This window comes from Amphiura filiformis, chromosome 20 (genome assembly GCF_039555335.1).
Source record: "Amphiura filiformis chromosome 20, Afil_fr2py, whole genome shotgun sequence".
Taxonomy (NCBI): domain Eukaryota; kingdom Metazoa; phylum Echinodermata; class Ophiuroidea; order Amphilepidida; family Amphiuridae; genus Amphiura; species Amphiura filiformis.
In genome coordinates, this window is record NC_092647.1 from 15,574,794 (window position 1) to 15,706,939 (window position 132,146).

Below are 132,146 nucleotides of genomic sequence, written 5' to 3' on the forward strand. Positions count from 1 at the left end.
TCTTGGTAGGGGGGGGTGGGGGTGAGAATGCCCTGCGCGCATTCTACGTATCATGAAGAAGCCCCTACTTTCGGAATTCCGGTAATACCACACACAATTTATACTGGTGTGTTTATTGTGTAAATATCTCGAGACAATATCCTTCGGTGGAAAAGGCCGTTTTTATGGTAATCTTATCTTTTATTTTCTGAAATTAACTTCTATGCAGGATTTGTATATGAATGATAAAAATCCAGACTGTCTTCACAGGAAATTGGCTGGTTCAGGGTGATTATACATATATACATTAAATTCTTATAAGGCGCAATATCCAGTATGATCAAGGCGCCATACAAAATACAACAAAATAATACCACATGAAATATAATACAAAGCAAAAATACAAATTCAGATTAAAACAAATGAGTTTTCAAGAGTTTTTTGAAAACTGGAATTGAGCCGGCATTTCTTACATGCTGCGGAAGTGAGTTCCAAAGTGATGGGCCTGCAACAGAGAAGGCTTGTCACCTATACATTTCTTACTAAATGGTATTGCAAGAAGAGTCTTGTTTGTTGCAGACCGTGCAACCGGAGCCGTTGAAGGACGATTTATGTGAGCAAGTATAAAAGTTGGCAAGATATTCAGGACCACATTGAGACATTTATAAACGTAAACATGAAGACATATCTTAAATTTAATACGTTTTGTGACCGGTAACCAGTGGGGTTGATGGAATATCGAGTCTGGATGCATAGAAGATCAGTTTTGCCGCTCGGTTTTGAAGGGACTGGAGGCGAACTAGGTCTTGTGAGTTTGCTCCATACAAGAGGGCATTGCCGTAATCAAGATGGGAGAGAAACAATGCTCGGACGACAAAGTGATGTGTGTCCTGGTCAAGATAACGGCATATGCGGCGGATATTGCGTAATTGATAGTTTCCAGATGAAACCAGACTGTTAACTTGTTTACACATTGTCATATTCGAGTCAAAAATTATTCCAAGGTTTCGGATGTTACATGATGGTTCAATTTGGATGTCGGCGACCTTTAACTGTACTTTGGGGAGCTTTTGAAGGCTTTGGTATGACCCGGCTATAAAAAATTCAGTTTTATCATTGTTCAATTTGAGTTTGTTTTGATTCATCCATTCCTTTATTCGGCGATGCACTGCTCAAGTTTCGCAAGTGCTGTTTCAGCAGCACCTGCTATCTTTGGGTTGAATCAAACTCATGTTTTAAGTAAACTCATATTTGTGACACCTTGGTAAGAAATCTAGAAGGAATCCGCTGTAAATGAAAACATCGTTGAAAAGAGCAGATTCTGAACATCTAAATTACAAAAAGAATTGTTGTATTTGTTTTCTGCAAATTCGAATTATACTCATTTGAATAAAACATGAAACCACCCATTTTTGCAGCTGCACACGGTTTCTCTTCCCAAGCATGTAGGCCTAGTTATGATCTTGGTGGTGTGTTGACTGGTATAGCGCGATATTCAAATGCAAAATTAAGTTGTTTGACAGAATTGGTTTCGATCAATACCTAGCGGGCTATATTATGGCCTAAAGACGGGCCTCAAGAGTTCTTTTCTTAACTTTTCAATTTTAATTTCATCATATTGCACTGCATACAAAGAAACGAACCATGTACAATATGGCACTTCAATTATGGCGACAAAGTTTCATGAAACTATAGGAGTCTGCGTGAAGTTTATAGTCTCCTTAGTTTCCAGTTTCCCACAGCTGACAGCTGATCGGATATCAAGTACATGTAAGTAAGCAATATAAGAATGTAGACAAGCTTCGAATCGTGTGCCACTAATGATCCGACAGTCTGAAGCTTCAGGGTCCGGAAGACTGCGAGCTGCTAGATCACAAGTAAACATTGCTTGCGTTAGGAATGCCTTTCAAATAGCCACAAAGATCGGCAGCTCAAGACGCAACCCATTTTGCAACATTTCCCAAGTAAGTTTCAGTCAGACCGTGAGAGAGACTATGGATTACACGATTTATAACAGTTATACGAGGCGGTATCCATAAAAATTGAAGCACCGTCGTGGATTTTGCGTTTGAATATAGCGCCCTACCAATCAATATACTACACACATGGCAAGTGAAACCGCGTGCAGCTACAAAAATGGTTGGTTTTATTCAAATAAGTATACCACGGGTTTGGTGCAAGCAATTACAATAATTCAGACGTCTAGAATTTGCTCTTTTCAATGATATTTTCATTTACAGCGGATTCCTTCCAGATTTTATGCTAAAGCGCCACAAACGTGTCTTGAGTTTACTTCGTTTTGAATCACCCTGTACATGCCTTGCGAGTGGTACGGCCACGTGCATCGAAGTCAACCTGAAGTCAAAATCGATAGCTTCAAATTTCAAGATGGCTTCTTATCAATCAGGAGGCTGACAGGTCTAACACGCTGGTACTATACTGTCATTAGTTCGATAGTCATTATAGCGGCTAGCTACGGTGTGGGTTCGAGGCCACCTCTATTAAATTAGTTTATTAAATATCATTACAGAAAAATTGGTATAGGCGAATATATGTATGGCGTAGGGTGGTGTGGTTCAGATTGTACGATGTCAGCTATCCCATAATGCACCACTCACAAGACGATGTGTTAAATCGTAGACAGTGGAAAGAACTTGCAGACAGCCAGTAAAATATGGGTGTGGTATACATGATTTATGATTATTTTTGACTTAAATTCTTTTGATGATGTAAGAACCAAAGTTGAAAGTTCACAACAGAGACAACTTCTCCTACAGCTTATGTACGGCAAAGAGGATTCCGTCGTCGGATTTTCAATCTTTAGAAAATCCGATTGCAGGTTCTGCAATCCATCACCCCACCAATTGGTTACCGCTGTGGATAATCTCCTTCCAAAGTTTTGAAAATGACTTACTCTCCATTCAAGACATTCTGTTTTACTTGTGATGAAAATGTTCTTTCCAGAGCTGAGGGTTCAAACAGATAGTACAGAGCGCTATGAGGTGATATTTGAGTAAGCATTTTGTCTTACTACATTAATGGAACCAATGATATTTTGGCATCTTTATACCTCAAATGATTACGTTTTAGAGGGCGTGATAACTTGGTTAAAGATGTTGAGTGCATAGGCCAACCCATATGGAGCCCCGTTGCAAACCCCGTTGTGACCCATCGTGGACTTTATTGACTATATCGGATATAACGTGGCTAAGTCCCTAGCTGATACTTTGAGCCAATCTGAGCACCACGTTCTGAATTCGAAAAGTCTTGCGGAAGATCTAAAGGACACAGTCCTTACAGAAGATGAGATCCTTAATTCGCACGATGTGGTGGCGCTCTTTACCAGTACCCCGATCGATCTCGCTCTTCATGTTTTTCGTGGAAAACTCAGCGAAGATAAAGACCTCAAAAAGAGAACACTCCTTACCATTAATGACATCATGATTATCGAACTTACAAAATGTTGTCTTGCTACGGTTGCCTACATTAGCTACTCGGCTGGAACAGAAAGCTATTTCCACAGCTCCGGTAGCCTGCCGCCCGCGTCTCTGGAAAAGATGTGTAGATGACGTGTTGGAAATAGTACGCAGAGGAGAAGTAGACAACCTAAAAGAACACTTAAATTCCATCGACCCTACCAACAGCGTCAAGTTTAGTTACGAGCAAGAACAAGAAGGCTCGATACCCTTCCTCGACACCCTAATCACCAGAAAACCGGATGGATAAGTGAAACGCTGCATCTACCGAAAGAAAACGCACACTGACCAATATCTTCAGTTTTCCTCCCACCACCCCTTACATCAAAAGCTGGGAGTCGTTAGAACTGCTAGACAGGAGTGACGCGTTAGTAACCGAGGAAGCGGACAGACAAAAAGAGGAGGATAACATCCGCGAAGCGTTGACCACGTGCGGTTACTCGGATTGGTCAATCAAGAGTCAAGACAGATCGCACTCCTAAGACAAAACTTTCCTCAAAACGAAAAGATGACAGTGAAAAAACCAAAATGCATGGCTGTGGTTCCCTAGAGGGCGTATCCGAGCGAGTCTCTCGGATATTTAAAAAACACGGGTTTTCTACTGCCATGAAACCACACTGTACCACCCGCAATATGCTCGTTCATCTAAAGGATACACTTCTCCCCCAACAAAAGTGGAAGCCATTTATGAGATCCCCTGCGGTGACTGTTCCTACATTGGTGCCTTCCCTTTGGTATTCGACTCAAAGAACATCAAAAAGAGGTGGAGAAATTTGAATCTAAACCATTTACGCGAGCAAATCTCGAGTCTTCTGTCACAGACATTCACAAATCTGCCATCACTGATCGTGAAGCCGACAAGACCACCAGGTGACTGAAAGAAGCCATTTGGATCCGCAGAAAAGGACATGACACTCCACTCTAAACAAGGACGAGGGGGCCTATGCACTCAACATCTTTGACCAACTCATCACGCCCTCTACGGTGAATCATGTTGCCTATAAAAGGAAGCAGTCTGAAACCACTAGTGTAGTGGTGAAACGTCATTAAAACGTGAGTAAATCACCATCGTTTTTAGTTAGAATTGTTCAAAACGAACAAAATTCACAGTGCAAGTATCCGAACACTTGAAAAAATCCTAATTTTAAACCTAAACCATATTGGGGTAAATTAATTTTCCAATAGATTAAATTTTTTCGGCGTACTTTGAAGCCTCTGTGTATCTGTTGTGACCTCTACAAACAAAGTTACAAGCATTTGAATGGCCGAAGGTCGCATTTTAAAAGTGACAAGGCGAAAAGATTCCAACAAGCGCAACAAAGAGGCAACACAAGTTTACGTCTTCTTTCTTCTTAAGGTTAGCAACTATTTTGAACTGTTGCGATTTGGTAGTTCACATCATCTTGCGAATGGTAATAAGCTTGGGCAAAAATTGCATTAATCATTTCATAGCGAATGCGTAGAATAATTCAAATATCACAGATATACTTTTGTAGGTCCTGTGGTTCTTGAGTTATGTTGTAAAGAGGGATGAAACAACAACACTTTTGTAAAACGTACACAACTCATTAACAACAATAAATCAAGCAAGTTTTCAAAGTACATGATTTGTAGAATGCAAATCATCAAAGTGTTATTTTTCAATAATATATATTGATTTAGATAATGAAAATCGATTTTATTTTGGCTGCTTCGACCAACAGTACCTCGTCTACCCTTAAGGTTATCGTCAGCGAATTCCAACTCACTGCTCCTTTTTAAAGTCAGTGGTTTTGTTTAGGAATATCCAACATTGTGAACCATCTGTAACCTAGATAAATGGATGGTGGAAGATATTTATTACAAACATCCTAGCAAACACAAAACGTTTTAAAAACGTTTTATAAGTTATATTTTGGCTTTTGGTTTAGGTAAAAACGTTTTACATTAAAATGTCGGGTTATATAAAGGTCATGATAACGTGTTAAAACGTTTTGTATGAAAACACACTACAACAATATTTTTAAATGTTTTCAAAATTGAAAATGTTATTGTAATCTATTTTTGCAAACATTTTTGCCAAATATTGTGTCAATACTTAAATAACATTATGTTAAAATGTTTGAACCCAGCAAACACAGAAATGTTCTTAAAATGTTTTTTTCAAAACCTTTTAATAACATTTAAATGTCGGGTTATATAAAGGTCATGAAAACGTTTTTAAAACGTTATTGAAAATATTTTGGGCAAACATTTTCGCAAAATATTTTTTCAACCCCAAAATAACATTCTGTTTAGAATGTTTTCTATCAAGTTTTCAAGAATGTTTTTGGAATGTTATTAAAACGTTTTATACCCTTTATATAACCCGACATTTAAACGTTTTCTGTAAAACATTTTGTTTGCTGAGCAGTAGATTATCAAAAATATTTTTTAAGGTAATGAAACGTTTTATACTCTTAATATACCCTTTATATAACCCGACATTTAAACGTTTTCTGACAACCATTTATAACCTTTTGCGAATGATGTCGAAAACGTTTTGTGTTTGCTGGGATACGTGAATAGACACTTACAGATTTAGTTCCATTATCTAAATAGTTACCTTCAATTTAGCATATTTAAATAGTGAAATAATTCAGTGATTTTTGTTCTGACTGAGAAACCCTTTTTTGTTGGGGGTGGTGGTGGGTGGGGAAAGATCCACATGCTCCGCGTGGTGCCGCCACTGCCGCATCCCCTCTCCCACACACACCCCTTGCAAATCTTGCAACGTGTCCTTGCACTCGCTCGACACACAGGTTCAGAGTTTAAATTGGGCACCTTTGGACAGCTAATCTCCAGCCAAAAACCAAGAGCAAAGTACATTGTTTTGTATTATATATGTACTAATATATCAAACTAATCAAATGTCAATAAATAATTAGGAAATCTTAATTCACAATCACGACATAGACCTCCAAACATGTAGCCATCCAATTTTCCCGTGGAAAAAAGTGGAAAACAAGATTCGCTCTCCCGTTCTGTCGCATGCAGGGACTTTTTGATCTTACCCGATCATAGTTTCCCATTTCTGTTACGGACAAGGATTTGTTGGTGTCTTGTAGGATACTATATACAGGAGGAAAACGAAGAGGATCCTTTCTAGTAGATTTTTTACAGTACATGTATATATTTTTAACATCATCGCCAGCATGAGGCTCTGGCAGTTGGCGGTGTTAGTTATCGTTATACCAACGGGTAAGTTAATATATAGAATATCGTAAAATCTTATTTTTATACCTCATCTTAAAGGGGCATTTCGTGATCCACAGCCTCATCCCCCCACTTTTCCCAAAAAAAGTTGAGATGTTTACACCACTGGATACCTCTGGCTACATAATGTTTATGTGCCAAATATTTCTTGCAGATTAATTCGTTTAGCAAAAATATCGCCAAATTTGAATTTCGTTCTGGTGCACCAGAACGAAATTACAACACATTGTCTATGGAGCAGTGTAATACACATAATCATGTTTAACTCGCAAACGCAAATTCGGAATCAACTGAAATTTTGGAAATAAGCTTTTTTCGTGGATATCTACTGAAAATGTCATAAAAAGAGGATGCTAGGATCACGAAATCCTCCTTTAACAAAACATTGATTATATTTAGCACCATTAAATATGAAATTTAATTTTGACCTTAACATGCCCCTTGTTTCAAATCTTTCACAAAAAACTCCTAGTTAATGCGACTGTCAATACCCATGTAGAGTTTTGAAAAATCTACTATACGTGAGCTGCAAACAAACAAATGAAAACTTGTCGTTATTGTATTTTCATAGGATTTACTCTTTGGTATTAAGGGGCGGAATTTTAGACATTGTTTTGTATTGTATCTTTAAAAGTAATGACGATAAATAAATGAAAGTACACATTTCCAGAAAGGAGAAAAGGAATCCAATTAGCACAGTACATTTCTGACAAAGGTGAGCACCTTTTAGTATAGATGTCTTTCCCCCAATTACTGGATGGATTAAACCTCTCCACCCTGCATGGTGATATATACTGCATTCAAAAAGTATTCGAACACTTACAACAAAAGCCATCTTAAAGACACTAAAACTAAATTACAAAATAAAATAGTCGGTAGATAGAGAATTTTGTTCTGCGTATTTTGATACCTCATTCGGTACGATATGACTTTATTTTCTTAACTTATAGCAATTTAAATAAAAAAAGCTTTTCAAAAGTGGCAATTGCATTGACATTTCCCATGAAGCCAGCAGATATTGATCACGGCGGAGTGAGTGTTCATCCGTTAGGCTATAGGCCTATTGGGCCCGTAACAAAGGGTAACAGAAATCCCCTTGAAGGAGGCAATATCTAAATTTGTCAATGCTGAAACTCGACCATTTGTTATTCAAATGAGTATAGCTTAGTTGATGCCGAATAAGGTATCAAAGTATGCAAAACATCTACCGGCTACTTAAGTTTGCAATTTAGAATTAGCGGCTTTAAGATATGACTTTTGTTTAAAGTCTTTGGGTACTTTTTGGGCACAGTATATACAGGGTGTCCCAAAGGTATCGATATCATTAGAACCGTCATATCTTTCACTAGGATTGGTCGAGAGTAAATCAAAATAAATTACATACATGCAATTATTTGGACATGATACATAGTCTGTCCTTAATACGACATACATGACCAATCAACAATACACCGTACACGACGAATGTCCCATAAATTCCTCCCCGGACAATTTTAATTTATTTCGTATTTAGAAATTATATATCATAAGCTTTAAAATGGTATATCATTTGACTTCAAACGATATCCAGAAGCGGAGTTATGGTTTGTTGAACTTTGCTCCTTCAACAAAATGGTACCTCGTTTCTACATGTGTCTCTTTTTCCACATTGCTGGTAATAAATATCAAACAGTCATAATTGGCGGTTATTTCAAATCATCCCCAAGTCAACGAAGTTCAGGAATGTCCTCTCATTGTTAATTGTTGGTTATAAGCCTGTTATACATACCTAGAAAAAATACAATGCTTTGTAACCCTCCACTTGAACAGGACTTAGCCAAAGCAAACAAAGACAAGAGCTATTAAGAATTCTATAGACATCTAAGGTAGAAGCTTATTATCCTCTTCAACAATAGCATTATTGATTGGTTTTTAAGGTGTTTGACTATCAAAATGAGATACGTGAGCACCAACTTGAGGTACCGATGAATACGACCTTCATGCATGTTTTACACTATAACTCAGAATCATACTGATGATGAAGCATCAACTGAAGATCAAATTGGAGACATTTAATTTTTAGAATAATACTTTGAAATACTTTTAATGGAAAACAACAGATTGTTTTCGCTGGGCTTGCAGTTTCGATAAGAAGAGCGACATTTATGTTCAATACGTTGACCGCCTTTCCGCATTGATAGTTATGTCCTGACAGTCCTGGTGGAGGAGTCTTGTGACAGGGCATAGAATTGAAGGATGGAATATTGAATAAGTTCAGCAGATAGCTTTTACTGGCTTGATTTCTGCATAAAATCAAAGCAATCCCAGCAACCAAAAACGTTTTAAACAAGTTATATTTTGGGTATTGGTTTAGGTAAAAATGTTTTAATAACATTCAAATGTCGGGTTATATAAAGGTCATGAAAACGTTTTAAAACGTTTTGTATGAAAACACACTACATCAATGTTTTCAAAATGTTATTGCAAACTATTTTTTGCAAACATTTTGTGCCAAATATTTTGTCAACACTTAAATAGCATTATGTAAAATTTTTGCAGTAGGTTAATATCAAAAAATATTTTTTAATGTTATGAAAACGTTTTATACCCTTTATATACCCTTTATATAACCCGACATTTAAACGTTTTCTGACAACTTTTTATAACCTTTTGCGAATGATGTCGTAAACATTTTGTGTTTGCTGAGATAGTACATATTTCTTGGTGTTGCATATCAGCTTGATAGAATATAATACGACTGTTGCAATTAAATTGAATGGGGAAATGATCTAGATATTGAGGTGAGATAATGGATACTTGGGATACGGAGATGTGCTGTAAACTCTTGTATGGTTTTGTGTGTAATATGCTCAACTGTTGCTGTAGGCTAGAGTTATGAACGTTAAAATGGTATCGTAACTTTTGGGACGCCCCGTATGAAATCTGTTTTATGAAATGAAGTGACAATATTGATAGATTAGTAAGCAAGCAAAAATATTTTAGCCTTTGTGCCACTATTTACAACAATTTGCTTATTTAAAACAACAATTGATTATTATATCAGTATTAACCTATATTTTATACAAATCCCATTCATTCACACCCCTTCAACGATAACATTGTACCACGATGTTCCACTGAGATCTATCAGTTTGGAATTTGCGATCAAAGTCTGTATTAGTAATCATGATAATAGATCAATCAAGTCAATATTAAGATCATTATTTATTTTGGTTGTGTTAAGGTTGGCAACTATTTTAAACTGTTGCGATTTGGTAGTTCACAGCATCTTGCGAATGGTCGTGCGCTTTGGCAAAAAATGCACTGATCATTTCATAGCGAATGTGTAGAAGAATTCAAATATCATAGATTATACTTTTGTAGGTCCTGTGGTCCTTGAGTTATGTTATAAAGAGGGTTGAAACAACAACACTTTTGTAAAACGTACATAACTCATTCACAACAATAAATCAAGCAAGTTTTCAAAGTTTATGATTTGTAGAATGAACTTTTGCAAAACATTAAAGTGTTATTTTTCAATAATATATTGATTTAGACAATGAAAATACGAGCGCATGCATACGAATATGCTGAAAAGAGGGCCAAGTTCGAGCTTTTCATGCTTTTAGCATGTTCTGCCTACCTTCACCCTGGGCTTGTGTTGACAAAATAATTATACAGTTCCTTGCACGGAAAATTCCGTCTTGGCAATGGGAAATGGGCTAATTTTTCGACATTTCCCGAGGATTCGTCATTAATTTTAATGCAACAGTACTCCAAGAACACCGCGCTCGGTGAGCTCGCTTTTCCCGGAGTTCTCATTGGCTAAAAACCAATATAAATTCAGCTAGGTGTCTTTCAAAATATAACGAATCCGATTGTTGAATGTCGAGCGTCTCAATGTCTGTGCACATTCCTCAAGCACATAGTTGCATTGAGATGAATTTAGTGACCGCCAGTTGAAATCATTTCTGGTGTTAATCTTAGCTATAATGTTGTATTTACTATTGATATTCAGTGTGTAATTATATCTTAAATCCTTGAATCTATCCCGTTATTTTCGGTATTTGTAAAACCCATTGTAAGACTTGCAGTTGAATAATTATATAGGCTATGTGTTGAAAAATATGGTAAGCTCTTGTCTGTGCTTTGTTCCAGTATGTGCTTTGAAAACAACAATCGAATTTTCTCAGGAGGGTGAAAGTGCATATAGGAACAATGCCAACAACTACGTCACGCCGGTCACGCTATTGTTCGACTTAAACTACATCATTCGCCATTTTGTAAATATTAACGCATGATCGTTGCTTTGAAGTTTCCACCGGATAGTCTGTGGATAGCGCAAGAGCATGCTTTGACCATGCGCAAAAAATGAATATCATGAAGATGTTTAAGATTGATTCTTAGATGTTTCAAAAATTACCGTCATATTGCATAGATTCATCAAAGAATGGTTTGAAGTACTAAACTTATTTAGTAATTTTAAAAAATCGGGAGAATTTTACAAAATCAATGTTTTTACCTGTCGGTATTACAACTCGTGAAACACATTAGTGATGTGCCTGGGTGACCTAATCTACTAAACCTTTAACGTTTCCTCTATGAACTCTAACCCTCCTGCAATATGGCGCCTATTGTCTAGAGTTAAACTACATCTTTCGGTGTGTTACGTAATACTACGATGCCTATCCCATTATATCGATCCCTGATTTTCTTAACTTGGTAACGTTAACGTGGGCCAGTATTAGCGCCCTCTAGCAAGGTCACGATATCATTTTAATAACAATATGCTATTTAAATAACAATGGACACATGCTAATTAGCAATTGTCATATCCAGACCATAGAGTAAATTCCTGGAGAGGGCTCAACTCATTAGCATGAGGCGCATTGATATGTAAATAGCGTATTGTTATTCAAATCTGTGCCCTGGCTTATTGCGGGCGGTAGTCATGTTATGCAGACGGGGCCTGCATCTATGCCAAATTGATAAGTGAATACGTATAATCACCTTTCTTTATTAACTATAAGCTGGTATATTTCGTATACCGTTTCGTTATAAAAGAAAGGCCAAATATTAAATGTATCAAGTGTATACACTCTGAGATTTACATGCCTTTTTATCGTCTGAAGTGCGGAGCTCCAGCGACTGAAACTACAGCTAAAGCTAGTTGGTGGCAATGCGTGGCCGCACCCGGCTGCATCATATAATCCTATCCCAATAATATGGAATTTTATCGAATACATTTGAAGCAAACACGGTTCGTCTGCATTTAAAAGACATGTTAATTCACAATGATATATAATTGAGTGTACACAGTGTCATCCAGCTATGTCAAAGCAACAATGCCTCATTTCAAATATTGAGTTTTAGTTTTGGTTTTGGTTTTGGTCACGTGGTTTCCTATTGTCCTGCCTAACCACTTGAATCACAAGATATCGAACTCATTGTTTCTACCTTTTGTTTAAAACTAAACATTTGTGACAGGTAGTTTCGGTTTTGGTTTCAGTTTCTTATAAGTGGTGTGACTAATAAAATTACACGATTTTCGAGTTACCTGATCTAAGTATACAAAAGAAATGTTTAAATTTCGCAGTGCAATATTCACGAGCAGAGAAGTCGAACAAAGCAGTCTACATTTGAAAGCATTGATTTAGTTTGTAAGCATTGACTTGAGACTACGAAATAGCCTAAGCTGATTTCACTGTGAAAATATATAGACCATCGAAATATTTCCACAGACATTACAATAGTCACTTGACAGATTATGACTTCAGTGATATAAACACTATTATACACAACTCTATTTATGTGCATGTCGCATGACGGAAGATCAATATCATAGAAAGCTGGTTTAAACTGACTTTTATTCAATTTATTTATTTGGGAAGAGAGAGAGAGAGAGAGAGAGAGAGAAAAGAGATCGACAGGGAAAGAGGGTGTGTGTGTGTGTGTGTGTGTGTGTGTGAGGGGGGAAGGGGGTAAGGGTAAGGGAGAAAGAGAAACAGGGGAGAGACCATTGGAAGTGGGAAGGGAAGGAGGGGGAGAGGGGAGCTCAAGAGTGGAGTGGAATAATAGGGAAGAGTCGATATCGAGTGTGGGGAGGGGGAGGGAGGAGGTTATATATAGGTGGCGGAGGGAACATAGGTAAGAGGTATGGGTTGTGCTTTCCGGGGAATAATCTAATTCATAATCAAATCATCTACATCATCATGCATCGTTTATATTTCAGACAAATAACCAAAACACCCCCCCTCAATATATGCACATGATTTCTACATGTAGGCCTAGGCCTCGTATATATCCATCCTTTATGTCTCAACGATGTCTATGCATAACTTATCAAACGAATCTCGGAACTCGGGTGTAATTTTATGTCATGGAAGTGTGCCACCTACGGCAGAGAGCATCAAAAGTCGCCCGCGTTGATAGATATCGATAATGAAAATGTTAGCACAATAGGCTATTATATACGTATGGTTATAAGCCATTATACTTTTGATTATATATACCCTCTTGTATCCTCCCAGCACAATAGTGTTATGATTGCATACCAGTTCATCTCCACATTTTGATCCCTTGATTTTTGGTTTCTGAACAATAGAGAAACCAAAACTATATATTTGAAATGAGGGAATGGATCTTAAAATGTTCAAGGACATTGATTTATTCGATTTCCGGAACACGCAGACTGTGACCAATCAGAAGTTGGTTCATTTTGGTGTTGTGTATGCATAGCTGAAATGACACTATGATGTGAAATTCTTTACATACATTTAAACATACTTATTCACTCCGGAAGTGTGTAATGTCAAATATTTTCTATACTTCAAATTCTATATGTATTTCATACCTTACACCTGTCACGCATTTCCTTCGTATTACTGACAGCAAGTCCTTATTTCGACATTACTATTGCAAACAGTCATTTCCAAATTAATTTAGTAGACTTTCTTTGAAAAACATATCACGATGCCTGAAGGAAACGCCTGTCCGCCATTTCATTAAACCGGATCGTTTTCGAGTGTTTTTTTCTCTTTTCTATACTCTCATTGAACAGACAAAGTTCGTAAAACTAACGGCGTCAGTATTCGCCAACTTGATCATGGGGTCGAATATGAATTATTCATAATGGTTCATAACGGATCGATAACTGGCCTCATTTTCTAGATAGCAAACCAACGGGATTTGTCATTCGTTTGCGTGCTTGATAGAACAACCGTGAATTTAGTGTCACCCCCTTGTCCAGACTTTCAAAATACTGGTAACGGGTGCAACCTTCCTACTCAAGGAATTGTGTCAATTCTTATGTTAATAGCATATTGTTATTAAAATGATGGTCTGACCTGGCCAGAGGGTGCTCATAATATCCACAGACAAAGCTTGACTCGAATTCTATATTGGGTTAAATGCGCAATTAAATAGTTGTCAAATGATTGTGTTTTCATACCATTTTTGTAATTGTGACTTTTCAATTTATTGTGTGTAAACGTAGTTCACCACGTAAACTTGTATGGCTCAAAATTCGGACCGCTCGCCAATAATAGTATCAGTTTGTGAATGAGGACATAAGTTCCTTGTACTAGTGTAAACGTCAAGTTTGTACGTGAATTTTTAGCATCTAAAGTGCCGAGCTCGGGTGAAATTTAGCTAAATCTAGTGATGTCAAATTCCACTGCATCGCCCCATCTGGATGATAGAATTCAATAAAAAAAATATTGAATTCTAACAGATAAACTCCAGTAAATTACTATTTATATTCCAGTTTCCTTTCTCACGAAGTAAGGGCTAAGAGTAAAATTGTACAATTGTGTTTGGGAGTGACCTTCTCTCTTTTCTCTTTTTCCTAGCTATTTTCTTCCATTTCTTGCTTTGTTTATCAAAGCTATCTAGGCCAGCATGCATATATTAGCCTACACTGGCTATCCAGGCTTGTGCATTTGTATGAGCTTGGAACGGTCCATGGTTTTCCATGGATTAGCATGTGTTCCTCACGGACCAACCTGGGTAAACAAATAAATAAACAATCAGCAGTTAAAGAGATGTTAACTGAACAAGATAAACAATATACACATATGAAATTAACTATAAACCAGTCGCCAATCTTCAAATATACTGTAGACATGCCCACGTGCTTTTCAGTCCCAGACACGTCACGTAAACTCATATTCGTATTGATGATAATAAATTCTAATTTCGACATTACTTATAATTCATATCAAATTAGAAGACTTTCTTGGAAAAACAAATCACTGCTACCTGATGGGATCATAGTAGTTCACCCACTTCCGCCCGGTCTAACCTCAATTAAGGGCGTTTTTACTCTCTTCAACAGGTACGATTCGCTAAACTTACGACATCTTTATGTGGTGACCTCAATCACATGGGCCGTGTAAGAGTTGATGTGAATTATTCATAACCTTGCCTCACTTTGTTAAGAGCAAGCCACGGCCCTGCAAGGTGCTAACACTTCAAAGTGTTCATAGTTCTGGTCGCTAGGGTTCAACTCCCCGCATCGCATCGGGATAGGCATGGAATCCTACGTAATATGTATCACGTTCGCTTCCATCTAGCGATCAATAACCTGAATAACCATTGTGTAATTCAATTCAATGCACAAGCTCATACACATGTGGTTCTTTGATGTCAATCACATACAATAAAACCCGTGATCAATAATGAACGTTGGTCAAAAGACGAGCTTACTGAAGTGAAAAATTATGTACATGCAGATTCATCATTTATGCATATTGCCTTGAAAATCATAAAAAGCAACTGCTTGATCAACCCAAATGATTTTATTAGCGTTATTTATAAACCAAATTTCAAAACCACAAAGTGTTTTACCTGACTTTTGACCCAGAAATGTATGAATTTGATGAGAAATTGTGATGAAAAATAATATTTTACAAGTCAGATTCAGAAAGAGAAAATCTCATTACACATTCATGTTCATGGAGAATGTTACAAACTGTTGTATGTTTTGCCATATTGTTTTTCTATATTGGGAATAATGTTTTATCGTTAAAATCGGACATGAAAACCTATCAAAACACAACAAAAACATGCATCGCTATTTGTATGCATGAAATAAATTATAAGAATTGTACAGAAGTGACCTAGCACTTATGAAGGTTGTATCTTGAGAATGCGCATGGTCTGATGCTAGAATCTTGGCAAGGACACTCTGGAAAAATATATGTGATTGATTTTGTGTGATTTTTGAGCGTTAAATGTTTCAAAATTTCAAAATGAACAAAATGCGAGTAACTATGATGTCATCAACATGACAAAAATATTCATGATAAATAATTATTGCTCCCTAAAAAGAAATGGTTAACAAATGGTTTGAATACGTCGCACGACATTATAGTAACTGTACATAGTGCAGTTTTGTCCACGGCAAATTCACCGTGACCTTTTCAGCCATAAACCCGCTTAGTGAAGATTAAACCGAAATATGCAGTACTAAACCACTATAGTAATCGATTGTCCAATGCACATTTCTTACTACGTGATAATATTAATCCAATGAGCGATCGAATTGTCCGCTACGGTCGACTAATCCATTCGATAATGACGCTATTGAAATGCACGGGCGGAGCTCCACTGACTGAGTTTTGGGGATTTTTCACTGGTTTGCTATCATTTACTCATCAAGGCGCTCCACCGTTATTATAAGGACTATGCTAATAATTTAAATATTGACATGTAGAAAATAAACCATACAAATTGACAGAAAGTACTAAATTTGTACCTAATACGGTTTGGTGGTACCCCTCTTCCAAACGCGAGTACGCGACCAAGTCAGGGCGGCCCGGTGAAGCAAAATGTGCATTGGATTAATACGGGAGTTTGGATAAGATGGTAGATTTCCTTTCTCATACAAATGCATGCTCCCCCGTTATTAAAGCTTGCACCAGAGTAAAAATGCAGATATTTTGAAAAGAATAAGTAATTGAAACATAGAGCAAGTACTAAAATCAGAGCTTTTATACTTTTTTATATGACGCTAACTAGTTCATCTCCTATACCCACAGCACAGCGCTACCAGTACGGGTCAATTACCTATGTGAGTGCCCCTGTGTTGTGTGCATACATGTAGTTAACAATAACTGCATGATGATCTAGAAATTTGTGCAAGTTACTTGTCAATTTTCGCCGGAAACGAAGTTTTCTACGGTTAGGCCTACTGCCCAGCTCATTAGCGCGATATGGGATATTCTTTACCTCGAGTTTACTGCCCTAGCCTGTTGACGACAGGGCTTCGAACGCTTGTCAAGGCGATCTAAGAAGTGCTGGGCCGTGAAGCCAACAAAATTTGCCAAGGTTTGCGTTGCTAATACAAAAACCGTGAATGTAGTGCCATCCCCTGCCCGTGTTCAGTTGTTCATGTTCTCAAATAAAGGAGGAAACGAAGATATTAGGAGATAATGTGAGAGCGAGTATATGTAATTGATAACCGCCTAGACCGATTGGGGCAGGGCTCGAACCCGGGACCTCAGTAATGCAAGCGCACTGCAGAACTGCTATATACTAACCAGCCCTGTGCCCCATGCCCACTCTCCTTGTGCCACATGATATTGAAAGGGCCATTATTACATGTGTATTTCTGTTCTTTATATTCTCACAGTATTTTGTCAAAAATGTCGGACTGGATGGATGCAATACAATAACCAGTGTTTCCAGTTATTTTCAAATAAACTGAATTTTTATGAAGCACGGCTGGCATGCCAGGGACTTGGAGGTGATCTAGCAGCTTTAAAAACTCAGGATGTAAATGTAAGTAAATGGATACTAGTTTGAGAACAATCATTTCGCATTGTGTGATTCTAGCACATCTTTTTACGGTATGTTTGAATAGAAAGGCCTATCCATTACTAGGCAAGTGTGCTGTAATTTCGTTTTGTTTAGAACATAAATCAGTAGCGTAGCCAGCGGGGGGGGGCAAAATTGAAAGAAAAAGTGCCCTCTGACAAAAAATAAAATAAAAACTCCGGAGGGCAATGGAAAATAAATGGGCAAGGGGCCCTTTTCTATCCAAATTTCAGCCCTTTCCATCCTGATAATGGACGAAAATAGTGTAAAATACCAAATTTTTGCGCGCACATCGTCCAATAAAGCCTTTTGCCTCTATGATTGCACACAAACTTAATTATGTTTCCGGTGGTGTAAAAATATATTTTTTATTTGTTGCCAATTATTATGAAATAATAATAGTATAATTTTATAAATTAAATCTAATATCTTTACAATTCTCTATTTCCATTTTGTCCACTTAGCATTCATGATTTTTGCGTTTGCCATACCAATTTATTTTCGTTGCTACGGATTTCTAACTCGGATATTGTCTATCTTAACGCTTTGTTCTCATTTGTAGCCAAACAAGTAATTTCGACCTTTATCTATCGATTAGTCTTTGTCCCAAATCATTTTAATCTGGGAGCAAAAGTCGCTACTTTCGAATTGCAAATTTTCGCTAGCTTCTCGCGCATTTGTCCAATATAACGGTTCAAACGTGATCATTTTAGCTTCAAATTGGCATCGAAATTGGCAGTATTTTCTGCACTTCGCGTGGAAGTTTTAATCTGGGAACAAAATGCCACTTTTGGGGGCTAAAATGGGCAAATATGAGGTTCATTTGGTCAAAAACCCATATTCAGGCGTCAACATTAGGGGGGGATGATTGTATGGACCATCCCCCCTAGCAAAATATTGGGGTATTTATCCCCCCTACGGCTATGCCCATTTCCCTTCTCTTTCCCCTTTCCCTTGTAACTCTCCTCCCCCTTTCTCTTCGCTTTCTCCCTCTCTTTTCCCTTCTTTCTCTCTTTCTCCCCTTCTTCTCGTCCCCATTTTCCCGCTTCTTCGTGCCCGCTGGCTACGCTACCGCTCCGAGTTGACTTGAATTCAACTCCATCATCCATGCGGTGCTGTCGCCGCGGAAAAGCGGTGGAGTGATCGATATATCGTCTTGCCGCTGGTCACCGCCAGCGTTTCTGGTGCGACTCCGCAGTGAAGCAAAATCATCTTCAGAGCGGCAAGGTGGCTGGACTTTAACGTAGTCCACTTGCCAATTGTGCATACTCTGGCTATTACTTTTAAGCTTAAAACTCTGATTTAATCCCAATTGATAGATTTTCACAACTGATCTTTTCAGTCACCGTACCCCCTCTGTTTGTTAGCTTCCAAGATTTTTAACTCGGATAATAAACTGGCAGATTCGAAAATTAGAATTATTCAGTATTGAAGTGCCATTGTAGTTATGCCATTATGATATGTTGCATTCAATAATATAAGCCTACGTATACTTTACTTTTACTGTCACAAATATAATTATATAAACTTTTTCATAACCATTTACAGGGTGTCCCATAAAAAATTACCGAGGGAATAAAGTTGAACGTAAGTCGAGAAATAGACATCAGAATCAAAAGGTTTTAAATGTAGCGCATAGCCTATTTTATTGTGCATCACATATGAACATTTTATTTGATTCAGTTGACTGGTTGCGAAGAAATTAATGATTACATAATACATACATACATTATAAATATTGATATAGCGCTGCTACATTTAGAACGTAGCGCTCAAAAAAAAAAAAAAAAAAAAAAAAAGCAAAAGAAGAACATGAAGAAAAAATAAAATAAATGAGAACTGCCTGTGAAGGCTACAAAATCTATGGAAACAAGTGTGACTTTAGAACCCTCTTGAAAATACCCACTGATTGTGATTCCCTGATACCAATTGGCAGTCTATTCCAGGTTCGAGGCGCAACATAGGAGAAGGTCCTGCGTTCAGCTGACATGAGTGTTTTGATTGTGTTGTGCTCCGTCAGGAGGGTGGTATCAGAAGCAGAACGCAGGCCTGCACGCGCAGGGCAGTGCAGGGAAACACAATCAGACAGGTACTCAGGAACACTCTTGGTGAGGCATTAAAACACAGTGACTAAAACTTTGAAATTGATACGCTTTTCAACAGGGAGCCAGTGTAACTGCTTTAAATACGGTGTGGCATGATCATATTTGAGGGCCTTACATATCAGCTTCGCAGCCCAATTCTGGATCCGTTGTAGTCTTTGAATGTCTGCTTTACAACAGCCAAGCAGCAGCCCATTGCCATAATCGATCTTGGAAAGGACAAGGGCTCTTATGACCAGATGACAAGTGTCATAATCCAAGTACCGACGTATCCGGGAAATGTTGCGAAGCTGGTATGTAAGGTTAGAACAAAGAGTCTTGACGTGAATGGACATAGACATTTGACAGTCAAAAATAACCCCTAGGTTACGCACAGAATCTGAAGGACAGATGGATTTGTCCCCAACCCTCAAAGCCACCGGTATCATTGAGCGCTTCAGGTGTGGAGTAGTGGTCACAAAAAACTCAGTTTTGCTGTCATTAAGTTTTAGCATGTTCATTCTCATCCAAGCCTTAAGAGCATCAATGCAACAAGAGAGATTATCTAAAGCAGCAGCAATGGATACCGGGTCTTTGGGATCAAAAACTGGTGTACAACTGTACATCATCTGCATACAAGTGGTAGGATAAGTTGAATGATTTGATGATACGACCAACTGGTAAAATATACAAAGAAAACCCTGAAGGTCCGATGATTGAACCTTGAGGCAGGCCAAATTCGAGCTCAACAGGGTCAGAAAAAGTACCATCAATGCAAACTCTGCTGGTTCTCTCAGACAGGTAGGATCTGAACCATTGCAAAGCTTTACCTTGTATTCCAATTTCACTCTGTAATCTGTTGATCAGCATGTTGTGATTTACAGTATCAAAAGCACTGCTCAGATCGAGGAGTACTAGAAAAACACCTTTGTAGTTGGAAATACACTTCATGATATCATTCTTAACACGCATTAATGCTGTTTCTGTGCTGTGTGCCTTTTTATAAGCAGATTGTAATTTTTCACCCAGGTTGTTTCTTTCCATATGATCATTCAAAGACTTAACAGCCTGTTTCTCAATAAGTTTTGATATGAATTGAATATTGGACACAGGTCTGAAATTGCTCAGGTCATTTGAGTTGAGAGATGGTTTTTGATAATGGGTGTGACAATAGAATGCTTCAGGTTATCAGGAAAAACACCAGTATGAAGGGATTCATTGATGATATGTGTGATAATGGGAACAAAAACATGAATATTTTGTTTCAGAAACCATGTCGGCACAGGGTCGAGCAAGCAAGACTTTGTGGAAGCTTTGTTAAGGGCTTTAAGAACGTCCTCCTCGCCCAAAAGATCAAACTCACTGAATGAAACACAAACTGGTCTCTCAGGCAAAGGGTCATATCTGTCTAGATCAGGTTGGTCTTTACCAAGATCTTGATATATGGTAGTGACCTTGTTGTTGAAAAAGCTAGCAAAGTCATTAGCCAGTTCCTGTGCCGATTCATGGGCTGGGAGCACTTTGGTGTCTCTGTTTAGCAAACCATTCACCTTCTTAATAATACGCGCACCAATGCAGTTCATTCCAAGTTTGACCAACAGGCGCTTTTTTCATACTCGCTCACCGCTTCTTAAAGTGTGTGTATCTCATTAAATTTAGTCCACATTATCTATTTTATAATCCGACGGTGTTATGTTATTCATGCTTTCACTAAATATATTACAGTTTGTCCGAGAAAACTTTGATTTCTGCAATAGGAAGCTTTCTTCAGGTTGTGCAAATATGTTATATTTTAAATTTCCAAAGAACATTTGAGCCAAGAATGATAATGATCAAGTGTTTACAGCTTTACGTGTGATTTTCGATACCATGCAACATCAATGTTGAAGTTTAAAACATTTAAACTTTGCATTACAATTTCTTGGAAATATTCCAAAATATTAATGTGTGTGAGAAATCTTTTAAGACAGCTGTAATTTTTTTATGCAATAATTCTTAATGCAACATCTATATGAACATTAACGAAAAAAGATATTTACAAGTACCGAGCATCATGTTACATGCAAGCTTTCATTTCCAATATCGTGCACATTTCCAAATTTGAACATAACCTAATTAAATGTTTTGCAAAGAACGAACAAAATATGAAGCCCATTAACAGTTAACTGATGCGCATTGTGTTGAATGATCTTTTTTCAAACTTGGAATGAAGTGAATTGACGCATGCGTTATGTAATTGCTCATTTCTTCGCAATCACTCAACCGATTCTTATAAAAATTAGCATATAAGATGCAAAATAGAATGGGCTACACACTGATTTTTAGATTTTTGGATTCTGATATCTATTTCTCGACTTACGTCTAAATTCATTCGCCCGGTAATTTTTTTCTGGGACACCCTGTATACTAGTATTTTAATGTAATAAATATCAGTATAATTTCGAGTTCAACTGAATGCGTTCATCATGATTAATAACATATTTTTATTTATCAAAAATCGACTATGGCATAGTCTACAAAGCGGCAAGCGGCAGGAAAGTATGAAACCAGCGTTAGGCCTATACCTATTTATTGAATACTCGTCTTTACTTATGAAAAATTATCATATTGTCAAATTATGAACTGAACATGGTGAACTGGTCTGGTTGTCTGTAGGGAGGGGGACAAATTTATGGAATTCTTTTTATTATTGCTGGTTTGTTTTTAATTTGGCAGAATTTTATAGCTGAATATGTGAAACCAACTGGCGTCCAGCATTGGATTGGTCTTCATGATATTACCACTGAAGGCGTGTTTACCTGGGTGGATGATGAAGTATTGGACGATGCACAAAAGTAAGTTGTACTGGTATGAATAATTTACAGGAAATGGCATCGGTCTCTTACCCTTAAGTTATAACAAATTGCACATACATAGAGGAATTATTCAGAGGTGTCCAGAGGTTTCATTTTCCTCATAATACCTAGACTTATCCGTAGTACACTTGCCATTATACATACTCTGGCTATTATTTGTGTTAATTTGTGCACAAAATAAATTTTCCTGATCTTTTCAGTCACCATTTGTATACTTCCTCTGTTTGCTTCACGGTTTTTGTATTAGCGCGTAAACCTATGGTGAATTTTGTTGGCTTGCTCTCAACAAAGTGTAGACTATGCCATAGTCGATTTTTGATAAATAAAAATGTTATTAATCATGATGAACGCATTCAGTTGAACTCGAAATTATACTGATATTTAGTAGGCCTATACATCAAAATACTAGTATAAAATGGTTATGAAAAAGTTTAGGCTATATAATTATATTTGTGACAGTAAAAGTAAAGTATAGGCCCTACGTAGGCTTATATTATTGAATGCAACACATCATAATGGCATAATTATAATGACACTTCAATACTGAACAATTCTAATTTTAGAATCTGCCAGTTTATTATCCGAAAAACCGACTATGGACTTTCACTTTTAAGCAGAACTTTACCCCGGGACTCACACACTGTCAATCATACTTGTTTATCAATACAATCTAACCACAAGACTAAGCATGGTGGTACAATACGCGCTAGATGCATACGTTCATCCACCAGCACAAAAGCGCCGCATTCCCTAGATAGTTGTGTACCATGTATAGTTATAATGGTACCAGTACGCGTCGGGAGGATTTAAACAATAACGAGATCTGGGCGACCAATCACAAGCCAGATTCATTTTAAAGATGCATTACATCATCACCAATTTTAGTTAGGCCAGAAATTGGCCTAACTCTCAAGGCAAAGTCAGTAGTCCACTTGGGAAGCTAACAAACAGAGGGCGTACGGTGACTGAAAAGATCAGTTGTGAAAATCTATCAATTGTGCACTCATTAATTAAATCAGAGTTTTAAGCTTAAATGTAATAGCCAGAGTAGTGCACAATTGGCAAGTGGACTACGGAGAAGTCTAAACAAAGTGAGGCAAGGTATCGATCGGTTTCTTATAAATAATTCACATCAACTCTTATTCGGCCCATGTGATTGAGGTCACCACATAAAAGTGTCGTAAATTTAGCGAATCGTATACCTGTTGAAGAGAGTAAAAAACGCCCTCTATAGCGTTTGCGACGGGCGGAAATGGGGTCAACTATGATCCTATCAGGCAGCAGTGATAGTTTTTCCAAGAAAGTCTTCTAATTTGATAAGAGGATGTCTTTTAGCTATAGTAATGTCGAAGTTAGGACTTACGAAGGAAATACATGACATGTATAAGATATGAAATACAAGTGAGTATTTGTATTTGAAGTCACAAAAACATGTGATACCTCACGTGACCATGCATTATGGCGCCGTATTTGTCTGTGTATTCACATTCATGTCCTCATTGTCCTGTGAATATTAAAAAATATCTTCACAAACCAAATATAATGGTATCTGGCTCCCGGCATGAATTATTGATTTTATAAGTAGAGATAATGGTGTTAAATAAAGTACCGTCAAGCACAAATGAACCAAAAAGGACTCAATGTTGGGCAGCAAAACAAAGTAGTTTTCCTATCGGTAAATTTGTGCAGTCAATTATTTAGTTTACATAGCCTTACTCCCTTACAGCGCTTATGGTATTGTCAAAGTTGTCCGACTATGCCAACAGATGCTCCACTTCCTGACACATCTGCCTGTCCCCTTTGAAGTGGCAAATGTCCAAAGTGACCACTTTTTCATGTTTTAAGAACTATTAAAAATAGCCCAAAAGAGTCAAAAAGTATTTTAAGAAAGATCCATTTTTTTGCAAATTTCACAACTCCCCCTTTCCAGATCAATCCTGGCTATATGTGACCGTACACCACGAATGAGCCGTAAATGTCCTCAATTGTATTCTGAGTTACAGTGTAAAATGGACATGAAGGTCGTATTCATAGGTACCTCAATTTGGTGCTACGTGTACCTCATTTAATGAGATACACGTAGCACCAAATTGAAATACCTATGAATATGACCTTCATGCCCATTTTACACGTAACTCAGAATACAATTGAGGACATTTACGGCTCATTCGTGGTGTACGGTCACATATGTCTGATGCTGTCTGTAATGTAGGCCTAATAATGGGACCATACTGCAGTTACTGTCCGTTTTCCTATACACAATACACAGTGCTCTCACCATTGACGCGCGACCTTTACAAATAGTTAGAAGTATATTGCATTTGCCTAGTTAACATCACTGTGTGAAAAATTACCGGCCAATATTTAAAGTATTCTCCAAACTTCTAGCAAATATATTTCTCTAACATGACCTAAAATTACAGCTAGGTTAGATGTTCAGAAATAGTCGCACTTTCGTAGAATATGAGTGAGGGCAAGGCATAGCTAGCTCATAGCTAGCCAACTCCCCGTGTTAATTGAATGGAGATTTGACCGAAAATATTGAGCTTTATTGGTAACGGACCGCTCCGTTCTGAAGGATGCCACAAAAAAAGGTACAAGCTACATTTAAAGTATTCTATGAAATTCTAGAAAATATAGTTTTGTAACATGTCCTAAAATGTTAGCTAATTTAGGTGTTTGGAAATAGTCGCACTTTTGTCTTTTAGGAAGGATATATAAACGACAGATAACACCAAAAATATGAAGAAATTATTTCCAAACCGTGTTAAGTCAACAATCATTATGTTGCTCATTTTCAAGAATGCTGGTTAACAAAAAGCAGGCCATTGTCTCATTTCGTGAACAAAGGTCCACATACCATTGTTTCCTTGCGTTTCCTTTATAATCGGTTACCCAACTGAAGCTGTATTATAGCAGCTCATTGCGATACCGCACATATAAAACAGACACATGTGCACAGCCAGAGAAGATCCGATTTAATCAGTTGAGCTGTTTCAATGAGTGTTATCTTGGTTTAATAGCTTTTAATGGGGTTTAAGTCCTGCAAAGGTCGAGGTGAATTCTACTGTAGACATGACTGCATCATGCAGTTTGATAACCCCATGGCTCAATAATAGGACAAAATAAAGTCAAAACTTGCAGTTGGCCTGTTTTTTTAGACCCCTTTGTGACCAGATTTATGACCAAATCTGTGTGAAAAGTGCTTTAAATTGGTAAACCAGACCTTTTATATAACATATTTTGGGAGCCCCTGTTAAAGACCAGGATAAGTTAAAAACTGATTTCAACAAGAATGGAAATTCAAGGTTTTAAGAAATTGTTTCTTGTTGGTGGCCTGAAAACCAAAATGCAAAATGTGGTGGGTTTTGTGGGGTGGAGTGGGGGTGGGGTGAGTGTTTGTTTTGTTTTTGTTTTGTTTATATCATGGTTATGAAAAAGGCCTATGGCCGAAAGCTTGCCCAATTTTATAAACACATCAAAATAAATAAGTCCCCCTCTGAACATGTCGTCATAACATTGTAAGGTTTCGTTTTGTACCAATAAAACTAACTTTGAAATAATTATATGACTGTTTACTAAGTGCTGTGTGAAAATGAGAGATTTCCATGACTTCAGGGCTGAATGAGCCTACATTGAAGGCAAAAACTGCCCTTTTCAAAAGTCACAAAGTAGGCCTATACTTTTCACAAAAGTTGCTTCATGGCTTGTTACTATTTGTCTGTCCAAATAACTTAGACACCCGGTTTTTAGGATATATTTCGAAAAGTTTTTACTTTGGCAAAAAGTCATGAAAGAAAAGTTGCTAAACACGGTCAGACCTAACAGAAATTATTAGTAAAGCGATGAAAAAATATTTTTCCTTGTCTACTTTTATTCAATTTTGACCGATTTACAGCAAGATATCTGGGTCCAACCGAATATTCCTAATGACTTAAAACTTTTTGATGGGATAATCTATTTACAGTAAGGGGTGTTTGAACATTGTAATCATGCATATTGATCAGTGATCCCACCCTTTTTTCTTTGATCCTTTTACTAATTATGCTCAAATGCATTCAACAAAAGCATGTTTGCAATCTACCGCGAGAGGTCGTCTCACACGCATAACAAATACACTACGATCAAATAGGTTGATGACAATATTTGATTGAATGGACTGCACTGTGCCATGATTTCGGTGAAGGACACCGGTTCAAATCCTTTGTTTGGAGCCAATCAATAATTTCATGCACAACCTCTATAACTCAAAAGATGTCAGTTGGTGCATTATATCAAATGATAGGGCAAGTTACTATGCGTCTGGAGTATTGTGAATTATACTCCTCACCAATAACATACGAACATTCATAGGGCATACAATTTGTACTTTCTTGGAATTGGGCCAAGCCAAAAGCATGCACAGAACAAGATTCAAAAACCGCGCCGAATTGTTGTAATTGGTTGAGGGACAGCTGGGATCAATGAGTTAATATACTAAGAATAAATATGCAAATTAGAAACACTGTCTGCATTTTATGAACTGAATTATATTTTTTATTTTTATAAAATGTTTTTGGTGAGGAGTATGATTAAATTACTATTCATCCATTCACTATCCAAAATCACAATACCTACAAATCTGTATAATGAGACCTTCCAAAATAGTGGTACCCAACTTCTACCGGATTATTTTTAAAGTGTTGAGAAAAACCTTCCAATTTCAATAGAATTTCTGGTAAACTCTCACTCAATGTTTTGGAAACACAAAAATCCCGTTAGGTCTCAGCGAATGTTAAAACTTTTCTTTCATGACTTTCTTTGAAAGTGGATATTTTTTCAAATAAGTAACACAAACTGGGTGTCTAAGTTAATTGGACAGACAATAATGAAAAACCCCATGTGTTTGAGTGCAGTTTAAAATCCTCTCCAAGTGAACATTTACTGCAATGTGTATCGATTCTTGATCATTCAGCCATGCAAATCCCCTTGTTGCAGAGTTCAGCACAGTGAGTTGTAAGATGACCAGTTCCATTCCTTGTCACAATACACCTTGCAGTTTAAAACAAGCAAGGTGTAAGATGACCAGTTCCATTCCTTGTCACAATACACCTTGCAGTTTAAAACAAGCATGGGCCTACTTTGTGACTTTTGGAAAGGTCAGTTTTTGTCTTCAATTTGGGTTCATTCAGCCATGAAGTCATGGACATCTTTCATTTTCACAAAACACTTGGTAAACAATCATATACTTATTTCTAAGTAAGTTTTATTGGTACAAAGTTTTACTTTACGATGTTATGACGAAATTTTCAGAGGGGGACTTAATTCTTTTGATGTGTTTATATTTCACGGTAGTTTCCTACTTTTTACTTTTGTATTTATTTTGTTTTGTTTGTTTGTTTTTTAATTTATAAAAATTATTTTAGAGTCGGAATTAGCATGATTAGGTAACATAATGCTTCAAATCACAATAAGGTAATGTAAATCAGTGCAGACTTGGATAGATATAACCTTTTGTAATTTAAGATTGGTTTTATAGGATTTATGGATTTATAAGACAAAATCTCTTGAAAAATTGTGTGCTATATTTTTTCAAGTTAAAAGAAACTGTTTATCCACAAAAATGCCGAGCTTTCGATCCTAGCAGGATCTTTCAAAGGCAGAGTGACAAGTCAACACACACACGCATGTACTATGACATGATTTAATTTTAGGATAGCTAAACATCATCAGATTTAAAAAAAGATGGTCAAGATGGGAACAATGTCAACATCACCAACAATGTAAAATCTTAAAATTGATGTTTACATGCATTGTTCTAGAAAATGATAGTTTAAGAAAATTAATTATTTCTAATAAATCCTCGAAAAGCTACACAAAGTCTGTATTCTTGACCTTATTAGTGTATTAATAGAAGGGAAATATGAAGTGAATGGAACAAGATAAAAAGCAAGGCCTACAAGTAGCTACAAGTGAAGTTAAAAAAATGGGTGGACAATGTGACGGAGGACAATGATAGACTGGTTCTAGTGTGAAAAAATGACGTTCCTAGCGGCAAGTTTGCGTAAAAGTTGGCAACCAGCTTATTTTGGTTGGTATGCTGAACTCGAATCTGTTGTCTGCCAAGCAGTAATTTAAGACCATGACCCTCAAAAGACCCCATAGAATCGCACAGCGAAATGTGTGTTGCCTACACGAAACAAACATCTTTAGCCTTATGAAAGTCTGAATATATGTATTACTAAATATTTGCATAATTTGTGTGTTTTCATTAACTGAATAGAATGTGGGATGCAGGACAACCTGATGATCATAGTACTGGCGAGGACTGTGTAGAGCTCAAAACAAATGGAAGGTGGAATGACTTACCTTGTACAGCAGGTGGTCGAAATTACATTTGTGAAACACCAAGTGGTAAGGAGAAATGTGCAGCGATTTGCAATCTAGACCACTTGACATGTCGAATCATTGCCCGGCAGTATGCGTGCGAGTTATAGCAATTTCCATTGTTCTTTGCCCTGCAGTGTGCGTACGCATCGTAGTTTGCTCAGGGCACGTACATTTTAAATCACTCACCACATTTCATATAGTAGTAGCCTACAAGAAAGCCATTGAACAGTGTAGCGGTTCGTTCAAGCATATCGATAGACCAGTCCCTTGCCTTTGGTGATAAACAATGATGTCAAGTGGTCTTATTTGTGATTTTTTTAGTGATCATTATTTGCCAAAATTACATGTTATTATTGATAAAATATTTGGGGATATGCATTATTTCAGTGATTTTATCCAATTTTGACCATAAGCGGGAGGGGAAGCAGTAAAATCAAAATAACTCAAAAATGTTTTGCACCATTTCCATTTTAATTTTAGATTTTATTATCAAATGTGATGAGTCCAATGGTTGGATGTCTGCAGCCTCTGCTTGCTATAAATATTACTCAAATGACTACACATGGTCGGATGCTAACAATTACTGTCTAGCTCTTGGAGGAGCATTGATAAGTGTAGAGAGCCAAGAAGAACAAGATCTTGTCACGTTACAGGGATCCACATACAAAACAGACATATGGATAGGAGCAAGTGATATTGTAAGTTAACTTCCTGAGCACTTCCTGCTGATCTAACGTTGCCTTTGATTGGTCAATTACATGACATCTTCACTTTAAACACCAATCAGAGTGGAACTTTGCAAATAATTCACCCCAATATTTTGTGTGGTGAAATGTTGCTGATTGCTGATAGTGAAAACTTCTTTTTGGCCAATCGATAGGTAGTTCTCATGGGGTAAAAAAACATGTCGGTCAGATATGAAATGAACAGTGTACATTTTTGACAAATTGGATTTTGTCACTTTTGACTTTAATTTTCACATGTATTTTGGTAGGGTGTTTTGTTTCAATTTGTTTATCATCCTTAAAAGATGTGCTGACCATGAGGTAAAGCTAATAATAGTAAGCTTTCCTACACGGAGTCGGACTATCGAAGTGACCCTGTAATGGAGCCGGGGTGACTCTATAAATGGAGTCTGGGATACTCTAGAAGCTGAGTCCAACCACTGTGTGACTCTATGCCTAAAATGACTCCATATTGAGACTCTTTAGTGGAGTCAACAAATTATGACTCTTCAAGGGAATCATGACTCCCAATATGGAGTCGTTTTAGAAATAGAGATGCAGAGTGGCTGGACTCTGCTTTTAGAGTCACCCTGACTCTAGTTTAGATTTCAGTGTATATATCGGTCTTAAATTGATCTTTCAAACGATTTTTTGCTGAAATGTGCACGAAAATTTTGACTTTAATGGCTTGAAGGGGGCGCAGAATCAATGCTGAATTGGTCAAGTCAGCACCCCCAGGTGCGTGGCACCCAGGGTACGTGACCCCCAACTTATTTATTAAATGCAACGCAACTTAGAATGTGATTCAATTTAATAATAATGAAATTATTGTGTTTTGAATGTTTCATATTTCAGACAAGTGGTACATCTGGTGTATATCAATGGCCTGATGGTGCTGACATAGGACCATACACTAACTGGGCACCTGGACAACCTGATAATAGGTTAGTATCCATATTACTAACACCTTAGATAAGTGGTGTACCTGGTGTATACCAATGGCCTGACGGTGCTTACATAAGACCATACACTAACTGGGCACCTGGACAACCTGATAATAGGTTAGTATCCATAACACTTACACATTAGATTAGTGGTATACCTGGCAGATATACAACGTGGCCTTATGGTGCTAACGTAGGACCATACACTAACTGGGCACCAGGACATCCTGATAATAGGTTAGTATCCATAACACTTACACATTTAGTGGTATACCTGGCAGACATACAACGTGGCTTTATGGTGTTAACGTAGGCCCATACACTAACTGGGCACCAGGACATCCTGATAATACACTAAGCCAAAAAAGAAATTTATCATTTTTCACAAGGTCATATCTTAAAATCCTGTCTATCAAAATTAACTAAAATTACACACAGGATTGCCTCAATACTCTACTCAAAACACATGTAAGCAACCAATCAGTTGGCCAACTGACACAACCGCAAAATGCACTGATATGGAACAACTTCCTGGACCACATTCACAGCCCTATTGGCACCCAGCAAAAGAAATCTGTGAGAATGATCTTGAATCACAGGTCACAGCCAACAATTTTAACAACATTAAGTTAAAAACATTAAAGAGAGTCAAAACAAACTTACCAGGATCATCATGTCACATGTCCAAACAAATAATGAAGTCCTTTAGTAACGGGAAGCATGGGGCAATCTTCCCCAGGATATCATCAGGAGCTTGGTTGGAAGCATGAGAAGCAGGTGCACAGCATGCGTGCAAGCGCACGGTGGACATACCCGTTACTAAAGGACTTCATTATTTGCTTGGACATGTGACATAATGATCCTGGTAAGTTTGTGACCTGTGATTCAAGATGCCGTTCTCACAGATTTCGTTTGCTTGGTGCCACTAGGGCTGTGAATGTGGTCCAGGAAGCTGTTCCATATCACTGCATTTTGCTATTGTGTCAGTTGGACAACTGCTTGGTTATTGACATGTGTTTAGAGTGGAGTATTGAGGCAATCATGTGTGTCATTTTGGTTAATTTTGATGGGCAGGATTTTAAGATACGACCTTGTGAAAAATTATAAGTTTCTTTTTTGGCTTAGTGTAGGTTAGTATCCATAACACTAACACATTAGATTAGTGGTATACCTGGCAGATATACAACGTGGCCTTATGGTGCTAACGTAGGACCATACACTAACTGGGCACCAGGACATCCTGATAATAGGTTAGTATCCATAACACTTACACATTAGATTAGTGGTATACATGGCAGATATACAACGTTGCCTTATGGTGCTAACGTAGGACCATACACTAACTGGGCACCAGGACATCCTGATAATAGGTTAGTATCCATAACACTTACACATTAGATTAGTGGTATACCTGGCAGATATACAACGTGGCCTTATGGTGCTAACGTAGGACCATACACTAACTGGGCACCAGGACATCCTGATAATAGGTTAGTATCCATAACACTACCACATTAGATTAGTGGTATACCTGGCAGATATACAACGTGGCCTTATGGTGCTAACGTAGGACCATACACAAACTGGGCACCAGGACATCCTGATAATAGGTTAGTATCCATAACACTTACACATTAGATTAGTGGTATACCTGGCAGATATACAACGTGGCCTTATGGTGCTAACGTAGGACCATACACTAACTGGGCACCAGGACATCCTGATGATAGGTTAGTATCCATAACACTACCACATTAGATTAGTGGTATACCTGGCAGATATACAACGTGGCCTTATGGTGCTAACGTAGGACCATACACTAACTGGGCACCAGGACATCCTGATAATAGGTTAGTATCCATAACACTTACACATTAGATTAGTGGTATACCTGGCAGATATACAACGTGGCCTTATGGTGCTAACGTAGGACCATACACTAACTGGGCACCAGGACATCCTGATAATAGGTTAGTATCCATAACACTTACACATTAGATTAGTGGTATACCTGGCAGATATACAACGTGGCCTTATGGTGCTAACGTAGGACCATACACTAACTGGGCACCAGGACATCCTGATAATAGGTTAGTATCCATAACACTTACACATTAGATTAGTGGTATACCTGGCAGATATACAACGTGGCCCTATGGTGCTAACGTAGGACCATACACTAACTGGGCACCAGGACATCCTGATAATAGGTTAGTATCCATAACACTTACACATTAGATTAGTAGTATACCTGGCAGATATACAACGTGGCCTTATGGTGCTAACGTAGGACCATACACTAACTGGGCACCAGGACATCCTGATAATAGGTTAGTATCCATAACACTTACACATTAGATTAGTGGTATACATGGCAGATATACAACGTGGCCTTATGGTGCTAACGTAGGACCATACACTAACTGGGCACCAGGACATCCTGATAATAGGTTAGTATCCATAACACTAACACATTAGATTAGTGGTATACATGGCAGATATACAACGTGGCCTTATGGTGCTAACGTAGGACCATACACTAACTGGGCACCAGGACATCCTGATAATAGGTTAGTATCCATAACACTTACACATTAGATTAGTGGTATACATGGCAGATATACAACGTGGCCTTATGGTGCTAACGTAGGACCATACACTAACTGGGCACCAGGGCAACCTGATAATAGGTTAGTATCCATAACACTTACACATTAGATTAGTGGTATACCTGGCAGATATACAACGTGGCCTTATGGTGCTAACGTAGGACCATACACTAACTGGGCACCAGGACATCCTGATAATAGGTTAGTATCCATAACACTTACACATTAGATTAGTGGTATACATGGCAGATATACAACGTGGCCTTATGGTGCTAACGTAGGACCATACACTAACTGGGCACCAGGACATCCTGATAATAGGTTAGTATCCATAACACTACCACATTAGATTAGTGGTATACATGGCAGATATACAACGTGGCCTTATGGTGCTAACGTAGGACCATACACTAACTGGGCACCAGGACATCCTGATAATAGGTTAGTATCCATAACACTACCACATTAGATTAGTGGTATACCTGGCAGATATACAACGTGGCCTTATGGTGCTAACGTAGGACCATACACTAACTGGGCACCAGGGCAACCTGATAATAGGTTAGTATCCATAACACTTACACATTAGATTAGTGGTATACCTGGCAGATATACAACATGGCCTTATGGTGCTAACGTAGGACCATACACTAACTGGGCACCAGGACATCCTGATAATAGGTTAGTATCCATAACACTTACACATTAGATTAGTGGTATACATGGCAGATATACAACGTGGCCTTATGGTGCTAACGTAGGACCATACACTAACTGGGCACCAGGACATCCTGATAATAGGTTAGTATCCATAACACTTACACATTAGATTAGTGGTATACATGGCAGATATACAACGTGGCCTTATGGTGCTAACGTAGGACCATACACAAACTGGGCACCAGGACATCCTGATAATAGGTTAGTATCCATATCACTAACACCTTAGATAAGTGGCGTACCCGGTGGATATACAACGTGGCCTTATGGTGCTAACGTAGGACCACCCAGCAAACACAAAACGTTTTCGACATCATTCACAATAGGTTATAAAAAGGTTGTCAGAAAACGTTTAAATGTCGGGTTATAAAAAGGGTATATTAAGGGTATAAAACGTTTCATAACATTAAAAAACATTTTATGATAATCTACTGCCCAGCGAACACAAAATGATTTACAGAAAACGTTTAAATGTCGGGTTATATAAAGGGTATAAAAACGTTTTAATAACATTCCAAAAACATTTTTGAAAACTTGATACAATACCTTCTAAACGGAATGTTATTTTAGGGTTGAAAAAATGTTTTGCGAAAAATGTTTGACCAAAATATTTGCAATAACGTTTTAAAAATGTTTCCACGACCTTTATATAACCCGACATTTAAATGTTATTAAAACGTTTTGAAAATAACATCTTAAGAACATTTCTGTGTTTGCTGGGTGCAAATATTTTAACATTATGGTATTTAAGTGTTGACAAAATATTAGGCAAAATATGTTTTCAAAAGTAGTTTACAATAGCATTTTGAAAACATTTAAAAAATATTGTTGTAGTGTGTTTTCATACAAAACGTTTTAAAATGTTTTCATGACCTTTATAAAACCCGACATTTTAATGTTATTAAAACATTTTTACCTAAACCAAAAGCCAAAATATAACTTATTTAAAACGTTTTTAAAACGTTTTTGTGTTTGCTGGGCATACACAAACTGGGCACCAGGACATCCTGATAATAGGTTAGTATCCATATCACTAACACCTTAGATAAGTGGCGTACCCGGTGGATATCAATGACCTGATGGTGTTAATGTAAGACCATACACTAACTGGGCACCAGAACAACCTGATAATAGGTTAGTATCCATATCACTAACACCTGTACCCGGTGGAAATGAATGGCCTTATGGTACTAACGTAACTAACTGGGCAACTGGATATGGTACTAACGTAACTAACTGGGCAACTGGATAACCTGACCTAGGTTAGAAAACGAGTGTTCAGTATGTTGAACAATGTCAGGATGGTTCATTCTATGGGAGAGTTGTTTATCAATTGAAAACACCACATTTATCATATCAATTCGTAAGCGCTCTTTAGCAAAGTTATAGTTCATTGAATTTACAACCGTATGACAAAACAGGCAAAAATAGTATAGCATTTTGCACAAGACTTGCAATTTAAACAGAATTGGCCATTGCTCATTGAAATGAAGCTAGTATATGGACAATGCTCTTTCATTGAAAGACGTAAAATTTGAAAAAAATATTATAAGGAACACTTGAGGTTTTGACTTCTAATACCTACATTTTGGTCAAAAATAGTGTTTGGATAGGTCGTTTTCAACATACTACCACATTCGCCTTGCTATAAACATTGAATTGCATTATCTGTTGACGTAAGGGAACACTTTTTGACAAAAACCAATCACAGATGCCTATTTTCCACTAGAACTCACACAGCTCTTATGATGCTATGCACTCAACCGTGTAGTATAAACGTAGAGGCTCGCTATGCTTGGAAATAATGTGTATTTGGGTCTATCGAGGTGGAAACTGTGCGTAGATGCATTTCGTTTTTGTAGGCAAACCATATGTAACCACATGAGTATGCCTACTACCTGCTGATTCGGTAGTATTGGTAGTGATGTCAATGATTGTTTGCGGTTGCACCGCAAATGTGCTAGCAAACTGCCCTTGTACGAGCTCAGACAATTTGACATCACTACAGAACTTGAAGCAAATGTATAGGTTCTCTAGATATTTAATGTCACTCCTCTTCAGCCCTACCACCATTCTTACAATGTTGCTGATTGGTTCAATAAACCATAACAGTCTTCATGTAGCCAATCAGCAGTTATATATAATATAGTACTCATGCGGTTAATTAACTCGGTATTTTCAACTCTGCGCCAATGAGCCATTCACACATTTATCAGTTGCCATTTATTACAAATGTAACAATTAGGTGCTCATAAACTCAAAATAAGTTTTAGTAATGACTCTATTTTTGTGATTTTATCACAAATTGTTAGTGGTTTTCTGAGCTGCTAATGACAGAAACTGAATTTTGTTATATTACAGTTATTCCAGTATGGGTGGAAATTGCGCAGAGGTTGTCAGCACATCAGCAGATGGACAATGGAATACAATGGCATGTCCAACAGGAAAAAAATTTATCTGTGAAAAACCTGAAGGTGAGTATATGGAATATTTATAATGATACACAGAATGAATACATAATTCTTTTCACCAATTATGAGGGTGGTGAATTATGGCCCTGGCCATGCCAACCACCGTGTTGTAAAACTAGGTAAGGCCCTTAAGGTGGTACGAAAGGCAAAATCAAGTTGCTCTGATTGAGATTAAAATAGACTTGGTGCAGAGAGATATGCAAAATAATCTTAATTCTAAAATTTGAGCCAAATCGGACAAACGGTTTTTGAGATATTGCTGTTGAAAGATTCTTTGTATTCTATTGTTTTTGCCAATATATTGATGAAGTTAATGAAGAAAATTGGCAAAATGTGCTCATTAATATTAATTTTTGCCAATATTTTCCCAATATTTTATGAATAAACCTTCATACTACTTTTACCTTTAAAATTTTGACCTGAAACTTTGCCAATGTGTCTCTATGACCTAAACCTTTAACATGTGATTTTCCCGCAAATCTAATTTGCATATTTGCATAATTAATTAGCCTTAAGTATAATGCTAATTAATTATGCAAATATGCAAATTAGATGGGCGGAAAAATCACATGGTAATGTTTTTAGGCCATAGAAACACATTGGCAAAGTTTCATGTCAAAATCATATAAAATAAAAGTAGTATGAAGGTTTATTCATAAGATATTGGTATAATATTGGCAAACATGAATATTCATGAGCACATTTTGCCAATTTTCCTCATTAACTTCATCAATATATTGGCAAAAACAATAGAATACAAAGAAACTAAAAACATGCATATCTTGACAACCGTATGTCCGATTTCCTTCAAACAAAAACTATTTTGCTCAGTGTATTTAGCTTAACTTATTCAATCTATTCAAATGGTTCTAAATTCAGTTTCTGTTTTCCAGAAACATCGTTTTGAACCCCCTTAAAGTGACTGTGCACTCTCAGAAGTACATTAATTAATTATTCATGAAATATAAACACAGTTTTGTAGTAAAAACACTAATTTTGCAAAATGATTAACACAAAATACATTTTTTACTCAATGTAAGGAAAGGAAAAGTACAAGATGTTTGTTGTTTTGTAGCGATATTTTTGCCATGTCTTATGACCATGATTCACCCCTTCATTTGCTGAGGAGAACGCCCTCAATGTTTTTCTAAATCCCGTTTTACACGATTGTAATGTACTTTATTAAGGTGCTGCAATTATGACCAAATCTGCGATTTTAAATAAAACGTATGAAACGATATTTAACTATTACGGTGGAAATATTAGACAAATGTGCACTGGATGTTCATAACACAGGCCCCTATAGCTTGCTGGATGGTTATAACGCATCAAAAGAACCGACCACAGGTTACGTTCGACGTAGTGGCTCGCATTGGGCTATTCTAGATAAATCATGCCCACCTCCCCATAATAGAGGAACTCGGATTTCCATGGTTTTTTTTACATGATTATAGACTGGAATTCCAGTTTTTTCCCTACAGGATTTGCAGATAATTTTAAATCATTACACAATTTACCAGTCCAGGGACCCATAGAGGATATCAGATTTCCAGGTTTTTTTAAACAAAATTATGGACAGGAACTCCACTCTTTTCCTCTACAGAGCCATGATTTCCAGGTAATTTAAAGTCATTACACAATTTACCAACCGTGGGACCCATAGAGGATATCGGTAATACAGTCTTTTTTACATGGTTGATAGACTGGAATTCCAGTTTTTACCCCTACTGTACAACATACCAACTGTGGAAACAAAATTCAATGTATATAGAGGAAATATTTGGAAATCCAGATTTTTCCCTAAACCTTTAGAGAAAAATACTACTGTATTTTGAAACAAGCATCATGAAATCAATTTGCTAAACATTTAGTTCTATACGTAATTCACGATAACACCCCTTGACCTGATAATATAAATATTTGTGTACATTTTCTACTACTATAGTCTTACTATAATTATGATTGTTTTTGCTTTACAGGAGTATGTCCATCTGGCTGGAGAATTTTCCGTGGCAACTGTTACCAGGTCAACACACATAATAAATACACTTGGACTGATTCAAAACACTACTGTGAAACACAAGGGTCTTTCATGGTTAACATTTTAAGGTTTGCATTAATTTATTCGTTATTCATCTTTTTAGTTTTTATTACAACACTTTTCGAGAAAACACAAGATTTACATGAAAAATTTGATGTGGAGTGCAATTTGATATTAACGCAAACTGTCCAATCCAACTGTCATTTAAAGCCATATTATAACATTTGCTGAGGAGAACGCCCTCAATTTTTTTTTAAATTCTTGTTTTACACGATTGTAATGTACTTTAGTCAATAAAGATACTCTGCAAAAATCAAGACTTTAGGTGCTGTAGTTTTGTTAAAATCCAAGATTTTGAATAAAACGATGGAACCGGCGTTTTATTATTACGATGGAAATATTAGTCGAACACGTATGCGCAGTACGTACACGTAAATTCCAATTTTCTATGCTTTACCTCACTTTTTCGGCTCAAAATAAAAAGGGGAGATATCTGACAGTAAAAACTAACATTTTATGGAAAATAAATATAATCTATTTTTACGGAAATGTTATAATATGGCTTTAACAAACTGTTGATTCAACCTAAATACAACTTTGATAATTTATCAATACTGTGCCCACTGGGATGTATTAAATGAGGGAAATACCCCCCCCCCCCAATCTACAGCAGCAGCCAATTTGCATGCACTTCTTTGCTAAACCTCTTTTACGTATCCAGGGGTGGGTCGGATTGAAGTTAAGGGTAGTGGGGTGGGACTTATGAATTCCATTTTTTTTTAAATTTCTTTTATTGTTCACAGATTTAGAGTCAAAGGTCATTAAGAGGTCACTTCCTGTCCGAGACAAAATACCTTCAAAATGCCTCTTCTGCCACAAATTCCATATCACAATAACTCGTTCACGTATATGGGATCAATGGTTAAAGTGTTCGCTTCCATTCTGAGACAAAACAAATTCAAAATGCATCTTCTGTCACAAATAACAAAGCTACCCAGTAAATACAAATAACATAGCTATCCCAGTAAACATTTTGAAGAAAATGTTTAAATTAATTTTGGGTTATATAAACCTATTATATTATCTATGTTCATCCACCTATCATATAGCAGAGGATGAATGAACTTTAATTTACATAACATCTATTAAACGCTGCATGGATTTACATGACATTCTTTCCCAAATCAACCATGATTTTAATTTTATTTATTTCGTTCTGTAATTACTTCGGCGAATTTCAGACTTAAATGCTTTGATTTTTAAAACCAAAGTAATTTGTTTTGATCTATGCTAATTAATTAATTGCAGTGCTGTTGAGAATAACTATGTTGTCAGCTTATTTGAAGAACTTCAAAATGTTGGTATCACTGATATATGGATTGGAATGTCAGGTAAGGTATCGATCAATCTGTTAATCAATGAATCACTCAAACTTAGTTTATGAGATGAGATATACTATCCATATCAAATTATCAAGCAGTTGATCAATCAATTAATTAATAGGTCGATTAATCAATCAGTTGAGAAAAAGTTCATCAATCAATCAGTTGATCAATCAGTTGATCAATCATTTCATTGTTGTTCGTCCATACTCGCACAATCGCACATGTCAGAGCTTGCAGTTTTGAATTTATAAACTTATTACATTATACTGTTATTATACAATATTTGTCATATGCCTGAATGTCAGAATGACAATAAAGTTGAAATCTGATGCACCAGTCATATGCCAGTATGTCAGAACATTACATTCTGAATCACATGTCAGTGAATCTTATAGACCACTTGACATCACTGTTTATCAACAAAGGCGGGACTCGTCTATCGATATGCTCGAACGAGCCGCTACACTGTTCAATGGCTTTCCTGTACTATATGAAATGTGGCGGGCGATTTAAAATGCACGTGCCCTTAGCAGACTACGATGCGTACGCACACTGCAGGGCAAAGAACAATTGAAATTGCCATAATGCGCGCGCATACTGCCGGGCAATGACGTCAGATGCCAAGTGGTCTATATAAAATAATGTTCATACGTCGAATTAATTAGCCCAATATCTCATTATTGAATTGCAACTTTTTCTTAAAATTTCATCTGTAGATTAGGGGTTATCAGAGATTCATAACTAATTTTGTCAAAAAATCGTCATAATATGCTAGAACAGTGACGAGTTGATCAATCAATCAATCAATTGGTTGATCAATCAATTGGTTGATCAATCAATCAGTTGATCAATCAATCAGTTGATCAATCAATCAGTTGATCAATTAATCAGTCACTTAATCAATCATCCATTCAATCCATCAATTGATGAATCAGTCAATTAATTACTGTATTCGTGTATATTCCTCAGATGTTGCTATTGATGGTATATTTGCTTGGAGTGATGGTTCACCTATGAGCTATACCAACTGGAACGCCAACCAGCCATCAGATATCACTGGCTCTCCTGATTGTGGAACAATATTTACAGGCAAGAAGCATTTTTTTAAACAGAGGCAGAAAATGAAGAGAAAATTTTGAAAATTGAACATTAAAACAAATGTCTCAAGTGAAAATTTGCATTGTAGACCTGAAAACACTGTGCAATGAAAAATTACCCTTTAATTAGTGATTTTCCAGCCTCTTAGACCACATAGCCAATATGCAGAGTATAAATGTTGTATAATTATGCACTCACGCAAAGATGGGAAGTGCTAAAATAGCTGCTCTGTGAGCTTCAGTTTTCCAACATGTATGGGAAAGTAATCACCATTGAATTACTATCGGCTGATGCAATTATTGTTGACATCATAAGTACCCACTAGACGGCCCACTAGAATCAAAGAAGACAGAAGACAAAGTGACAACAAGGACTAAATGTTAAACTTTGCCAGATTAGAAATATTAATAAATGGTATTGATATGGTTTCTCATTTTCAGGCACGGAATCTGGTCAATGGAGCACTGATAATTGCTTTGGTCTTCAGGCTTTTGTCTGTAAGGTTCCTGTAGGTAAGTGCTTGAAACTGCAATCACTTGATCTCGCAAGCATGATGGTGACAGAACCTTCTCTAATGCTGCCCCCACCTTTGAAATCAATCGCCATCACTACGATCCACAACATGTTCATCTATCAGGGCACAGTTCTTTGAACCCAATACATTTGTACATTCATTGAATGACCTTTGAAAATTTGGGTACAAAAACTCATACTCTGCAGCTTGAAGTCAAATTTTGCATTGTTACTGTTTAATTGAGATTATTGAACTATGGTATTGGGATGAGGCCATTGTGGCCCATAGTGCATCAGGAATATCAATAACACCGATTCTCCTCAAAACCCACCTCTCCTTCAATCTCTACTCTCTGTGGTTTATTGTTTCCTGCTTTCTTTCTTTCCATAGCGCTTTGCATCCTTTTGTCAGATAGCATTTTACAAATCCCTTATTATTTCTTTGTTACAATTTTTTTGATAAATATTTTTTTTCAAATTAGCAGTCATTTTCAAGAACAGTAGAGTAGTAAATGGTAATTCTCCCTCTATCTTGGTGCTCTATAGTATAATTCACCCAATCCAGGAATGGTAGCAACTGTCGCAATCACTGGTTTATGATGGTGTTATCAATTTATGCTTAAGAATTTATTCTTGTCTATACCCTGCTAGAATGGAGTGAGTTTTTATTGGCATTCACCAATATATTCCGCTGCTGTTTTATTTGCTTGCAAAGGAAAGGAAAATTCAAGGGAAACTCCCGCTGCTATTCACCAATACTAATAGCAACACACCTTATCTCCCTCTCTCTTCTCACTGGGGCAGCTATACCCCTTGACCCTGGCTATGACACTTCTGTCATGCTTATTTTCTTTTGTTTCTCCTTCTTTTACTGTCATTTTAGGTCAACCTGTGAAGCCAGTTCCACCCAATGTGCGTAAGTAATCTTAAAAGATATCCAGATATTTTTTTTACAAGGTAAAAGCATGAAAAGGATTGGTTTTGCAACAGAACCATAACATCAAGAAAAGATTTTTCCAAATTGTGGGATAGGCTTTTACGACGGGAATTCATAACAATAAATTAGTGGGGTTAATAGCGGGTTCGCCATCAGACAAGTTTAGAACCGTCAAGCTTTCATCAAGAGTAGCTCTGACTTCTTCAGGACAAAGTACCTAAGAATGAGACATTCCAGCTGATCTTAGAAAAAATATTGAAAGCTTTTACAGGTAACTTTCATGTTATTGTACTTTAAAAAATCTGTGATAATGTTTATGTAATATGTTTTCGTTTTGGGAAAGTTTTTGAATAAAAAACAACAATAGCAATATCAACGACAACAACAACAAGCCCCATGGAGCAGTTTTTAAGTGGGGATGCAGACCATCCGAGAGGAGTTTGTGGCTAGAACACACTCCACCTTCTGTAGATTTGGAATACAGACAATTTAGCTTAAGTCCTATATTACAAAGCTCCACTACCTCTGACTTTATGGGTCATGTATTTCATACCTGCCGTGTTTCAAATTAATTGCTGTACTCTAGTAGTATGCTCTGACACAATATTTATTCTCTGATCACCAGTTGCTTCATTTTTCACCCTATAGCTCTTGGTGATTGCCCTCCTGGCTGGAGTTTGTTTGATGAAAATTGCTACTTCCTAGAACAAACCAAGAAGACATATGACAATGCTCGTACAAGCTGTGAAGCTTTTGGGGCTAAACTGACGAGCATACATAGTGCTGAGGAGCAGTCATATCACTCAAGTAAGTTTGTGTGTGTGTTGAAATGGTCATTGCATGTTGAGGCACACTTCTGATGATATTTTAACACCAGGGAGGTGCAAAAAAGGTTGATTTTAGAAAAATTTGAAAAAGTGACCCATTTTTATACCAAAATAGTAGAAAAGGAGGCCATTGTTATGCCAGAGGCCAAAAGTGAGACACATATTTGCGACATATCTCTGATCATATGTACTCGGTATAAGTACGATGGTCCAATTGGAACAGAAAGAATGAAATAGATATGAAGATGAAGATCATGGGAAATGAAGGCCACTCCCATGCAGTAAAATAATGTACTCCCATAGAATCATCATAAACCAACAGAGATCAAGTGAAATATATTCTTCTGCTTCTTTTTAGTGCGTGTGAATACAGTGAATGATTGGATATGGATTGGTTTCCATGACATCACTGATGAGGGACAATTTGAATGGGAGGATGGAACGTCGGTAAGTTACTCTATTGCTATTACATAATAATAGCATAATATTTGGTATTATGGTGCTATTATTAGACATATCACCTCAAAATTAAGCGCAGCAGAAACACGTTATTTAATGTTTCTACATGAATGAGCTTTATTAAAGCATCAAAAATCAAAAAACGGAATTGAAATCGGTCAATGTATTGTGATGTAGTGTCAATTTTAAGATGCTCATAAATGGAATGCAAATCTGCCACAAATAGCTATAATGACAAAATAATTGGCACATTTCGATATTTTACAGGTTTATTTGGACGCTTGCTTGAAAGAGCAGCGTTAATTTATGTATCACAGGTTAAATGCTTATCTTTTCTGACTTTGTCAAAGAAAACTAAATTTAAAAATCTATCATTGAATAATTATAATAAATTAACCAAATATACTATTTTAGCAATTTCGGCCAATATGCAGACAAATTAAAGCTGAAAAAATTACTAAGTTCAGCTAATTAATATGCAAAATTGATGCCAATAGAACCGTACATGATATCAGGGTGCGTGTTTTTTTGCTCACCTATGTATACAAAGTTCTTTCAATTGATAACAAAAAATACACAAAAAGTAATTAATTATGCAAATTAGCTAATTACAGCTAATTATGTATTCATGATATTATTATGTAAATTAGCCATGAGTAATTTTGGGTTTTTTTTAATATTGAATGAAAGTCTTTTCATTCATCATAAATTTGTCATGTATGGACCGGTTATGATGTTGAATAAAGAAACTGCAATTAATTACTTAAATATAATACAAAAAATACAAAGTTTGACATTTTGACAGTGTCTGGAATTGAATTTTCATTTTTTCTGTAAACATGGTATGTGCCACCATTGCTCAAAGCCAAATCCGAAAAGTAAAAATAAAAATTCATTTGCAATGATACTTTAAATTAGCATTTTGTTATCTGGATTAACATGGGAGGGCAAATGGTAAAACGAACAGCCATTCCACTATACCGCATATACAAAAATGGTGTGGCCTTGGACACACACAATGGCTTAGAGCTATTGTGGTTTGGAATATTACTCCCTTTTAATATCACTTTGATAATATTATGTTTCAACTCGTTTTCCTCAAGTGTGCCATTCGTTGTCGACGGAAATAATTTACATGCTATGAAAGATTAGTATTTCAGCTAAATGGTGGTCGGTCTTTTTTTTTCAAAAGAGCTATATTTATTGATTTATGAGGGATCTTAAACAATCCATAAAACAGGTAGTAGCTCTTAAACGAAGCAACATTTATTTAAAAAAACCCGATGGTAGTCACAAAAAGGTTTCACACACCATATATTAAAAATTCAAACAATTGGGATAAATAGCACATATGAGGAAATTAATTTTTCGACATGGATGTTTGCCAAAATTTAACAACTTTGATGCGCGCGCTTTTCAATTTACTGTTATGCTTGCATGCACAGTGTGGCAGAACAATTGTGCAGCCACTGTGGCATACCTACTATTATGCAATTATTTAATATGTAATGTTATGATGGCAACATGAGAGATATGATGTGAAATGTGGATACTTGTGCACAGCTTAATGATAACAACTAGGCCTATAACAGAAGCTGTATTCAAATGATGTCTCAAGTGGTTCAGCCATGTCATCATGCCTGACAATAGATTATCGTCTATCACCATGACTTCGCACAGATGAAAAGGCTATCCACGACTACTACATTGAAAGGACCAAACACAACTAGATTCCTAGCTTCCGGTTTGCAAAGCAAAACAAGTCTGGAATGGGTTATTCAATCTAAAATTCACAATACCCCTGTGGAAGATGTTGGAAATATCTCTGAAGTTAGGCAGCTTCATTTGAATTTCATACACCCTCTGAGAATGATTCAACCTCAACCTTCCAAATTTGCCAATTTCCCAATTAGTTTGTTTGGTGTACTTTAATTTGTGCATCAATGAAATGGCATCCTCCACTGCCAGAGTTTGCATTTATATAATTTGTACATATAAATTGCATTCCTTGATCTGGGCTGGTATGTGCCTGCAAAACAGTCAGATAAGTAATAGGAATTAGGAAGACACTGAATTTGCCAGGAATTCCATTTACTCATTTAATATTGTTATTTTACATTGTTTTCAAAGGTTGACTTCACCAACTGGGCTCCAGGACAACCAGACAACTGGGGTGATGCAGGAGAAGATTGCACACATATGAGGAATGGGGAAACCCAGGCTGGACTGTGGAATGATTTGCCATGTGACCATCCATCCTACTACATGTGTAAACTACCCAAAGGTGAGTGAGTTGATCTACAATAAAGATGCTGTTAAGTCTTGAAATTGATGAAAGCCACACCCGGAGATCTAGTTACTGCCAAATCAAACTACCGTAGACTAGAGTGGCAAGTTTTCCGTGATTTAAAACACCGAATTCCGCGATTTTCCGTGCGTGGTTTTAAATACTAAATTCTGTGATTTTCCGTGATGTAATTTCAATTCCGTGTTCAAATTCGGGGTAAAAAGAAATTACTTGCATTATCTTCTTAGTTGTTTTAAGCCTGATATCTTTGAAGACGGACTTCATTTTCATTATTTTAACCTCACATCACATTATTTTTTCTTCATTTTTATTTTTCCTGAGGAAAAAACACGTTTTCCGTGAATGAGACATTCAATATTAATCGTTAGTGCACGCTGGTTCGAATCTGAACGGTTCTGATTTTTTCTCTCCTTTATTATACTGCCAGTTTGTCTGAGCTCCATTTCTTTAATTATTATATATTTTCTCAGGTATGTATCCTCTGGATCCTCGCATTTAATATTTAATGTCTCATATTGACTGGTGTTCTGCCAGGACACAGCAGATAGGCCGCCCTCTCTAGCAATTTGACGGTGCAGTAAACCATAGTGACGTATCGTGATATTTCGTCATTTTTTCATGGCAGTGAAATGATGCCACTTGCCCCCACATCTCATATGCACAGTTTATCCCTTACATATCCTGTGTCTTGAATAGGAATTGTAGCCACCAACCGTGTGGTTAAGAGGATAGGATATAATTCCTAATATCTCATACCCTAGTTTGTATGCCTTTATCTAATCCTGCCCCACATAGTACAAGACAAGGATTAAATAAACCCTTAAATCTGCATGGCAGTGAGTCTCTTCAGTGTAGGAAATGTTTAGCCTTTTTTTATAAACATGTTTGCAATTGGCTTATAGCCACCACATGCTGAAAATACACATAACTGATTGGTTAATCAAAGCTAGGTAGGCAGGTCATGGTCAGTATACTGAATGTTTACTTTGTGATTGTCCTAAAACTATGCAGCAAGCTACAATAGGCGATTTACTTCAGAAAAAAATTCAATATAACTACATTGCACAAAACTAAATCCATTATCTATAGTTAATTGAATGTTTATTGACTCTTGTAAGAACCCAGCAATATCTGTATAAACCTGTATAATATATTTTCTGTTACAAAATAATAATTGGTGTTCATAAAAGCAGGGCTATGAGACAAATATCCTTGACAAAAGCTAGCAAGACCAAGACTAGATGTGCCGGGTAGCTGTGTAATTTGTTTACTTTAGTGATCTTTAGTGATAAGGCATCTTGTCATCTTCCATCTGTATAGAAAATTATATTCAACAAATTTAAGATATTGCCAACATGCAATAATAGTGGACATTATGATACAATTGTCTTTGTAGTTAAAGCTAAATTTGTTTCCTGTAGGTGGCCTAAAAACCTTTATGCGAAATGAGATATAAATATTAAATATTAGACCAAAGTAGCTCAAAGTACTATACACCTGATCCGTGAACTTGTCTTTTTAAAGACAAATTCTTGTTGGTATATAGGTTGCCGTAATTCCCAAAACAAGCTAAAAATTAGGTAATTAATTTAATTAACTAAAGAATTAAATTGGCGTATAGTAAGAAAATGGTATAAAAAGGTATAAAACGTGTATCACATAGTGGCATATCCTTTTTTCTGTATCTTGAGAAAGTGAATTGATTCTGATACCCATATAAACAATGGTGCTATTCGCTGTAGAAGTAGTGATGTAACTTGAATAATTACCATAGCAATAGATGAAAACAATATTTGATATAATGCCCTGCACTAAACGAACACTGTACCGCGGCATCGCACCATTGATTATCAAAGAATAGGCATAAAGAACTGAATCGTAATTCTATTTGCAATTTCACAATTTGCAAAGTCCGTGTATGTTCACCTGTACGATTGGTGGCTTTGAAAAGAGCGGTATTGTATTCAATCTATGATCGCTCACGTACACAGACATGACATGTGATGAGGGCAGTCTACTTATAGTGCACGGCAATACAATAAAAAAAAATGTATCACCTATCGCTATGGTAATTAATCCTGTTATATCACTATACTTCTACAGCGAATACAAAAAATTATGCCTGGATTGTGTTATTTTATTTTTCAGCTTGTGATGAGTACACATCGGGTGATACCGATGAAGAATACTACTATCGCTACCATCCAGCCCAGAAGTCGGTGGAGTATATCTATTTTGAAGTGCAAGCTGATAATGATGTACATATAGGCCTATCACCAATAGAAGGTGATGCTGACCCTATGTATGAGATTGTCATCGGTGGATATGGCAATACATTGTCAGCTGTCCGTAGATGTAAACAGGTAAAATTACTGAGCTAATCAGAAGTTAAGGCTGGTTCAAAGTGAATATTCGAAGCCGAATATTCGGCTTCGAATACGTTTTGGGCGTCAAAATATATGCGGCTTCGAATATAAAACTGTGAACCGGAGAAAGATATATTTCTACAATTTACAGCGTTGCCCGACTGTTAACAAGTATTGCCCGTTGACCAAGGTAAGCAAAATTTAGAGAATTTCTTTAACGAAGTTAATAAAATCTTATTCTCCATTGAACTATTGTCATGATTTAATGTCTGTATAAATGGGTCTAAATAGGAGCAGTGGCGTAACCAGTGGGGGCCGGGGGTGCAAGCTGCCCCCCGGACACAAAAAACCTGGAAGGATAGTAAAAAATTGGGAAGGGAAAAGGGGAAAGGGAGAAAAGAGGAAGAAAAAGAGGGAAGAGAAAGGGAAAGAAGAGAAAAGGGGGAAGGGAGAAGAGAAAAAAGGGAAAGAAAGAGGGAAGAGAAAGGGAAAGAAGAAAAGAAAAAGAGGGAAGAAAAGGGGAAGGAGAAGAGAAAAGGGAAGGGACTCAAGGGAGAAGAGAAAAGGGCATGAAAGAGAGAAGATCTGTAGGCCTACTACTTTCATTGTGAAATTTGTACTCTGAAACACTGATATTTTCTATATGCCAAAACCAGGAGCTTCATGGCGCTCAGCCCCCTTGATCCCCGCCTGGACCCCTGGACCCCACCGACTCCACCCCTTTTGATCAGAAATTGGGAAATTTTTCAATCTTGCCCCCCCGGAAGGTCAGGTCTGGTTACGCCCCTGACCTGAATAGGAGTCACAAAGATTTGCTTTTGGGGCATTTACGACCTGCCTGTAACAGGCGCGGAGGTTGACCCATACCTTCTTGTAGGTTTCAACTGCAAAGCAAATCAAGAAATGAATGAGTCAATAGATAAATAAGTAAATAAATAATAAATAAATAAATAAGTCAATAAATAAGTCAATAAATAAATAAATAAATAAATAAATATATAAATATCATAAGATATGATTGAAGCGACGACTAATATGACAGCCCTCACAAGTGTTATATATGAGACCACCCACGGTGACCCACCAAATATATATCTGTCGAGTTCAACAAAATTCAACTCCCACAAATATATTTCCGGTGAATACTTTTTTCATTGGCTGATATCCACTTGAGATCGGTATCATCAAAGTAGTACTGCTCTCATTTCATGATTCATTGAGCAATCAATTTTGGCATTTGACCGAAATACGCGTCAAAAGATAAAAAGTCTCGTTCCGAACTTGTGTAGGCCTACATTGCTAGGGCCTAAGTGTGTTTTAATGCCTGATTCACAAATTATAGAAATAAACAAGAATTTATTTTAAAAGAACACGCAATGATAGGATACCAACGCTCGTGGTTTTGGTTGTTCTGCATAGTTTATGAAGATATTCATTGCAAAGCGCTATATATCCATTCCTACATATTACTTATTTTGCCCTCTTAATTATTAATTATAATTATGAATTTGACTGATAACAACGCATTACATCTTTATTCCGCCCAAAATAACATCGTTTATTGGGGCTAAAAACGTCAAGAATTCCGCTAGTGCGGAAAAGATGACAAAAATGGCTGAACCTCCATGGCAAACGCATTTTTATATCAATAACCAATGATTTACCACCCCAGACCCTCACACATCGTCTGCCAGGGGCAGATGCATATAGCCATGATATGGGGACCTAGAACTGGGGCCAAACATTATTTATGTAAAACCGGGGTGGAGGCATAAATCTGAATTTGGACTTTTTTCTGCATCAGTCGATTTAAAATATGGAAACATTCTTTAGGTTATGTTTGTAAGCCTAAATATCATATTATTTGCATAAAACATTACTTACCATCACTACAGCATTGGAATGCTATTGCCTGCCAGGCATTTTCCTTTACTTTCATATCATATAAAAATGGGTACGCTTGTACCGCACTAATAAAGGGGCACACCACTAAATGAATGCGCCATTTGTGTAACCCTAATGAGTTCCGGTAAAATACAGAAACTATTTGAGGTATTTTGGGCTGGGCTGGACTTATTAATCAGAAAGAGTGGCGAATTATAGCTTAAATAAAAGTGGAAAGCCTATACATAAATTTGAGTCACCAAAAATGTCGCATTTTTATAATTATTGAGAAAATAGGTCCGCATTATACTTATAGTGTATGTAGGTGGGATGAAAAGCCGACAATCAATTGACAATTTTGACCTTTCGTATTGAAGATATGGATTTTTCCCCAAAACACCAAAAAAAAATTAGGTCTTTTGGGGACAAAAATCCATATCTTCAATATGAAAGGGCAAAATTTTCAATTGATCGTCGGCTTTTCCTCCCAGCTACATACACTTTAAAAAAATATCATTAGATTTATAATATTTACTTCGAGGACTGTTATATCAATATGTGAAAAATATCAAATTTTAATAATTTGTCATAAAGTTTGTATTATATCGTGAATTTCAAAAAATTTTCAAAATTATTTGATATCAGAAAGACATTCTTTGTATTCATAATGTAATTCGATATGTTTGATGTGCTCTCATGTCCCACAAAAATACTGTCGAAACGCTCAAAACGCTCATTCCAGATCCCTTGATTTTCATTGGGGATTTTTGAAATCATCGTTCGTCGAACGATATTCAGGTGACCTCGAGCCTTTCATATAAATCAATAGTATCTCGCTATCAGTTGCGCGATATTTAATCCGATTCAACTCGGCGTGTATTCGTTGCCGTATATATTTTGACGTCACAAAAAGTATTCGAAGCCGAATATTCGCCTTCGAATATGCACTATGAACCGACCCTTAGACTAGAGAGTCCAAATAGCCCCATACCGGGAAATCGGCCATATTGGATTAAAAGTATACTTCAACGTGAGTGAGGCTGTCAAATTCGAGAGGCATGGTTATAATGTATATTTAATATGCTATATGCTAGCTGTTGACACTGGATAGCAATTGACACTTCCAGATGGTCGCAATGTTTATGATATACACATGAGATATTATGATCAAATCGGCCTATATGTTGAGCATCTGTTGGTGCAGTCTGACAAAATGATATGAAACATCATTGCTAATCCCTTTTAATAGGCAAGATTGGTAAAATTTGGCAAAGCCATACACCCAGCAAACAAAAACACGTTTTAAATAAGTTATATTTTGGGTTTTGGTTTTGGTAAAAACGGTTTAATAATATTAAATGTCGGGTTATATAAAGGTCATGAAAACGTTTTAAAACGTTTTGTATGAAAACACACAACAACATTTTAAAAATGTTTTCAAAATGTTATTTTTGCAAACATTTTTTGCCAAATGTTTTGTCAACACTTAAATTACATTATGTTAAAATATTTACACCCAGCAAACACGGAAATGTTTTTTCAAAACGTTTTAATAATATTTACATGTCGGGTCATGAAAAACATTATTGCAAATATTTTGTACAAACGTTTTTGCAAAATATTTTTTCATCCCCAAAATAACATTTTGTTTAGAATGTTTTGTATCAAGTTTTCAAAAATGTTTTTGGAATGTTATTAAAACGTTTTTATACCCTTTATATAACCAAACATTTAAACGTTTTCTGTAAAACATTTTGTGTTTGCTGGATTATCAAAATTTTTTTTTAATGTTATGAAAACGTTTTATATAACCTGACATTTAAATGTTTTATAAACGTTTTGTGTTTGCTGGGCAGTTAAGGAGTACGGGGCACTCACATGTATTAAAAGGTGGTACGAGTATGTATGACAGTCAAGCTTCTATGTTCAATCTCCGGAAGTTCCTTAAGGCCACCTACATTTGGATCATGCTCCAGTTCTTTAAGCCTCAAAGTCTGACAATTGTAGCTCTTTTAGCTCAAATTTGGACATAAATGTTGCCATTTCAGTTCATCAAGCCCTATTTTGCTCGAAAATCAATTCTTATCCCAACATCCTTACCAAAATTTCAGTTTAGTACCACCGGCTAGCTTTGACTATATTTATAAATACGCACGTGGCCATCTCTGCGCTGCCATAACAGCTTGTAGCCAGGAAGTGATCTTTGGCATAACGGGTGGTCTTCCTGTACATTTGAATGCAAAGTAGTAAAGTGACACCAGATTGTGCAGCAAAATTGTCTAATTTTGCAACTTTTTGATAATATTGTCAGAATCCCCTAATGTGTAATCATTTTGCTATTTAAGTTATTACTAACTTACTTTTGTCTAAAAAGTTGCAATCTTTTTTGTATTATAGTGGTAAATTGTGTCAGGATTTGGTCACACTTGGTGATCCTGGTATAGCAGTGCCATGGTCATGTGCGTATGTGTTTATGAATTGAAGCTAGCTGACCTATAGATACACTACCCCTTATATACAATTGATTCAATAATTTCAGTGTGCCAATGAAATCGATGCACCAACACCAAGCATCTTAAACATAAATGAATGGCGTGGGTTCTGGATCACTTTCAACATTAACACAGGCAAGATGGAGATTGGCAAAGAAGCACAAGCAGCGTTCTTGACCTACACCGACCCTAATCCAATCGACGTCCAATATGTTGGATATTCAACAGGATGGGGAAGTGAAAAAAGATTCAGATTCTGCAATCTAAGTACGTATATATTTTTTGAGCAACTTACTTTAATCTTTAGTAAATCAATCAATAAATATGTAAAAATATGTAACATTAAACATTAAGTGTCATATTTTATTAGGTTCATGCAGACTGCCATTTTCTTTTCAAGTTAATACAACTTCTATATTCAAGCTAGATCAAAGTTCATCTCATCAGTGGCGGCACCAAGAATGTTTTTAAGCTGTTCGGGGGCTTGTCACAGTTGGTCCGCGGGCATTATTTTTTTCATTTCTTACTTACATTGCCAGGTTTAATAAACAATCACCAAAATAGTTTTGCATTGTTATACTTGCATTTAATGTAAGCCAGAGAATTGTTTTGACATATTTTTTTCTTTATTTCAGCTGATGCACCTACCCCTGAACCAACACGTAAGTAAATACCCCGGCCCCCAACTCAACCCAAAATTGGCAACCATGAGAGTTACCAAATAGCGCGGAAAAGGGGTAATTTTTTTACCAGTAGCAAGGACCGCGAAATTGGCAAAATAGGGGGTATTTAAGTTGGACTGTCCGCAAAATTTGACTGTGAAATCAGCAAAATAGGGGTATTTAATTTGCCCTCTCCGCGAAATTTGGATAAAAGGGGTACTTGAGAAAATCTGGTAATTTTATGGCAATATTTAGTGTCATTGAAAAAGGGGTGTTTGAAATTCTAGTCATTGAAAATGGGTGTTTGAAATTCTAGTCATTGAAAACCACAAAAAAGGAGTTGTTTTTGGCCAAATTTTGTCCTTGATTTTGTATGAAAAAGGGGGGTAAATTTGATGAAAAAACATTGCAAAGGGGGTCTTTGAATGATTTGGTAACTCTCATAGTTGCCAAATTTTGTGTTGAGTTGGGGGCCAGGGGTAAATACTTTGTTCTGCAGCATACCTAAACTGGCTTCTCTGTTACTGATATAGCTTATACTTATAGACCATGTTTAATATAATTGGCAAGTTCTTGCCATTGAAGGGGCAAACATCAATATTACATATTTTCAGTATCCAAAGATTGACGCTCTGTGTGTGCAGCATACCCATACCTTCTTAAAAGTTGAGTGTCCCCCTGGTCCTCGGGTATAAAACACGGTAACATTTTCTTGGAAAATTGGTATAAAAAGTAAAGTGTACAATTTCAGCACATTGGTTGATGATATCAGGAGCCCGTCCAGAAAGACATACAAGTCCAGCTTAGGAATTATACACTACGCAAAAAAAGTTTCTTTATGGTTAGGAAATTTACCCACTATTAAAATCTAGCGACTAATTTTGTACGTTTGCTAAATAATCGCATGTGGGTGATGGTCTTGCGCATGTTAACACCTCAATCACTACTCTACGACACTCCTGAGAAAAGATATGAATATTTAAGTAACACGAGGTCGAAAAATGAAAATTGCAAAAAGGCCTATTCAAGTTTTCAGCATAAAAGAACACAAAAAACAACAAACATGAGCACATTTCAGGCATCATACTGCCGCTTCCAACTTCACTTGAGATTAATCTCTTTCTTTACCAGTCTTTCAATACTTTGTGTGCCCACCGTTGGCTTCCCTTATAGCAGCCACGCGGCGTCTCATGCTCCTAATGAGGCGTCGAATGTTACCTTGCTCAACCCCGTTCCACTCGTTGATAACGATACGACGCAATCCCACCAGAGTTGTATCTGCCTTAATCTTCTTGTTGACTCGTCTCTTGTGCTAATCCCAAAGGTTCTCCAAGGGGTTAAAATCAGGGCTTCTGGAGGGCCACTCAAGTGTCTCAATTCCTTCTGCTTCCAGGAATGCAGCTCTGTAATCATGACCTGTTTTGAATCCCTTTTCCAAATCCATCTCTCAAAACGTAAATGTCTTAGTACTCACTCACCTTTGTCTTTGATCATTCATCTGCACAATAAGCAAAAGATTATCCAAAATGCATCAATTAAAATGCTTTAAATTAAAATTGAAAAGGCGGGAATAATGAAACCGTCTTGGATTAGTGAATCAGCTCTAAAACCATTGAATAGGCTTCTTTGCAATTTTCATTTTTGGACCTCGTGTTACTTAAACATTCATATCTTTTCTCAGGAGTGTCGTAGGGTAGTGATTGAGGTGTCAAAATGCGCAGGACAATCTCCCGCATGCGATGATTTAGCAAACGTACAAAATTGGTCGCTAGATTTTAACAGTGGGTAAATTTTCTAACCATAAAGAAACTTTGTTTGCGTAGTTTAAGTGTGAAATCGACTCTTAACCTTGGTTGATGTAGGTCTTCTTGGTAGGTCTTCCATAAAACACACATTGTGAAATGGACTCCTTATGAATATTCAATTTTCAGCTGTTTTTGATCCTCGCTGTGGTCTTGGATGGGAGTTGGACCCTACAACACAGAATTGTTATCTATTTAGTGACACAGACTATTTGAGTTGGCCTGATGCTGAGGAAGTTTGTAACAAAGATGGAGGCAACCTGGCCAGCATCCAAGGAGTAGAAGAACAGACATATATTAATGGTAGGTGCTTTTCTGTCTGTCTTCATATTTTAGTCTGTTTAAATATGTAAAAATATTGTTCAGTAGGCCTGATCCTGTATCCAGCAAACACAAAACATTTTATAGATCCAATTTCTGTAATTCTACACATACATTTGTGACTGCCTTTGGTGTCAAGGCTTGACTTCCCTTAACTATTAATGTATCATTTGTCAATGGAATGAATAGGGTCAGGTATAATGAATTTGTATTTGTAGCCCAAATAGTTTACTAACAGGTGACCCAAAATGTTGTCCGTATGTCTGCTCTTCTGTCTGTCTAAATAACATACAGATGTGTGAATTTTTGATAAGTCAGATGAATGTGCTGCCATCATCCTTAATTTGCTCTTTGGTTTGCATAAAATTGATATTTTTTTTTATTCTTGTCAAAATGGTCCATTATATGGCGACATATATATTACACATCAAGTATAAAATGAATGCAAGTAGTGTCTTTGTCATTTACCATGTTTACCATACAATCAAGCATGTCAGATAACATCTTCTGTTTTTGAGTGAAGCACTACATTCTTTCTGAAAATGCACATCACCCATTCTTTTAGTTGGACAGAGAAATAACATTGGCTAGGGCCTACCTGTTACAAACCATGCCTTGTATCTTTGCAGCGCGACTGAAGTACTTGAGTGAGGCCACCATGTGGATTGGAGCTAATGATTTGTCTGTAGAAGGCGGCTGGCAATGGAGTAGTGGAGATCCATTCAGATATCTCAACTGGAATCCAGGTATGTATATGCTTGCATGGGGGAGGGGGGCACAAGTGAGTTTGTGGTATGGATTGGAGTTAATGATTTGTCTGTAGAAGGCGGCTGGCAATGGAGTAGTGGAGATCCATTTAGATATCTCAACTGGAATCCAGGTATGTGCTTAGGGTTAGGGTGAAAAAAAAAATTTCTCAGATCAACTTCAACTATTATGCTAAAATTGTAATACTATTGCACTGAAATATGATTGGGGATTTAGGTCATTGGAGTTCTTGACATCCTCCATGCAGTACATCCACATCTGTCTCTAAATGAAACAATGTCAATATAATTGGGGTATTTTTTTTATGTCGGACATATCTAGGCATTAACAGCTGAAATCTAGGAGATAACGCTGACGAAATTTCGGCCAGGCACAATTAGTAACCTGATGAAGGGTGTCGCCGTAGATAGCTAGTCGGGGACAGGACAGGCAAGTGTAGCCGACAATCCGGGCGTTACCCTGATCGGAACTGACTGTAACAAGGTCTTTTATCATGGATCATCTGGCAGAGCAGAGATATTTTACGGGGGGTCCTGCTGGGAATTACACCCGGGACCTCATGCACCCGGGACCTCTTTATACTTTATTTTATATGGTATTCTCTTTACAGGTGAACCGAATAACTATAATGGTAATGAGCACTGTACAGAGGTTTTTGCATCTAATGGAAAATGGAATGATGATAGTTGTGATACAAAGATGGGATATATATGTAAAAAGACAGGTTAGTCAATCAATTCATTTCGATCAGTAATGTTGATGTCTTAAAATGGCCACTTTGCCCCAATCTATCCATACTTTAACAGCTGGTCATTTGTGCTCTTGAGAGAGGTGTTGTCAGTATCGTGGTCTATTCGGCAAATGATTTCCTGCCATCATTTATCCCCTTCACTCACAGAGTATAAATGTACCAACAGAAGAATTCCACTCCTTGCTCACGGTGCATATATGCGCCCATAACACATGGCTGAGACGGCCATCTTGGATATGGTTAGCAGGGAAAACATATAATATGGCAAATAAATCATTTGAAATGATTATTCTTCATATTTAATAATTCACCTATACTGCACATGGCATGAGCGGCCATCTTGGATGCCAAGGGAATATTTCTATTTATTGGTGGTGTGCAGAAGTGTTAACTCAGTGGGAAATGCTCAGGGCCGCCAGCCGCCGAGAACCATAATATAATGGTATAATGAAGACACAGAGCCCCTTGATCAGCAGCAATGACGTACAGGATTTACTCCCATAATATGATGAACTTTCTTGGCCCAGTTTTAGGACATAATTGTCCTCAATTTGATTTGACCCATGTTAGTGTTTGAATAGCAAAATTGTGTTCACTTTGCATTCATTAATCCCGGTTAAATTGTTTTAGTATTGGATCAGTAGGACAGGTTTGTTAATATTAAGGGGCCGTAAAAGGCAAAGGAAGATACCTTAAAGCCATATTGTAACATTTCTATATTAGTATTTCTTTTCCATAAAATGTTAGCATTTACTCTCAGATAATGTCCCCTTTTAATTTTGAGCCGAACAAGTGAGGTGAAGCAAAGAATATTGGAATTTACTACCAGCGCCAATGCGTTACTCCGGCAGTCATAATTCGGATCCGGAACGATCCTTTGATATACGTGTGTGCCCATCCCGCACGCTGTGTACGTAATGTGTTATGAACATCGCATACATGTTCGACTAATATTTCCATCGTAATAATAAACCATCTTATTAAGACGGTTTATTCAAAATCTCGGATTTTAACAAAACTACGGCAACTTTTCCTTAAAATAAGTTTCGATGGTGAAACTGTTGAAACCTGATTTCATGTGTTAATTCCCATTGTTATGTCATATTTTGATTTATATTCAGGTTACATTACATCTCATTTCACTGTGTTACCCAATCTGTACCTGCCTGGCAATGATAATTTCCGTCTACGAGATGTCTACCCAGATGAATGCGCTAGAGCTTGCGTAGAAGAGACCTCTTTCGATTGCCTGTCATTGGACTATAACAAGCTAACAAAAGAATGTGATCTGAGCGATACAACAGGACAGTACAATGGAGAATTGATCACTGACATAAACTTCGATTACTACGAAAAAAGTAAGTTTTCATTATCTTTTTAATCTTGATCTAGTTAAGTGATTCGTAATTAGTTTTACTCTGGGACCAGATGTACAAAAAAGTATTAACGGACCAGAAAGCTGCTGGTATTGGTTTTGCACTTAATACTAAAAATCATGCAAAACATACAGTTTCCCGTTAATAAAGCAAAGTGTTGGAACACACCCCATCCCTGCCACTCTTCCACCCAGCTATAGAGGTAACCAGGTCGGGGCATAGAATATAGCATTTAATATTTGTCTCTTATTCTTCACCGATAGTGCCAAATGTTGGCCCAGACCCTGACCCTCCCACTCTCCCACCCAGCTATCGATGTGATGAAGGCTGGGCTGGCTACAACAGTTATTGTTATCAGGTTCAAAATGTACTTCAATCCATGGAAGAGGCTAGGACAAGATGTCGCACACTTGGAGGGGATCTAGTGTCTATCCACAACAAAGGGGAGAATGATTTTGTTCTCAATACTGTGAAATCAGGTGAGATATATATTATTATTATTTCTTCCAATAATTCTTAGTGTAACCTGTCATGAGATTTCTTGGTGTAGATTATTCATCCAGTAGAGCAAATGTATACCTGTTAATAAATAAATTAAATTTCTACTCACTATGCTACATTACGCCTGGAAACACCAGACTGACTGTGATGTAATATGCACTGATGATAGGGGACAACCTTTTGGTGCCTGGACCCATGCATGCGTCAGCTTAAGCAGTGTCTTCATTTCTTGCCATTTTATTCCCAGTTTCTGATTTAGTCATGTGATTCCTAACAAGTATCAGCACATGGAAATATAGCATTTACTGAGACAGTTTTCTTCAAATGCAAGTGAAAAATAACCTCTTTTTGCTTGTTTAGCAGAATAGGGTATGAAGGTGTGCATCCAATATGTCCAAAGTAGACTTAAACACTTAAACACTAACTTTGAAACAATACAGAATATAACAAACACAGAAGTTGAAATGCGTTCTTAAAAGTGTAATTTTATTGGTTCATATAGTCATACAACCAAATGATTTCATTCACTTATTATTAGCTGGTTTATCAAGCCCAATTTGGACTGGTCTAAATGACCTGACTCTTCAAAGCTCCTTTGATTGGACGGATGGCAGTGAAGTAGACTTTACATGGTGGAATACGGGTGAACCAAATAACTATGGCGACAAAGGTGAAGATTGTGTGGAAATGTATGGTAATGTAAGTAAACATAATTAGTTTAATAACTTTTTAAGAACATTTACTGAGGAAGATGACCTCAATATTTTTAATTAACTAACTAAGGTATAACGTTACTGCCCTCAGATCGATGTGTCTAGTGTCTGGTCCATCGCACTACGTGCTCTTCTATAGTCTGTGACATAACTATCATGACTCCCATGTTTTAAGGCTAGAGTACATGTGGCAGTGGTATAAAAAAGATCAATAAAGGTTTTTTAACTGATGCCGATGTAAATGAATGTATGATTTAAGAGTAGCCATGTGCTTAAAATCCTTCTGACAATAAGGTCAACATGTTCAATGATCTTCGATTACCTTTGTTGTAGGGAGCTTGGAATGACCAGGATTGCTCAGATCGTGTTCCATCTGTGTGTAAGATTATGAAGAAAGACCTACCGCCAACTCAATTCCCAGTCACACCATCTGGATGTAGTCTGGTAAGCTCCATTTTGTTTTATTTGGCAAAACATGATAATATTGTTTTAATCTCAAACATTTGCACATATTTTTCTGGAATCAGGAGTATTGCTATCAGTATTGATGGCACTGATAAAGCAATGTGGGTTGATATCATTATTGTCTTGTCTCTGTAGGATTGGTTTCCATACCAATATTCCTGTTACTATGTTGAGGGTGATAATAAAACAATGTGGGTTGATGTTATTATATCATTGTCCTATTTCTGTAGGACTGGGTTGCGTACCAATATTTCTATTACTATGTCGAGAGTGATGATAAACAGTCGTCTTAGGGTATTTAAATAAAGGCACTTAATTTATGATGACCAGATGGGCGCTGACATTACAGCTTCTAGACAGGATGTCTGGAAAAGTGACCTTTGGCACAGCGGGTGGTCTTCCTATGTATTTCAATTGGAAACACGGGATTTTAAGAGTTTCCGTCGATAACTGTTTTACAGTAAGTAAAAACCTTCCGAAATTTAGTTCTTGAAAACATACTAAATAAAAATTCCTTTAAAAAAGGAATGGGGCGCCCAACGTGAGCTGGGCGTGATATGGTGAATTCCATGGTGATCAGATTTGGTATTATAATGATTTTTTCTAGGGAAGAGTAGAAGATGATCAAATACAAGAGAAATGCTTCATGGAATGAAGCTTTCGTGTCAATGTGTGATTATGTGGGGTGTGAGTTCTGTTTTGGGGGCCTATTGTAGTGAGGATATTGCTTTGGATATTGAATATTGTTGAATTTCGTTATGCAGGACCTAGGGTATATGATGGATAGTATAGAAGACACAAATATGTAAGCTTCCCCTAGTCATCTATACACTCATTCTTGTCACACGACGAATTTCGACAAAATCATGTAAACGTAATTTCGTTTTTCACCCGACCTCCGTCCAGAAACAATCCTGAAATGTTGAAAACTTGGGGTCGGCGCACTCATGCCAGTTTATCCTAAGGTATACTCTGTGTCTTTTGTAGCCTACCAACCATGTGGCTAAGAGAGGCTAGGAAATACTTAAACTAATACAAAAAAATCATACCCTCCTTTCATATCAAACAATTCCAAGAAATTGACAGGCCTGTAAAATCAAGGGTAAGATCGATTGTTATTCTTCATGAAACGGGCACATCCCATTTTTTATGTTATTAATTCTGCTAAAAATTAATTAAACAATAACAAAACTACGTCATAATTATGACTTTAAGTCGGCCATAGAACTCTATTTTAAACGGATAAAATAGCCATTGGAGTTTCTTTCACTTTACCTTGCTAGGAACCCTTCCGAGCAGTTAGGCATATTACTATAAATATTATTTCATTTAGCATTTTGGGTAAACACTAACAAAATGACGTAGGTCTAAATCGTACATTATTGCTTTAAGCTGCCCGACACCGACCCGGGCGAACAACGGTGAACCACAAGTCAAAAGTCGCCTAATTGGGCTACCATATCGCGGGGTTGGCAACTCTGGTTGCAAATATACACTTCTGACCTTCAAGCATGGACCCATGGTTCAACACAATCATGTCTTCCGAATTTATTCCTTTCTCTGCTGACCAGAATTGAACTTCGTTAATTAATGTTTTTTATCAGAGATAGTCACCACAAAGATACTGAGATGTGTTCTAATATCTTTGGTCACAATCAGTTAGCAGTCAAGCACATAAACCAATTAGTGATTTCATGATTGGTCAGTGGTTGTGTTGGTTGTGTTTGTCAATTATAATTGATTGGGGTTGGTTTAAGGATTAGGTGTGCAAAAAGGTCACGGTCCTGTTGCTACTGCAATCACTATGGACCACAATGGCCTCATTCCAGTGGCATATTATCAATAACCTCAAGTAAACAATCATAGTGCAAAATTTGACATTAAGTTGCAGCGTATGAGTTTTTGTACTCACATTTTCAAAGGTCATTCAATGAATGTATTGGGGTTAAAGAACTGTGCCCTGATAGATGAGCATGTTGTAGATTCTTCACACTGTAAACAACTGTAGTTCATGTGCAAACATGTTCAAAACATACATAATTAGAATGGTCAAATGTCACCGTCTATCGGTTCAAAGAGGCGGTAAACTGGTTTACGCCATACAAAGGTCACGGTTTATTTGGTGTTTTTATAAGTCCATTAATTTTGCATTTTAAACAAAGAACATACGCACACCATTTTATCCCGTGCATATCAGAAAACAATAATAAGATAAAATCCAAGCATATTGTGGTTTTATTTCTGAGCTGGGCATAATTTTAGCAAAACAATTGCGAAGTAAATCTAGTAAGAGTGAAATTAGAAGCTTTTCACAAAGTCATGCCAATAAGGTGCGCCCGCTAAAGTGTGCCCCAAAAAGCAGAGTCCCCCAATGTGTAATTATTAAAGTTGCCTTATACATTTCAGCAATTTTGATGATATTTGTCTGAAATATTCCTATCTATTGTAGCACATCTACTGATCACTTGGTGGTCTTGGTATTGCGGCGCCCATGTGTCATGTGGGCATTCAATTTAGTGCCTTTTATTAAATTTCCTATGGTGATAAAGCAATGTGGGTTGATGCTAGTATTATATCATTATTTCTTTGTCTCTGTAGGGCTGGGTTGCATACCAATATTCCTAACTATGTTGAGAGTGATGATAAAGCAATGTGGGTTGGTGCTATTATATCATTGTCTTGTTTCTGTAGGGCTGGGTTGCATACCAATATTCCTGTTACTATGTTGAGACTGATGACAAATCAAAGTGGTCTGATGCTATTGACAAGTGTGACGTCAAAGGTGGAGACTTGATGTCCATTGCTGATAGGTAAGGCAAGATGTGTTTGCTATTTGATATCATTATTGCATTTGATTAGGCCTATGTAATCAGTGACGGCACCAGGATTTTTTTTTTTTTTTTGGGGGGGCATTGGGGGCAAAGTGAATTTCGGGGGGGGGGGGGGGGAGGGGAAAACCGACAAATTTTGTGCAAAATTGCCGCAAAAGTTGAAATTTACGTAATTTTGGGATTTTTGCCTCAAAAGTGGGGTGCAAGAAAAAATAATTGGCCTAGCTTGTGAATGTTTGTAACTCCTTATTACATTTAGGAGAAGTGTGGCAAAGAGCACAAATTATTTCTTTTTTCTGAATTTCAGATTTGAGCAATCAGTGCTTGCCAGTCAATTGGGTTTACAGGACGGTCAAATGTTCTGGATTGGATTCAGTGATTTGGCTAGTCCTGGAGAATATACGTGGAGTGATGGTAGTCCTGTGACATACACACACTGGGACCAAGGAATGCCAGGTAAATTTATTTACAGTCAATGGACTAAGGAATGCTCAGTGCTTTATAGCAGAGTTGTTGCTAGAGTGGAAGAGGAGTGTGATCATGTGATGGTAAGTCTGTGATATATACAGACACGGAATGGGATGAACAAAAATGTCAGTGTTAGAAAGAAGAGAAGGGTTTATGTGATGGTAGTCTGCCTGGGGTAGTCCAGTACAGTGTACGCTCACTGTGTGTGGCAGTTTCAGTCTGGAACCCAGGGCACGGTTGTTTGATGGCATGTAAAACTGAGTCGTTTTAAAGAAAAGTTGAACAATGATGGCGCTATTTATCTAAAATCTTGTTTGCATCTTTACAAGGGGTAGACACTTATAAAATGGTATAAAACATCAGCAAACAGACTAACAAATGACAAGGAAATTTTCAAAAACTTTTTACCATGAAATGTAAGGTATAACTCATATTAGTTGACTTATTTAAATTTAAAATATATATAAATAGCGCCCCCAATTTGCACACAAATGTACAGTTTATAGAATTAAAATTGCCACAAAAAAGCAGAAAAAGATGAATAATTTGATATAGAAACAAAAATCAATGTTAAAAATTGCTACAAAATATTATATGTGTATATACAGTTTATTAGTGTGATAGCTGTTGGTATTATTCAGGTCTAGAAAAAATAATAAATGATCACTTTAAACGACAGGACTACTGATCCCCGCTGACAGGCGGAAATATTGTTTGCCGACTAAAATTGTTAATTTTTGACCCCAAATTATTTTTGCCAGCTCGCAGAAGAATCTTTACAAAAAATCTAAAATTCTTTTTTTTTTGGTTTAATAGTAACTACTCTTCATCAGTACATGTCCGAATGAACTGCGACAAAGTACTGATGTCACTGTCTCGAGGAAGCCTAATGAGCAACACATTCAAAAAATTTCAAAAAGTTTTGTTAAAATGCTATATATTGTATTATGATTTGTTAAAATGCTAATATTGTATTATGATTTGTTAAAATGCTAATATTGTATTATGATTTGTTAAAATGCTAATATTGTATTATGATTTTCAGATAACAGCAATGGTGACTGTGTGGCAGCTACTTCTGGTGTTGTTGCTGGTATGTGGCAAGATAAAGCATGTTATGATGAATTGAACTATGTCTGTGAGAAAGGAAGAATTGGCTTCACAGCTCCCCCAGTAACCCAACCTCCACCACCAACACAACCCAGCAATCAAGGTTGTGCAACAGGATGGATTGGATATGGGAATAACTGCTTTAGGGTAAGCTTTTGGTGTCTGCCTGCTATGTTGAATATGAAATAAGGGTAAGGGTTGGGGTTAAATCTGACATAATGAACCTAATTGTTTTTAACATAGTGAACACGCGACATAACAAACCTTCAACATAGTGGGCTGTATCCAAGATTTTGGCTGATATTATGTTTGGGTGTAGTGGCCTTTCACAAACTTCATTTTTTGTGAAAAAAACCAAACTTTCATTTTCTGTTGTTCACAAGAACATCCAGCAAGGACTGGCAGATACATATTTCTTGTTCTCATTGGAAAAAAGCATGAAATGCAGATACCTTAATTATTTAATATTTCTTTATTTCATTGATTTCAAGGCAAATATCATATGCATATTATTTCAAATTTTGATTTCATCTACTGTTATTTTCATGGTTACGACAAAATGCACTGACATGAAGATCAGGGTCTTAAATAAGATTTGACAAGTGCTTGGCATTTTCACCAAAACTACCTGTCCAAACGTTAAACATAAACCAGTCCTCTGCCACTTCTGAGGATTTAGTCAGCTCAAATAGCTATTGCTATAGCCTTGATTTATTTATCTTATCTGGTCTTGTTTGGAGTTCACAGAACTTATTCAAGTATTATTTCTAGAATTTAGCATATATCACATGCATTAATTTTGCCTGTTCCAGGAGCAAACTTCTGTCCAAAATGATGGGTGAATGGGTGGTTAGCAAACATCGTGATGAAAATACAATTTCAAAGCTTTGAAAATTAATATCCAACATAATTTGTGCACATTTTGAATAGAGAAGTCTTAGAAAAGTTTTTGTTTTTTGATTTGTTTTAATCATGATAATTAACATTTTGTTTCTTTTAAACTTCCCAGGTTGATGAAGTGCCAAATTCGGAAACCTTGTTCTGGGTAGATGCTCAACAACACTGTCGTAACATGGGAGCAGAACTGGCCAGTTTCCATAGCGGAGATGAAGAAGACTATGTAAAATCACAAGCTAATGTTATGTAAGTTCATTTTCAGTTTGTTTTCAAACCATTACATTTTGTTTATCACATATTAAGTTCACATATGCTCCTAGAAGATCAGTTGAGTGAATGTTCTTAGTCAGTTACCATTGCATTAATAATAATATTTAAATGTGTAAGCTATAAAATTGTGTAAGATTCAGTTGATGAAATTGCTTATCTGTTTCCAGTACCCCAGGTGCAGGTTTCTGGTTTGGGCTACATGATCAAAGTACCGAAGGTGGTGAGTAGTTTTATTTTAATCACAGATGTCAATATTCTTGCTGGGAGTGTGAAACTTGTTTAAGAGTGTTGAAAAAAATTATATAGTTATGTGTACACTTTCATACTTACTGCCATTTGCATACATGATTTTCATTTTCTTTTTAAGTTGAATAAAATTACTTGACCATATTCTCTCATTCAAATAATTTCCACTTTAGGTTTTGAGTACACAGATGGTACACCAGTGGATCACACTAATTGGGGCCCAGGTGAACCCAATGACGTAGGGACTGGAGAGGATTGTGTGGAGATGTTTTTTGGTGATCGAGGCTGGAATGATATGGATTGTAATTACTATAGAAGCTGGGTCTGCAAAATAGCAAAAGGTATAAACAGAGAATGCAGTTACTAAATGTATATAGCATACTGTGCCAAGTATATGCCCCAGGGGGTGATATTATTCAATAGGGGGACCTTATTAAGGATGAATTTCAATGAACTGGATTGGATGGAAGTTTAAGGAATTGGATATCAACATTTGCCCCGTAGTTTATGTGGGACTTTGGAGCACATCAGACACAGCAAATTGCATACTGAATATGAGGAATGTCCTGAAGATTTTAATAGGAACACATTTTCTGGCAATTCATATTTGTTATATTTTTGATATTTAACAGTCCTCAAAGTAAAATTTATACATCTAATGATATATACTTTCAGTGTATATGTAGCTGGGAGGAAAAGCCGTCCATCATTTGAAAATTTTGACCGTTCGTATTGAAAATATACATTTTTTCCCAAAAGGACCAGTATTTTTAGGTATTTTAGGGGGAAAATATATATGTATGTAAAAATATATTGACTATAATATTATGTAAAAGTATATATATAACCAAGGACCTTACCTTGCACACCCGAAGCTGAGCTCCAAAACTTGGACCCACTTGACATTTTACTATCCAACAGAGACTGGAATTTAATAACACTGGTGAACATAACATGGTCTTCTTTGCAATACATTGGTAGGGACAGGGAACTGTGGACGTCCTCGGTTGATGGGTATCCTCGGTTGTGAAGTCATTTTCAGGGGTACATACTTATTTGCAGATCTTTACAAATGTGCCCTGACACAAACAAAATGCACTTTGAAACTGTTTGTTATCTTACAAGGGCATTTCGTAACCGGTAACCCACAGCATCATCCCCCCCCCCCCACTTTTCTCAATTATACCACTGGAATCCTCTGGCTACTTAATGTTTATGTACAAAAAATGTTCTTGCAGATTAATTTACTTATTTGGATATCTACTGAAAAATGTCAAAAAAAGAGGATGCTAGGATCACAAAATACTCCTGTAAATCTGTTTAAAACAGGTAGTTTTTCACCTTTTTGTATTTTTTTCCATAGGTGTTGTACCCTACACTACTCCAGCTCCACCTACTCCTTCTCCTTGTAAGTATATAAAACAATAGAGTTTTGGAATTAAATCTATAAAACAATATTATTACACTGTTAGCTGGCATGTTTGGTTGTTAATAAGTATACAATACAATTATTACACTCCTGGCAGGGAGGTGAAATTGGCTGTTAGTACAATACAATTATTGCACTCTTTGCTGGTAGGTCAAATTGGCTGTTACTAAGTATACAATGTAATTATTACACTCTTAGCTGGGAGGTGAAATTGGCTGTTAGTAAGTATGCAATACAATTATTACACTCTAGGCTGAGAGGTTAAATTAACTGTTAAGTATACGATTGGCTGTTAGTAAGTATTATGATACAATTATTACACTCTAGGCTGGGAGTTTGAAATTGGCTGTTAGTAAAGATACGATGCAATTATACATTCTTATATGGGAGGTTAAATTGGCTGTTAAGTTTTGAAAATCACTGGTTGCACATGTGTACGATATCACACTTGATTGCCCCTGGGGTTTCTACTGAGCATGATAATCGGTATTACTCCAAACTACATCACTCATCAACCTTTGCCCAGTAGAAACGCGCAGTTTGTGCTTGCCTAATTATGTCTTCCCTGTGTATTTTCAGATCCTCCATGTCCTTCTAACTCTGAATGGATGTTGCGTGGAGACTACTGCTATTATTACAGTGCAGAGATTGATGATAGAAGAGGCTGGGTAGAGGCTAACAGCTACTGTATGGATAATGGAGGTTATCTAGCATCAGTACATGCAGATGGGGAGAACGACTTCCTGACAGATATTGTAAGTTGTAAACTTAAAGCCATAATGTATGACAATTTGTATTAATAAAGGCTCAAAATTTCCGAAAAACATTCCACCCTGGATATAAGTGTCTGTGCGCACAGAAACATCCAACATTAAGCCAAAATTTACAATTTTCCATTAGATTTGTATTTTGTTACTCTTTGCTCAAATTGATGAAATAAGAGTAGTAATAAACTGAAATACAAGGTAAAGTGAAAGAAAACCCACTTTCTAAGATATTCTCGGGTGGGGGTGGGGGCACCAATTTTGTTTCTTACCCCGGGCACTAACAACCCTAGTTACGCCACTGGATTGAAGCTTTGGTGATTACTGGAAGTTTTTTTTTCTTTCCTGATGTATTGATCACAAATGGAAATGAAACTTTATCATCTTCATTCCCCGAAAGTCATGTTGATTTAAACATAACATCAAACACAAAATATTAATGTATTTCTTTACCTGCTACTACCTGAAATTCATAGACCTTTTTGAGGGAGACTTATCATGAAATATACTGCTGGTGCACAACCATCAAAACACATTTAACCAATCGACTTAGTGACTTGAATGCATAGTTGATAAAGCAGTGCATACTGCATTCAATACCCTACATAAAGTAAGGGCAACACTGTACATCAAACGTGCTGTTGTCAATGAGCGGGTTTCTACAAAGCCAAATACCGTTATGATAATGGTATGGAACCATTAATCACTCTTGTGGAAACCGCCTCCAACGCCTTTTCGCAACGCCTTTTCAACGGTAATGGAAACCTTGTTGGAGTAGGACGTGACTGTTTGCTAAAAAGATGCAAATTTTATTACGAATTTTATTATTTAACTGGAACCTCTCTGTGGATACAGCAGCTTAAAGCCTTATTATATCATTTTCAAACAAAATAGATTAGCATTTCTTTGCCATAAAATGTTAGCTTTTACTGTCAGATATATCCCCTTTTATTTTTGAGCCGAACCACTACGGCAAAGCAAAGAAAATTGGAATTTACTACCAGCACACATGTCGCCAATATGTACCACTCCTTCGGTCATGTTGTGGTACGACCCTTTGTTGTGTATATCACCGTCCCGCACGCCGTGTACGTACTGTGTGTTATGAACATCGCGTTCGACTAATAATTCCATCGTAATAATAAAGCGCCGGTTCCGGCGTTTTATTCCAAATCTCGGATTTTGACAAAACTACAGCACCTAGAGTCTTGATTTTTGCAGGATATGTTGGTTTAATAAAGTACAATTTAATCATGTAAAAAAAGGAATTTTAAAAATTCAGTGAGGGCGTCTTCCTCAGCAAATGTTATAATATGGCTTTAAATGGTAAGATAACAGTAAGATACCGTTCTCCATTTAGCGGTAACTTAGCGGAGCGCCTGTAGAAACGCGCTCAATGTGTGATAGTTTACTGCGCCCAATGTTTGAATTAAAAAAGACTTGCAATCAGCTGCTGAAAAGTGTTATTGATAATTTGTCTCATATCTATGAAATTTAAGTTCAATCTTTTTACATCACTATATTTTAAAGTTACCCAAACTTTTATTTCAGAGTGCACATTTCTTTAAAAAAATTTTATACTCTGGTTTTGTTTGCAGACTTTAAGAAAGTATGACTACCATTCGCATTGGATTGGGCTAAGGACATATGCTGCAAATGGGAAATATTCGTGAGTAGACAGAACCGTGACTGAAACTTAATTCGAAGAAGCTAGTACCATATTCTATTTCCATGTAACTTCCTTAAATAGATAAACAGATATTTAAAAGAAAAAAAAGATAAATATAGAGGAGGGAATGTGAGGGGACAGGAGATATGAGAAGAGGCGTGGATGAATCAATCGACAACATTTGAGAGAAATAAAGTCACCAATTTACCTTACAGTGTAAATATGTTTTTCCTACTTTTAGACAGTTCTTAGAAGGATTTTAATTCTATGCATTGAATGAAATATACAGATATTTACTTTGTCATGATAAGACGTGTGGAAGGTGATGATTTTAGTTAATTTTAAAAATATCTCCAAATCACAAATTCTGGGCCGGTCAGACCCCTTAAAACAGGTTATTTTTGTCGCCTAAGGGTGATCTTACATATGTATTTGATATCTTTACGCCCTTGCATTGTTTTAGATGGTCTGATGGAACACCTCTAGACTACATCAACTGGTCACCAGGGGAACCAAATGATTTTAATGGAGAAGAAGAGTGTGCAGAATTCTATGTCTATAGTAAGTTATGTGTTCAATAGATGACAACCATGATAACTATGACACACCAGTCAAGTTAGCGCAGTTGGTAGGGCATCAGAGTCAGTGCGAGAGGTCCCAAGTTCAAGCACTGGCATTGTTGGATATTATTCTCCTGAAAATAATTGTGCTAACTTGAAACTTACCCTGGACAAGGAACTAGCTACCTTATTGTCTTACGTTACTCAGGGAGCTGATCCTGGTTGCGATGGTTATATGTTGGTAGACTAGGATACTGGGCCTATATTGAGCTACTTCCTTGAATGTTATTAATGGTCTTTAAAGTGTTTCTTGGGCCACAGAGGTCAGCAGAATATAGAGGCCTGTGCACTATAAATCCCAAATCCCCAATTGTTTTATTGTTGTGAAAGAAAGAAACTAGAATCAACAACATTTGGGAGAAAAAAGTTACCAACTTTGTGTAAATATTTAATTTTACTTTTGACTTTCAGCAACATCAGAACCAGGCTCATGGAATGACCTGAACTGTGGCGACAAGATTCCATTTATATGCAAGAAAGCTAATGGTAACATTGCCCCTATCACCTATCCCCCTACTCCCACTCCTGTAGGTAATTGTCCTACAGGAGCCTTCAAATTTGACAATCGTTGTTACCAGTTCTTTGGGGAGGATACAGCAGATCGTGTTGGCTGGCATGATGCAAGAACACAATGTGAGTCATTGGGAATGCAGCTAGCTACTCTACATAGTCAACAAGTGCAATGTAAGTATTTGTCATATAGACATATGAGAATGGTAGCATTTGTTGGTTATTTCTTTGGAACCTGCTCTCTATTGCAGCCTCTTGTGCCCTAGATAAAAAGTGCTACATAATGAAGTGTGTATATATTTTATGAAGTGTGTATATTAATGAATCTGTTCTTATAGCTTTCTTGACCACCCAGCTAAAGACTGTCACATACCGTATGTGGATTGGACTCAGTGATGTTACTACTACTGGTCAGTTCCGATGGGCTGATGGCACAGCTGTAGATTTCACCAACTGGAATAATGGGGAACCTAACGAAGCAGGTGGTGAAGTAAGTGTGCATTTGAAACACACACCCTACATGCAGTTACAGTGTGATTCAAGTGTTTCTCCGGTTGACACCACAGACATCATCAATACACACCTTTACTGGAAATACCCAGCAAACGCAAAAATGCTCTTAAACATTTGTTCAAAACGTAACATTTAAATGTCAGGTTATATAAAGGTCATGAAAACGTTACTAAAACGTTATTGTAAGATATTTTGGGCAAACATTTTTGTCAACACTTAAATAACATTCTATTTAGAATATTTTACAGCAAGTTTTCAAAATGAATCTTGAATGTTATTAAAATGTTTTATACCCTTTATATATCCCGACATATAAATGTTTTCTGTAAAACGTTGTTTCCTGGGTATGTGTCAACCATGGGCCAAAAAAAGCACTGGGGAAACGTGGACCCAAATTTACTAACCAAGCAGTGGAACTATCGATCCATAGACAGAAGAGTGTCCATTCAGCCTCATTATGAAATCATGTTATTTTTTGCAGGAAGATTGTGTAGAAATGTTAAACAACAAAGATGATGTTGGTGAATGGAATGATAATGCATGTGGGAAATTGAATGGATTTGTTTGTCAGAGGAACCCAGGTAGGAACAAATACAACTAACGCATAGCATCATATAAGGGGACAAAAAGTAAAAATCAGGCTCGCTGATTCGTGGTTCTTGGCACTGTAGATGTGTCTTACTCTGTATCTTTAAGTACATGTGATATTGTGGGTTAAACTTTTAGACAGACCTTTCTTAAAAGAATAACTGCCACCACCTCAACAGATTAAGGTTAAGATAATGGTTGGAATGGTGACCACTATTCTAAAGTTCAAACATTTCACTAACCAAGGTCAAAGCCCAGTGTAAAGCATTTTGATTCATCAATTTGCTGATGTAGTGATTCGCTGATGTAGTGATTTTGTAATACTTCCTTAGTTACTGGTACACGCTTTGACACCTGTGGATCTGTTTTGTAACCAAAGATGGAAGTTAGCCTGAACAAAGTTGCTAAGTGATTAAAAAAAAAAGGCCCCGCTGTGAATATCCAAGATATTGTCAGCCTAAACAAGACATAATCTGATCCACCCAGGCCAAAGTCAGAAATTTTGGAATTAAAATATAAGCAAAATAAGGAACAGAAAACATTAGAATGCATAAGACAAACTTATTCACCCATTTTGTACAAATAGCTCAATGTCTAAGTCTGTTCATCCCAAATCTGAAATCAAATCAGACTTACTCTGATGTTGGCTACAATTTTGCAATTATGTATCTTATGCATAATTTTCACTGCCTCATACAGATCTAAGTCTACCTGACCCAGGTGATCTTCCCAACAGCTGCACAAAGACAAACTATGTCCAGTACTATGACAGTTGCTTCCGAGTCATTACATCACAGTCATCGGGAATGTCTTTCCAAGATGCACAGAGCGCCTGTAAGTCGGATGGCACAGATTTGGCTAGTATTGTAGATAGTTATGAGCAAGCTTTTGTGGAGACTCGACTACACATCATGGGAGATAATCCACTGTGGATTGGATTGGTGGATGATAAGGTGAGCTTGATTTATGACTGGATTGTATGATTATTTGCAATTTAAACATAAGCAGTATATCTTAATTGGGATTTTTGTCAGCGAAGCAACCCCCCCATCAGGGATGCAGCTCCAAAACACATGTAGAACCCTAATCACCCATCCAACATTATAAATACACATTGTTTCCAAGTTCAGGATGTACACCAAATATGTATTGGTCTTGTCATGAGATTTAAAATATTGGGCTCGACTATGTCTTGCCCAATATTTTAAACTCGTAGCTCTGCCATGGCTTAATTGATCCAATTTTATATCAGTATTGGTGTGAAATAAAACATTTGTTTATTTTATTTGGATTTTACAGGTGTGGTATACAAACTTGGGTCAAAGTGAACCAAGTAGAGCACTGGGAGAGGGTTGCATGGCTGTGGAATTTGACAGGCTTATTCAATTTTGTTTTTACCTTTCAGGTTGCAGGTGAATACAATTGGGTGGATGGTTGGCCTGTATGGTATACAAACTGGGGTCAAAGTGAACCAAGTAAAGGACCAGGAGAGGGCTGTGTGGCTGTGGAATTTGACAGGCTTATTCAATTTTGTTTTTACCTTTCAGGTTGCAGGTGAATACAATTGGGTGGATGGTTGGCCTGTATGGTATACAAACTGGGGTCAAAGTGAACCAAGTAAAGGACCAGGAGAGGGCTGTGTGGCTGTGGAATTTGACGGGTCTTGGGATGACACAGACTGCACCAGGAAACTTATGCCTCTCTGCAAATATTCCACCGGTAAGTGAGAAATTCATGTTTGTAATTAAATGAAATATTGTAATATTTCCATTAAAAAGTAGATTTTTATTTTTTGTTTACAGAATATTAGTTTTCACTTGGTTTAAACTGTAATTTAATTCCAGTGCCTATATTGTAAATATGTGTATCAATCTGTTGACCATTAATGAAGTTGATTGGTGTAATGGGTTATGAAAATCCCAAGCAACAAGACATTCCGTCAGATACATCACATAAAGGCGTATCATGAGAAAAACTGAAATGCATTTTGAAGAAAAGCAAGTTTCTTTTGCACTAATTTCAAATTCACTGTATGAAAACAGTTTTTAAAGACCCATTCAGTGATCCCAGCGCAAGTGTAAAAATATTAAAATTGTTTATAAATTGCTTAAAAGTGAAGGATAAGTCATTCAGGTATTTTTGAAATGACAAATTTGGCAAAAAACGGAGAAAACAGCAGTACTGACGAAGTTGAAGCCCCATTCAAATACATGTAGCTAATATAGATACTGTCAGTATCTAAATTACAGATTCGTGTAAAATGTCTTATTTTGTCTTAAATACACGGCTTTCGGCTGAACCACTCGCAGGCTATGTTAGCACATATATATGACAATGACAAAGGTACCAAAATCTGAATTTTGGTGATTTTTACGATCGTCCGGATGAGCAAATCACTGTTAAGTGTTCAAAACTGATTTTTTAAAGCAGTTTTGAACACTTTTAAAAAGTGTTCAAAGCTGCAGTTGCAAACTTGCTTTGATCTGAGACTAGTAAACCAATTTGGTTTACTGGTCTCAGCTTATTGACATTGACTTTCTCAACATTTAATTGCTTGTGTTTGATCATAACGCACCAGATCAATATCGTCAGCAGAGTGCACCACTGCCGTAAGTGCAGCAGAATGTAATACCTGCCTTTTGTAAAATACCTATTTTGTGCAGCACAATCCCCTCATCATGCTCATTGTAAAGTATTGATGTTCTAATACTTTCCTGGTGGCCACTAAGCTAACCCCAAGGTATCACCTTTACATGTAGTTGGGTGTTTTTTCTAGTGTTTTTGGTTAAAAATTATGTATATTTATTGAATGTTGCAAATGGCAGCTATTGCATTCTACTGCACTTACGATAGTGTTGCACTCTGCCGACGATATAATTATTTTGTACAAGTAGGTTTACCACACTGTGGCTTTGCATGGTGCACCATGCTAATCACGGGGTACCAGACACAAGTGGTACGTTTTGTACAAGCGCACTGTAATTGTCACTAAAGGAAACAAAAACAAATTGTTCAGGTTCTTAATATTGTGTAAGAGAAACAAAGCATTGCTACTGTTTTTGATTTTGCATATATTACATATATTTCAGCACCCAGACCTACCGATCCACCTATTGCCCCTGGAACATGTGATGATGGTTGGTCAGCATACGGCAGCTTCTGCTATAGTCTAAGCACAGATATGAAATCATGGCCTGAAGCTGAGTACCAATGTGAGAAGTATGGAGCTACAGTTGCATCGGTACATAGCAGACAAGATAATGAGTTTATTAAGAATCTAGCTAAGGATGGATGGAGAGATTTGTGGATAGGATTGCATCGTGATGATAATGGTAAGCTTTAATAATTGAAGCCATAAAATACAGTCTTTTTAACATAAATGTCATTCTTTCTTGTTCAAACCTGATTTATTGGCATATTTTTTACACAGGTTTCACTTTAGACCTTATTTGGAACTTATTTCATTTGTGTGTGTTTGTAGGAATGTAGAGCTACTTGATACTATTATTATTATTTTCATAATTGTTGCAATCACATCTCCCAAATGGGCAAGAAATTATTATGGAGGAGATGTAAGAGGTGGATGTTGTGGCACCCCCTTGGTTCCGGGGGTCAGTATGTTGTCCCAGACAGGGCCGGGTCAAGGTCTAACCCTTTGTCACGGTTCAGTCTGGGTCTTTTTGTTCTGCTTTGGATAGCTTCCAAGAACCTACAAGGGAAGTCCTTTACGTCATCTACTTCTGTGATGTCATCGGAGGTGTTTCAACAACATCACTAGCAACAACAAATATTCAGAGCAATAACATCCGCTGGAGACGCCACAATTTTATATAATATGACAATCTCTCTATATTTGCACATAGGTGCTTTTATGTGGCATGATGATACAGCAGTAGACTATGTGAATTGGGCAGAAGGGGAGCCAACATGGGAGTGGAACGGTGAACATGAAAATTGTGTAGAGATGTGGTCTAGTGGATATTGGAATGATATTGACTGTCTCTATGACCAGGCTTATGTCTGCAAGAAAGACAAATGTAAGTTGTTTGCTTTCATAATTCTTTTGCACAAAAATACTTTTATAAACTCGGATTCCATCACTCTCCAAAAAATACAGATGCTTGTGGAAAAAGGTGATTACAAATGCAAATGTTTGGAATTCTTTTTTGTGCAAAATCCAAAAAAAGGGTATTGTAAAATTCTTGATGATCCTGAATAGGGGTATATTTAGCCCTGGTCTGTTGGTCAGAGAGCATCTTCATTGCGCTTGGTTTTGAGTTCTGGTATGCATGGTAAGTCACCCCTGATAAATTTTGTGACTAATTTTACATTTTCTCAAAAAACACACTGTGGTAACAAAAGTTATGTATATTATAGGGCAATGAATCCAATTCAATGAAATTTCGGTGATTCAAGACAAGTAGTTCATTATATATTTTAAGAAATGAGGTACATTCTAGCAGTACCTCTTTTCTTTTCATAAACAAGTCTTCAGTCTAACATGTTTTCTAAAATGTCATGCAAAATCATCCTGCTTTAGACAGATTTCAGCTACTCAGCTCCCTCCCCACATACACTCAAATCCGGGATAGTCATTTGATGGACATGCCTCTGTAATTATACAGGAGCTGTGCAACATTTCGATTGCTAAATGGTCAATATCAACCAAAATGCATTATTAATCATTACCTGATGGATGCCATCATTAAAATTGGTTGTCTGCCCGATTAGGCAGTTTGTATTTTGTTCACACTTGTATTAAGTTTTACCTTTCTATCTTATGTTCAGCACCCTTTGAGACTGACAAACCGCCACCTGGTACTCTACCAACAACACGCAGACCTCCACGTACCTATCCAACAGGCTGGACTGGCTCAACAGAAGCAATTCTAACAACACTACCACCAGGAACACCAATAGACCCAGGAAAACAAACTGGTAGGTTAAGGGCGTGGCCATAAATCACAGGGGGAGGAGGATATACCCCGTTTTTTTGACTGGGGTGACTGATGTAATCACCTCCACTTATATTATTAGGGGCTATTTTCAACTAATTAGTCAATCGCCTGCAGATGAATGGATTCTCTTTTTTTTTAAATTTCATTGTTAACCTTTTGCAGACATTTTTTGTTGAGTGATTCCCTGTCAAAATAAAGGTCAACATTTGTGTTGCAAGCTAACAGCCCCAGTAGAAACAGATCGGGTGAAGGGTAATGCAATAGAAACAGACTGGAGCAATAGGTGATACAGGGTGATGCAAGGAATATGCTGTAACAGCCCCAGTAGAAACAGATCGGGTGAAGGGTAATGCAGGGTGATGCAATTTTTGGGGTGATAAAGTGATCAAAATCTGGCCTAAAAACAGATTGAAGTTCACGAAAAAGTTTTCTGTACTTTCGTGGGTAGTCAATCGTGGGTATCAATCGTTACCAGCACGTACAGCAGGAACAACCTGGGTTGATTAAGAATGCAGGGGTTGCAATGCACAGTAATGCAAGGTGCTCAGTATAAACATGCCCATTGTTTCAAACCCAACCACTTACCCAGGTTAAGATTCTCCATTCGATTTATTTAAATGTACCCTCAGGTTAATAACTTGGAAAAATTGTTTTATGTAAAACATGAGCTATATGGTAAGTTACAACACAATGATTTCACTGCCGCATGAAATCTTTTTCATTTTAACTGCCAAAACTTCACTATTATCTATTGCAGGCTTATCATCTGGCGCCATTGTAGGCATTGTCATAGGGATCTTAATCTGTGTGGTGTTGGTTGGTACTATCATCTTCTTTATCTTCAGTGGAGGAATAAGCTTACCAGGCAAATCTAAATCCCCTCTTGATATTGGCAGTGTGGGATTTGACAATGCTTTGTATAATGCTGGCGCAGGATCAGTACAGGTTAATGATAGTGCCACTGTTGGAGATCCGACCAGTGTGGCATAATTACTCTGTCTGTCATTTTTGTTTTGACTTTTCAATAATAATAAGGACGTTTTGTGCATAATTTTGACATTTTTTTACTAAAACGTCGATTTCTCAGAGTTCACTTTTGACAATATTGCACGATTTTTGTGACAAGATAACTCGAAAAATATGCAAGCAAAAGGTAAACTTTTTGCACTATCGTTTAGAGTACATCAAAGCCTAGGGAAGGTTTTCTCATTTTTTCAAAGTATTTGTTTAAAACAAAAATATACACCATTCTGTGCAATTTTTAGCTTAAGGGCTGGGGTATGAACGTTTGGACAGTATTTATTGTGGGACATTAGAGCACATCAGACATATCGAATTGCATTCTGAATACGAAGAATGTCATTCTGATATCAAATAATTTTGATTTTTGAAATTCGCAATTTAATACACATTTTATGGCAAATCATTAAAATTGATATTTTTGATATTTAACAGTACTTGAAGTAAACTTTATAAATCTGATGATTTATACTTAAAGTGTATGTAGGTGGGATGAAAAGCCGACGATCAATTGAAAATTTTGACCTTTCGTATTGAAGATATGGATTTTCTTCAATATGAAAGGTCAAAATGTTCAATTGACCGTCGGCTTTTCCTCTCTGCTACATACACTTTAAGAATATGTCATTAGATTTATATAATTTACTTCGAGGACTGTTATATCAAAAATTTGAAAAATATCAAATTTTTATAATTTGTCATAAAATTTGTATTATATTGTGATTTTCAAAAATGAAAATTATTTGATATCAGAAAGACATGCTTCGTATTCAGAATGCAATTCGATAGGTCTGAAGTGCTCTCATGTCCCACAAAAAATACTGTCGAACCGCAATAAACGCTCATTTTAGATCCCTTAATAGAGTGACAAAATTGCTTTTTTCACATGTTTTTTCAATATTTCGAAAAAGAGACTAATTTCAAAAAACAAAAAAACCTTCCCTAAGTTCATGTCTCTTCTTTATGAAAAGCTAACTGATTTTTTTTACTCCGAACGGATTTTTTTCTAAGTTGTCAAAAAAAATTGGGGTAAAGAAGTGATTTTTTGTGATTTTTTCAAAAACTCGAGATTTTTGAACAAATCTGACGTCACCATGGGATTCCGTGACTCAACTTCCACAAATGTATAGTTTTATATACTTTTGACATACAATTCAGAAATAATGATGCTTGAAATGGTCCATGTTCTCTCCCATGACACTGGCCTTAATCACGCGAACTTAAACAGTTGTTCTTTTCTCTATTTCTAAAACATTTGGGTTGACTGTATTGTGTTAATTATAATCAGGGCATACCAGTATCAGAGAGCAAAATTTCCCATTCGTCCGAACCGACGCAAATATTGTTTGCTGACTAAAATTGATAATTGTTGACCCAGTTTGGTTCTATTGTTTAATAATTGTTTAAAACAATACAAAGTCCAATATCACCAGCAATGAAAATTCCAATTTTAGGACTAAATTTAATACTACAATGACTACAATGGGAGAAGAATTATGGCCATTGCAGCTATTTCATTCCAGTATAATATATAACCGTATTTACTGTTGTCCTGGCATTTACGAGCCGGGGCAACATCACCCCCCATCAACAGATTCCCAAAAGAGGATCATATTTATTTGATCACAAATGTGGGGGAAACTCACAAATAGTGAAATTAGAAAGGATTACACTTTTCATTTGTTCTTAAAATTGACCATGCCATTGTTTTTTCCACAATAAATTTTGCTTGTCATAAATTTACCAGATAATGTTTGCATACAAAATTATTCTAATTTTCTTACAGTTACATAACTGTAATGATTTACATTTGAAAGTTTTTATACATAATTTATTTTTGTAATAAAAGAAGAAAGAAATGTATGAAAACAACCACAATAAAGAGTAATTTATACACACGTTTGTGGTGTATTTTAGCTCATTTATAAGTTTGTATGTTTGATAGAAAGTGAATATGATGTGAAAAAGACACAAAACACATCAAGGATCAATAAATGATACTAGAGGATATCTATGATATGATCAATGATGTAAATAAACAGACTCGGTAAACCAAACAACCAATGTAGGTACAAAAACAGGCAAAGTTCGAGTGGCCAAAAATTGCCAATTTCAGAGCCCACAGAAGTGCCAGCAAAACAGTACAAAAGTAACCTGGAGCAGACAAACAAAACCAAACAGACAAAAAACAACCATTTTCAAAATGATTTGAATATGATCTGATTTGATAAATAACCTTATCTATGTACATTGGTTCTGTGACTAATAAATGGGCATCTGTATTTAATTGCATAATGGTGTGCTGCTTAAATGTGTGTAGAATGGGTGAAAGGTTCTTTAATTACTTTTGATATGGTACTGCAACTCTCAAGTTAACTTTAACCCACTTCTTTTACACTAAAAAAGCTAAATTTTGTTGATTTTTCAAAACATGGCATTTCAAACTTATTCATTTCATTTCTACATTCATACTGAATTATATGACCTAGTGCCAGTGCCGCCGACAAGGGGATTAAGGGGATGCGTTACCCCCGGGCCCAGGGTCCTAGGGGCCCGTAAAAATAAAGAAACATACTTTACTATGGGGCAGTAAAAGCAAAGTAAAGGGACCTCAGGGGCCAGTAAAAAAGTAAAGAAAAGATACCTTGTAATTCAGAGGCAATAAGCCATCTTTTCTTTCTTTTACTATCTTCTTTGCTCTTTACGGACCCTCCGAGGTCTCTTGTTTTTCTTTTTACGGGTCTATTAAGTGTCTTTTCTTCGCTTATTAAGCTGTTTTTACATGCTCACAAAGGTCTATATTCTTCCTTTTACGGGCGTATGGTATGGTATGGTACAGGTCCACTACGGTCTCTTCTTTGCCTTTACGAGTCCATTATAAGGTATATTTTTTTCTCTTTTATGGCACATAAAAAGCAAACAAAAGTAGTGGGCCCGTAAAAAACAAAGAAATTAGACGCCTTTTTTTTTTAAATACAAGATAGCCTTGTGACTCACACTTTCTAATAAATATTTCACTTTATGTTACTGTTTGCTTTTAAGAAAATGATTATCCTCGCTATAATGAAGACTTTGAGAATCAAGGGAGTGCAACTTAATAGTGGGAAAACAAATTGCAAATTTTTGCGCGTTTCGTTGTTTAATCATTTAGCTTAAAATTGGCAATTTTTCCGCACTTCGCAAGGAGTTTGTTTCAATAAGTTTCATCTTGGAGCAAAAGTCGCTATTTCGAATTGCAAATTTTCGCGCGCTTCGTGCGCATTTGTCAAATTCAACGGTTCATACTTGATCATTTTAGCTTCAAATTGGCTTTAATGTTGGCAAATGTTTTGCACTTCGAATGGAAGCTGTTAAGAGAAACTTAATCTGTGAGCAAAATGCCACTTTCAAATTGCAAATTTGTGCACGCGAAGCGCGCATATGTCTACTTCAATGTTCATATTTGATTATTGGCAGCTAAACACACTACTTTAGCTCCGCTTCAACATGTGTTCAAGGATTTTACACTAACCTCCCTCCCCCATGTCACAAAGCCCCCCCCCCAACACCCACACACACACTTAAAGCCTTAATGTACGATCTTCTTAAATTTTTAGATTTTTCTTTTTTTCTTCCAAAATGATAATATGCAATCATTATGAAAGTTCCCAATACATTTGGACGCGAAAAACATTGGGAATTTGCAAAGAAACAACATTCACCTCTATCACTCGAAACATCTCGCACTATTTGGATTAGGACAGCGAGTGCGGCCTCAGAGTTAGTCTCCTACGCGGCCAGTTTGGTTACGCTCCCTCATTAGGCCAGTAAAATCAGCTGAAAAGGTCAAACAAATTGCAACATGGATTTTTTTGCGGAAAACATTTCTATTAGGTGCCCTTATTAACATACTAAAAGTCTACCAAAATCAACCTCTGCGAAATATGGATATATCGATTTTTTTTTCAAAATGTCCTCCAAAATGATTAAAATGATGGACAAAATATAGAAAACAGATTCACTATGTCACTTATTAGTAATAGTAACACGATTCGTATGTCTCAGGCCATGCTTAGAGGGTCTGAAATAAGATTCATCACTTTTTCTCACTTGTAAGTTTTCAAAATGGCCGCCAAAATAGCTAGAAGTAGAACGGTCATTATTCCATAACTAAATATGGAATTAAATAATTAGTAAACACAAAATGATAGTTTGGGACCACAAGAAACCCCACGTACCAGAGAAAAAGGGTTTTGACACCCCCAGAGGAACAGGGATGCCCAGTATCCCCAAACCCTAACGACATATCGCCCCCACCAATGCATGTTTCTTGTGACCCTCTACGTATGAACGTATGACAATCTTGAGGGGTGGAACGCCTAAATCGCGGGTCAGTATCAGGTCATGAGAGGTAAGTATTGTGCGCTTGTGTATCTCCCTCTCACTTCTGAGTGGGAGGAAAGCACTGAGCACCCTCTACTTACCTCCCACGATCTCCTTGATACGCGCAAGGTACCCTCTGAGGACCATGACTGGACACGTCGGTTTCATCGTATATACCCGCAATGAGAACCAGATCAGGGAGGCATATCGGGTAAGGAGTAAAGGACAGGCATGGTCTGGTTCTTGTTCAGGAACCCAGCCCGAGGAAGGATAAAGACTACCCCGGTGGTGAAGCGTAGGTGGTGCTCGTCTATAGACAGAGCATGTACATAACTGGACAACGTCAACCGCAGGCCACTGTCATCAAGAACACAGTCTTGAGTGTTAAGTCCTGCAGCGAGAGGTCCTCCGTGGGTTCGAAGGCCTTAGGTAGATACTGCAACACCAACAGGAGGTCCCATTCCGGAACCAGGGAGCGAAGGTCTTTCAGCCACCATGCTCTTAATGAGGTCGGAAAGTGCTGGACTCGATAAGACCGTCATAGACCCCCCTCCCAAAAAAAAAAGCCATGATGAACCGCCACAATGGCAGTCCTGTAGGCTGAAGCGGTACAGTTCCCGTGGTAAGGAAATATGTGACTTGTAGAATCGGCAAAGTCGCGAATCGTAATTCTGTCCAGTTGACTGTTGCCTTGTCTTTCAGCAAGAGCAGCAACCGAATATTAATGGCCCGCTGTCGGGACGAACTGGCGGAAATACGCCAAACAGTCAGGTGGAGGTTGTTGATCACCTCCATCTGTACCTGGTGCCGGTGGCGTGGCGGAACTGTGAGAAGATCTACGCGGCATAGACGACTGTCTGGTTTTCCCACGAGAAGGTCCAAGAGGCGGGAGAACCACCACTGCTTGGGCAAGAGGGGAGCGGCGAAAAGGAGTAATCAGTTTCGAGAATTGGCTACCTTCAGCATAATCAGAAGGATCATGGCAATGGGAGGGAAGGCATAACCGGATATGCCCTCCCAACTCTCCTGCATGGCGTCCCTGCCTACAACCATTAATCCCGGGTGAAGTAAGTCAAAAGCTGATGGTTCTGATGGGACGATCTAACCTCTGAAAGATGGACCGACATATGCATACTGCTGAGTGAGGTGCCACTCTATTAGACAAGAGAGAGGATGACTGACCCCCCCCGACAAGGAATCGGCGAGTCAATCCTGGCCAGAAGCTCCGTACCACCTCCACTGACACCACAGAAGGAGGGACACTGTCACCCTGCAAATGTTGGTAGCTGGGACTTTTGGTGCCCCCTCCTTGTTGATGTAAAAACAGAAACGGTCATGCTGTCACACTGAGTTGATTTATCCACCAGGAGAGGCAGGAGTGGAGCTGCCGAGACACCGCAATTATGAGGCTCTGAGGATGCCGCCACGCTTGGAAATGCCCGAGGAAGTATAGCTGTATCTCCTTCGTACGCAAGTGGCAACGCCGAACGCTGGTCACCAGCCCTAATAGGCAAAGCCACACCCGAGCTTGAATCGATGCCGCCTGCCTGATAATCAGAGCGCAGAAACAAACATCAGCGATCCTCAAGCCTATGGGAGAGACCCGGACCCTGGCGAAGTCTATCGTTGCCCCCAGAATTATTAAAGTGGAACAGTAAAAAATAAGTTACAGTCATGTTGCAGTCATACTGACAATTAAATCACCTGTTCGAATTACCCCTGATGTATAGGTCTTTACAATCGACCCTGTAGCTCTTTGTGGGATAAATTTTTGACGATGCTGTATTGAATGTTATATTAGAACCGCCTATCCAATTACCATTCAAATATTTACTCTAAAGTAGCCGATGTACATAATATGTGGATTATAACTTACGAGCGTATATGTATTATTTACTGATTCAGCTTCTATGGGGAAAAGTTGATTGCCCTGTCTGTATTCACAACCCATAATGAACGTATTTGGCGGCCATTTTGAAATTTATAACAAAAATTACGCAGCAAATAAATATTTATGAAACGGTTAGGGCATAAGAGCATTTGTAGGTCAAAATGTCACCCAATTCCCACATGGACACTCATATATATTGAAATCACAAATGTCTATTATTTTACGACAATTTGGCTGCCATTTTGAAAAAGTCAATTTTATACATCTTTTGCAGAGGTTGATTTTGGTAGACTTTGAGTATGTTAAAATAGGGACTTAAGAGCAACATTTTCTGAAAATAGAATTCATGTTGCAATTATTTTGACCTTTGGAGATTTTGGGGCTGATTTTTACTGGCCTACATGTGGAGGGAGCGTGACCAAACTAGTTTTGTAGGAGCTTGTAGGAGACTACGGTTTGCGATCGTGGCCGACATAAAATCATAATCTAAAAAATTATGATTTTATGTCGGACCAACAGAAAATCATCCCGTTTTACTACAAATAGGGCGAATTTGACAGTTTGCTCATAGATTTAAGTTAGAACATGTGTAAGTATTACAAATATGCCAAAAAAATCGGGTTTGAAAAAAATAAAGGTACATTCTGAAAAAGATCGTACGTTAAGGCTTCAAGTCCTACACCGTAATCGCTGATCAAAGGGGCCCGTGCGTTCACTTTGCCCCGGGCCCGTAATGGCTCTCGGCGGCACTGCCTAGTGCACACAAGAATACTTTTTGGTTATACAAATAGAGAGCTTCCGCCTCTGTAAATCCCTACAAGAACTAAGGGTACTCTTTATTAACAGTGCAAAAGAAACAAATTTCTATTGTTTAGCTTCCGCCTCTGTAAATCCCTACAAGAACTAAGGGTACTCTTTATTAACAGTGCAAAAGAAACAAATTTCTATTGTTTCTATCATGTCTATTGTTGACCCCAATTTTTTTTCACCAAAGCCTTTCATTGATCAACAACAACAGTGCCGGATTACTACCCCTTACACGTGGGTTGTCAAGAGTAGGATCTACCACTATATCCATTATTATTACAAAACTTGCAACGTGTAATATCGCTCGACACACCGGGTCGACACACAGGTTCAGTGTTTATATTCGACACCTTTGGATATAGCTAATCTACAGCCAAAGAGCAAGAGCAAAGTGCATTTTTTTAAATATCAAATTAAGGGATCCAAAATGAGCGTTTATTGCGTTTCGACAGTAATTTTTGTGGGACATGAGAGCACCTCAGACCTATCGAATTGCATTCTGAATACGAAGCATGTCTTTCTGATATCAAATAATTTTCATTTTTAAAAATCACAATATAATACAAATTTTATGACAAAGTATAAAAATTTGATATTTTTCAAATTTTTGATATATAACAGTCCTCGAAGTAAATTTTATAAATCTAATGATATATTCTTAAAGTGTATGTAGCAGGGAGGAAAAGCCGACGGTCAATTGAAAATTTTGACCTTTCATAATGAAGATATGGATTTTTTCCCAAAAAGACCTAATTTTATTTTGGTGTTTTGGGAAAAAAAATCCATATCTTTAATACGAAAGGTCAAAATTTTCAATTTTTCATCCACCTACATACACTTTAAGTATAAATCATCAGATTTATAAAGTTTACTTCAAGTACTGTTAAATATCAAAAATATCAATTTTAATGATTTGCCATAAAATGTGTATTAAATTGCGAATTTCAAAAATCAAAATTATTTGATATCGGAATGACATTCTTCATATTCAGAATGCAATTCGATATGTCTGATGTGCTCTAATGTCCCAAAATAAATACTGTCCAAACGTTCATACCCCAGCCCTTAAATCACTGATAAATAAATAATTCGCAAATCTTAATTCACAATCATGACACATGCATCCAAACATTCATTTTCCCGTATAAAAAAGTGGAAAACAAGATTCGCTCTCCCGTTCTGTCGCATGCAGGGACTTTTTGATCTTACCCGATCATAGTTTCCCATTTCTGTTACGGACAAGGATTTGTTGAGTCTTGTAGGATATTATATACAGGAGGAAAGGAGGAGGAGGTATCCTGGTTTCACAGTATACTAACATCATCGCCAACATGAAGCTTTGGCAGTTGGCGGTGTTAGTTGTTGTATTACCAACGGGTAAGTTTTTAGATAAAATATCGTAAAATCTTAGTGCTATACCTCATCTTAACAAACATAGGCGTAGATCCCGGGGGATGGGGGATTTACCCCAAACCACCACCAATATTTTGCCAGGGGGATGGTCCATACAATCATCCCCCCAATGTTGACGCCTGATAATGGGTTTCTGACCAAATTAACCTCATATTTGCCCATTTTAGCCCCAAAAGTGCAAATTTTCGCGCGCTTCGCGCGCATTTAATCTACTTTTACACCATATTTCATCAGTTAAGCTTCAAAATAGCAAAAAATTTCGCGCGCTTCGCGCTCATTTATATCATAAACTAATTCTGTCGCCAAAGGGTGCTGGATTGACTATACTTCAAGAATTTTTTTCCAACTTCATCCCCCCCAATGTCAAAAAGAAATCTACGCCACTGTTAACAAAACATACAAGTTTGGATTTCGTCTTTGTTTATATAAATTAGCCAAAATTTTAGTATTGATGTCTTTAATAATTACAGCTACCCCATCCCACCCCATGCCCAATTACTGGATGGATTCAATCTTTCCATCCCCTGCACTGCATGGTGATATATTGTATCCAAGAGTATGTGAACACTTACAACAAAGGCCATCTTAAAGACACTAAAACTAAATTACAAAATAAAGTAGTTGATAGGTAGAGAACTTTGTTCTGCTTAATTCTAAGTAATTTGAATAAAAAGAGCTTTTCAAAATAGGAAATATCTACATTTGTCACTTTTGAAAGTCGACCATTTGTCATTCAAGTGAGTAAAAGTGTGCAGAACATCTAACCACTTTATTTTGCAATTTAGAATTAGAGTCTTTAAGATATGATGTTTGTGTTAGGTCTTCGGATACTTCTTGGGCGCAGTATATATGAGATCTCTTTTATGAAAAGAAGTGACGATATTGATAGAGTAGTAAGCAAGCCATTTTGTCACGATTTATAACAACTTGCTTATTTCAAAACAACTGATTATTATATCAGTATTAGCCTATATTTTATACAAATCCCATTCACACCCCTTCAACGATAACAGTGTACCACGATGTTCCACGATGTTCCACTGCACTGAGGTCTATCAGTTTGCGATCAAAGTCTGTCTTCGTAATCATGATAATAGATCAATAATAATTATCAAGTCAACAGTAAGATCATTATTTCTTGTGTTTGTGTAAAAGTTCGAGCGCACACGTACGAATATGCTGAAAAGAGGGCTAAAGTTGGGACTTTTCATGCTTTTAGCATGTTCTGTCTACCTTCACCCTGGACTTGTGTTGACAAAATATACAGTTCCGTGCCCGGAATTAAAAAAAAAAAAGGTAAAGTAAAGGAGACGATCCTGTATAAACAGTGATCGGAGTGCCCATCTCTCTTTCATTGGCGATTGGGCCAGACTCCTCCGTGTAATGTTGCTATAGGGGGATCACTACACCTCCTCCACAGCGAGTCTGTTACCTTCCCAGCATTTAAGAATGCCGGTACCCATTTATACACCTGGGTAGAGAGGAGTAATCGAGATAAAGTGCCTTACTCAAGGGCACAACACGATGGCGTCGCCGGAGCTCGAACCCGCAACCTTTCGATTATGAGTCAAGGACCCATTCCGCTCGGCCACCGTGCCCCTCAAAGCAGGAATTAGCAGCTTTAATCAAATTAACTCTTACTTAAAATATTTCCAGTGATGGGAACAGCCCGCGTTTTCAATTTTAAAACTTATTATACTACTCAAAATCGGCAATCGACAATTACTCGGCAATGGGAAATAAATTTGTCGATATTTCCCGACGATTCGTCGTATTAATTTAAATACAACAGCGCTGAACATTTTCCAAGAACACGTCTTGAATATCAATCTATGGTGTCTGGAACCATCAAACTTGCAAACTTATTTTTATCGGATAAGAGAAAGTCCCGCGTTTTGTTTTTGTTTTGTTTTTTATTTAAAATTTGACAATTATTGAGCAAAAAGTAGTCCAATTCCACGAGTGCCCACTCGAGTAGTCAATAGCGACAACACCAATTACACTATATCTGTGCATCCTGAGTGTACGTGCATGCGTGAAGAAGAGTCAATTATTATATAGAGAGCTTTCGACTTTCAAACGTACAAATCAATCGCCCGCGCATCAATTCAAAATCCCGTCACATGACATTGATTTTGAATAGATGCTCTCTAATAGACGGATTCTATGTAATTGATAACCGCCTAGACCGATTGGGACAGGGCTCGAACCCGGAACCTCAGTGATGCAAGCTCACCGCAGAACAGCTATATGTACTATCCCGCCCTGTGCCCCGTGCCCACCCACCCCCTGTGCCGCATGATATTAAAAGGGTCGCCATTCTTACATGTGTATTGCTGTTCTTTTTTTCTCACAGTATTCTGTCAAAAATGTCGGAATGGTTGGATGCAATACAATTACCAGTGTTTCCAGTTGTTTTCAAATAAACTGAATTGGTATGAAGCCCGGATGGCTTGTCAAGGTCTCGGAGGTGACCTAGCAGCATTAAAAACTACAGATGTTAATGTAAGTAAAGGGATACTAGAGCAATCATTTCGCATTTTGCACAGGAGTAATTATGATTCTAGCATCCTCTTGTATGATATCCACGCAAAAAGTTTATTCACAGAATTTCAGTTGATTCTGATTTTGCATTTGCGAGTTTAGTCATGATTACATCACTGCATAGACCACTGTGCTGTAATTTCGTTCTGCTTAGGGCTCGGATAGCGAAATTTCAACATTTTTTTTCTTGCCAAAATTATGAAACAACAGTCTTGTCAGGTTTTCTGGTCATTTTAAGACCAAATAATAGATAAAATGAGAGAAAACACACTTTCTACCTTGGCCGCTTAACTGTGGAGCTCTATGTGTAGAATTTTTTGTATAAAGACATTAATTCAAAATTGTTTCGTTTTCCTACAATACAAACACAATGAATTTGGTTGATTCCAATCAGGTGTAAACTTCGGGTCCCGTCAGTCCGAAACACCGTCAATCCGAACCACCGTCAGTCCGAAAATCTAATTGAAGTTAGGGTTAGGATTGGGGTTAGGCGTAGGGTTAGGGCTTGGGTTAGCTCTAGGGTTAGGGTTAGGGTTAGGGTTGACGTCTTTTTCAATTAGATTTTCGGACTTACGGGGTGTACCCGTAAGCTTGGACTTACATAAATATTAGAAATATGCCATAAAAGATCAGGTTTGAAAGAAATAGCCAAATTCATTTGAGGGCTCGGATTGCGACGTTTGCGCAGTATTTTGTGGGACCTGAGAGCGCATTCTGAATACGTGGAATATCGTTCTGATATCAAATAATTTTGATTTTTTTAAAATTCTTGATATAATACAAATTCTATGACGGTCCCTGGTTTAAGTATTTCCGGTGTTAGAGATGCTATGCACTTTTTGCTGCTTGCCTGAACACCTTTTAATTAGTCAAAATATTCACTTTCAGCTTCCCAAATTTACACACCATTTCAGGCTTTTTTCACAGGCTTTTTGGTTAGCCCTAAGCAGCCAAGTGGCATCTCTGCGGTATATGGTATTCCCCGGTATTTTCCGCCCAAGCAGGCAGGTAAAGGAATTTACTAGCAGTTTGCAGTATGGCTAACCCTTAATTATATCGACCTGTTTTCCTATCAGATTATTTAAATAATATAAACCCCAAATGTTACACAAAATAATTTAAATCAAAAGCTCAGGTGGAATCACAACTGATAATGTATTCTTTCAACATTTTAAAGTAAAGATTGATTACAGGAGATTATTACCAAAATCAACACTGTTGCTGATTTGTGTAAGCTCAAAGACTTGAAGTAAACAATGTATAATGGATTAAGTTTCAAATAATGTTTTTCGTCTATTAAAAACACACACCATTCAAGAATCTAAGAATTTTTATCTGTCATAAAAAACGCACGCGTTTACGCCCAAACGACCTAAGCTAATCGTAGATACATCCTTTGCGCTCATTTTGGTGGTAACATTTTTACCCCAGCACTTTACCCGGGGTAGGACCGGCCATCAAAGATGACCATAGAGGGGCGGAGGTGGTGAGGCTCCAATGATTTTCATTACGCTCTTGTGAAATTAACTCAAGAGCTACTTACTTTTTACTTGTTAGTTAGGTGAAAATAGCCATGTCCCTTTAAATTAAGCAGAAAATTTGGTGAAAATCGTATTTTTGAAGAATTTTTGCTGAAACTCAATGTTGCCTATACTTTTGTACATAGTGAAACGGTATTGGTAAATCAAGTCAACACATAATATTATGTTTAGGTAATCCCCATTTCATTTTCCTACCCAAATCCCGTAGTACTCCTTTAAAATTCATTTCTGCATTACGTCATTTAATGGGCGTTTCTGCGCATGCTCGATTCAATTATTACCCAATCAATTAACCGTCAGCCAATCAGCGCGCCGTACGTGCTAGCTGGCTGGGTTCCCGCATGTCATTCTCGTCCTTACTGCAGGTAATTATACACAGGTTTTCTTAGTCGTAATTTTAATTTCATTATTTTTAGAGTATTAAAATTGTTTCGGAATTAAATCTTTCCAAATTACGTTTGGATATTGTGCATAGAACGCATAGAGGTGTTTTTGAGATCGTGAGATTAATTTTAAAATGTGTTTTGGACGATTTTCATCATACGTAAGTTGAGTGGGGCGGTCTTGTTGTTTCACACGTGTATACGGTATACAGTACGCATCCATGCAAATTTCTTGTCGTTTATGTGTTCAAATGCACCTCCAAAATCATGATTTCTCATTATAGTATTTTATAATCGTACAGCTCAACTGATCATACTTTTCCTACATTCGACCTTGCATGATTTTTGAGTTGACACAGTCATGAAAATAACTATAGATACTTGACAGACTATTAGTAGCCCAGTTCTGAACCTTTTCATTGATCATTCATAACAATAGGTATATAATATAATATATCCGTAACCTTGATATTATAGTACATCTCGAGGAAAAAGTGCAATGGACATGTTTTCATTTTATGTTTCAAATATCCCGCGCATGAAAATTGAGTATTTAACTCAAAATAGAAAATGGAACAATTTATTGGAAATCTGTTTTAACAGATTTTGTTGACATCTTTTTCTGCACTGTATTATACCTAAATTAAGAAATTTGATAAATATTCAAAGAAAATATAGGTCATCCAAAAAATGTTGATTTTACACATTTTGGGGCAAAAAAGGAAAAATAAGCAAAAATATCAAAATCTGTTTTGACAGCTTCATTCATCAGGTCATAACAAACGGCCTACATGCTTAATTTCTAATAAAATATTGAAATTGTGAAAAATATAGGTATTTATTGATTTTCATGTTTTTTCTTGCAAATATGCTAATAATATGCAAATTATGAAATTGCAAAATAAAGTTTCTACATAGCATACATCTTTCAAGTGTGATGTTCAAAATGACAGACATCAAAAAGCGATTCGATGAAATGTAAAGGTGTAGTAACAATTTTGGCATGGACTGTCTGGTTAGGAAAAGTACGGTAAGTTGAGCTGTAGGTCCTAAACAAGGCAGCATACCTTTTCCCTTATTATGGTGTGCAATTCAGCTTTCTAGGTAAAGTGGAGAGTGAGAAAGAGCTGGATTAATTTGGTGTTGTGAATTATTTTATTTGTGTAATTAAATATGGTTACTGTGTGCTTGCTTACGCGGCGACATGGATTACGTGCAGGTTTATGTCTTCGATGTCAAATGTGCGTACAGGTGCATTACTGGGAGTGCATATACAATGTACATGTGCTAATTGCGTCAATACGGGGGGTCCCTAAAAGACATACCAAAGGATTACGGAGTAAAGAGGTAACATCGTGTGGGACGATGTTATGCCTAAAGGACATACCAAAGGATTGCGGAGTAAAGGGGTAACATCACGCTGAGGGGCGGTGTTATGCCTAAAAGACATACCAAAGGATTGCGGAGTAAAGGGGTAAAATGTTATGCCTAAAGGACATACCAAAGGATTGCGGAGTATAGGGGTAACCTCCCGCTGAGGGGCGGTGTTATGCCTAAAAGACATACCAAAGGATTGCGGAGTAAAGGGGTAAAATGTTATGCCTAAAGGACATACCAAAGGATTGCGGAGTAAAGGGGCAACATCACGCTGAGGGGCGGTGTTATGCCTAAAAGACATACCAAAGGATTGCGGAGTAAAGTGGCAACATCGTGTGGGACGATGTTATGCCTAAAGGACATACCAAAGGATTGTGGAGTAAAGGGGTAACATCACGCTGAGGGGCGGTGTTATGCCTAAAAGACATACCAAAGGATTGCGGAGTAAAGGGGTAAAATGTTATGCCTAAAGGACATACCAAAGGATTGCGGAGTAAAGGGGCAACATCACGCTGAGGGGCGGTGTTATGCCTAAAAGACATACCAAAGGATTGCGGAGTAAAGTGGCAACATCGCGTGAGGCGATATTATGCCTAAAGGACATACCAAAGGATTGCGGAGTAAAGGGGTAACATCACGCTGAGGGGCGGTGTTATGCCTTAAAGACATACCAAAGGATTAAGAGCACAGAAATAAATCAAATGCTGGAACTTACGTTTCGTTAACACGACGTTTCGTCCGAAACCATCGGACATCATCAGGTGACTGAGGTCGATTGGTCACGTGATCAGTCACCTGATGATGTCCGATGGTTTCGGACGAAACGTCGTGTTAACGAAACGTAAGTTCAATATTTTATTTATTTCTGTACTCTGATTTACCAACTGGATGATTAATCTACACCAAGATATACCAAAGGATTGCGGAGTAAAGGGTAACATCGCGTGGGGCGATGTTATGCCTAAAAGACATACCAAAAGATTGCGGAGGAAAGGGGTAACATCACGCTGAGGGGCGGTGTTATGCCTAAAAGACATACCAGGAAAGTTGAAAAAGAAGGAGGGAGAACGGAATTATATCCTTGAGATAATCCTGGTAATCCTGTCGCACCTATTCATAGTCCTTTATTCTCAAGTAGTTACACATCTACTTGAAAGTAGCCTTTGATGTGATGTGTGTTGCCGACTACGGTTGATTAATTTTCACTCCAGAATTGAAACCATATCCAATGTTTATATAGCATGTATAGAGAATCCCTTGAAAGTATGACACGTGTGTGTTAAGTACCTGATGTTGCTCTGAAGGGATGCCACACGTGGATACTATAAGAAAGAAATGTAGTTTTGTAAAGATTCCAAAAAAATCCGCCAATTTTGGAACATATATTAATTATTTAGGAGTGTTTTAGGATTTTGTTAGAAAAGGGATGATTTTTGATCATCTATATTTTATTGTTTTATGTATTTTCCTGTCATTTCCTGCAAACCTAATAAAGATATTTTGATAATTGAAAATAGGCTGTATCATAAATAGTAGAGGTTGAAAGCGTAACCAAGCGTGCAAAATTGTTATTTGCCATGGAACTTCGGTCATATTTTATTTGAAATAAACTGGATGTTAGGATCTGCATGCATAGTATGCATAGTATTAGGGATGACTAATGAACCATCAACTTGATTAGAACACTCCCATAGACATGCAGGGAGCTCAACTGTGCACTGCTTGCACAGACATTTCTAAATTGAGCTCATTCTTTTATTTTTCATATTTTTCTGTAAAAATTGGAGATGTTAATGCCAATTATGTTTTGTAACTATCCTGCAAATTACAGCATCATAACTTATTTGGTTTTTCTGTAAGTGTGAGTCAAAATTGGTCCATCGCCACAGTGCGCTTAATTGCCAGTGGCCCAGTGCAGCACTGCTCAGAATGGCACAAAATATTCAGATGAATAAGATCAGGTGAACACCTTGACCTACTGAGCTGTAATTTGGCAGAGTTGTTGTTATTACCTCTATCATACCCTCTATAAAAAGGAAAAAAACGGACAAGTAGATCTCGAGTTAAAATTAAATCACCAGCTTCCCTTTGGAATTTCCAAACACCTTTCGAATCATGTTAAATAGACACCTTTCTGAACATAAATGTGAAGTTTCATGCTCATTTGTTGTATTATTCACCTGATCTCAACCCTAAACATTTTCTTATATTTATACCATCTGCACTGACTTGCTGCTATACACGCACAGGAGCTGTACTTTTAAAATACGCGCCTAATCAATAATGAGTCTTTCACTCCATTGTTAAAGTACCGTGCTCCCTGCAGCATATGGAATGACCAGGCCCTGGAGTGTGATGGTTTTGTAGCACATGACAGTATTCATTCAAGCCTATCAAGGTCAGTTATTAGCCACTTGCTGAATGGCTGGGCATTATCAGCTATCAAAGAGATACCTTATGCTGCTGCCAATCACAATAGAGGTTAATCATTTTGTTAAAACCCCAGAAGTGATATCAGGACAAAGCTGTGCATGTTGGTACTTGATTGTTTGGATTCATATGTTGAAAATCCCTTGTAGTACATTAGTATTTTTCTTATGTGTAGTGTATATTGATGTGGGAAAAAAGTTCACCTGGACTTTTGATTATGTGCCACTTTGGCCATTATGGATGATTTTTGGCAAATGTTTGCTAAAAGCATGATTTCAGTGCCTCGGTTTGAAGAAATACTTCATGCTATTGACTAGTAAAGTGCCATTTCATAAGAAACCCATTTGATACTTTCACAATATGCTTGTTTCATGTTTGCATATATATTAAATAAAGAAATATAAAAAGGTAAATATATGCTTATACCAATTTTGCTATATTTAGACTTTGTCAATTTATTTCGTTCCAATGACCGGTCAGAATGGGAAACTTTGAAAATTCATAATTCGAAAAGTTTTTGACCGATTTTGACCATTTAACCACCAAAATACTTCTGTTGATGAGTTCTTTCCAGAAAACAATCTTTTGTAGCAAAAGGGTCAACATGAAATTATGATGGTCATCCCTAATAGTATTGATGGTATACAGACACTGACCTTTCCCTAAAACTAGTAAGCAGCAACTTGTGTATCACACCCGTCATGGGTTCGAACCCTTTTGTTGTATTTTATTGTTAAACCTAAATAGCGTGATTGCTTTTGAATGAGCGGCAACACACATATTTTGTTTGAGGATAGCTGGATCTATCTCCTTTCTTTACATCTTCTCTGGACATACCAAAGGATTGCGGAGTAAAGTGGTAACATCGCGTGGGGCGATGTTATGCCTAAGGCTGAGTTCACATAGAAGTATACGGTATACGGTATTCGCTATACGAAATACGCTCATTCGATCAGGCTGAGTTCATATAGGAGTATACTATGTGAACTCAGCCTGATCAAATGAGCGTATTTCATATAGCGAATAGCGAGTATGTCAGTTTACCCATTTTCTTCGTCTTATCAAATGCTTGTAACTTTACTTCTTGAGGTCACATTGCATTCAATGAGGTGTCATAATGTGCAGAATTAGATAGTGCATCTATTAAAAAATGAATTTACCCACATATGGTTTAGGTTTTTAAAATTAGGACGGTATACGCTGCACTAAAATCGAACATGCACGCAGGTATACGGCCTTTTCGAATAGCTCTTATGTGACCCGGTACTATGAAATTACCTTGCTCGATTTTAGCTATACGCGTGCACCTGCAAAACGTGCATCGTATACCCGAATAGTATACTTCTATGCGATCGTAGCCTTATGTGACCCGGTACTATGAAATTGCCTTGCTCGATTTGAGCTATACGCGTGCACCTGCAAAACGTGCACCGTATACCCGAATAGTATACTTCTATGTGAACGCAGCCTAAAGGACATACCAAAGGATTGCGGAGTAAAGGGGTAAAATTACGCTGAGGGGCGGTGTTATGCCTTAAAGACATACCAAAGGATTAAGAGTACAGAAATAAATCAAATACTGGAACTTACGTTTCGTAAACACGACGTTTCGTCCGAAACCATCGGACATCATCAGGTGACTGATTTAGGTCGATTGGTCACGTGATCAGTCACCTGATGATGGTACTAAACTGAGAGATACCTCAACTAAGTCTGAGGAGTATTGTGGTTTTTGAGAGGATACCATTTTGGTGAGTAAAGCATGGGTAGATCTCACCAGTCAGTGATGGACAATAAACTAGCAGAGTTCCACTATCCACAGAGTAAAGCCCCAGGTTCAGTGATCCGTATCTTCCGCGGGAATGAGGTTGCCGAATTATGCAGACATGCACTTGCACAGAGATTTGGTATGTGCAAGATAATCCAGAAAAATGACATTTAAAATCCACAAAATGGAATGAATTCGAGTTCATACGGTGGAGAAATCATAAACACACAAGGTATGATGAGAAATGAGGCTTAGATTATCATTATCAGCTAGGCAACAAAAAGAAAGCAAAAATGTGGGATGATGCACAAGCTAACTCCGGCACTGCGCACACGCATCAATATACAAAGAAATTAAGCAAAAGTGTTTGTTTATTATTAAACAATGGTTGACTGTAGGATTGGTGTCCCTTTTTGAATTAATGAGTTGTCAAGATATTACATTTGGGACTCTAAGGGTCTTTTTATCTTTTCAGTTTCCGTAAGTCTATTGTTCAGATACGAAAACGCAAGTGATTCAGTAAGTTTACTGTAATCTGACTTCATTGTTACCTTTGAAGTACCAATCAGCTTATTTCAATAGAAGCAGATGCCTATGTCAATAAAAGCGGAAGAGACAACACCGCTGTTTTTAATGGCCTAGCGCCCTCTCGTCTTTGATGCATGCCAATCCGAATGACAAAGTCCACTTTTTTCTGTAAAAACGTTGAAAATAAGCTCTAAAATCACAAAGGTCCGCTTATGAGCATATCGCACCCCAATGCACTCGTGCAGGGCCACAGTGTCGCCCTTCACTTGTATCAATGTCTATCTCCTATTTTGCTTCCTCCTGCCCCCCCCCAATATGATCAGTCTCCCCACTCCCTCCCCGTCCCCCGGTCCCTACTCTCTCCTCTCGAGTTCTTCTCTTTCTAGTCTTTCCGTCTCTCCCTCTCCTCTCTTTCTTCCTCACCCCCTCCCACTCTCGCTTGTTCAGTCTCAACTTAAGTATCTCCCTCCCTCCCTCCCTCCCTCCCCCCCCTCGCGAAATTTATCAGTATGATCCATGACTGAAAATAGGCTCTGCAAAAAAACCATTTAAAATAAACCCGAGTCTTGCATATATAGGCCCAACCAATTATCAGATTAGCTTGCCATGAATAGAATACATTATCTTTGCTCCAATGCAAATTCTTTTGTATTGCATTTCAATATAAAACATGATTACCAAATCACCACTTGTACGCGCCTCATTGGGAGATTTTAGACGCTCGTTTCATCGCCAATATGAAAGACTTTTGCTTATAACTTGGCAACATGGTTAGTATATATTTCAATGCAAGACTTTTTTAAGAGCCACTTACGTCTAGGCGTAAGTACATATACACCAAACACAAGTCAATTGAAGCCGTACAATTTACCGCGAATTTAGGACCGTAAAATTTAGACTCTTCTTTTGTCTAGATTGGCACCCAACCGCACATCTCAAGGTTTTATGTAACAAATCAATATAACTTACCAAAACGAAAACTGAAATTCACGAGCTTCAAATTTTCAGTAACTAACAAAAGGCTAGAATAAAAGATTGGTCATACCTGGGAGACTACCACTTCAGAATAACAATGACTTACAAAAACTATTACGGATACGGAAACAGAAACTGAAAAGATAAAACGACGGTAAATAACATTATACATGGTTTTAGACATACTTTGTACCCAGCGAAAAATATCATAGAACAATAGAACATTAAGTGTTTTAATGTTAGGTGTAAATATAGTCTCGCGGGAGCATCTTATTAGTCTTCTTTAACAGTCTTTTTTAAAAACTTGCTGGTCACGGCTACCGCGTGACTCTAATCCGTCTTTGTGTTATGTTGAATGTAGACAACATGGATCGGATATCAATCACACGCGTGCACGGTGACTGGTGCATTTATAAGCGACATTCAAATGTTTGTTACACAGCCGTGACATTAGTCACGGCTGTGTCTTTTTTCTTACAGGATCTTCTTCTTTCTTTCTTTCTTTCTTTCTGTCGACCATTACATTTGCTCTAGCACTGACATGCTTGCACCGATTTTGACCTAACTTGGTCACAACCAGCACTGACCATGCCCCAACATGTCACATGAAAGTCGTTGGGTCAAAGGTCACGTAGGGGTCACAGAGGTCAAAAACGTGATTTCAACTCAAAATGCTACTTCTCCCACAAATTTTGCAGGACAGTAACGCCACTTGCACACATGCATTGTTATTACCCAGTGTATATGAATCATACACAGATTTGAGGTCAAAGGTCATTAAGGGGTCACTTCCGGTATAAAACCAAATTCCTTCAAAAATTGTTATTAGCTAAGAAAAACATAGGAGAGTGACGGTATTTTCACACATGAATTGTGTCTATCTAATGTATATGTGGTATTTTTTTGTTTGAGGTCAAATGTCATTAAGGGGTCACTTCCGGTATAAAACGAAATAGCTTCAAAATGCTACTTCTCCCACAAATTACGTAGGACGGTGATGCAACTTGCACACATGTATTGCTATTACCCAGTGTCTATGAATCATACACAGATTTGAGGTCAAAGGTCATTAAGGGGTCACTTCCGGTATAAAACCAAATTCCTTCAAAAAATTGTATAAGCTAAGAAAAACATAGGAGAGTGACGGTATGTGCACACATGAATTATGTTTACCTTATGTATATGTGGTATTTTTTTGTTAGAGGTCAAAGGTCATTAAGGGGTCACTTCCAGTATAAAACGAAAAACCTTCAAAAATTGTTTATTTGATAAGAAAAACATAGGACAGTAACAGTATGTTCACACATGAATTGTGGTTACCCAATTCATATGTGGTATTTTTTTATTTGGGGTCAAATGTCATTAAGGGGTCACTTCCGGTCTGAGACGGAAACGTTCAAATACCCCTTCTGCCACAAGTAACATAGCAAAGTGGTGCCACACGTGCACCCATGCATTGACATTAGCCAATGTCTATGGGCGTTTTCATATATTTTGGGGTCAAAGGTCATTAGGGGTCACAACACGGCTATGTTCGTGGGTTAGACCACAGCTAAGTCTAGTTTTGTTTTTAATCTGACAGAATTTCATAGCTCAATATGTGAAACCAACGGGCATCCAGCATTGGATTGGTCTTCATGATATTACCACTGAAGACGTGTGGACCTGGAGTGTGGATGAGGAAGTAATGGACGATGCACAAAAGTAAGTTGTAGGATTTTCAGGAAATGGAATCAGTCTGTGCTCCAATCTCTTATAAAAACTCTCACATAGTATGTGATGCGATCAAGCAAAATCAGTCGGAACTCGGCAATCCTAGTTTTGAGATATGGGCGAAATAATATGTGTAGGGGTAGAAAATCAAAATTGATTTTTTTTGGTTGCAAAAATGAAAGAGAAAACATTTTTCTTTCACATGAACATAATTTTGATGAAATTCCAAAGGGAAAATGGGATTTTTGACCCCATACAACTTCGATGATTGTCAAAATCGTGAAATTATTCCAAAAAGAAGCTCGGATTTAGCGTTTTATTATGCCAAATTTCATAGCCATATCTTAAACCAAAGGTATAGTTGCTAAGTTGACTATGTATTTACATGTATTTTTAGGTGTGCTAAAAATAACTCAAGTAAAGTACTCTAACTTTAAACTTGATTTTCTCCTTTATTTTTATTTTTTATTATTACTGTACCGGTATTCACATTGTTGTAACTTTGTAACCAAAGGTCGTATTGAAATGGGTTTTTCACTAATGTGGAGCTTTAATACGCTTAATGAAAATATAAGAATCCCAGAATTGACCTGGGCCTATTTTAGACTGATTTTGCTTGATCGCATCACATATGAAATATCCAGAGGGTTCATTTTCCCCACTACCTAGAACTCTCCGCACAGCGTCATCATCCCCATATCTTCGTGTCAAAAATTGCCGGGATAGTACGGCGAATCCTCTCGTTTTTCAATAGCTACGCATGGCGATTTTGTTCGAGATTGGCCGAGTGACTCAGGCTAAGCATACCATTTACACCATACGACTATCATATGAGATACCACCAAGTTTCTATTCTACACATTATTACGATTTGCGCATGCGCTAGTTCCCCATTATAATGTTGCTATTACAAGAAAATTCGATTTGTTTTCATGTAATTATTTTAATACACTAACTTGAAATTAAATACACTAATTAGTGGCCATGGCTGTTTGATGTGGATATATTTTACTGCATTTTATAAGTAACGATTTTTAAATCGTAAAAGAAATTGTGATATATTTTATTTTGAGAATTTACAATTATATAAAGGAACACATTTAGCCCTAAGATCCAGGTGCTTGTATACAATATTCAATCATCATGGTCTATAACACAATGCATATGTAAACTTTATTTATCTGTGTCAATAAGGCCAAAAAAAAGGTTTGTCTCAAAGCTCACGAGAAATTTAAAAACAAATGCGAAATGCGATTTTTTTTTGTTTTGTTTTTTATTCCCGACTTTTTTCATGAGAAAAAGTTTGATTTTCACCGATTTTTATGGAAAAAACTAAAAAAAATTTTTTTTTGTCAAATCTTGCGATTTTGCAAACGCGCGCGCAATCTTTGAGACAAACCTTTTTTTTGGCCTAATAGAGTATTGATTTCAATATAATCAGCAACGGAGTATGGAGCTGTATGGAAAAAATATTTATAACATAGGGTGTTGACACTGTGCTCCGTAGCTCACTTATCATTATGCATAAATGATAAATCTGATTTGTGTTATTTGTTCACAATTATTTTCCTGATCTTTACTCCTTTGTTTGCTTGATACACAAGTGATATGATTTTTGCTCGGGATTTCGCGATCAATAAACTGGTAGACACCTAAATCAGAAATGTTAGGCAGTATGCAGACTCCGACTAATTGACGTATAATATTTGATGTAACATATCTACGTTATTAAATCTAGTCCCATTCTATTTCCAGTAATGTTTAAGTTCTAACGAATGTTTGATGACGTAAAATCGATAATATGTTACGTATAATATCTAGTAGAAATATTAAAGGGGCATTTCGTGATCCACAGCCTCATCCCCCCACTTTTCTCAAAAAAAGTTGAGATTTTTATATCACTGGAAACCTCTGGCTACATGTTTATGTACAAAATATTTCTTGCAGATTAATTCGTTTTGCAAAGATATCGTGAAATTTGAATTTCGTTCTGGTGCACCCAGAACGAAATTACAACGCATTGTCTATGGAGCAGTGTAATACACATAATCATGCATAACTCGCAAACGCAAAATCGGAATCAACTGAAATTTTGGGAATAGGCTTTTTCGTGGATATGTACTGAAAAATATCATCAAAAAGGATGCTAGGATCACGAAATCCTCCTTTAAATAGAAAGATTAAATAACGTAGATATGTTACATCAAATGTTTTACGTCTAATAAGTCTGCATACGGCCTAAGTATAAAGTAAGCCCTTATTATAATTATAATTATACCAAGACAAGTTGCATTCGTTAAGATACATATACTTTGTCATTAATAATATGAACTTTTTATGACCATTTATTGAATACTTTACTTGTGATAAATATCTTAAATAAACTTAAAGATTGCAGGGTTGCCTATAGGCCAAGAGGTGGGTGTCTCATCTCATTTATATTTATCTGTTGTCTTGTCACTCTGTCCTACATTTTTTACTTGAAAATGTTATTGTCTCAAATTGATCAAATTGCTGCAAACACGAAATGTGTGCTGCCTACATGAAACACGAAACTTTTTTAGCCTTATGATAGTCTAAATCTATAGGCCTATCAAATATCTGCATGTTCGTGTGTTTTCATTGATAGTATGTGGGATGCAGGACAACCTGATAATTATGGTAGTGGCGAGGACTGTGCAGAGATGCGAACAAACGGGAAGTGGAATGACATACCTTGTCCTGCCTATGATCGACCATACATTTGTGAAAGTCCAAATGGTAAGAAGCAATGTGCATCAATTTGCAATAAGCCCAATCGGCATTGTAACTTCCGGTTTTTGAGCGCAGTTTTGGGACACTTAGACCTGTGACATATCGGAAAAATTACTGTAATTATTATTAATTTATTTATGATTGTAATAATGGGTAGCTCCTAATGATGTTATCATTAAACATATATAGTTAAATAATTAATTTATATAATAACCATATTTTTTGGTTTGATTTTATTCTTGTACAACATTATATTTTGTACACACAAAACCAAAGAGGGCAAAAAGTAAAAAAAAAAAAATGCAGAAACTGTCCCACAATGCATTGCAAACTTCCAAAGCCAATTTGGCTTATTGCCAGTGCCCTTCCTCAAAAAAAAAAAAAAATAAGTACCATTATGATAAATGAAATGAATTTGTTGTTTTTAACGTGTGATATTTCATCTGACGGAGTAATCGATGCAGTACGACGGCCACTCACTTCCAGTATTTTTACCGGCGTGACCTCTGTTTTCAACAAAATGTTGAAAATAAACCGGCAAATACGATGTTTTGGAAAACACTCAAAAATGGAATACATGAGTCGTCGTCGTCTGATGAAGTTTCTCCACTCATGTCGATCTTGTGCTTTGGTGTAACAACTGTAAATTGACATTTTGGTTAACGAAACAATTCCATCTGTCCACCTGAGTCTCTGTCTTCCTCTGCTTCTCTTCCCCTCAACGTTTCCGAACATTATCACTTTCTCTAGATTGACTCCTTCTCGCCTGGCAACATGTCCAAAATACTGTAACTTCTGTTTCCTCACTGAGTTGATGAGTGAGACTTTCTCTCCTATTTCATGCCGAACACTCTCATTTGTCCTTTTGGCGGTCCATGGGATGCATAGAAGTTTTCTCCAGCACCACATCTCAAATGCTTCAATCCTTCTTTGATCTGCCGCATTGATCACCCACGTTTCACACGCATATGTTGCGATCGGGAAAATCAAAGAGGAGACAAGTCTAATCTTTGTTGACTTGCTGATACTTCTGTCCTTCCATAACTTGTGCATGGTGCATATTGATGTTTTTGCCATTGCTATGCGACGTCTGATCTCAGTAGAGCATCCGCCTTGGTTTGAAATCATGGATCCAAGGAAGTTGAACTGTTTGATGACCTCAATTGCTTGGTTTCCTGCATGAATAGTGGTGTTCTCTTCTTGTTGGTTGATGACCATCACCTTGGTTTTGCTTACATTTAGAAAAAGGCCAAAGTTTTCACTCTCCGTTCTCACTCTTTCAATCAGCTCCTCAAGTTCACAAGCACTGTCTGCTAGTAGGGTAGTGTCGTCCGCATACCGTAAGTTGTTGATGGTTCTGCCTCCGACAGATATTCCAATGCTGCAACTCTCAAGGGCCATTCGCATAATATACTCTGCATATGCATTAAACAGATGAGGAGACAAAATGCATCCTTGTCTCACCCCTTGCTCGATTTTGAACCAGGTACTGTCACCACATGTTGTTCTAACAATTGATTCCTGATCGTCATAGAGTGTCCTAAGCAGTTCTACCACATGTTTTGGGAAGCCCATTGATACTAAGGTGTCCCACAGTTTTTGATGTTGAACAGTATCAAATGCTTTTGAATAGTCGATGAAGCACATGTAGACTGGACGGTTGAATTCAATAGCTTTCTCTGTAATATTTCTGATGTTTGCTATTTGGTCTCTTGTGCCTCTGCCTTCCACAAAACCGGCCTGCTCTGGGGGAATCTCACGTGCTGTTTGATCCTCTCAACCGTGATGTACAGCATGATCTTACTTGCATGGGAGATTACAGAGATGGTCCTGTTGTTTTTGCATTCTCTTGTGTTGCCCTTTTTGGGGAGTGGTAGGAATATTGATCTGGTCCAGTCTATCGGCCAGCTCTTGTCTTTCCATAGAAGATTGCATAATTTGTGCACCACATCCACTCCTTCATCTCCGGTTTCTTTGATCAACTCTGCTGGGATATCATCATATCCTGGTGCTTTACCTGTCCTCATTTTCTTCATTGCCATCACCACTTCTGATCTCAGTATGTCAGGTTCATTTTCATCAACCTCAATTGGTTCTGTTTCACCTCCTAAACCATCTTTACTTGCATACAGCCCTTGACAGTACTGTTGCCACCTCTGTTTGATTTGATCACTCTCAGTTAGAATTTCACCATCTTCATCTTTGATTACATCCAGCTTTGGTGTTTTCTTCCCTGTGATTTCTTTCACTGCTCTAAAGAGATCCCTGGAGTGGTTGGTAGAAGAATGTGATTCAACCTCTTTGCATTTCCTTTCAAGAAAACCTGTTTATCTTGTCTGGTTCTGCGTTGAATTCTCCTGCTTAGGTCTTTATACTGCCTTTTGTCCTTCTCCGTTAGTATGCCTCTTGCTTTCACCTGTCGTCTTTCGTCTGCCATTGTACCCACTTCCTCTGATATCCATGGCGATCGGGTTTTCTTTGGTTTCGGCAAGTTGTTCTGTGCTGCTGTAGAGATTGCCTTCTTGGTTTGTTCCCATAATTCATTAGGTGTCCACTCTTCCTGTTCAAGGAGTATCTGAAAAGAGTTCCTGACTTCCACTCGGTACTGTTCATTAATACGATTAACATCATATCTACGTGGAGGAGTGTCCCGTTTGACTGACTTCAGCTTTGATCGAATTTCAGCAACCAGAAGCTGGTGATCTGAACCACAGTCTGCTCCTGGGTATGTTTTTGCTACCTTCACACTCGACCTCCATCTTCGTTTGATTAAGATGTAATCTAGCTGATTTCTGGTCCTCCCATCTGGAGATATCCAGGTGTAAAGCCGTCTAGGATACTGTTGGAATAGCGTGTTTGTTACGATCAGCTCATTTTCGTTGCAGAAATCAGCTAGTCTTTCCCCTCTCTCATTAGCTTTGCCCAGTCCAAACTTTCCAACGGCATCATTGTTAACCAGGTCATTTCCAACTTTGGCATTGAAATCCCCATGATGATGGTAATATCTCTATTAGGAATTTTGTTGATGGTTTCTTGGAGTTCATGGAAGAAGGAATCAATTGTCTCATCATCTGCTGTTGAGGTTGGAGCATATGCCTGAACTACTGAGATGTTGACAGGTCTTGCTTGGAGACGGATGGTTATCAGTCTGTCACTGATGGGATTGTAGCCGAGGACACATTTTGCTGTTTCTCTTGATAGAATGAAACCTACTCCATTCCTCTTTAATCTATCTGAGCCAGCAGAATAATATACAGTATGTCCATCATCAAGAGAGAAATGACCTTTGCCAGTCCACCTGACTTCTGCTAATCCACAGATCGGAATATTACATCTCCCCATTTCTCTTTCTATAATGTGCAGTTTGCTATCATCTGTCATACTTCTCACATTCCATGTGCCAAAACGATTGTTATGCCTTAAGTTTAAGATTTTGTCCTTTGTTCCAGCCCTTTCATCAGCCTGTGAAGCGTCATTACAGGACCTTCCAAAGGTACACGTTTGTTGCCCGAGTCATTTCTAGCTTAATTTATGTACTGAGGCCATAGATAAGATATGAAACATGAGTATAAAGCAAACAGTAATGTGTAAAAGTTGAATTATTGCGGCAAAAATGAATGTTTATTGTGCGCATGCCAAAGTGGCCTAAAAATAAGAAAAAATGTATGTCACGATCGCCAAAATGGTTATACCGTATCTATACAACTGCGAGCACACGCCGGTCGTATGCTTTTCTGTAATGATAGACCGTTAACTAAGCTAAGCTTGTATTAAATTTTCAGCGAAAATGATTGGTAGAATAATCGAATCGTAGGTTGAAAAGTGGCTTTCAATAAGGCCTCGTGTTGTTATCATGCGTGACCATTGGTGACCAGTGTCACTAGCAAAATTAGCGGCCGGTCTTGTCCATATATCGATTAATAATCTTCAGAATCGTTCAGTGATGTTTATTTATTCATACAAAATACTGTCTTGTCTTACAAAATATTGAAGTCAATATAAAAAGTGATATCAGCTCATTTGAATGAAGTACAGATTTAAAAAGATTATTGTTGAGTGAGACACTGAATGAGAAATAAAATTGCACAAAGTACGAAGATGATACAGCATGTTGTAAAACACCTTGGATTTTTTTAGTGGCAAAGGTTGAAGGTTCGAACCCCTATAGCGTTGACTTTTTTCTCTCTTGTTTTGTTAGGCCTATGAGTGTGTGTGTGTAGCCCGGTCATTTAAAATTATATGTAAAATATCTATCTAACACGTTTGTTTTGCCACGGTTTAGCTGCAATGTTTTTCTTGATGCATATAAATCAAATCATGAGATAGATTCAGCCATAATGCACGAATTTTAAACCTAATTTTTTGGCATATTTGTAATTTTTACTTAATTCCCAGCTCACCCCGGATTACACCTAATTGAAATCAGCCAAGTTTGTTGTCTAGAGCAACTTTGATGACTTATTAAGAAAAGTAAATCTCCCATAGAACACCACAGTTAGGCGGTCAAGATAATAAGTGTTTTCTTTCATTTTCATTTTACCTCGTTATTTCTGCTTCAAATGATACAGAAAACCTTCCTGACAGTTATTTTTTACCCGAAATCGTATATTATGGCTTTAATAAAAGAATATGAATAATAGGATTAAAAAAACAAAAACGAAATAAAATCAAAAATCAAATAGAGGTGCTAGCGGGGTTCGATCCAAGATCGCACGTCAAATATTTATCACTAAGCCTAAAACTGAGTGATTCGTTAGATTCGGTATTAATAGCTATCTTATTCTCACTCAGTTGCTCACTTGTGTATTCTATTTCTGGAATGAATTAAGGGGTACTACACCCTGCCCAAATTTGTGCCTATTTTTGCATTTTTCTTTAAAATGATAGCGCATTGGGGACAAGTAAGATATGTATATTATAGGGGAAGGACTACAACAACTTCACTGTAAATTTTATTTCTATTTATTACAATAGGCGGCAGAAGCGGGAGGGGGAATGACCCTCCTTAAGATGAGAAAACTGGGAACAACTATTATGATATTTATTCCCACTTTAGGAGCTTGCAGACCTATTGTACTCTGTTGCCAGGGACTTATGGCAATGGAATTTTTATGGTAAATGACATAACTGGTTTGATATTTAGATACCTGAGTGGGCACGATTTGCTTCCGCGAACTGTAAATTCTTACTGTTATGTGAATAATCATTCATGTCATATAGTTCATTTGCGTTGGACTGTACAGATTGAGTGAACATGAAAGCCCAGATTCGTAGTAACCAAAATGATGTGACAGGAAAAGGCCTTGGCTATTGCACGACTATTGCGTGCGGAGTAAATATCACAATAGTTGACCCCCTAAAATCCTAGTAAAACAGAAAGTAAATAATTGCCCTCTGGTTCAATCAATCTTTATTTCAACACAGCAAGCGAAATACATACTAGCAGGAAAAAACAATAAAGATTGGATACAAATGCCCAGGACATGTACCAGGACATGACAGCAAAGCTGACCCGGATACGGTGCAGGGCTGCACGAAGACAATAAATTAAAACACAAAACAAGGTCTAATCAAAACAAGGCAATATATACAATAATGCAAGAGGCAAATGAACGCAAAACACTTAAAGCTTGAGATGGGGTTGCAAATAGTATAACTGGAGAGGATAGCAAATTTGCTTATGCCCTTTTTGATTGACCTTCGGGTGGTTTGGCTTTGACAAAGGAGAAGATATTTATCCTTTTGATGATATCAGGTGTAAACAACCCACGTGACCCGATTTCTATGCAGGTGAGATTGCAGGTGGAGCCATTCTCGGAAATGTCTGTTATGAGGTCGGTATATTTTTTAGTGTTCCGTTCATGAGCCTTATTAATATTTTGTTCAAATGGGACTGTCAACTCAAGCAAGTGGACATACTTCTTTATATTAAAACAATATCGGGACGGAGTTTGGAGACTATGACATTGACAGGAAGTGTGCCACGTCGGAAGAGGGCATGTCGGAAAAAATCTGGATAGTTGTTGGACTGGCATTTTTAGATGTTGTAGAAGCTTAGGATTGAATCATGGCGCCACTTCCATCATTGTAAAAATACCGAGTTTTGGGCCAAAATAGGGTAATCTTGCACAATTTTGGGCGTTTCGTGCGCACTGGTGTATCAAATAGCAAAATAGTCTGAAATTGAAATAATATTTTCATGCACTTCACGCCCAAATGTCCCAGTATTACCAGAATGAAATATACCTAACCCTTGCCCTTACATTTTGATGATTCCACCGCCACTGATTATGACCAAAAGAGTTTATTTCACATGGTAAATCATGGTAAAATTTTCAGATATTTCCAATAAAAAGTATACAATGTAATAATATGAATGTGTACATCAAAAAATTCAATCATGGCAACTTCCTGACACCAAAGGATTTGTCTGTCTATAGACTCATGGTTTAGCATATGCCCATCATGAGATTTAATATATGAAAGTTGTAGTGTGGTGACTGTGGTCTTTATCCTGTTGCAGTGGCGTAGATTTCATTTTGACATTGGGGGATGGGGTTGGAAAAAATCTTAAAGTATAGTGAATCCAGCACCTTTTGGCGACATAATAAGTTTATGGTACAAATGCGCGAAAATTTTTGCTATTTTGAAGCTAAACTGATGAAATATGGTGCAAAAGTGGAATAGATGCGCGCTAAGTGTGCAAAAATTTGCACTTTTGGGGCTAAAATGGGCAATATGAGGTTAATTTGGTCAGAAACCCATATTCAGATGTCAACATTGGTGGGTGATGATTGTATGGACCACCCCCCTGGCAAAATATTGGAAGGTAAGGCATCCCATGTATACACGTATATCACAGTCAGCTTTGAAAAAGTTGTGAAAAGGGAATTTTCTCCTGGTTGTCCCAATACACCTTCATTTGTTCATTGGAAACTCTTAAAATTGGCTGGTGCAGTTATAACATAATGGTGTTTTCTGTCTCACATTGCGACCCATCAAAGGAAGATGCGATAACTTTGATCAATTTTGTCCCGGTACTTTAAGCCACCCTGCATTTTTTAACACGCTTAAGATTAAAATTGCTATTTCGGGTGCCTTCTGCTTAAGCACTAACATCCAAATAAATAAAAATTTCCATTTTAATTTCAGACGTGATTATCAAATGTGATGAGTCTAATGGTTGGATGTCTGCAGCCTCTGCTTGCTATAAATATTACTCAAATGACTACGCGTGGTCGGATGCTAACAACTACTGTCTAGCTCTTGGAGGAGCATTGATAAGTGTAGAGAGCCAAGAAGAACAAGATCTTGTCACGTTACAGGGATCCACATACAAAACAGACATATGGATAGGAGCAAGTGATATTGTAAGTTGACCGTACCGGTCAGATTTGAAATGAAAAATGTACAAAACCTTTTCGCCAGCCCATATGGGGCTGGTATCTATTTCTGAGATTGGGTTTGTATGCTCAAGAGATTAACTTTATTGGTATTGGTAAGAATTATTTTATTTTACTTTTTGAGGTGGAATGTTTTAAAATTATTGTTATTCGATTTGTAACGAAAAGTAAGTATGTTTTGCCGTTTCAACGAATGAAAACGAGTGAGTATTACCAAAGTTATGTTTGAACTAATTATGACTTTAAAAGTTCTAGGTATAGGCCTAAATGTAACAATAATAGTTAAATATACAGCATCATATGGTCAGCAGAAGAAAATTACATCACCTATGATGTCATATCAGTGTCCTTGACCGGGGGTCCTTACTCCTTGACCACTGAACAGCGCGATATCATGTTGATAACAGATCTATAGAATCAAAATCTTCATCATATCACAGATTCTCAACAATATGTGATCATATGGACCATATTGATGTGAAAGTAGTCACCTATCCTATCCTGTCACTTTTTACGGATAAAAATGACTCAAAATGTTATTGATGAAATGGTTGCTATCATAAACATCAGTTTTGTCTTTTCAACGGAAAAATCCGATGCAAAATAAAGTTTTTAGGGCCTAGCTATAATATGGGCATAATTTATGCATGTAGGCCTATAGTATTGAACAATGTACCCCATTTGACATGCACTTATAGATAAATACTTGTCTTACTTTATTAATTTAATAACTTCTTTATTATAAATAAAATGACACATAACTTATGTGAAGTCACTTTCTATCTGTTTTATTTGATTCATAAAATTACATTCAACAAAATGATTGAAGAGAAAACACACAAGGCACTAGGCAGACTGTTATAGAATGGAGTAGGTAAGATGCCATGTCCATAGCTAAGCAGGAGTTTCCGACTAGCAATCAACATGATCACCACATTCAGAAAAACATAGTTTAAGAGTGAAGATTGTAGTGAGTAATCAGTCCTTTACAAATGTGCTGGCCACTATCTATTATAATTTAGTAGGCTTAAACTATACATTGCGAATTAATATCAAGTTGTTAACTCAAACCGACAGTGTATTTGTGACGCGGTATATCGAAAGCAGTGATATCGGATATTCCAAAGCGAAGATATTGAGTTCGTAAGTTCTGGTATTACAAAATTGGAAATTGAGATATCGTGGGTAAAGCTGAAAAGACAAAAAAACAAACAAAAAAAAAACAGACCAGAACAATTTGGAGTAATGAATTAAAGAGAGTTGACATGAGATTAGGAGTTTTCTGCTGTTTCAGTGTACATGTTCTCATCGTTGATGGTTTGGTGGACTGTCATGTAACATGGATGTAAGCATGATCCTAAAAATGCCTTTCACATTGACCAAAACTAATTACAAGACCTCTTCTACATTGAGGCTGGCTTTCCCTTTTAAAGGGAATTTTTATGTTACTTTAGGCTCTCATTTTCACAGGGTATTTTGGTAGGGTGTTTTGTTTCAATTTCATTACTATTGCAGGCAAATTACGTAAATTTATTATCTAAATATCTGCTTTGGAAAAAAAATCTTCAATTAGGTTCTCGTAGGCCAAGCAATCATTTTCATTTGGAGTCATGCATATTATACCAAATCAACCTGGTGTAGATTTTTCAACAATACTTCATTTTTGAGCAATATTACTTGTACGTATTGGGGGTAACGTATCAGTGGTAACGTATCTGTGAAGCCTTTTCCCACCTTTGTCTTCATCGTGCAAGTGTAAAAACTTACTGACTTCATACACATACTTGATCAGTTACCAACCAATGTATTATAGTCTGGTATGGTATTTGGCTTCATTTATCAAAGCGTTTTTTCCTAGTGGAGTAGAATGTAGGTAACGTATCTGTGACAACATGAACGTAACGTCAGGACATTTTGCCATTAATAGACCTGATTTTTTTACTTTGAGACCATTGTGATATAATATATCTATGGAGCCTGATTGATCCATCCCATATGAGAATATTCATCTAGCCAACCTGTTGGAAAAATTTAATAACCTGTGTTTTGATGTTTTATACTTTATAATTAGGGCATGATACCGGCTAATGAAAAGTACCTATAATCTATTATATGCGCGCACCTTGGCTGGCGACATCCAGGAAAACAATGGATATGCATAATCAGCTTTATTGTTTTATACTTTCTAGATATGTTGCAACCTCTAGCCCCACACATTTTAGAAAGCAACTCCTAAGTATAAGTTGTATTAATAAAAGTCATTTCTTTCTAATGAAACAAGTCTGAATACGACTTGAATCTATGGGCGACACAAATTTGGCATTTTGAACACTTTATCGGAGAATGAGCATATACCGTCTAGTTGGAGCAAACTGATTAATGGTTTTGTGTTTTTAATGCATATCACAGTTTACAGAAATTAATTTAGTTGTTAAATGCAACACAACTTAAATGTGATTCAGTTTAATAATAATGATATTGTGTTTTCAATGTTTCATATTTCAGACAAGTGGTACATCTGGTGTATATCAATGGCCTGATGGTGTTAACATAGGACCATACACTAACTGGGCACCTGGACAACCTGATAATAGGTTAGTAGGGGAGACCGGGGCAAGTCCGCCCTCCCCGTGTTTCTGAACTCGTGACTGCTGGAAAAGAACAATGATGATGTAATTAGCTGACACACGTCATAGCTAAGTACCCAAGAAAACAAGGCAGTCCAACATATCTCGCCACAGAAATTATCGTCAAAAAACGTTTCCGAGTCAAGAAAGTTTACTTTTTTAGAATTAATAATATTGTAATAATCTCAAGACCTTGCAGAGTTGGTTTTCGTTCTTATATTTATTTGGAAGGTGAGCCTTTTGCCCAACATATTATGCAATTAAAAGATCGACATTTTGTGTTTAGTAGGCATAAAACGAGGTAAAGAAAAATGTACTGTTGGGGGAAGTCTGCCCTGTATGTGAAGGGGCAAGTTCGCCCTGTGTTTTCCCATAGATTTTAGGTATTTAAAATCTATGGTTTTCCCCAGGCGGATTCCCGGGGCGGATTCGGCCCATCGGCGTATTATGCAAAATATTGATTATAATACCTTTAAAAGGTTAAAACTACATGCAAGCATATTTTTATTAAAGTTAAGTGGTATCAGTATTACCCATACCACCATTTATGCCCTAAATCCATAAATGCCGAAGTTGTAAATAAAGGTTTTGCTCATTTTGTACACCTACATTTATCAGCTTACATTATACCCCTTCAATAAATTTAGTATACTCTTTGGAAAAGATTAAGTACCCAATATACCCTTTACTAAACGTTTGCATTAATTTTATCATTGTTATGCAATATTATAACCTTTTCATTTTTACCAGCACGGGGCAAGTCCGCCCTTGCATCGTGATTTTTATTTTCACTTCTCTGCCGTTACTGAAAGCTCAATGTTCTTATAAATGTGATAGTATTTAGCTACAATATACAGTTTTAAAGTGCAAAAACTAACATGAGAATTGCCCTCTCTAGGCGAGATTGAAAAAGTAGGGCGGACACGCCCTGGTATCCCCTATCCATATTATTAACACCTTAGATAAGCGGTGTACCTGGAGGATATACATAGCCTAGTCTGATGGTGTTAACATAGGCCCATACACTAACTGGGCACCTGTACAACCTGATTATTAGATTACTATCCATATTACTTATTACTAACACCTTAGATAAACGGTGTACCTAGTTGATATACATGGTCTGATGGTCTAACCAGTCTCTTACTTCCATGGTCTAACATAGGACCATACACTAACTGGGCACCTACATGTACCATGATTCTTACCATGTTGATAAATATATACATATAGTACTCATTGTGTTAATAAACTCGGTGTTTTCAACTCTGCGCCAATGAGCCATTCACAAAATTTACCAGTTGCCATTTATTACAAATGTAACAATTAGATGCTCATAAACTTAAAATAAGTTTTAGTAATCACTCATTTTTTTGTGATTTTATCACAAATTGTTAGTGGTTTTCTAAGCTGCTAATGACAGAAACTAAATCTTGCAGTTATTCCAGTATGGGTGGAAATTGCGCAGAGGTGGTCAGCACAGCATCAGAGGGACAATGGAATACAGCAGCATGTCCATCAGGAAGAAAATTTATCTGTGAAAAACCTGAAGGTAAGTAAAATATTAATGATACACAGAATGAATACAAAACTAGAAGGCTTTATATTTGTACACAAATACGGCTATACCCGCATGTTATCGGTGTACACAAAATTACAGTCCTTATTTGCTGAGGACTTAGGTTGCTGTTGTCAGTCTCTCTAATTCACAGTGAAGCTATGCAATTTGAGGGATTGAAATTCACAATACGCAATTTAATTAGGGGAAAGCTATTCTAGAGGGAGTATGTAAATTAAATGGAACAGCCATTTCAGAGGGAGTATGTAAATTAAATGGAACAGCTATTTTGGGACCATTTCATAGGGAGTATGTAAATTAAATGGAACAGCCAAAGGTATGTAATTTAAATGGAACATTCTTAGCGTTTCACACATAGTATTTCCAATTATCATCATCTATAATTATTATAATACGCTATTGAAATTCACAATATGCAATTTGATTAGGGGAAAGCTATTCCAGAGGGCGTATGTAAATTAAATGGAACAGTCATTTCAGAGGGAGTATGTAAATTAAAAGGAAAAGCTTATTTTGTGGCCATTCCAAAGGGAGTATGTAAATTAAATAGAACAGCCAATGGGTATGTAATTTAACTGGAACAGCCTTAACGTTTATGTTATCTATATTATAATTACGCTATTGTCTGTGAATCTGTTTAGTCCTACGTGTGTGGGATGGGATGGGTGTTAGTAACAATATAATTCTCAGGTACAATCTGTGTACAAACTCTGAGCCCTGAAGCTGCATTATTTGATGATAAACAGACGGCCCTTTTTAAACATTTGGGGTCCTGGGGCCCATAATATTTGACTTATGAGGCTCATGTACATATGTTGAAGTATAATTCTCAAGTGCTATCAGTAGACTCAAGCTGGGCACTGTAGCTGCTTTATTTACTGAGTAACGGCTGGCCCTATGTTTTAGCGTTTGGGGCCCTGGGGCCCATATCATGTGACATATGGGGCTCATATGTACATATAACAATATAATTCTCAGGTGCAATCTGTGTACAAAATCTTGAGCTCTAAAGCTGCTTTATTTGATGAAAAACGGCCGGCCCTTTGCTTTAACATTTGGGGCCCTGGGGCCCATAATATTTGACTTTTGGGGATCATGTGCATATGTTGAAATATAATTCTCAAGTGCTATCAGCAGACTCAAACTGGACATTGTAGCTGCTTTATTTACTGAGTAAGGGCCGGCCCTATGTTTTAGCGTTTGTGGCCCTGGGGCCCATATTATGTGACACATGGGGTTCATATATGTACGCACGAATGGAAATACCCATCCGATCGTCTACCCAGGGTAAGGTTACCCAGGGTAAGGTTACCCTGGGTAGACAGCGTGATAGGGACTTTGATATAGAGTTACGATGTATGTACATGTACATTTGTAAACAGCCTAGAGCTGTTCTTATGAATTCAATTCCCGTTAAATAAGGACATGTGTACAGTGTGCGCAGGCCTACATCTTCATTCAAGTTTGCACATTAATAAATAACAAACATGTCAACTAGAACATCAATTAGCCTCCACGTAATACCAGGAGGGTGAAAGTGCATATAGGAACAATGCCAAAAACTACGTCACGCCGGTCACGCTATTGTTCGACTTAAACTACATCATTCGCCATTTTGTAAATATTAACGCATGATCGTTGCTTTGAAGTTTCCACCGGATAGTCTGTGGATAGCGCAAGAGCATGCTTTGACCATGCGCAAAAAAATGAATATCATGAAGATGTTTAAGATTGATTCTTAGATGTTTCAAAAATTACCGTCATATTGCATAGATTCATCAAAGAATGGTTTGAAGTACTAACCTTATTTAGTAATTTTAAAAAATCGGGAGAATTTTACAAAATCAATGTTTTTACCTGTCGGTATTACAACTCGTGAAACACATTAGTGATGTGCCTGGGTGACCTAATCTACTAACCTTTAACGTTTCCTCTATGAACTCTAACCCTCCTGCAATATGGCGCCTATTGTCTAGAGTTAAACTACATCTTTCGGTGTGTTACGTAATACTACGATGCCTATCCCATTATATCGATCCCTGGTAATACCGGTATGCGGCACTCATGTGCTATAACAGAGTGATGGGACTGGAGTCTGAGTATTACATACAATATCATTATTGTTGCATCAGCGTGACACGCCCGTTGGATGTAATACCGCACCGGGGTCAAAGCATTAATGTTTGGTGGTGTTTGTGTAGGAAACCCCCGACCAGCATGACCAGTTCATGAGTATGACCAGGGGGATGACACTCTTATTCACATTTTCATTTTACAACGCAAACCTATATCGAATCCCGGTGGTTTGCGAATAATGAAATGTCCGCATCCCAGATCAATTAAACCCTGGTATGAATTATTTATTAGCTTTCGCCACGATCCGTTTTGCAATAACATAAAAGCACTTCAAATAACAGCCCGTTGAGTTCAATGAACTACGCCCTGAAACCGATAGTGCCCCGTAAAGAAGCTCTAGCTCCCATTGACCTCTATACAGGTCAGTGAGCTCTCCATACACAAATGAACAAGTACAATAGGACAAGGCCAGCACCTATGACCTGCTTAGTGACATGTTATTTTGAAGTCTTCTAAAGCTTAATATCTTGAAGATTAGTATTCGTTTGTACATATGGACTGCGCATTTATGATGCAAAATATTAGTTCTTATATAAAATTACAAAATATTGGTATTATGACACACGGTATAGGTGATATAAAACGACTAATAAAATCATGTCATCATGGCGTCATGTCAAAGGTTCATTATATCCCGTATGTTTGTCTAAATTAATTCATATTTTCAGAACAATTTCTACACCCATTTAATATGTACTCAGGTGGAACCCGACTTTTTTTAATTTTCATTTCTTTTTATGTAACAAATTCAGGTTTTTCCATTGCGCGCGCTGCCGGGCAATACAAATTTAATGCTAACATTGAATAAACGCGGAATTAAGAATATGCGTTTCTAGTATATACAGCGTCTGACTCTACCTGAGGACCTAGCCTGATTCCCATGGGCTCCAAGAATGGCTCTCCATACACAAATGAACAAATACAATGAAGGGTCGCCATTGCTCTCCATACACAAATGAACAAATACAATGGAGAGTCCGACTGCCATGCAAATGAGCCAAGTGTCCTCTCAAGGTATGCTCTGTGGTATGACATTAGCAGCGTTCCCAGTGTTTACACAGCACTGAACGTCCGTATCGTGGACATGGCCTTGGTACATGTTACGGTAGTCCAAGTTGGTATTTACAATTTAATATGTCCAGTTTTACTAATCCATTACCATGATTAAACCATGATAACACGTGCAGTTCAGAATGAAGAGTGAGAAGAGATGGGGTAGTCCGGCGTTTGAAAGTTGATAATGCATAATGTTCATAGGCGTATATTTTTCATAGACATTACACGTTGGCAAGAAGTCATACGTCATATACCTTGTCTGTGTTAACATGGTTAGTATAAACAGCACACGGATATATATATATCCAGATTTTTACAAAGTAATATAGAGTCTACCCAGGGTAAGGTTACCCTGGGTAACCTTACCCTGGGTAGACGATCGGATGGGTATTTCCATTCGTGCATATATATACATATAACAATATAATTCTGAAGACCTATTAGTGTACCAAATCTAAACCCTGTAGCTACTTTATTTGCTGAGAAACGACCGGCCCTTTGTTTTAACATTTGGGCCTCTGGGGCCCATAGCCTTAAACATCTGGGGCCAAAATGGGCAAAAGGTAATTTACAACTTAGGGCCCATACATGTACCACATATGAGCTCTAGTGCCCTTGTAGTTTTATAGCTAGTCTTGTCAATTTGTTGCCCCTTATTTTAACATTTGGGGCCCTGGGCCCATAATATATGACATATGGGGCTTATGTACACTTGTTATATAGAGTACCTTTGAATCTATCAGTGTACCAACTCAGTGCCCTGAGGCTGTTTCATTTGATGAGAAACAGCATGCTTTGTATTTTTACATTTGGGCTCTTGGGGCCCGTGACCTTTGACCTCTGGGGCCAAGATGTGCAAAGGATCAATCTACGGGGTAGGGCCCATAAGTGTTCCACATATGGGCCCTGGGGGCCTTGTAGTTTTAGCGCTAGCCTTGACAGAATGATGTGTTTGATGGAGGAGAAGAAGAAGAAGAAGAAACTAGAAGGCTATATATTTGTACACAAATACGGCTATACCCGCATGTTATCGGTTTACACAAACTTACAGTGCTTATTTGCTGAGGACTTAGGTTGCTGTTGTCAGTCTCTCTAATTCACAGTGAAGCTATGCAATTTAATAGATCGAAATTCACAATATGCAATTTGATTAGGGGAAAGCTATTCCAGAGGGAGTATGTAAATTAAATGGAACAGCCATTTCAGAGGGAGTATCTAAATTAAATGGAACAGCTATTTTGGGATCATTTCAGAGGGAGTATGTAAATTAAATCGAACAGCCAAAGGTATGTAATTTGAATGGAACAGCCTTAACGCTTCACACATGGTATTTTCAATTATCATCATCTATAATTATTATAGGCCTAATACGCTATTGAAATTCACAATATGCAATTTGATTAGGGGAAAGCTATTCCAGAGGGAGTATGTAAATTAAATGGAACAGCCATTTCAGAGGGAATATGTAAATTAAATGGAACAGCCTATTTTGTGGCCATTTCAGAGGGAGTATGTAAATCAAATAGAACAGCCAATGGGTATGTAATTTAACTGGAACAGCCTTAACGTTTATGTTATCTATATTATAATTACGCTATTGTCTGTGAATCTGTTTAGTCCTACGTGTATGGGGTGGGATGGGATGGGCGTTATTAACAATATAATTCTCAGGTGCAATCTGTGTACAAACTATGAGCCCTGAAGCTGCTTTATTTGATGACAAACGGACGGCCCTTTTTTAACATTCGGGGACCATAATATTTGACTTGTGAGGCTCATGTACATATGTTGAAGTATAATTCTCAAGTGCTATCAGTAGACTCAAGCTGGGCACTGTAGCTGCTTTATTTACTGAGTAACGGCTGGCCCTATGTTTTAGCGTTTTGGGCCCTGGGGCCAATGGAGTGACATATGGGGCTCATATGTACATATAACAATATAATTCTCAGGTGCAATCTGTGTACAAACTCTGAGCTCTAAAGTTGCTTTATTTGATGAAAAACGGCTGGGCCTTTGCTTTAACATTTGGGGCCCTGGGGCCCATAATATTTGACTTCTGGGGCTCATGTGCATATGTTGAAATATAATTCTCAAGTGCTATCAGCAGACTCAATCTGGACATTGTAGCTGCTTTCTTTACGGAGTAACGGCCGGCCCTATGTTTTAGCGTTTGAGGCCCTGGGGCCCATATTATGTGACACACGGGGTTCATATATACATATAACAATATAATGCTTTAGACCTAATTAGTGTACCAAATCTAAACCCTGTAGCTCCTTTATTTGCTGAGAAACGACAGGCCCTTTATTTTAACATTTGAGCCTCTGGGGCCCCTAGCCTTAAACATCTGAGGCCAAAATGGGCAAAAGGCCATTTACAACTTAGCGCCCATATATGTGCCACATATGAGCTCTAGTGCCCTTGTAGTTTTATAGCTAGCCTTGTCAATCTGTTGCCCCTTATTTTAACATTTGGGGCCCTGGGGCCCTGGGGCCCATAATATATGACATGTGGGGCTCGTGTATACTTGCATATATAGAGTACCCCTGGATCTATCAGTGTACCAACTCAGGGCCCTGAGGCTGCTTCATTTAATGAGAAACAGCATGCTTTGTATTTTTACATTTGGGCCCCTGGGGCCCGTGACCTTGACCTCTGGGGCCGAGATGTGCAAAGGATAAATCTACAGGGTAGGGCCCATAAGTGTACCACATATGGGCTCTGGGGCCCTTGTAGTTTTAGCGCTAGCCCTGTCAATCTGTTGCCCTTATTTTAACATTTGGGGCCCTGGGGCCCATAATATATGACATATGGGCTCATGTATAATTGTATATGTAGAGTACCCCTGGGGCTATAAGTGTACCAACTCAGGGCCCTGAGGCTACTTCATTTGATGAGAAACGGCATGCTTTGTGTTTTTACATTTGGGCCCCTGGGGCCCGTGAACTTTGACCTCTGGGGCCAAGATGGGCAAAGGATAAATCTACAGGGGGTAGGGCCCATAAGTGTACCACATATGGGCCCTGTGGCCCTTGTAGTTTTAGCGCTAGCCTTGACAGAATGTTGTGTTTGATTGAGGAGGAAGAAGAGGAGAAGGAGAAGAAACCATAGGATGGCAATATACCCGTTCATGCTTCGCATGCGGGTATAACCATAGGATGGCAATATACCTGCTCATGCTTCGCATGCGGGTATAGCAAATTATAACTCTCTTTTCACCAATTATGGGGGTGGGGTGAATTATGGACCTTTGTGTACTAAAACTATAAGTAAGGCCCTTAAGGTGACTGTGCACTCTCAGAAATGCATTATTGAAAGTGGTGTAACTTCTTATAAATTATTCATGAAAGATGTATAAAAGTATACTTTTTGGAATGAAAATTAGTCAAGGAATCTAAATATAAACACAGATTTGGTGTAAAATGATTTAAAAAAAACTCATTTATCTACTCAAATTTTTGTAAACACACTTTAGAAACAAGACAAATCCAAACTGCGTTTTTGCGTGTTTTTTTCAATTTTTTCTAAACTCTGTGTACTATAATAAACTAATAAACGCATACCAAAAAGTAATTACCCCTCCCCCCTTCATTACGAAATAAAACTCAAAATCTAAAAAAAATATTTAAGAATGAAATAGCAAAATTTTGAATTTTGATACCTCATTTGCCTGGATAGCTCAAAGTTTGTAGCCATGGTGACTCATTGAATGAAAAAGAAGCATTTTCAAAAGTTGCACTAAAAAGCTACTCAAGTCATTGAACCATTACATTCTCTACATGACTGGTCAAAGTCAACAGGGAAGGTGCTATGGTACCAAACTTTCGGGGGTGGGGTGGTTAGTAAAATTAATGTCTAAATTCTCTTGCCAGCTTAAGGTACAGTGTTTCTAACATTCCCTAAAATAAAAAATGGGAAAAAATTAAAAATGTACCATCCCTGAAAGTTGGTGACCATAGCACCTTCCTTGTGGGCTACTAAAATCAAAAACTTTTCAAAATTTAGGGAATTTTCAAAAAATAAAGAAAAACATAAGAATTGTTACAATTCTTAAGACTCTTAAGGCCAGAGTAATGGAAGACACATTCGTCCATACCCGAATTTGAGATTTCTTGATATCTATCAACACTAAGGTGTATTCTTTCACTTGAAACTGATAAAATACAACTTGCTAATACCTACTCGTATTTTTGTTTGATTTATTTTACTCTTTTCGACTCCAAAAAGTCACATGGCTCAAGACAGCTTAGTAAATTCACCTTTTCGGTAAATCCCATAACCCTTTGCGAGTACACCTGAGAACTCGTCATTTTACGTCACGCCGACTTTGAATGCGCAGTACAGCTCAACTGATCATACTTTTCCTACATTCGACCTTGCATGATTTTTGAGTTGACACAGTCATGAAAATAACTATAGATACTTGACAGACCATTAGTAGCCCAGTTCTGAACCTTTTCATTGATCATTCATAACAATAGGTATCTGATGGATCAGTGAAGATAAGAAGGGATTATAATATATCCGTAACCTTGATATTATAGTACATCTCGAGGAAAAAGTGCAATGGACATGTTTTCATTTTATGTTTCAAATATCCCTCGCATGAAAATTGAGTATTTAAATTTATTGGAAATCTGTTTTAACAGATTTTGTTGACATCTTTTTCTGCACTGTATTATACCTAAATTAAGAAATTTGATAAATATTCAAAGAAAATATAGGTCATCCAAAAATGTTGATTTTTACACATTTTGGGGCAAAAAAGGAAAAATAAGCAAAAATATCAAAATCTGTTTTAACAGCTTCATTCATCAAGTCATAACAAACGGCCTACATGCTTAATTTCTAATAAAATATTGAAATTGTGAAAAATATAGGTATTCATTGATTTTCATGTTTTTTCTTGCAAATATGCTAATAATATGCAAATTATGAAATTGCAAAATAAAGTTTCTACATAGCATACATCTTTCAAGTGTGATGTTCAAAATGACAGACATCAAAAAGAGATTCGATGAAATGTAAAGGTGTAGTAACAATTTTGGCATGGACTGTCTGGTTAGGAAAAGTACGGTAAGTTGAGCTGTAACGATGTTCAATAAACGATGCAGGTGGCGGCCGCATTGCATTCTCTAAATTCAGTAAATTTTCATCGTCAACCGTGTAATTGAATGGGATTATTTTGACATTTTAAAACGCTTGAAATATCACAAACAAATGGGCCTATGTTAATAAGTAATACTAGCGGGATACCCGCTTCTCGCGGGTCCCCGCTAGATGAGTAAATGAGAGCGTTCACTATAACAGGAAAAATACTGAACAGGTAGAATCATTGAATCATTATTTTCTAAATCTGTTCTTTCTTACATATCCCTTTTAGCATCTTTTTTTTTTATTTGCTGCTTGTGATTTCCCGTTTCCATGTTTTTTACTTAATTCCATTCTAATTATTTTAGCTTCTTTTTTTCTTACAATTCCTGATTAGTTTCTTTCCTTCTTTGTTTCGTTTAGTTACTTTAACCCATTGGCCTATTTACTCGTACCTTTTTTGTCCCCATTTTAATTTAATTTTTCTTTATAGTACCGCTTCATGTTGTTTATACAACACGCATCTTTTCCCGTATTTATTACGTCCTCTCATAGCGTGTCTGCGGACGTGTTCACCCGGTATCCCGTGACCCGTCCATGTACCTTTTTCTCCTTTATTTTTCCTTCTTTCCGTATTATCATGTCCACTGGTCTCTGGCTCGCAAGTCGTGTGGCTCTGCGCCGTTTACGCACGCGGCGCCGACGCGCTGCCGGCCAGCTGCAGTGACGCGTAGGCTGGTAACCGATTTCATAACAAAAACCCCGTTTTTACCCATATTTTCACTGTTTTTGCAGCCAATTCTTTATCATTTTCAACCAAATTTTCGCATAACCGTCTCGGCAAGTTCCCCGTATGAATTTGGCGACATTTGGATCGAAACTGACGGAGCCTTTATACACTATACATAGATACATAGATACATAGATAGATATTAGATAGATACATACATACAACATTCCCCTATTTATAGTAAGATAAATACAAGCTAAAACCGTTGGGGTTCGATAATGAACCCCACAAAACTAACCAAGTATATTGAAAATGCCATACGGCCGGGCGGTTTCACGAGTTGCCGGCTCGATCATGTCATCCACCACCTGAAACGATGTGCACATCGGCGCAGATAGGCGTGACGTAAAATGACGAGTTCTCATGTGTACTCGCAAAGGGTTATGGGATTTACCGAAAAGGTGAATTGGCGGGAAATAATGAGTCAGAAATGTGCGAATGCGAAATATCGTGATTACGCGCGCGATTCGCGTCGCGTGACGCAGCGCAACTCTGCGCGTATGTCCAATGCAGTAAAGACGCATTCGATATGTTGTTAACACCGGCAAATGTGGTGTAAATAAAACAAACATTTGCCGTCAAAATGCCACTTAGATTTTTTAATTATTTTGAATTTTGGCGCACTAAAAGCAGACATTATAGATTCATTGCGCAAAAAAATACATATTTAGGCCATGCACCAAATACAGCTTTTACAAGCGTGAAAGTCTTACCGTTTTAAGATACAAGAACATTTTGTGCATTTTTGAGATAACTTTTTGCACTATCGTTTTGAGTACACCAAAGTCTAGGGAAGGTTTTCGCATTTTTTCAAAATATTTGTTTTAATCAAAAATATGCACCATTATGTGCAATTTTTAGCTAAAAAATTTAAAAAAACATTCCCTAAGTAGTTCATGTCTCTTCTTCATGAAAAAAATTCGGGTAAAAAAGTAAATTTTTGTGATTTTTTCAAAAACTCAAAATTGTTGAACACATCTGACATCACCATGGGATTCCTTGACTCATTTCCTTTCCAAAAATGTATAGTTTTATATACTTTGGACATACAATTCAGAAATAATGATGCTCGAAAAGGTCCATGTTCTCTCCCATTACTCTGGCCTTAAAATAGGTGGGGAAATACTTTTCCTTTTTAAATGAATAGACCTGATTGATTTGACACAGGAGCTATTTTCCTGTAAGGGTGTTATATCCGAGGCAGCTACCTTAAAGGAGTATTTCGTGATTCTAGCATCCTCTTTTTATAACATTTTTCAGTAGATATCTACGAAAAAAGCTTATTCCCAAAATTTCAGTTGATTCCGATTTTGCGAGTTTGCGAGTTATGCATGACTACCGTATGTGCTGCTCCATAGACAATGTGTTGTAATTTGATATCTTTGCTAAACGAATTAATCTGCAAGAAATATTTAGTACATAAACATTATGTAGTCCGGGGTTTCCAGTGATATAAAAATCTCAACTTGTTTTGAGAAAAGTGGGGGGATGATGCTGTGGATCACGAAATGCCCTTTTAAATATAACGCATCAAAATACAGGTCACATTCGACATTATAGTGGCTCGCATTGGCGACATACTAGTATGTGCTGGTATAGGCCAAAAAAAATAGAGATTGACAAAATCAGGACAAAACAGAATTTTTTATCATTGCCACCAATAGAGCTCTCAATAAGCTTCACGTCATTGACCTGAACTTGGGCAACCACTCTACCAAACCATTTGCCAATGTTAAGAATTTAGGTGTTATTATTATTTTTTTATTCCCTGTGCTTGGAACTGATGGAGGGAGAAAAGACATACATAATGGCCATCAGTTCCCAACGATCATGAATAATTACATAATAATCAAAAAAAATTCTTATTGAGCAACAGGTATAAAGAGAGACAGACGAGACAAAGACTATGGACGAAGACAACGATCACTCTAGACTACCCCGTAGTTCACTTGCCCATTGTGCATACTCTGGATATTGTATTTAAGCTTTAAACTCTGATTTAATTAATGTGTGCACAATTGATAGATTTTCACATCTGATCTTTTCAGTCACCCTACTCCCTCTTCCAAGTGGACTACTGACTTTGCGGTTAAGATTTTTAACACGGGACTCTATGGAGAGTTAGGCCAATTTCTGGCCTAACTAAAATTGGCCATGATGTAATGCATCTTTAAATAGATCTGCCTTGTGATTGGTCGCCCATATCTCGCTATGGTTTAAATCTTCTGGGCCCGCGCCGTACACAATTGTCTGTGGTATTTGCGGCGCTTTTGTGTTGACGCGAAAGTTAATCTCTCATCAAACATCAAGCGCGTCCATGCTTAGTACTTGTGGTTAATGGACTGATAAACAGGTATGCTTGACAGTGTGTTTTAGAGAGCAAAGTCCAGGGGGTAAAGTTCTGCTTACAATTCAAAGTCCATAGTCGAATTTCGGGGTTCGCTATCAATAAACTGGTAGATTCCAAAATCAGAATTGTTCAGTATTAAAGTGAGCCATTATAATTATGCAAGAGAATGTTGCATTCAATTACTTTTATTGTCACTAATCATCTGATATTTTAACTCTTTATGACCATTTTACTATTGAATACTTTTTTCAAATTTTTGATATATAACAGTCCTCGAAGTAAATTATATAAATCTAATGTTATATTCTTAAAGTGTATGTAGCAGGGAGGAAAAGCCGACGGTCAATTGAAAATTTTGACTTTTCATATTGAAGATATGGATTTTTTTTTTTTAAGACCTAATTTTTTTTGGTGTTTTGGGAAAAAAATCCATATCTTCAATACCAAAGGTCAAAATTTTCAATTGATCGTCGGCTTTTCATCCCACCTACAGACACTTTAAGTATAAATCATCAGATTTATAAAGTTTACTTCAAGTACTGTTAAATATCAAAAATATCAATTTTAATGATTTGCCATAAAATGTGTATTAAATTGCGAATTTCAAAAAATCAAAATTATTTGATATCAGAATGACATTCTTCGTATTCAGAATGCAATTCGATATGTCTGATGTGCTCTAATGTCCCAAAATAAATACTGTCCAAACGTTCATACCCCAGCCCTTAAGCTGAACGAAATTGAGGAAATTTTGAAGAGAAGGAGCCACCTGTTGAAATTTGCATCTATGAATATCAAATTTAAGAAAGAGAAATAAAAAGTTAATGCAAGTACTATGAGGAGAAATTCCAAATAATCTCTAAATAGGTGTTGTTTTTGATAGAGCTCTAAACATGTCTTCCCATATTAGCAATCTTTTTAAAACTCTCAACTTTCACATCCGTAACTTATGACGCATACGACGTTTTCTTAGCCAGCTGCGTATCATCATATGTGATGCGATCAAGCAAAATCAGTCGGAACTCGGAAATATTGATTTTGAGATAAAACCAAACAAAAGAAATATTTTCTTTTGTTTTGGAAACTCTTTAATTGCTCATATCTTTGGAACTGGTTGTTCATTTTCAGTGCGGTTTTCTGCAAAATCCAGCTTTGTAAATGCTTGTTACAATCATATAAAGAACTGAAAATTTAATATTTCCGAGCTCCGACTGATTTTGCTTGATCGCATCACATTATCTTGTCTTATCTCGCATAGATTATGCCAACTTCCTTATGGTGAACGTGGTTTTATTCATAACTTTATTTTGAAACAAGCAACATAAATCAATTTGCTAAACATTTAGTTCTACACATCATTTACGAAATTACAATATCACCCCTTGACCTAATAACATTATTTGTGTACATTTTCTACTAATATATAGTCTTACTATAATGATTGTTATTGTTTTTTACAGGAGTATGTCCAACTGGCTGGAGAATTTTCCGTGGCAACTGTTACCAAGTCAACACAATGAATAAATACACATGGACTGACTCCAAACATTACTGTGAAACACAAGGGTCTTTCTTGGTTACCATTTTAAGGTTTGCATTCATTTATTCATTATTCATCTTTTTAGTTTTTATTACAACACTTTTCGATAAAACACATAGGCTTAACTACTAGATTTACCTAAAGACTTTGATGTGGAGTGCAGAGTAGTTGTCGGATATTATATTCAGCGTTCAGCCCATCCCAGCTTATTCAGTAGATTAATGTTGTAGGGAATGGGGCTTTTGGCAAATCTGCTAGTATATGCATGTAATTTAAAGATATGAACTGCATTTCTCACCTACATGGACTTCACTTCTACTAGGAGGTCGAGCAACATGTTGGTATGCTTTGACTTAGCAAGCGAATGCAAAAACTTAAGCGAGTGTTGTTCCCTCCTGACAGAGAGAGTCTAGCTTACAAACTAACTACATAAGAAATACGCCCATCGTCAACTCAACGCTGACCTATTTTCACTTTCGTTCCAACGTGAAGTTGATATCTGTTCATAAAGTATGGTGGATATGCAGACTTGGTCAATATGATACTAGTGTACCTGTAGCTGAAAGAGCACCTGTAGCCGTGATAGTGCTCCTGTGATATGGAGAATTACTTTCACCAAGTTTAAGCCAAATCAGATGAAGTTTAAAATGTAGCTCCTGGATTACCTTTGACCTCGGATGACCTCGATTTTAGTTTACGTGTTCCCCTCATATCAAGGACTCCACCCACCAAGTTTGAGCCCGATCGGACAAAGTTTGAAATTTGACCCTCCTTAATGACCTTTGACCTCGCTTGACCTCAATTTTATTTCGGACATATATTCCCCGCGTATCAAGGATTCCACCCACCAAATTTGAGCCCGATCGGACAAAGTTTGAACTTTGACCCCCTACGTAATGACCTTTGACCTCGGTTGACCTCGATTTTATTTCGCGCAATATATTCTTCTTGTATCAAGGATTCCACCCACCAAATTTGGGCCCGATCGGATAAAGTTTAAAATTTGACCTTTGACCTTGACCTCCGATGACCTTTCAAACCACCCCATAAACGTGGAAAGCCCGATACCTATCTATATCCGAAATATCGGAACGATGCGTCGAAGCGCAGCGAAACGCATTGCCGGATAGACAGACAGACAGAGCTCATTATTTTATTAGTATAGATTAGGTTGAAAATTTGGACCTTGATACAACATTGATTGGACGTCGATTTGACATTGACGCAAACTGTCCAATACCTCCCTAATCTACAGCAGCAGCCAATTTGCATGCCTCTTCTGCCACATATTTCATATGACAATAAGGTGTTCACATATATTATTTAGGATCAAAGGTTAAGGAGGCTGTGTACTCTCAGACATGCATGTAGTAAAAGTGCAATAACTTTGTAATTATTCGCTCAAGACATATAAAAGTATACATTTGTAATGAAGGCAAGACATCAATAAATCTTAATATAAATACAGATTTGGGGTAAAAACAACAATTATGAAGAAAATCACAAAAAGTGAGTTTTTGGCAATATTTGTTAGGTACATCATAACAAAAAAACACTCTTTCCAAAATATTTTATTTTGTTTTTAGCTCAATCTTGAGGCTCCATTCCAAAACCGTTTTTTTTATTTTTTTGATATTGGCCTTATTTTTTGAGATATTGACCATATCAGGCATCAAATTGAACGTTTTAAAATTCACAAACGCCTATTTGCACAAAATGATGCCTAAAATCGGAAATAGACCAAAATAAAAAAAAAAATGAGAAAACCGTTTCTTGAGTCGATCATCCTTTTTACGATGATCATATTTGCTGACCTATAGATGCTGTATTTATTGAGTTATCGTGTACCTAAATCGTAATTTTACCGAGAAAATGAACATCGGGTAAATCCACGGCCCCTTGAGAAGTTTGAGCGAAATCCATTCATAACTTGATATTTAAATCGGGGGAAAGAACTTATCAGCTAAAACGGAACCATTTGACCACTAGGTTTTTGTATGCGTAGCGTATTTGTGCGTTAACAAATTGCGCGATACGCAACGCGATGCGTTGTTGCGCGCGTGTATCCTGCTGGTACAACAAAGATTTTCTTTCCTTTTCAATTTCAAACACGAGTGGAATAGTGAAATAAAATCCTTAAAATATTGCAGTTGGAGTTTGCAAATCTGGATTTTCATTCCTTGAAAAAAAAAAAAAAACATAACAAAGTACAAACATATCAAAAACTCAATTTTGCGAAAGAAACAATGTCTAGAGTACACAGCTGCCTTAAATTGTTCGCTTCCGTTCCGAGACAAAAAACAACATTCAAAATGCACTTTCTGCCACAAATAATATAGCTACCCAGTAAACACAAAACATTTTGCAGAAAACGTTTAAATGTTGGTTTATACAAAGGGTATAAAACGTTTTGATAACATTCAGAAAACATTTCTGAAAAAACATTTTGACATTATGTTACTAGAGTTGACAAAATATTCTGCATAAATGTTTCCCAAACAATGTTTTACAATAACATTTAGACAACATTTTTAAAATGTTGTTGCAGTGATTTTTATTTATATAAAATGCTTAAGAAATATTTTCATGACCTTTCTATAACCCAAAATATAAATGTTATTTTAAACGTTTTGATCATAACCACAACGGTTATAACATTTTATGAATATTTTTATGTTTGCTGGGTGCCCAGCAAACATACAAATTTATGAGTTGCTAACGTTTATTCAAAACGTTTTAATTTATGCGCCATCTCCCCATCTCCCCTGCCGGACTTCCGGTATGAGATGAAATACCTTCAATATGCCTCTTCTGCCACAAATAACATAGTTAAATGACACCACTTGCACGCACACATGAAGTGACATTAGCCAATATCTATGGGATGTTCTGTTCACATATTTCTTCTCAATGGTCTTTAAAGGGTAAATTTCCGGTCTAAGATAATATACCTTCTCAATGCCCCTGGTCTCACAAGTAACATAGCATAGTGTCACCAATTGCTCATATGCATTGACATAAGTAATTATATAATAGGACCCAGGCCTATGGTGTTTTGAAAGGTCGATTAGACGGCACAACTGTGTTTGTGGTCGCATACAACCCAGCAAACACAAAACGTTTTCGACATCATTCGCAAAAGGTTATAAAAGGTTGTCAGAAACGTTTAAATGTCGGGTTATATAAAGGGTATATTAAGAGTATAAAACGTTTTCATAACCTTAAAAACATATTTTGATAATCTACTGCTCAGCAAACAAAAATGTTTTACAGACAACGTTTAAATGTCGGATTATATAAAGGGTATAAAAACGTTTTAATAACATTCCAAAAACATTCTTGAAAACTTGATACAAAACATTCTAAACAGAATGTTATTTTGGGTTGAAAAAATATTTTGCGAAAAATGTTTGCCCAAAATATTTTCAATAACGTTTTAGAAACGTTTTCATGACCTTTGTATACAGTAACCCGACATTTAAATGTTATTAAAAGGTTTTGAAAAAAAAAACATTTTAAGAACATTTCTGTGTTTGCTGGGTTCAAACATTTTAACATGTTATTTAAAGTATTGACACAATATTTTGCAAAAATGTTTGTAAAAATAGTTTACAATAACATTTTGTGAAAACATTTAAAAATATTGTTGTAGTGTTTTCATACAAAACGTTTTAAAACGTTATCATTACCTTTATATAACCCGACATTTTAATGTTATTAAAACGTTTTTACCTAAACCAAAAGCCAAAATATAACATATTTTAAACGTTTTTAAAACGTTTGTGTGTTTGCTGGGTAGACGGCACAACTGTGTTTGTGATCGCATACAATCTATTAAAAGCTGTATGAATTTACATGATATTTTTTTCCCAAATCAACCATGATTTTTCATTTTATTTATTTCGTTCTGTGATTCCTTCGGTAAAGTTCAGACTTTTTTGATTTGAAAAATAAACGCATTTAAAAATGCGTTTATTTTTCAAATCAAAGTAATTTGTTTTGATCTGTGATATTTAATTAATTGCAGTGCTGTTGAGAATAACTATGTTGTCAGCTTATTTGAAGAACTGCAAAATGTTGGTATCACTGATATATGGATTGGAATGTCAGGTAAGGTATCGATCAATCTGTTAATCAATGAATCACTCAATCATTAGATTGGTTTATGAGCTATACTATCCATATCAAATTATCAAGCAATCAATCAGTCAATCAATCAATCAGTCAATCAATCAAAAAGTTCATCAATCAATCAGTTGATCGATCAATTGATCAATCAATTGATTAATCAGTTGTTCAATCAGTTGATCAATCAATTGATCAATCAGTTGATTAAACAGTTGTTCAATCAGTTGATCAATCAGCTGATCAATCATGACATCGTTGTTCTTCCATACTGGCACATTTTAAAAACTTGCCGTTTCGAAAAAATCAACTTTATAACTATAATACCTTTCTCAGACACGGTGAAAAAAGTGGAATTCATCATAATTATAACTTCCAGGACACAGTTATACAATATTTCAAATTTAATTTAAACGTGATAATAACATTACCCCCCCCCCTTGCCAATTTATAGTAATCTTATGTACTGTATGCCAGTATATCAGAATATCAAAAAACACTATAACTCTTATTGTACAATATGTGTCATATGCCGGTATGTCAAAATGGCAATAAAGTTTAAATCTGTCATACAGCAGTCATATGCCAGTATGTCAGAACAGAAACAATGTGGCGGCCTTATTATTATCCAGAACATAAGTGTTTAACAAAAAAAAGTGTTCATACGTCAAATTAATTAGCCCAATATCTCTTTAAGGGATCTAAAATGAGCGTTTATTGCGTTTCGAAAGTATTTTTTGTGGAACATGAGAGCACCTCAGACCTATCGAATTGCATTCTGAATACGAAGCATGTCTTTCTGATATCAAATCATTTTCATTTTTTGAAAATCACAATATAATACAAATTTTATGACAAATTATAAAAATGTGATATTTTTCAAATTTTTGATATATAACAGTCCTCGAAGTAAATTATATAAATCTAATGATATATTCTTAAAGTGTATGTATCAGGAGGAAAAGCCGACGGTCAATTGAAAATTTTGACCTTTCATATTGAAGATATAGATTTTTTCCCCAAAAGACCTAATTTTTTTTGGTGTTTTGGGAAAAAATCCATATCTTCAATACGAAAGGTCAAAATTTTCAATTGATCGTCGGCATTTCATCCCACCTACATACACGTTAAGTATAAATCA

The 132,146-nt window shown here is 37.1% G+C and overlaps 3 protein-coding genes across 3 annotated transcripts in view; 2 read left to right on the forward strand and 1 right to left on the reverse strand.

Annotated features, from left to right (window-relative positions):
- The first annotated feature begins 6,628 nt into the window (after nucleotides 1-6,628).
- On the forward strand, nucleotides 6,629-77,792 carry LOC140142143 (macrophage mannose receptor 1-like). The gene is made up of 47 exons (XM_072164109.1): nucleotides 6,629-6,674; nucleotides 17,302-17,450; nucleotides 22,283-22,401; nucleotides 28,685-28,815; nucleotides 29,272-29,489; nucleotides 30,372-30,460; nucleotides 31,639-31,710; nucleotides 32,119-32,190; nucleotides 32,959-33,030; nucleotides 36,151-36,263; nucleotides 38,240-38,369; nucleotides 39,610-39,692; nucleotides 40,656-40,775; nucleotides 41,225-41,296; nucleotides 42,181-42,213; nucleotides 42,883-43,041; nucleotides 43,420-43,508; nucleotides 45,651-45,804; nucleotides 47,977-48,191; nucleotides 52,618-52,837; nucleotides 53,206-53,232; nucleotides 55,164-55,337; nucleotides 55,985-56,101; nucleotides 56,734-56,847; nucleotides 57,996-58,232; nucleotides 58,514-58,729; nucleotides 59,290-59,450; nucleotides 59,798-59,908; nucleotides 62,621-62,739; nucleotides 63,068-63,216; nucleotides 64,274-64,485; nucleotides 65,348-65,481; nucleotides 65,673-65,725; nucleotides 65,925-66,092; nucleotides 67,115-67,159; nucleotides 67,760-67,935; nucleotides 69,543-69,613; nucleotides 70,077-70,174; nucleotides 70,660-70,917; nucleotides 71,082-71,233; nucleotides 71,738-71,837; nucleotides 72,544-72,797; nucleotides 73,392-73,563; nucleotides 74,934-75,176; nucleotides 75,708-75,881; nucleotides 76,633-76,782; nucleotides 77,560-77,792. Exons 1-47 carry the CDS (start codon nucleotides 6,629-6,631, stop codon nucleotides 77,790-77,792), a joined length of 6,474 nt encoding a protein of 2,157 aa, XP_072020210.1.
- Nucleotides 77,793-104,008: 26,216 nt separating this feature from the next.
- On the reverse strand, nucleotides 104,009-105,689 carry LOC140142144 (uncharacterized). Its single transcript, XM_072164110.1, has 3 exons — nucleotides 105,242-105,689; nucleotides 104,684-105,113; nucleotides 104,009-104,573 (listed from the first exon to the last, which is right to left on the reverse strand). The coding sequence occupies exons 1-3, from the start codon at nucleotides 105,687-105,689 to the stop codon at nucleotides 104,009-104,011; spliced, it is 1,443 nt and encodes a 480-aa protein (XP_072020211.1).
- Nucleotides 105,690-109,079: 3,390 nt separating this feature from the next.
- The window catches only part of LOC140142145 (C-type mannose receptor 2-like), a 24,496-nt gene continuing 1,429 nt past the window's right edge, over nucleotides 109,080-132,146 (forward strand). Inside the window, exons 1-6 of the mRNA XM_072164111.1 lie at nucleotides 109,080-109,137; nucleotides 109,461-109,678; nucleotides 112,217-112,324; nucleotides 113,737-113,890; nucleotides 126,801-126,906; nucleotides 130,908-130,990. Coding sequence (XP_072020212.1) covers nucleotides 109,080-109,137; nucleotides 109,461-109,678; nucleotides 112,217-112,324; nucleotides 113,737-113,890; nucleotides 126,801-126,906; nucleotides 130,908-130,990 — 727 coding nt within the window. The remainder of the gene's footprint in view (nucleotides 109,138-109,460; nucleotides 109,679-112,216; nucleotides 112,325-113,736; nucleotides 113,891-126,800; nucleotides 126,907-130,907; nucleotides 130,991-132,146) is intronic.

What these genes read in the sequence shown, in the direction of transcription:
- LOC140142143 (XM_072164109.1), top strand. Translation starts at nt 6,629, where the DNA reads ATGAGGCTCTGGCAGTTGGCGGTGTTAGTTATCGTTATACCAACGG. An exon ending in CCTGGACAACCTGATAATAG is followed by an intron (nt 30,461 to 31,638) that starts GTTAGTATCCAT and finishes TATACCTGGCAG; the next exon opens with ATATACAACGTGGCCTTATG. An exon ending in CTGTCCGTAGATGTAAACAG is followed by an intron (nt 48,192 to 52,617) that starts GTAAAATTACTG and finishes CAATAATTTCAG; the next exon opens with TGTGCCAATGAAATCGATGC.
- LOC140142144 (XM_072164110.1), bottom strand. Translation starts at nt 105,689, where the DNA reads ATGACAGATGATAGCAAACTGCACATTATAGAAAGAGAAATGGGGAGA. An exon ending in AACAATGATGCCGTTGGAAA is followed by an intron (nt 105,114 to 105,241) that starts GTTTGGACTGGG and finishes GGATATCTCCAG; the next exon opens with ATGGGAGGACCAGAAATCAG. An exon ending in ACGGAGAAGGACAAAAGGCA is followed by an intron (nt 104,574 to 104,683) that starts GTATAAAGACCT and finishes CAACCACTCCAG; the next exon opens with GGATCTCTTTAGAGCAGTGA.